This window comes from Paroedura picta, chromosome 14 (genome assembly GCF_049243985.1).
Source record: "Paroedura picta isolate Pp20150507F chromosome 14, Ppicta_v3.0, whole genome shotgun sequence".
NCBI lineage: Eukaryota > Metazoa > Chordata > Lepidosauria > Squamata > Gekkonidae > Paroedura > Paroedura picta.
The window spans coordinates 38,608,410-38,748,389 of record NC_135382.1 but is presented as its reverse complement, the minus strand read 5'-3'; the positions used below and the strand labels follow the sequence as shown (position 1 = coordinate 38,748,389).

The 139,980-nt window shown below is 51.6% G+C and overlaps 5 protein-coding genes across 15 annotated transcripts; 2 read left to right on the top strand and 3 right to left on the bottom strand.

Annotated features, from left to right (window-relative positions):
• Positions 1–12,801: 12,801 nt before the first annotated feature.
• On the bottom strand, positions 12,802–13,981 carry FOXL1 (forkhead box L1). Its single transcript, XM_077310191.1, has one exon. It carries the CDS (start codon positions 13,928–13,930, stop codon positions 12,875–12,877), a length of 1,056 nt encoding a protein of 351 aa, XP_077166306.1. The 5' UTR covers positions 13,931–13,981; the 3' UTR covers positions 12,802–12,874.
• A 17,005-nt stretch (positions 13,982–30,986) lies between these two features.
• FOXC2 (forkhead box C2) lies at positions 30,987–34,090 on the bottom strand. Its single transcript, XM_077310209.1, has one exon. The coding sequence runs from the start codon at positions 33,515–33,517 to the stop codon at positions 31,973–31,975; it is 1,545 nt and encodes a 514-aa protein (XP_077166324.1). The 5' UTR covers positions 33,518–34,090; the 3' UTR covers positions 30,987–31,972.
• Positions 34,091–37,871: 3,781 nt separating this feature from the next.
• Positions 37,872–48,756, top strand: MTHFSD (methenyltetrahydrofolate synthetase domain containing). Of its 11 annotated transcripts, none has more exons than XM_077310308.1 (9): positions 37,872–37,985; positions 38,528–38,631; positions 39,977–40,090; positions 40,509–40,580; positions 40,800–40,913; positions 41,854–41,944; positions 42,110–42,222; positions 42,789–42,914; positions 46,235–48,752. In XM_077310308.1, the coding sequence occupies exons 1-9, from the start codon at positions 37,952–37,954 to the stop codon at positions 46,775–46,777; spliced, it is 1,311 nt and encodes a 436-aa protein (XP_077166423.1). In that variant the 5' UTR covers positions 37,872–37,951; the 3' UTR covers positions 46,778–48,752. The 11 variants fall into 11 exon arrangements, with proteins under 11 accessions (XP_077166423.1, XP_077166422.1, XP_077166427.1 ...); XM_077310307.1 differs by lacking the exon at positions 39,977–40,090 and adding an exon at positions 40,127–40,240 and having other exon boundaries at positions 46,235–48,746; XM_077310311.1 differs by lacking the exons at positions 37,872–37,985; positions 39,977–40,090 and adding exons at positions 38,082–38,406; positions 40,127–40,240 and having other exon boundaries at positions 46,235–48,747.
• An 8,083-nt stretch (positions 48,757–56,839) lies between these two features.
• FOXF1 (forkhead box F1) lies at positions 56,840–65,601 on the bottom strand. Its single transcript, XM_077310082.1, has 2 exons — positions 64,058–65,601; positions 56,840–58,603 (listed from the first exon to the last, which is right to left on the bottom strand). Exons 1-2 carry the CDS (start codon positions 65,079–65,081, stop codon positions 58,446–58,448), a joined length of 1,182 nt encoding a protein of 393 aa, XP_077166197.1. The 5' UTR covers positions 65,082–65,601; the 3' UTR covers positions 56,840–58,445.
• A 1,260-nt stretch (positions 65,602–66,861) lies between these two features.
• On the top strand, positions 66,862–127,702 carry LOC143823606 (uncharacterized). Its single transcript, XM_077310083.1, has 5 exons — positions 66,862–67,147; positions 70,078–70,335; positions 98,832–98,968; positions 125,604–126,115; positions 126,521–127,702. Exons 1-4 carry the CDS (start codon positions 66,954–66,956, stop codon positions 125,714–125,716), a joined length of 702 nt encoding a protein of 233 aa, XP_077166198.1. The 5' UTR covers positions 66,862–66,953; the 3' UTR covers positions 125,717–126,115; positions 126,521–127,702.
• Positions 127,703–139,980: the final 12,278 nt, after the last annotated feature.

Sequence of the window (139,980 nt, the reverse complement as noted above, 5' to 3'; positions counted from 1 at the left end):
GTTTAATACCGGATCTCGTTTTGGTGTTGCTGTTTCTGTTTAAGAATAACGAACATAGCCCGTTCGTCAGTTTTCTTCTCCTCTGTGATTTCCTAGGCCAGGGGTAGTCAAACTGCAGCCCTCCAGATGTCCATGGACTACCCCTGGCCTAGGCGAACAGTCTGGGCAGCTAAGATGCTATTTATGTACTGCAAACACATCTACTCCCAGGCCCCTGGGACTCAGGATCCTCTGCATGTGCCTTTGAAGCTGCATGGGATCCTTCAGCTTTTCCCAAAGGACGCCATGCCACATGTGTTGACCAAAACGGAAGATTATATATAAATAGCATAAATGTATATATAAAATGAAGGAAAGCTTCATGGAGAGGGCAACATGTTTTCCTTCAGAATAGGGTTTCCTCCATCTAGACACCTGTCAGAAGCTGGGCAGGTCTCCAGAGTTTAGAGATGGGGCCAAAACATATAATTTCTGCCTAAAAAGAGGGCCATTTTTGTCTCTGAGATTTGAAGCAGTATAAAGCTGTAGCTGTAGCCTTTTCATCTTGCATCTGGCTATACAAACCGTAACGGCACCCCAATTTTTTTCCTGCAGGGTCCCTGTGCCACCTAAATTTGAAGCAGCGAAGCTTTATTTATTTATATTTATTGGACTGATGTCTTAGTCCCCCTTTCTCACTTGGACTCCAGGCGGATTACACAAAGTTTGCAATGTTCTATGTAATTACTGCAATGATGTTACATGTAAACCACCCAGAACCATATGGAAGGGCGGTATAAAAATATAAAATAAATAAATAAAAATAAATAAATAAATAAAAAGTGAGTCAATACAATCGGGCAAGAAGGGACATTCAGTAGACAGTGGAATAGGAGTTGGGTCTTGGATGATGATGATGATGATGATGATGCTACCCAGGGTCCAAAGGGGAATGCCTCAAAATTCTGCTTGTTCTGATCTGCAAACAAACCTCGGTCTGAGCTTATGATATGTCCAGGTCATAGTGCATAGTGCAGGGGGTTGGACTAGATGACCCAGGAGGTCCCTTCCAACTCTATGGTTCTGTGATTCTAAGAGACCATGGGGCATTAGGAGCAGGGTGAGTTTGACCCCCCCCAAAAATATTATTTAGCAATAATTACTGCAGCAGCATCAATGAATTTCTGCCTGCCCCACAGCTGTTAAAGGCACAGAAGCAATTTTTCCGTAAGCCTGGCTTTAAGTACAGCCCTGGATTTCTGCCAGTATAAACGTTAGAAAGGATCGGGCTTCTTTAGCAAATCAGTTAAGAAGATGGACCTCCAGCCAAACTGAGGGCCAACATTTTTGGCACCCGTTTCCATATTTTGGGCCTCAGACCTTCAGTTGACCCCATTTTTTTATTTTTTCAGCTTAGCCCAGAGAATGTTTAACTTGCGGTTTGATCGCCAGCAGAAAACAGCAGGTCCATTATGAAAACTTCGCCTAACCATAGCTTAGATTCAAGATGCTGCCATTTTTTGGGTTTTGGATTTTTTTTTTTTTACCTTTTTAAAGGTCAAGAATGCAATCCATGCTTTTCTATCTGGCTGGAAAAGAAAGAGCTGACTGAGGAGAGAGATTTGGGACTGGTTCTCATTGAAGGGGTGAAAAACCATGCAGGTTTCTCCGTGAAGATAGATTTGGGAGGGTCGCCGTGTTGGTCTGAAGCAGCAGAACAAATTTAGAGTCCAGGTTCACCTTGAAGACCTGCAAAGTTTTATTCAAGGTGTAAGCTTTCACGTGCGTGGCAAATTTCCTCAGACAAAATGAAATTGGAGTTATAAGATCACATAACACCCCATATGAGAGTTATAAGAGCACATATATAAGCACGTCATTGATTAGTAAATAGCATAATGAAGGTGTTTACCAGACACAAGGGCTTTACAGGAATAACAAGCTAAATTTATCAGTCTGATGAAGGGTGCTTGCACTCGAAAGCTCACGCCTTGAATAAATCTTTGTTGGTCTTAAAGGTGCTACTGGACTCTGATTTTATTAAATTTATCAGGGTATCATTTATCAGTTACCATGAGCCCCTGCCAGCAAATGCTGGCAGGGGCTCATGGGAATGATAGTCCATGGACATCTGGAGGACCACAGGTTGACTACCCCTGCTTTAATGGACAGATGGTTTGATTCCGTATAAGGCAGCTTCATGTACGTTCATGCCAAGAGGCTGAAGATTCTTCCCAGATGCCCCTAGCCTATGAAAATCCAAAGAAGGGGCTGAATCAACCTGATGTTTATTGGTTTCCTTTGAGCTCCTTTGGAGACAGGGTTCTTGACTGTACCGCTTTCCCCCTCTGCCTTCCTGGAAATCAGGATTTTCCTCTCACTAAACATCTTGATGTCAACTTCGCTCTCTGGCTTGCTTGCTTTTGTTTCTGCACAAGCCTGTCTTGAGGTCCGTTTTCTTTGGCTTCCCCATAGAAGAGTGAAACTTGTTTTTGGAAGTTTTTATTGATTAATGAGCCCCTATAAATAACCCTTCCAGAGTCACCGCCTGGTTTCGGAGCATGTTCTGGAGCAGGCGTCCTGACAGGAATGCCGGGCGAGAAGGGAACGGAGAGACGACGGAGGCAAAATTATGTCCGTGGACTGCCAACTTTTTAAAAAGGTTTGATTCTGACAGTTTCAAAAGCCAAGCCGTTCTCTGATTCCAGGGGGCTCTTCCAATAGAAGCAGCTGGAGATTTATTTTATTTGTTTATTTATTTAATTAGATTTCTATACCGCCCATTTCTTTGCAGCTCTGGGCGGTTTACACTGAACGGGACCCTGCTGAGATTTCCAGGGAGGACAGACCTCTCCGGGGAGCTGAAGAGCTCCTTCCCAAGTTTGGGGCTCTGCATAGGCTATAAACCCAGCCTGTGTAGAGCCATTCATCAAATGCAGAACTTGCTATTCTGCAAATAAAACATCTCCATGATGTTGGTAGAAAGGGCCATCACATCATAGAGAAGTTACGGTGACTCCAGAGGGTTTTACTAACAGAAGTGGTGGGCCATTGCCTGCCTTTGCCTTGTATCCTTGGACCTCCTTGGTAGGCCTCCGTTCAAGTACTAACCAGGGATGATCCTGAGAGGAATGGGAAGGCAACTGTAAGCCGCTTTGAGCCTCCTTCGGGTAGGGAAAAGCGGCATATAAGAACCAACTCTTCTTCTTCTTCTTCTTAGCTTGTGAGATCTGGTGAGCTCAGCCTAGCCTGGGCCATCCAGGTTAACGCAAGAGTCAGACAGAAGAGGTTGGCCATAGCTTGCCTCTACGTAGCAACCTCCATCTTCCTTCACCTTGGAGCTCTCCCATCCAAGTCCTTACCAAGGCCAACCCTGCTTAGCTTCTGAGATTTAACGGGATCGAGCTAGCCTGGACCATCCAGTTCAGAGCAAAAATCTCCCTGTTTGTGTTTTTTAAAAATATGACGATGATGTTATCCGTTCAGTCATGTCCGACCCTCGGTGATTCTATAGGAAAGTTTTCGCCATTCGTTTCTCTCAATGACGGCTCCTTTTAGTTGGTCCATGGTCATCCCTGTATGCATCTGATGTATGTATGCACAGTTAGGATGGGGGCCGAGGTGATTTCTCCCACCTATGATTTGTTTTTAAAACATAAATTTAAGTAAATAAGCATTTTTTAAAAATAATGTGCCATAGAAATGGAAGCAGATCTGGAAGGGGCCTCAAGGCCCAACCCACCGCACAGTCCAGGAAATTCCCACTACCTCCCCTCCCCTCCTGCACTGAACCCACCCTCTCCCTCCTGCTGTATGTCCAGAGGAAGGCAAAAGAAACCCCCCGGAATCCCTTGGCTCAGGGGTAGTCAAACTGCGGCCCTCCAGATGTTCATGGACTACAATTCCCAGGAGCCCCTGACAGCGAACGCTGGCAGGGGGCTCCTGGGAATTGTAGTCCATGGACATCTGGAGGGCCGCAGTTTGACTACCCCTGCCTTGGCTAGTCCCATCTGCAGGAAAATTCCTTTCTGACCTCTGTGTGGCGATCAGCATTTGTCTGGACATATAAGAAAGGGCCACAAGAGCTGAGAACGGCCCCACCCCCTCCTGACCTTCCCCTCTAGACCTGCCAACAGTCATAGACATTTCAGTTCAACATTTCAGTTTAAATAATGACGGTCTTTTTCACACTACGGAAATATCTCGCCTTTAAACAAAAATCGGTATTAGCCATTCCCTCCCCCAATAGTCATAATTTTCCAGATTCCATCAACCCACCCGCCCCTAGACCTTCCCAGTTCTTCCCACCCCTGTCCCTCCCCACCGCTGGCTTTTTCAGGATCGCCACCACCCTGATTCTTGTATGCAGCCCCTTTTTGCCTACTCTTCCGCCAGCTCTGTACCTGGCTCCAGATCTGCGCATGTGTGTCCCATGCGTCCCAAACGGTATCAAATCCCCAGATCTCGATTTCACCCAAACTGTGCTCTAACCTTCCTCCAGCCTGGGGCTCTGTTGACGAGGCCTGTCACTGCGCAATTGAATTTATCCCGTTTGAGGTTGAGGAATCGTGTAAGTTATAATCATATTATAATGCTCCACCACAAGTTAAACAGACCAAACAAAACAAACATTTGTAAGAAAGAGAGAGGGGGGGGGGAAGCCTTTCATTTTTCATTTTTTTTCTTTCCTCTTGGCTGCCGGATAGTTCCTTTCTTCATTGTTTCCACCATAAGGAATTCTTCTAAGGGAGGGCTTGGATCAGCGGACATCATAACCAAGTATCCGGGGTCAGCTGCAGAGGGCAGCAAGGCTGGCATTTTTCAGGGCACCAACACCCGCGGAGCTCCTGCCAAGAGAATCACAATTCCCGCTTTTAGAAAGGGTGTCTGGGAACACTGAAGACGTTTTGAGACAATTCTGAGTTTGCATGAGGTTCTGTAGCACAGCTTCTGCTTGGCCTGCAGAAGGTCCCAGGTTCAATCCCCAACAGCGCCAGTGAAGGGGATTTCTGGCTTTGCATGGCCTGTTTGTTTGTGACGTCTGATTGCCAACCTTCTCTTGGGAGTATGGAACCATGGGAAAGGAGGCTGGCCTTGGGTCATCCTTGCACGAATGATGCCCTGTGCAGCTGGGGCATGAGAGTCGTTTGGGCACTGTTCCTGGGAACAGGGGAAACCCACCTCTTGCCAGCTGGGGGCGGGGTTTCCGGAGTTATGTTGATCAGTGCAATGCCTATCAAATCGGCTTCAGCAAGAATAATCGCGAGCTTCGTATCGCTACCTCAATAAACTGCTTTTGCTGCTAATGCCAAGTGTGTTCATTGAGAAAGTCAACGGGGGTCAGACAGTGAGACTCTCGAGAGCTGCCGGCAGTCTGAGGAGAGAATGCTGAGGTTCTGACACACCATAAAGCAGCTTCATGCATTCGCACCCGGAGAAGCCAAGGCTCCGAAGAAGAGATTCTGCTCGGCGTGAGAATGTCTCGGGTTCAATCTCCGCCCCTGCCATGGAACCCTAGAGTTGCAAGGGGCCATACATGCCACCTAGTCCACCCAGGGCCCAGGGAGCTGTCACTGTACAGCAAAAACCAACACATTGACAGAGGAAGGGGGAACGGGTCAAACTGACCTCAAAGTGGAGAAAAATAAATACAAGGTTGTATTCAATCTCCAGTTCCATATTCATGTTGTCCTCACTCATAATGAGGTCAGGTAGCTTGTGCTGTCCCATGCGCGGTCCCTGGTCAGTGATTATGGCTTGTGGTGTTTAGACGGGGACAGTATTGGGGTCATGTTGATCCCTTCCATTGGATGGGAAATTGACTCAATTCTATTTCCTTATTTTTTTTCCCCCTAAGGTCTCTCCTATGGTTCTACTTCATGCCAAAAGGGGATAACTGAAAAAACTCCCCCACCCCTTTTCAGATGGTGCATGTTCAAGGAACTCCACCCTCTACTTACTTAAATCTCTATGATTTGCTTTGGGGTTTTATTAGTCACACCCAGGGTAAGGGAAGGTACGTTCCTGTTCTCTCAGGGGTCGGCTGCATCAATGTCCGTCCATAATAACAATAGATTGAAATGGTTCGCCTTCTGTTCGCTGTGACGTATCCGATTCCTGAGAGGACACGTGTCCCGTTCCGCCTGCCTAGGAAGCACGCTTTGTGCAAGGAACAGCAAGCAAATTTTTGACCTGCTTTCCAAAAATGTGGGAAAGTTTATTTGTTTCTCCATGCATTCCTGATTTGCAGCGTGCTCTCTAAAAATGTCGCTCCGATTTCGGCTGAGTGAGCTCATGCTAAATTTAGCAGTGATCTTTTAAACAAACATTCTTTATGCTTTGCTGAATGGACACGGAAGCTGGATTAAAATAAATTGTGTTTGCTTGAACGTTATTCTCAATATGTTCCATTCTTCGGCAGGAATCTCGGCTGAAGTTTCTTGCAGTCTGATGGAAGGAGGGGCCTGTAATCTATAGGATTTATATCTTACCATGGGGTGTAGAAGACCTATTGTGGCGATCAAAGGATCTCCACTTTCCCTCATTTTGAGAACAAGTTTCTAATCCTGAGGGTGTAGATGCACAACCAATCCCCACACACACACCCTACAAGCCATAAACCCCCAAATTTGCCATGAGCGTACTTTTCCATCTGCCATCTGTTTCCCAGGGTGACCAGACACATCCCTAATAAAAGTTCATAATCAGTATTTGATGAGCAACATCCCATCTCCAAACACCTTGCAAAGATATTGTACAGTGGTTAGACGGATGGCCCAGGACCAAGGAGAGACAGGTTCAAATCTCCATCGACTCTCCCTCCGGCATGTCACTTTTCTCCCAGCCTAATCTACCTCACAAGGTTTTGTCAGGGATACAGTGGAAGAAGGGAGAAATTCCCAAATGTGATGTGTTTTGGCTACTTAGATTCAAATCCAAAAGCATCGCAGAGACCAACAATTTTTTAATCCCAGTTAGAAGTTGGGAGGGGGGATTGTAAAGGGTGCAGAGGTCCCCTGCAAATTGCAATTGGCTCGATTAGAGCAGAGGGGAAATGCAGAGGGGGTAAAGGGGTCCTTAGTATACAGTCAAAGCTGTAGCAGGCTCTCCCCACATAGGGGAAGGAGAACACCCTTGAAGGAGTCTTTGCCCCTAAAATTCCTCCAGTGCATTTCATCAATGGTATTTCAAAAGAGACAGGTTAGCTTCACGTACCTATTTTCCTGTCCTTGTAGTAGGAATAGTCTTCCGCCGGCCGCAGCTCTAGATGATTTCTTTCTGACATTTTGGTGTCGTGGTTAGGAGTGCAGATTTCTAATATGGCATGCCGGGTTTGATTCTGCATTCCCCCACATGCAACCACCTGGGTGACCTTGGGCTTGCCACGGCACGGATAAAACTGTTCTGACTGAGCAGGAATATCAGGGCTCTCTCAGCCTCACCTCCCTCACAGGGAGTCTGTTGTGGGGAGAGGAATGGGAAGGTGACTGTAAGCCGCTTTGAGCCTCCTTCGGGTAGGGAACCAGCTCTTCTTCTTCTTCTTCTTCTTCTTCTTCTTCTTCTTCTTAATGGACGAGCTGCATCAGTTGTCATTTTAGAACGTCAAGAGGTTTAGCTTTGCGGGAGGAGCGGGTTGTTCTTAGTGGGGGCAACAGCTGTGGGTCGAGGCCATTTGGCGTCCTTGCTGTTACGGAATGGAAGGGGCGGGACAGGCTTCGGCCATGTGTTTACATGCGTACTCACGAAACCGAAGACACCTGGCTCCTCTCTCCTCTGCCATTCCCCAAGATTAAACTCCTACGGATCCCGGAAGAGGGTAGGAATCCTGAAGAACTGCAGGACACACCCACCCCACATGGAAACAGCCACCCTGTGAGGTAGGCTAGGGTGAAGGGGAGATTCAGGACTGTATGGGGATTTGAACCCATGTCTCTCCAAGCCCAATGGTTGCAATTCAATAGAGAGAGCTCAGTGCGCTAAAGTGGTTACAGGATCTGAGAAAACCAGCTTGCCTGTCTGTCCAGCGGCTGGCCAATCACATTCTGCCCCCACCCCTGACCACCCCCCCCCCCTCCTCCTTCCACTTCCCTCCCAGATTCAGAGGCTACAAATCCCTGCTGTGTGAGAGCTGCCCCTGCCAGTGAGTTCCCTTCCTGGGGGCCTCCAGCCTGCAGCCTTTCCAGGTCCTGGGGGGGGGGGGGAAGGAGAGGCCATCCACAGAGTTCTTCTACCCCACCCCAGTCTAGCACCCTTTGTATTCCTGAGTGCAATGGGATTGGCCCCTAGTTAGTTTATAAAAGGGGAAAGCTAGGCTGCAGTTTTTTATTTTATTTATTTAGATAAGCTAGATTGCCTCCTGTCAGGTAGGTATTTGCAAAGGGGTCCTGAAACATCCAGTACTATTGTTTGGCTCCTTGCATCTAGAAAACTAGTTCATAAGGGGGGAAGGTAGATTGCAACTTTTTGCACAGAGGAGATAGGTTGCTCCGTCTGGGAGGTAACTGGCAAAGGGGTCCTCCTGGCATGCTGAAGGGGGCCAAGTCCAGCGCTTGCTGCATGGCTCGGCTCTGGCCGGGTGTGCAGCGTCATCCTTGATGGCAACCCTCCAGGCAGAAAAGTCATGGAAGGCAGGAAGGGAGACTCATCACACAGGGCGGCCTTTGGCAGCCTCCTTCTCTCCTCCGAGCCAAAAAGGCGGCCAGCGGTGGCCTCGGGAAGGAGGCGAATCGACTCATGATGTCGGACAGGGCTGGTGTTTTCAGGAGACGCAGGATGGGAAGCCGCAGAGCAGGGGTGGACCCAGAGGCAGCCAAGAGAAGGGAGCGTCTGGGATCCAAGTTGTGGCCTCAGCTGAATGGGTTTTTGTTTGGCTGGAGGCATTTAAGCAGGGGACGGGAGAGAGCTTATTTTGGTGCACACGGCTATTAGCCTGCACACAAAACCAAGCAGTTCTCATGCCAGTAGGAATTTACAGGAACTTGCCAGCACGAGGGCCAAGCAGTGTGGTTAGGAGCGGCTGTGGGTGGGAAGGGGGCTCTCTGACAGGGTCTTTCCCCCTCTCTGATTCCCACAAGGACGCTCAGGCACCTCAGATGCAGCTCACGGCCATGATCCAAGCTGCACTAGCGTCACCCTGTTCAGGATTGCAGGCCAAGGAGCTTCAGGGACACGTGGGAATTCGAATACAGCCCTCCCCAGACCCAATTGGTCAGTCTGGCCCTTTCCCCACACCGTGTGGCCATGCAACCTCGGTCTTTTCTGCCCCCCTCCTCTGCATCCAGAGCCCCCCCCCCTCCCCCGCATGCGCTTCATTTCATTTTAAAGCCAACTGAGTTTAGGGTGAGTTTTGCCAAGGTTACATAAAAGGGCAGCGAAGACAGAAAATAGTATTTTCCCATTACTCCAAGCTCCTTTGAGGATGGGTGGGACAAAAATATAATAAGAGGCATGAAATGTTTGAGGCCCTTAAGTTCAGGGGAGAAGCGGCTGAAGAGAAGGAGAAATTATAAAATTATGCACCGTGCAAAGGAAATGGAAAGAAAAGACCGTTTCTTTGTTTCTTTGGGGTTTTCTCTCCCCCATAATTCTAGAGCTGGAGGCAGCAAGAGGAAGGACGTCTTCCTGCAGGGCAGATTCAGCTTCTGGGACTCACTGCCACAAGATGGCTGGTCATCAGCTTAAACAGCCTTTCAATGGGAAACTGGACAAATTGTGTCCCAGGACAGAATACCTCTTGCGGGAGAGAAGTGAGACATGGCTTTTTGCCTCGTGTCATCTTTATGGGCTCGCCAGAAGCACGTGAGCAAATCTCCACATAACAAGACACAATATATAACATAGAAACAGTGAGCTGGAAGGGACCCCCAAGGGTCATCTAGTCCAACCCAGGAAATTCATTGCTGCCTCCCCTCCCACTCCCACATCGACCCCTGCTCTAGGAAGGCAAAATTCCCTCACAACTTCTTATGTCCTTATGACCCACCGTTGTTGCTCACCAAAGCATCAGGCACGGTGCTGATAGTACTTTGAGAAGCATGCACTTATGGGTGGGCCCTGGACTGCCCCACAAACAGCTCCAGCTTGCATTGGCTGCATCCAGCTGGGAGGAAGGGGTCCATCTCCCCACAATAGGGGGGAAACGTGAGCTGCTTCCAAGGGAGGGACTTCCTAGGAAGTCCTCAGGCTGCCTCTGTTGGGCTCAGGCTCTCTTCCTCCTCCTGCATTCAGGCCCCAAGCCTGCCTTGATGGGTTGGAGGAGAACAGACACTGCAGCTGGGAGAGGAGGGGGGGGGGGGCGGGAGAAATGCTTTCCCATGCAGCCTCTCTTGTCTTCAGGGAGGGGGTGTGTGTGTGGGTCACTTGGCCAGGCTTCCCATCGCAGCCAAGGAGAGCATTCATGCCCCATCTGAATTCTCTGCAGCTTTTCCACAGCATTTCCCAAACTGCAGCAAACTTCTGGGAAAGAACTCAGTCGAGCCTGGAGAGGGGCCACCTGGCTGGGGTTCAAAGGCCCACGATCAGAAAGACACCACGTTGGAGTACTATATCCGAGGACTGTGGTGTGTGTGTGTGTGTGTAGTCACTTCTGACTTACGGTGACACCATGAATTAACGTCTTCCCAAATGTCCCATTGTTATCAGCCTTGCTCAAGTCTTGCAAAAGGAACCGTCCTCGTGGCTTTTTTGAGGGAGTCTATCCAACTGACTCTTCTTCCTTCCCTGCTGCTTTCTGGTCTTTTCCAGTGGAGTCTCCTCTTCTCTCCTAATGTGACCAAGTATCTCATCATAATAACAGGGGGGGGGGGGAATGCATAAGAATACTTTGCATATACACCATGCTTAGAAGTTTCTCGCACATCAGTCTTGTAAGGTAGGCCAGTATTAGCATCCTCCTGTTGTAAATAGGAGTTCCCTCCTGAAAATGGATTGCCCGTGAATTTGTGAGAGGGGCCTTTGACACAGCAACCTCCAGTGTTCTTGAGGACTAGTCGTCTCAGGTCTGCAATTGTTTCATTTCTTTCGAGCTCCTCACTCACTGTTCTAACTCATATCTGCTTCCCTACCCCCACCCCATCCCCTGATCTCCTTTTAGTTCGGCTCAGAAATCATCTAAAACAGTGGCCCCCAACCTTTTTATCACCAGGGACCGGTCAACGTTTGACAATTTTACTGAGGCCTCAAGGGGGGGGGTAGTCCTTTGCCAAGGGGATGTCCCCACCACCCGAGCCCCTGCTCCACTTGCTTTCCCGCCGGCACCCCTGACTTCCCGCCGCCTGCTGGGGGGTGCTGCACCAAAGGTGAGCTGGCGGCAGAGTGGCAGGGCAGCCCCCAAGGCAGCATCCGGGGAGGAGGACGAGAAGGAGCCGCGGCCCGGTACCAACTGATCCACGGACCGGTCCTGGTCCCCGGACCGGGGGTTGGGGACCGCTGATATAAAAGAAGGAAGGGAGCAGAATACCATTTGGTTTTATCAAAATATTTTATTGAATATAGGTTTTCTTTAATAATGAAAATTCAAAAAAATATAAGTATCTTTAAAAAAAAAAACTTTAAAGGATATTTACCGACTACTATACAAAGAGAGCCTCAGTTATTTATAGCAAGAATAAAATAATTAAAGCCCCGCCTTTTCTATAATATATGTAGGAATGCTTTAAAAATAAAAAAAGTCTGAACGAAAATGATGTTTAAGAATATATGTATTTCTAGAGGATTTCTCCAGTTTCCTGTAAGCCACACTGCACCTGAAATTTTATTGCTGTGGTCAATGGACTTTGTTACTAATGAGGGCCTGTTGGTGTACCGTGCCCTTCGAAAACAAATTACATGGCGTGAAATGTTTTCTGTCTAAACACGGACGTACTATTAGGGCCACTTTAAAAATAAAAGCAAGGTGAAGCAAGCAGTCTGTGATGAGCCCAACCCCCAGCCACACACACACACACACACACACACACACACACACTGGCACAGGAGTCTGGTCTTCCTAATGGTCTTCCTCCAAGGGTAGTCAAACTGCGGCCCTCCAGATGTCCATGGACTATAATTCCCATGAGCCCCTGCCAGCATTCACTGGCAGGGGCTCATGGGAATTGTAGTCCATGGACATCTGGAGGGCCACAGTTTGACTACCCTTCCTCTGTGGTAAGAAACACCATTTCAAATGGAGGTTGTTTTGTTTTTTGACTGGCAATTTCCTAAACCAGGAACTTAATACTAAAGTACAATGCAGTCTGTGGAGGGAAGGAAGGAAGGAAGGAAGGAAGGAAGGAAGGAAGGAAGGAAGGAAGAAAGAAAGAAAGAAAGAAAGAAAGAAAGAAAGAAAGAAAGAAAGAAAGAAAGAAAGAAAGAAAGAAAGAAAGAAAGAAAAAGTTTTATGCAGAACCAGAGCAGGTGAAAGGGGGTACTTTGGCTGCCTCTAATGTTATGTTTACTCGGAAGTAGGTCCCATTTGTTGCAAATGCGACCGACTTCCAAGATGCTTTCCTGAGGATCGCAGGAAAGCTCAGGACCCTCAGGAAGCTATTGGAGGAGATAATTGTTCCGACTCAGAGACGCGATCCGCAAAGCGGTTGCGCAAAGCTCAAAGGCTCGTTTTTTAACCCTCTAAACCGTGGAGAGGGAATTACCCCAGAGCAAGCAAGTGGCGGAGGAAGCAGGTGCGCTGACTTCGAAGTAAAGGCTTCACCTCGCGCCAGACGGAGCTCTTCGCCTTCCCCGGGTTGGTCCCGGTGCACGTGGGAATCCCCGCCACCGCCGCGCACTGGCGCATCGCCGTCCAAGGCCTCCCCCACTCCCCCCCCCCCCGCCACCCGGGTCGGTCCCGTGTTTGCATTCGGTTGCTCCTGGCAACCCGCTTTGGCGCAGGAGGCGGCGGCGCCAGAGGCCGTCGGGGCTACTGGAAATGGAACACGGTCTCAGGGAAGCGGAGCGGCAAGTAGGAGAGGAAGGGGATCCCCAGCTGGCAAAAGCGCCCTTGGACGTGGGAATCCAGCACCAGCGAGGCGTTGAAAGCCGGGCGGGCATCGGCGCCGGAAAGCGGGCAGCCGTCTGAGGAGCCGTCGCCTTTGGAGAGGTCTTTGTCGCCTCTGGCCGGCCGGCGGAGGGCTTTCCTGGCCAGGATGCTGTCTATGCTGAAGCTCTGCGGCTTGGCGGAGCTCCTCGGCCCGTCCGGGTCCGCCAGGCCGGGCGCTGGGCGAGCCGGAGCCAGGGCGGGGGTCGTGGCGCGCCCCGACGGGCCCTGGGAGGCGGGCGCCGGGCGCAGCAGCGGGCTCTGCAGAGGCGCGCTCGGCTGGACGCGCGGACGGAGCCCGCCGGGGCTCTCTCCGGCGGCGCTGCCGGCCTTGGCGCCGCTGGGCTCCGGGGCTTGGTCGCCGGGCGGGCTCTCCCGCGGCCTTTTGGGGCGCTCCTCGGCCTCCTCGCCTCCGACGGCGCCCTTGGGCTTCCTCTTCCGGCGCCGGTAGTTGCCGTTCTCGAACATGTCGGTGCAGCGCGGGTCGAGGGTCCAGTAGCTGCCCTTGCCCGGCCGGCCCTTCTCGCGGGGCACCTTGACGAAGCACTCGTTGAGCGAGAGGTTGTGGCGGATGGAGTTCTGCCAGCCCTGCTTGTTGTCGTGGTAGAAGGGGAAGCGCTCCAGGATGAACTGGTAGATGCCGTTGAGGGTCACCCTCTGCTCGGGCGCCGCCTTGATGGCCATGGCGATCAGCGCGATGTACGAGTAGGGCGGCTTCTGCGGCGGCTCCTGCCGGCTGAGGACGCCCGTCGGGGCGAAGCTGAGCGCCCCGGGCAGCCCTCCGCCGCGCTCGGCCCCGTAGAGGTAGACCACCGGGGGGGCGGCCAGGCCCGACGGCAGGGCGCTGCCGTAGAGGCGGCTCATGGTCCGCGGCCGCGCGGGGCTCCGCTCTGGAGGGGGGCGCCGTCGAGGGGGGACCGTGCCGGGGCTCCCCCGCATCCGCGCCGGCCGGGAGGGCGAGTGCGCCTTGCCTGTCCGTCGCCCGCTCGCCTTCTGCCGCCGCTTCATCGCGCTTTTCCAGGCGGAGAGAAGGGAGAAAGGCGGGCGGGCGGGGGGGGGGGGGGGCTGGGAGAGGGAGGAAATGTGAAATAATTGTTGTAAGTTTGCGATTCTGTGTTGACTTAGCGCTGGAAAATAAATTGTCTCCGATAAACAGTCGTTTGGGGGGCTGCGCAGCCCACCCACATTAATTAAAATTTCATTGCGCCGAGCGGGCCCTTCCACGTGGCTCGGCCGGTACCAGCCAATGGGTCTCCCCGGTTCCCCCTTCATTTGTTTATAGCATTAGTCTGTTGATAAGTCTGCCCACCCAAGTCGAATCAAGCTGTGTTTATTTGGAAAAATTTCCGGGCACCCAATATATAAACGCACTGATCTGATGTTTGAAATCTCACGTCCTCCCCCCTCCCTCCCCGCCCCTCCCTCCTCCACCCCCGTCCTTTGACGCTGGAGCACAAAGCATCATAGTGGCTGCTGGGACTCAGAGGGGAAACAGCGGGGAGCCAGGCTGGCTTGGTCTGCCTGTCTTTCTTCCCTTCTGTTCAGAATTGAGAGGGGGGCCTTTCATCTTGCCCTTTGGACTGTAGGTTCAGGTGGGTAGCCCTGTGGGTCTGAAGCAGAACAAAGCCGGGAGTCCAGGGGCACCTTGGAAGACCAACGTATAAATAAAACTCTGCTGGTCCAAAAGGTGCCACCGGACTCAAGCTTTGTCCATTTGGACTGTAAACATTCCACAAAGGAAACAACAGCCCCTGGTTTGCAAGAGCTGAGCAAGGTCGCTAAAGCGGAATATTGTTGCTCCTCTGAGTAAAAGAGTTTATGGGAAGGAGAGGGTTAAGAGAAGGCTCTCCCTGGGGTACACTAGGCAGGCCCCCCTCCCCCAGGGGTTGGATGCTGACCCTCTTTGGCCCTTGCCTGCCTTCGATGGCCTCTGGCCTCCTCTCCTCTGGCTCTTACCTGGAGCTGGAGCGTTTGCCAGTTAATCCTTTGGACGTGTATCTGTTCACAATAAACATGCCTCCACGACTAGGTCATTGGAAAGATGCTTCTATTTTTGTACGTAAAATTTCTTTCTCTCATTACCATCCAAGCCAGCGCATCTCTGTAATTTGCTTGAACTGCATTTTCCCCTTAATGCCCTTCAGTCCACTTTAGAAGTTGTATCTTCCTGTTGCGCACCGGAAAACTCAGCGGCAACAGCAGGTTGAAAGAGCATTATCCAACGTGTGCGGAATGAGGGAAATGTGGCCAGAAAAGCTTCTGTGTTTCCAAGGCAAAGGATCTCTCTTAACAACCGTCCTCCATCTCCTGGCACCAAGACAACCTGCGTGGTGTCATGGTTAAAGTGTTGGACTTGAATCCCTGCTCTGCAGTGGAAGCTTGCAGGCTGACCTGAGGCCAGTCAGTCACCCGCTTTCAGCCTAACCTACACCACAGGGTTGTTGTGAGGATAAAACACCCCATTGGGGTGAAAGGCGGGATATAGATGAAGTAAATAAATAAATCAGCATGTCTGAAAATCAGTACATCTGCTTGCAGAAAACTCCGTAGATCAAACTTTCCCAACCAGGGTTTCGTGAAGCCCTGGGGATTCCTCATGGCCCGGAAGGATTTCCTGAATTGGCAGAAGTAATACTGCTTTTTGCAGAGAGAGATCACATGTGGAATTTGCTGCCTGCCGGAGGATGGAGTGATGGCCACAGGAGTAAACACCTTTAAAAGGGGATGAGGAAGAGTCATGGAGGGGGGGGGGAGCTACTAGCCTTGGTGATGGAGGGGAACCTCCATGTTCAGGGGCTGTCAACCTCTGAAGCCCAGTGCCAGGGGGTAACATCAGAGAAAAAACCTCCATTAGAGGCCACTTTGTCATCCTTAACGGCTGGAGATACGTCACACTAACCATTGGAGCAGATTTGTAAAAAATGGAGGCCATGTTGTCAAAACAAGGTTCTCCCGCAACACACACACCTACACGGCCAACTTACCAGATCTGTAGCGGCTCTTCCGTGGAGTCTCTTTTCGCCTTGGCAGCATTCGCACACGGCACAAAGCGTGCAAGAGAGACTCATTCCCTGGCATGGCCGCATAGGCTGGAATCTGGAAAGCGTCAGTTGTAAACATTGTTCAGGCTGGATAGAAAAAAACAAACCGTCCTGGTTTCAATTGAACATGTGTCCCCACCAAGGCCCGGCTTTGTATTCAAATCCCAGATGCGAGAAACCCCCTTTGCCCAGCCCCTGTGGGGCTGCAGGTGGGTCTCCAGAAGTGTGAAGCCGGTCTCCCTGTGGCAGCTTCCTGGGTGTTTTCCTAGTCTTGTGAGATTGCTGGGAAGACTTGGGTGTTTTCACCCGTGTCCCTTAGGAATGACCTCTGAGCACCACCTTCCTTATGTTTCTGATCACGGTTGAGTCAAAAAGGAAGGTTTTATACCCTGCTTTTCCCTACCTGAAGGAGTCTCGAAGCAGCTTACAAGCCCCTTCCCTTCCTCTCCCCACAACAGGCACTCTGGAAGGTAGGTGGGGTGGAGAGAGCTCAGACTGAACTGTTCTGTGAGAACTGCTCTGACAGCACTGTGACTAGCCCAAGGTCACCCAGCTGGCTGACTGTGGAGGCGGAGTGGGGAATCAAACCTGACTCTCAGGATTAGAGAGTGCTGCTCTTAAACAGTGCGCCAAGCTGGAGAGTAGGAGAGACTGTCTACCGTGCGAATGAGCCTTTTCGGAAGACCGGAAGAAAAACCCGTTTTTACCTCCCCCACCACCGTAGGAGCCCAGGCTAATGCAACCTTAGGACTGATCCTGCGTAGAGCAGGGGGTTGGACTAGATGGCCTGTATGGCCCCTTCCAACTCTATGATTCTATGATCCTATGAACCTTGGAAACGCACTGATCTGATGTTTGCTGTGGGCTGTCTCAGCACTGTCAGCCTAGATCGCCATGGTGGTCTCCCTGGACTGACTTTGCTTGCCTTCTGAGACCTGAGGCTCTCTTGGGCCTCTGCGATTAGGGTGCCAAAATGATACCTTGCAGAGGTCAGCTGTGCTGCTCTGCTGTGGTAGTTAGTGATGGGAAGTGGAGCCAAGTCACAGCTGACTGGGGCACCTTGAGCCTGGGGCACCTTGAAGAGCAATGAAGTTGGGCATAAACTTTTGCATGCATGCACACGTCTTCTTTGGATCTGAAGAACTCTGCATGCGCACCAAAGCTTACACCTTGAATAAGACTTTTGGCGGGGGGGGGGGGGCTAGCGCATGAGAATGCACACTCAGGACTGGATCTTGGTCCAAGGCAGAAAGGTGGTTCTTGGATTCTATAATTTCCAAAAATAGGACTTCTATATGGTGTCTGGAACTTCACTTTTTTTTAACCTTATACTATTTACTAGGTTTTAATTATATAGTTTAGGAATGTGTGTGTGCTGTGTTTATTTGACCACTGAAGAAGACCCCAAAAGTGCATCTGGTAACCATAGATGTTGATATGGGAAATTGTACATGCAGCATTTTATAGGTTGCTGCAAATGAGAATTTGTGTTATTAATCGTGTTTTCAATCTGATTATGTGAACTAGGTAATAAATAACTGTGTTTTATTTTAATTTCTTATCCGGCAGTCTCACAGGAGATTTATTTTATGCTTCGATTTCTATACCGCCCCTCTTGGACTAGCCGTCTTGAGCTGAAACTCAGAAACGCTCCTGGATCTTCAGTGGCTCCCGTCTGCAACGTGGACCAACGTGGAGGAAGCCCCTGCCCAAATAAGTGTTGGGCCTGTGGGGCATTTAGCTCTCCAAATAAGCCAGAAGGTGTTCCGAGTGGACTGAGGTTCAGAATCAGAGCTGTAAATCTCGCGACCGCCTACTTAAAACACACACAGAGTCTCAAAAGTCTTTTGAAAATCTTTATTTGCCTTTCAGTCAAAAATCAGGCCACCAATTGGCTGCAACCAGGTATTGACTCATGTCAATCTTTTGTTTGTTTGTTTTTTTATAGTCAGCCTTTCACACTCGGATTTAAGACAGAGTACCCAGCAAGTAAGAGCTGTTTGGACCAAAATGTTCTGAAGTTGGAATGGTTTACCCACTAAGTACCAACCCTGCTTAGGAAAAGAAAAATAACTGTTTTTTTTTTAATACCCCACTTTTTCCTGCCCAAAGGAGTCCCAAAACAGTTCACAGATGCCTCTTCCCTCAACAGACACTCTGTGAGGTGGGTGGAGCTGAGAGAGCTCTGACAGAACTGCTCTGCAAGAAAAGTTCTAAGAGAACTGTGACTAGTTGGCTGCATGGGGAGGATTGGGGACTCAAAGCCAGTCTCCTAGTTTTATCCACCTCACCAAGCTGGCTGTCTTAGTTTAGCTTCCAAGCTTGAAGAGACTGAATTCTACCATGATGCCTTCCCTCCCAGTCTGTTCACTCGGATTCTGGTTTGTCCGGATTGCTCTTTGTGGCCTGTCCATAAGTGAACGTTACAATTGTCCATAAAAGACCGTTGCTTTTTCATTCCTGCCTGCACGGTGGGGGGCACAGGATCCTTGCTCTGGGGGGATGTCCCACCCCAGACATTTGGTCCACAGAGGAAGAAAAGCCCCGTTCCAAAATGTGCGTTTCACTGAAGCCCAAGGAAACCAATGTATACATGCGCGTGGCACAAAATACAAGCACATGAAGCATAACAGAAAATAAAAAAACAGAATGGTTTTTAAAATGTTGTGTGCACACTTATATTGCCTAGCCCAACATCTGTGGCCACAAGAGCTGCCAACCTCCAGGTGAGGCCTGGAGATATTTGAGAATTACAATTGGTCCCCAGGCTGCAGAGATCAATTCCCCTGGAGAAAAAGAGCTGCTTTGGAGGGGGGACTTAGTGACATTAGACCCTCCTGAGCTCCCTCCCTCCCTCCCCAAACATGGCCCTTTCCAAGCTGCAGCCCCAAATCCCCAGGTAATGCCCAACTCAGAGTTGGCAACACCCCGAGGGACGTTTCCAGCCTCTGTCCACCGTGGCAAAGGAAAGGCATGAAAGGGGATTTGTATTTGTTGTTCTTTTGTTAATACAATCAAACCCATCCCCCGCCCCCTTGGGAAGTACTGGATTGTTTGATGAGCTCTGTTTTGGGGTCACCCTAGGATGGTGAGCCCCAAATGTCATAAAGGAGGGGGTGATCTGGCAGGCTTTCGGGGGGGGGGGGTCCCAAGGATTTGTCAGCCCTGTTGCTTTACATTATGTACTTTCCTGTTTATAACCGAGAAAGGGATTTATAAGAACTTTACAAGAGCACACAGCTGGCCAGTGCTTACATTAGCCCTTTAGGATGCTGGCCGTTTGTATAAACCTTCCTGGGGGTTGATATTTATCTCTATTTTTATTTACTGGCGTCACGGATTACATCAAAGGTACCCAAGGGTTGCAATTCAGAGCAAAGGTATGTTGCAGGGGGCAGCAGAAGGTGCCACTCCTGGCACACGCTGGTGATCCCCACATCTCTCCAGCAAGCCCCCCTGCCTCCCCAGGCCCACCAGCAGCCGAAATGGTCAAGGGTGCAGCCCCCTGAGACTGACCACACCCTTTTATGGTTAAAAAAGAAATCGAAAGTTTCAAGTCCTCAAGATTTATTTTAATATTTACAAGGTCGGCCCACTTTTCTCTGACAGATGGCTCCAAAAGGTGAGTGATGGACCAGTACAGTTCCTTGTACTGTACCATGACAATTTTTCATTGTATACCACCCTGAGCCACAGGGGAGGGTGAGATATAAATATAATAACATAAAAATAATCAATACAGCCATTGAAAATGAAAGCACTGCAGATTAAACACAAACAGAGGCGTTAGAACACTTTCAGATAGCCAGCAGGCATGACAAACAAAGAGCTCGTTTTTTAAAAAATAAAGAAACAAGAAAATTAAAACAAGCAAACAAACCCTGCACTGCTGATGGTTGCCAACCTCCAGAGCCACTCCTGTTTGTTTCCATTTTAGCTCGATACCTGATAAACATATGGCTCCATATGAGTCGCTTAAGAGATGGGACAATGGACTACCGGTCTCAGAACTAAAATGTATTTTTAGCCGGAACTTAAGAGCCGTGCTCTGGTTTTGGCCTAGTTCAGGTATGCAATTAGGAGCACCCAAAATCTGGCAGGGGGGAACAGACCGGGCAATTTCAATGCGGTTGCTGAAGGCCTCAAACCAGAAAGGGATTCCATAAAAGGTTTTGGCCTGAAGGATCTTAACAGCCACAGGGACATATTGATCACCAATAAGCGGGGGGGGGGGGGAACCCACTCTGATTAGAGCAGAACAGAGACTCTGGCAGTCCAGAATTCCCACCTGTCAGCAGCTCCTGCCACCTCCTGAGCTGCTGTGATGGAAGCTCACTCCTCCAAGTTGGGGCCAGGACTGAAAAGGCGTCATAAAAGGGCCTTGCCTATGGATCCGTTCACTGTAGAACTGCCAACTCCAGGTCGGGAAATTCCTGGAGATTGGAAGGTGATGCCTAGGGAGGGGAGGGGGATAAGCTGGAACTCTGCAGGGACTGTAATGCCATGCATGTCGTCCTCCAAAGTAGTAACTGATCTCTGTGGCCTGGAACGGTGATTCCGGGAGATCTCCCGGGCCCGCCTGGAGGGTGGCAACCGCGGGACGCGAGTGGCAAGACACGCGAGTTGTTTGGTTTTGTGCGCACGAAGTGGGGGGCGGGTGGCTGCCGCTGTCTGCCCGGGTTCCTTCCAGGCGCCTCTCCTAGGCAGGCGCTCGCGCCACAGCCCAGCGGGCACCCAAAGCTCCCCGCCCTCCGAAACCCCGAGGTGGGGGGTTGGAAGAGAGGACCCCCGTCTGCTTCCCCCTGGCGCCCAAGGGCGCCTCCGCCTGAGTCAGCCGATGGGGATGGGTGTCGAATCCCAGCCTCTCCCTTGGCGTCGGAAGCCTCCCGCTTTCTCTCTCCCCGCAGCCGCAGCCTCCCCGCGACTCCAGACGCCAGCCCGGCTCGCCTCTCCGCTGCAAGGCTCGGGGACGCTCCGTCGAGGGCGCGCGAAGCCCTCTCCGCAGCCGCTGACCCGGAGCCACGTCCCGGTGGAAACGCGCGTCTCAGTCCCGGTCCCTGACAGTCGCCCTCAACTGGCTGAGGAACCGCAACCGCGGAAGAACCGGCGCCGCGACGGATCCTCCCTCGCCTTTCCCGGGACGATGACAGGGACTTCCTCGGAAACCTCCTCGCCCCCAGACTTTTCTCCAAGGGGAGGGGGAGAACGATCCCCGGTCAACGCGCCTGCCCTTCGGCGGCGAGAGCGGCCCGATTCAGAAGCGCATTCGACGGCTCCGGGTTCCCTTATGCCGGAAAGGGTAGGGGGCAGCTATTCCATAAAACCGGGACCGGCAAAAACAGCTGCGGAAAGGCCATGGAATGAGAGGAATACGGTAGAAAGGGTCGGGACGCGGAGGCCACCAATCAGAGGTCCCCGCGCTTCTGATTGGTCCCTGGAGTGGCTTTGCTCCCCCCCCCCCATAACGAGCCCGGCGGGAGACAGAATCGCCTGCCGGACGGGAGTCGGGGAAATAGTCTCTGAGCATGTCCAGAGTGTGTTTCCCAGATCCCACTATTGACCCCAGCGTGTTTAGGATTCAGAAGGGAGGCTTGGGCTCAGAAAGGGGCTACAGGGAGGGCAAGTCTCAGCCCCCCTCACTTAATGCTGAGCCTCGCATGCAGGAGGTCTGCCTGTCCACTTTATAAATGGATCCATTTATGTCCCTTCTCCCCCCCTTTCTGCCCAAAGGGGACCAAAAGGGGCTTCCTCTCCCCCACAGCTCTCCCCCCTCTCTCACAGTGCAAGAACTGGTGGGCACTCCATGAAATGAATGAGCAGAAGGCTTACCAATCAGAGGGAACCCTTTTCCACCCCAAGAGTAATTCACCCGTGGAACTCGCTGCTGCAGGAAGTGGCAGCAGCCAGAAACACAAACAGCTTCCAAAGGGGAGTGGAGAAATATCTAGAGCAGAGCTCCATCAGCGGCTATCAGCCACGAGGTGTAGAGGGGAGACTGTGTGGGGCAGCGATGCCCTGTAGTTTAGGTGGTTGGGTGGCAAGAGTGGGAGGGACTCTGGAGTTCTGGTCCTGCTGAGGGACCTCCTCATGGCCCCTGGGATTTTGCCATTGGGAGACACTGAGTGTTGGACCGGATGGGCCACTGGCCTGATGCAACATGACACCCCTTACGTTCTTACTGTTTGGGAGTCAAGAGTGGGAGGGCTACTGGAGTTCTGGTCTGGACCTCCTGCTACTGGAGTTCTGGGTGGACCTCCTGCTACTGGAGTTCTGGGTGGACCTCCTGCTGGCACCTGGGTTTTGGCACAGAGTGAGGGACTGTATGGCTCATTGGCCTGATCCAACATAGCTTCTCATAGGTTTGTATTTTGCAACAACCCTGCAAGGTAGGTCAGGCTGGAAGAGTGTCACTGGCTCAAAGTCCCCCACTTCTGTGGCATGAGGGGGGATGCGAACCCAAGTCCCCCAGGTCCCTGTATGAAGCTTCTAACCAATACACCCTACTCACTCTCTTAAATGATCACAGGATCCCTTCCTAGCTGAGGGGTACTGCCAGGCAAAGGAGACCATACTGAGCTCTAGTAAAACACCGCTAGGGCCTTGCGGGATCAGAACCTCTGGCCCATCGAGCCCTGGAAGGCCAACAAACAGGGCACAGGGCTCTTGGCCTCCCCCAGTTGCTGCCCTCCAGCACTGGTATCCAGAGATAGACTGCCTCTGAAGGTTCCAGCGTAGCTGATAAGTTCCACTGCAGGGGTAGTCAAACTGCGGCCCTCCAGATGTCCATGGACTACAATTCCCAGGAGCCCCTGCCAGCCCCTGCCCGTGCGAGGGGGAAACCCTTCTCCCCTGCCCAGTTTCTTTGTGGATCATAGAATAAGAGTCGAAAGGGACCTCCTGGGTCATCTAGTCCAACCCCCTGCTCATCCACTGTAACCTGCCACCCCCTTGAACCTCCCCCCCCCAGTTGGATAGTTGGGCTAGCAGAGCAAAAGAGAGCTTTGGTCCATCCTTAGAGGATGTATCCATTCACAGAGAGGGGCTATGCCACACTTGACTATCAGCCCCCCTCCCCCCCAAAATTCCTCTTACGCTCCGTTGAAAGGATCTTGGATCACAGGACTGAGGCCTTGGAGAGCTGTGAAGTTGCAACAATGAGGTGGAAAGAGTGATGCATGCATAATTTTCATTTAAATACTTAAAAAGAAATCTTTGAGACATGTCAAAAAATCAATAGATATTTTTTAAACATTAGGTTCTCATGTGCCCACACATGCAGGCCTCCGGGTGAAGAAGGGTGTGACTGCGTGAGCCCAGCCCCTCCTGAAAGCAACTCCCCCTTCCCCAATTCTTGTCTGGCCCTGGTTGCTGCAGAGGGAGGGAGGGAAGGAATGCACAAGAGGGCTGATCTCGGGGACTTGCCGGTGAGTCAGGACCCACCCCCCACCCTCCTCCTTCCCCTACCAGATCCGCCTGTGCAAGTAACCCAGGTCCCAGACCTCAAACTGCCGTGACTCATGCAACTGAGTCAGGAGACTCGTCACAGAGGAAACCAGGAAAGGGCCTCTCCGGCCAATATTCTGCCTGCCAGGGGGGCTTGGATGACCTGACATGGGCCCTCCGTTTGCGCAAGGCTGGGAAGGAAGGGGGGGTGGCTCAAAGTCAGAAACGGCCAGGAAAGGGCCTCTCCAGCCAACGTTCTGCCCCCCACGGTGGCTTGGATGACCTGATGTCAGCCCTCCGTTTGCAAGAACTGAGCAAGGCTGGGAAGGAAGAAACAGGCCTGACAGCTCTTCCCACACGCAGAACACAAGCCGTGCGATCCAGCAGGGCGTGGAGAAGGGGACAAGTTTCGGGGGATGTTTTAACAACGTCTTTATCTCTGTTTTATGGCTGTACAGTTAAACCACCCTGAGTTTGCTTGCTGGGAGGAGCCGTATATAAACCATCAGATAATAAATAAACGAAGCTAGTTGGGGGAGGCATTTTTGGGGTGGGGCAATTTGGACACATGAAAGGCAGCAAACTGAAAGGCCCCCCTCGTGCACCAGGGGGGGGGATGCTGGGGCTCATTGGTAGAGCTTCCGCTTGGCGTGCAGAAGGTCCCAGGTTCAATCCTCGACATCTCCAGTGAAAAAGACCAGGCAGGAGGGGATGTGGAGCAGGGGTAGTCAAACTGCGGCCCTCCAGGTGTCCATGGACTACAATTCCCATGAGAATCTCCCATGAGAATCTCATGGGAATTGTAGTCCATGGACATCTGGAGGGCCGCAGTTTGACCACCCCTGCCCTGGAGAGCCACTCCCAGTTGATACGCCAATCATCCTTGATAGACAGATAAACTCTGAGTCAGCCTAAGGCAGCTTTGTGTGTTGACCAGGCGATAAGTCCCATCGTACAGGAGCTGTGTTCCTCTAAAGGTGCCTTAGCCTGAGTCAGCCATTGGTCCACGTAACTCAATATTGTCTGTTCTGATTGGTAGAGGCTGTGCCAAATAGACCCTCTGAGACACCTCTGCTTCCTTTCCCTGGAGATGCCTGAGAATTGGCCCGTGGGCCGTTAGCTGGCATTCCATTATTGCTGCAGCACAGAGCCACAGCTGAAAGAATGTTTTGGCTCTGCAACCCAACTGGGCTCAGCTGGACCCAGGCCACCACCGAATTTCCAGGCCGAGAGCCCTCCAGGAACCTTCCCGGTCATTTTGAGAATTAATCCGCGCCTGCAATTTTTTTTGGAAATCAAAAGTGTTGGTTGAGGCCATTTGTGAGCAAACACAGGGTTTGCTGCCACCCCAAGATTTCTTAAAAGCAAAAAGTGGGTGTCTCTAAAGCAGGGGTAGTCAAACTGCGGCCCTCCAGATGTCCATGGACTACAATTCCCAGAAGCCCCTGCCAGCATTTGCTGGCAGGGGCTCCTGGGAATTGTAGTCCATGGACATCTGGAGGGTCGCAGTTTGATTACCCCTGCTCTAAAGTATGGTTTTGGGGGAGCAGTTTTGGGCTGGAGGGCTCTGTGGACCATCGTTCCCACTTCCTTTCTTAGCATCTTCTCCGCACCCACCATAGTCAGTAACAGAATTGACCCCTTAATCTGGCAGCAAAGAGGCTTTTTTTTGGGGGGGGGGGGAGACACAGGACATCAAGAATGCATCGCAAGAGGCAAGGCCTCTCTTGAAAAAGCAGCCAGCAGCGGTCCGTGGATCTATATCCCTTTCCAAAAAAGACACAGCAGGTGAATTTCCAAGTTAGCAAGAAATCTGCAGCTCTCTTTTGCTGTGTAACAGGGAGGAAATATACAGTTGTTTTGTTGGCTTGGCTGGCAGAGCTGGAAAGATCCCCGGTTCAGAAGTGTAGCTGTTATTCAGGGCATATTTTTCCAGATTAAATCAGGATGGGGGGGGGGGAGCCAGAAAGTCCTTAACCCCCCCCCTCTCCCTCCCTAGCAAAGCTAAAACGTTTAAAGTGATTTTGGCATTTGGCTCTCTTCATATTCTCTTCCACAGGCTCGCTTAGGCCAAAATAAACCACGGAACACAAGCAGGCGGCCTCGGCCAGGCCTTAGAGAGAAAGAGAGAGAGAGAAGTAACAAACACGCCATTGTTCTAGTGGAAACATTTTGTTTCCCTGCTGTCCGGATAGGTCCAGAAAAGGGCAATCCAAATGTTCAAGAGGTTTGCACACCTTCTGTTGGAGGAAAAAGCTACACCTTTTTTAGGTTAGAGGAGAGTCAGCTGGGGGAGGCGAAAAAGATTTATAAAATCATGCATACAGAAAAGAGTTCAAGGAAACTGAACCGAATTGATATGCAGGACACTCAGGAGCTGAGAAAGGAAGACATGGCCCTGTGGAACTCACTGCTACAAGATGTAGCTCTGGTTAGTAGCCTATATTTAGGAAAGCAAACCCTTTTCGGTTTTTAAGAACGGCCTTGGTCCATCGCTAGAAAAGTCAGTAGGAAGACGTCACCAGCCAGATTTCATTTGGGAGCTGTTGATTTGGCCCATGTGAACATCACTGATCCTCACTACAGCATAGATGGTGTTTTGAAGCCCTTGACCATCCCTTAAGTAAAATCTCTTAATTCTGCATGCCGCTGGTACTTCAATTTGGGCAACAGAATTTTGTACCGACATTGCCAAATATTTATGCTTGGGATAATTAGCAAGAATGGGGGGTCCTTATGGCCTAGAAGAAACCAGCAAGCTCCAAGGCACCCCTCCCCCTTCCTAGGGGTACATCTAGTCTCCAGAAATGCACACCTGGAGGCTCACATTTAGTTATCCTAACTAGTAGCCATTTGTGGTGGTTCACCCCAAATTTTGACACAACACCATTCGTGAGTCTCTAGGCAGACTTACAGGCCCTGGACCCCTGTCCCCCTTCGAGGTTTTTCTTTCTGCCAGTATCCAACTTTGGCCGTTCAGTTTGGTCTAATAATATATATAAGCACCTTTTTTTGAGGCAAAGAAAAGGGTTTGATTCTTTCAATATGGAGTGAGGGTAGAGAGGAGGCAGCTATTTTTAACCTTCACATTCATTCCCTCCCCCCCAAAAAATAATTAAGGTTGTCCTTCAGTTTCAATAACCCCAAAATCAAAAGCATATTTCTTTTAGAACAACAACAGCAACGTCGGGAGCAAAATGGCTGTTCTAGAAGACGAAGAGAGAATCCCATATTTTAAAAGCTTGTAGGCATTTTGACTCCTGTGGATGAAATTTATTTCAAGCAGGGATCAAAGAGCTGAAGGTTCTTTACACAGAAATGTGTTGCCCTAAAAATCAGCAGGATTTACCTCCAAGGCAGCGAGTTTAACTAAGGCAGAAGAAAAAGCAAGACATTTAATTTTATTGAACTGAAACCTAAAGCACCTAAGAAGATGGGGAAGTAGGCAGTGAACCTAAAGCAGCTTTCCTCTGTGCAACACCCTTTTGAGACTACCTTACTGGGATAAATGTTTATAGCAAAGCGAGATGGGTGCTCTGAGGTTTCCCACTGCCTTGAATTCATGGCAATATTGCTTGCTTTTTCCACAGGGCTAGGGGACAGCTTGGCGCATCCGGGATTCCAAAAAGGAAAGTTAAACTAGTGGTGGAGGTAACTAATTTGAAAGGGTATTTGAGGCAGGGATGCCTTGTGCAGGCCTGGGTGCAGAGAGCATGGAAATGCTTTTTCAGCACAATGGTGACAACATCCGTGGCCACGTAGCGGCACCCTTTAATTGCAGCTCAGATGCCACGGAGGCCTCTAGCTTGGCCTTGTCACGTGGGGGGGGGTGTATCACAATACAGAACGCAAACAGTCAAGGAACGGGGAGAACAAAACTCAAATAACATCTAAACAGATGCAAACCCTGTACGATTCACGGTGTGGCTGACCCTCCATGATGGCCCCCATCTGTATGGACTCCCTCTAAAGAAAAAAAATATATTGCCGCCAAATATCAAATCAACCTGTGCCGAGTTTTCCCTCATATCGAAGGGGAGAACCAGGTTTCCGTAGCCAAAAACGGTCCTTTTCCAGCTGGAAGTCGGAGTTATCTCGGCCTGCACACTTTCCCACTGAAACTTTCCCAGACATGGGGACCACACGTCTCCATCCCATGAGGCTGGAACCCCAGTTCCTCGACAACCCCAGAGACCCACTCTGTCAAGGTTATCGCTGTCACCTGAACATGAACAGCCTGGGAGGTTTCATCTGCCTCCATCTTGACCTTGGTTCCCCCAAGGCTAATTATCAACCTTCTAACCGTCACTTTAAAAGCTTCCAATAACATGGCTTTAATTTATACTGCCCTCCGAAGATGCTCATATTTGGCAAAACTTCTTGATCAAATCCAGCAAGTCACCAACCAAAACAGAGGAATTCTGAGGTCATCTAAACTGTCAATTGCCAACCAGTCATAGCTGACATACAGCGACCCCCCCCCCCTTTGAGTTTTCGAGGAAAGAGACATCCAAGGGGTGGCCTGCCATGGCCTGCCTCTCCGTAGCAGCCCAGGACTCCCCTGGTGGTCTCCCATCCAAACACTAAGCAGGGCTGACCCCGCTTAGCTTTCGAGGTCTGATAAAATCCTGCCTAACATGGCAGGGCACATCTCCTTAGCCCTCAGATTTTAAGCAGACTGGAATTGCATTGACACTCTAAGGAAGGAGCCTGTCCTTCACCAAACAAGCCCAGATCCTTGCCATATTTATTTATTTCCCCCTCAGAAGCAGCCTTCGTGACTAGACAACCCCCCCCCCCTAATGTCTCATTTGACAGAAGCTGTGAGCAGTTCTCCCTAGGCAGCCATTCTGGTTTCAGGGTCTGAAAACTGCCAGGCAAACAACAGGGCCAGGGGCCGTGGAAAGCAAGGAAGTCCAATGGAATGAACTTGGTCCCCGTGCAAATCCCATCAAAATCTTTGGTGGGAGCTGCTGGATCTCTTGGGTGGCTCTGGGAAGGCTCTGGGCCTTCATTTTCAAAGTGGCGAGGGGTACCTCGGGCGCTAATAGACTAAGTGGCATTTGCAGGGGCCGTACATCAACACACGACATCAACAGAACTTTCTGTGAAGGGAAGACGGCCCACTGGTTCGCCATCTGTCTGCCTTATCAGGAAAGAAACATATATAGAGAGAGTTTTAAAAAATCTAGATATTTAGCTATAGTAAATAAAAGTGGAACTGCTGACTAAATACAAGCCAGACTTTTTAAGCAATTCTTTTAGATACAGTTGCATAGTACCCTAAGCTTTCTTGTGATAAAAAGGGAGGCTCCCTCCTTGGAAAATGGGCAGGATTTTTTTTTTTAAATGCACAAGAGACATTTATTTGTTTGACTTCTGTGCCACCCTCCCAGTGAAACGGCTTAAAGACTTGCTGTAATTCAGCGAATCAAGACTGGTGTTTACAATTCCCATTCTGGACAACCAAGGCTCTTGTTGTTTTTAAATGCCGCTCTGCCCGCAGCCTTTTGAATCCAGCAGAATCCCCACGGCTAATCAATCCCCTTAAAACTTGTAACCCCCGATAACAGGGAACACCATTTGACCTGCAAGTACATGGCCACTTACTGGAGACAAAGCCTGGCTGAGCAAAAGGGGATTTCTTTTTAAATAAACGTCCTGGATTGGGGGGGCAAGTTATTGGGCAGTTCGGTGCTTATAATCTCCCAAATAAGCAGGCACTAGAGAATGTCAAAGATATCAACTAGGATTTTAGCTGGCTCAGGGTAGTCAAACTGCGGCCCTCCAGATGTCCATGGACTCCAATTCCCATGAGCCCCTGCCAGCCTTCGCTGGCAGGGGCTCATGGGAATTGGAGACCATGGACATCTGGAGGGCCGCAGTTTGACTCCCCCTGCTCAATAGCATCATCTTGCCCTTATTTCATAGCAGAAATGTGCTCTTAACAAAGAATGACTGCATATGTCCTCTTTCAAAACCAAGCATCGCTCACCTCAGAGAGCCTCCGTTTCCACTTGGCCTTAAGAATATCCAAAGGAGCCCTTGGCTGTCCGGATCAGACCCCGGAGCACCCAGCCCACAAACCAGCAGCCGGGCAGAGCAAACTCACCAGGGGTCTGCTGCTCTCTGCCCCACCTCGGCTACTTTGCACCTCATCGCTATAAAAAGCCCACCAGGTTGGGCAGTATAATTGTTCTCCTATTGCAGATGGAATCTGAGCAGGAACCAACTCACTTGACACTGAATTGGTACCGAGACCATCTCCTCCCCCCCCTCAAAAGAAAAAGGGGGAGGGAATGTTCCTTTCTTTGGCTGTATTTCTTTGCCACCAGCCCTTCAGCCAGCCCCATCCTGGCCAGCTTTCATTTACTCCTCCTAGTAAAAGCTTGAGGCGGAAAGTTGAACCAGCCAGTCTGCCCAAATCTGGGATCGAGTGGGAAAGGGGTTTTGAGGAGCTGGCAAAGACTCAGAGAGGCAAAAAGCATGGAAGAAGAGCGAAAGGGATCTCCCAGGCCTTTGTGCCTCTGTCCTAGGCTTATTTGTCAAGGAATTTACACATGAGGAGCGGCCAACTTTAGCGGGCAGGGCGAAATATTTTAACATAGCCTTCACACACATCCACGGAACCGTTTCAGACCCCTCCTTCCCTGATCTCTATCACAAAACCCACATTCTCCCACCTTTGTAAGATGCTTCGGGAGATAGCCGAAGGTCAAGCACTTTGTACATGCCCAGGAGCATGAATGCACGCTTTGTTTGAACAGGAACTGTGGCCAAGGGGTGGGGGTGGGGGGTATGGGCTGCGGAGAAGGCCGGGACTTTGGAGCAGACAGGGGGGGCTTCCCGCTCAACTCAGCTGCCTCACTGGAGCTAGCAAAGTTTCGGAAAGCCTTTTTGCAAGGAAACAAGGGCGAAGGAGACGGGGGATCTCAGGCTGGAGTCCCTGGATTTAGGCAGTTTCTCTCCCTGTTTTGCCTGGGCCAGGAGCAGTTTCTTTGTTGGAGGACTGGGCAAACAGAACCGATTGAAAGAGAGGCTTAAATATTGGTGAAATTCCTCTCCCCACCCCCATCATCCCAAGAAAACCCTTTTTTGCTCTCTCTCTCTCTGTGTTTATTCACATTTTAAAAGTATTTGCTTTGGAATCCTGAGAAAGTATTTTCTGCTCAGTCTCCCCCCCCCCTTGCACCTTCCAGCTAGTTTTAAAGATGATAAAAGTTTTTGGTATGATTTACCTGGGGGGGGGGGAATATGAGGGGAGCCCAAAGGGGTGAGACCCCCATGTCAACAAGCATTCCCAAGTGACATATTCCGGACTCCGGTGAAGCCAGCCCCGTTCCCGATTTCTCCTTCTCTTTCCCATCTGCACAAATCAACTCCCTCTTTCTAGATGCTTCCTTGTCTAGTTGGTTTTAAGGGGGGGTTGCATGTGTATGTGGGGGGGGGGGAGAGATTCAGCAAATTAGCAAAATAAAAAAAGTGAAAACATGGGTCAGACTTCCCAAGAGAAACAAAGAACAAGGAAATTTATTTTTTTTTCCAACAGGAGTACAACAATCGAGACCACACGAGGAGACGAAGAACCGTGGCACGGAATTTCTTGGGTTTTGTTTTTTTTAAAAAGACTGGTTCGTTTGGAGAGAAAATCTACTATACAAAAAATATATATATTTCAAATGGCACACAGTTGAGGGTCAGTTTTCCTTTGAAGGTATCCAATCTGCTTTGTGAATTTTCCTCCCTTCCGTAAAGTCCCTCACAGGGAAACACACGCAAAAAAATAAATTAGTCATATATTTATATTTATATATATAAAAGAATAACTTTAAAAGAAAAGGCAATTCGATGGTTTCTCGGACACACTCACAAAGACACACGCGGAGAAAAAGAAAGTTAACTTTTTTTGTTCAATTTGGCAGCGGGCGAAAAATATGGAAGGCAAAATAATAATAATAATATTAATAATAACACATTAGGATCAATCCAGTGAACTCAACTTTAAATATTATATTAACGGCTCTCCACGCAAGCCAGCTCCAAAACCCAGGCATATCTACAGACGCAGGAAACCGAAATTCTCCTCACCGAAAACCCCGCAAGTCCCCCCCACCCCCAACTAGGCCATATATCTATATATAGATAAGACATAGAATCGCCCCTATATTTCTTCCTTCCCCATCCGTCTGGAGCCCAGAGGTCTTTGCGGAATTAGCGACCCATCATCATAATTTAATCTTTGTCTCCCTGGTGGGGAGATCCTATTTTTCGGGGGTCCAGCATTGTGGCCTTTCCTAAAGCGCCCCCCACCCCCTTCTCCTCCATTCTGGCTTTGCTTTCTGGGCGGACCTCGGGTTTTAACAGAAGAGCGCGGAGCGAGGGGGGCTTCCCCGCCGGCAAAGGGCCCCTTCCGACGGGTGGCCCTGGCCCGGCCCGTCCCGTGGCGGCGGCCCCCCGACCTTCCTCGTGGGCGGCGGTTCCTCTCCTCCTCTCCGGCTCAATACTTGGCGCAGTCGTAGGAATAGGGGGCGGCTGCGTGGCGGTAGATGGAGGGCGCGGAGCGGTAGGGGAGTTGGCAGCTGGCGCTAGTGCTCACCTGTGGGTCGCTCAGCGGCGCCGCCGTCTCCAGGCCGAGCCGGTGCGAACTGAACATGTCCCGCACGGGGGGGAAGGCCTGCTGCTGCGAGGCGAAGGCGTGGCCCGACAGGTGCGCATTGAGCTCCGACGGGGCGTTCAGGTACCACGAGGCGGCCTGCCCGCCCCCACCGCCGCCGCCTTGGGGGTGAGGCAGGGCGTGCGGGTGGTGGTGGGCGTGGTGGGGGTGTCCGGAGGGCAGGGGTGCCTCTTGGTGCTGCTGTCCCCCGGACCCCAGGCTCAGGCCGCCCAGGGGCGAGGCGGCGCCGTTGCTCTGCTGCGGCTGCTGGGGCTGCTGCGGGGGCGCGTCGTCCAGGCCGGCGGGGGGACCGCACAGGTGGGCCGCCGCCCGCTCGCCGGCGTAGAGGCTCATGGCGCGCATGCTGCACTGGTAGCTCCCGCCGGCCTCGCCGAGCCCGCCCTGGCTGCAGGCCTGGCTGTAGAGGGAGGGCGGCGGCGGCTGGGCCTGGCCGTAGCCGAGGGGGCCGCTCAGGGCCGTCGTCCGGCCGGCCGGGCTGAGCTCCCCCGGCGGGGAAGTCCGCAGGGTCATGATGTTCTCCACGCTGAAGCCCGACAGCCCGTTGGGGGCGCCCGGGTGGTGGGGGTCGCCGGGCAGCGAGCTCTCCGTGGAGACGGACGGCGTGGAGGCCACGCTCCGCGGGCTGTCCTGCAGAGCTCCGCCGCCGCCGCCGCTCTCCGGGCTGAGCGTCTCCACCTTGGTGACGACGGCGGCGGGCAGGTCCGGCGAGGCGGCCTCGCTCTTGATGACCACCTTCTTCTCCGTCGGAGCGGGCGGCTCCTTGGCGAGGCCGTCGGGCGCCTTGGGCGCCTCCTTCAGCGGCCGCTCGCGCAGGGCGTCCTCCTTGTCCTTGGAGACGTCCTTCTTCTTGAAGCGGCGCCGGCGGCGGAGGAAGGAGCCGTTCTCGAACATGTTGTAGGAGTCCGGGTCGAGGGTCCAGTAGCTGCCCTTGCCGGGCTTGCGGTCGTCGCGGGGCACCTTGACGAAGCACTCGTTGAGCGAGAGGTTGTGGCGGATGGAGTTCTGCCAGCCCTGCTTATTCTCGCGGTAGAAGGGGAAGCGCTCCATGATGAACTGGTAGATGCCGTTGAGCGTGATGCGCTTGTCCGGCGCGTTCTGGATGGCCATGGTGATGAGCGCGATGTACGAGTAGGGCGGCTTCACCAGGTCCTTGGGCGCCGACGCCTGGTGCGGGTGGTAGGGCCCGTAGGAGCGGCCCATGCCCGCCGCCGCTGCCGCCGCCGCGTACTGCTCGGCGTGGCCCGAGTAGACCCCCATGGAGCCGGCCATGCCGCCGTAGGTGCCCGCCGCCCGGTAGTAGTTCTGCTCGCTCAGGTAGGGCACCACTCCCAGCGCGTTGGGGTCCGACACCGAGTAACGGGCCTGCATGGCGGCGCTCCTCCCGCGGGCCCGGGAGGCGGGCAGGAGGCGCCCGGGAGGGGCAGGAGCAGGAGGGAGGCGGGCAGAGAGAGACCTCCCCCCCCTCCCCGCGGCGATGCGGCCGCCTGCCGAGCGCAGCAGCAGACCCGGGGGAGCTTACAGCCCCGACGCCGGCTCCATCCTTCGGCCGTCGGAAGCCCGCGCTCCTCCTGCCGGCCCGCCGCTCTCGAAGGCGCCTCGCTCGCGGTCGAAGCGGGCAGCCGAGGACGAGGGCAGCGGCCGGGGGGAATGGGGGTCGCAGTGCCGCCCGAGAGGCGAGGAGGGGGCAGTCAGACGGCGGCGCGCAGCGGGTCGAGGGCCGGCCGCGGGAGGCGGGCCGGCGGGGCGAGGCGACGACGGGCCAGTCCGGCGGGCCGAGAGGGGAGGCGCCGCCCCGACATCCACTCCGCTTCCCGGGCTGCGCTCCGCGGCTCCGCTCCGGCCCCGCCGCGCTCCCGGCCCGGCTCCGGCTCCGGCCCCGCCGCCGCAGCAGGCGCAGCAGCAGCTCCCCGGACGGGCCTCGGCGCCGAGTTGCCCAACTCTTCCTCGCCCGGGACCCTTTTTAGCCTCCCCGCAGGCCACGCCCCCGCCGCCAACTTTGCGCCAATGGCGGCGCGCCTGGGCGGCGGACGGGCCAATGGCCGCGCCAGAGGCAGGCGCCCCAGGACGGGACCGCGGGCCGCGTCATTGGCTGGGCAGCCCGGACGGGACGGGCCGGAGGGGGTCGGGCTCTCTCTGCCCCCGAGCGCAGCGGAGCCGCCGCTCCGTCCCGGGACCACTGGCGCGGGTGCGGCTCCCCTCCAGCGCCGTCGGCGGCCGGGGGAGGGCGGGGCTCTGCGGGCCTTTCGTTGCCCGCCCGACTCATCCGATTCATCCCGATTCATTCCTTTCTTGACACCTCGAGCCCGTCCCGGCCACCCCTCCCGGCGCCAACTTCGGCCGGCCTTGCTCCCGTCGACCAAACCACGGATCCGGCCTCCCCCCCCCCCTCCTCGAGGTCCTCCGCGACGGGTCAGGAGGGACGGCAGCCTCGGGCGGCGGGGTCGCTTCCCGCGTTCCCCCTGCTCGTCTCATTCCCAAAAGAGGCGCAGAAGGGAACGGGAAGGGGCGCAAAGCAGACAGGTGTGATCTTCTTCTCCCGCCCCCGCCCCGTCCATCGTGAAGATTAAATTTTATTTTTAAAAAACGCCCGATTCCCCCTCTGATCCTGCGTGGATCTTGTTTCTGGCCAGTTTTGTCTTTGTTTTGTAACGAAGGGGGAGGTTGGCGGGGTTCAGTTCGGCAAACTCGGGAAGCGCACAGACCCGCCACTTCGGAGGCCGGGGACCCGCTCCCGTCTGCCTTTGGCTGGCCTCGACCCCTCGCCGGGGAGGGCTGTTTGCGCTGCCCGGTCTTTGAGAAACGCCCCGGGAACTCAGCACCACTCAACCTTAATCCAACGCGCTTCCAAGAACGCGGGTTTGCGCGCATCTGGTGCCGTAATTTTATTCATGTCGTTATAGTGATTAATTGCATTATTATATAGGACCGGGTAGGAAGTATTGGGGCCTTTCTTGGTTTCGGGTCCCCATAGATTTTACTGCGGAGGGGGAACCTTGGGGTCTGAAAACAGTGTAAGTCCAAGAGAAATCCGCCGCGGGTTAGGAGAATCTTTGGTGAATTTATTTGGAAGAGGGAAGGAATCCGATGCTCGGATTGGGAAACGCGCAGAGGACGATCTACCTCCAGAGAATCGCCACAATCCGGAGGAAAGCGACCTCTGGTCCGGATTCTAACGGCGGAGACGGAAGGGGGACGTTTTGAGATTTCGTTTCGAAGGAAAGGAAATGCAAGACGGAGAACCTGAGGAAAGGGAGAGAAGAAAAAACCGTGTCTCGTTTTTTGCTCTGCAGCTTCCTCGGGAGAAAGAAAAGACAAGTGACCGCGAAAAGGGCACACGAGATTCGCCCCGAGAAGGCGAGCGGCCGAGAGACCAGCTGCGCGACCCCGAAATTCGTTTGTCCGGCTCGGCCAGTGACCCCGGGGTCTGCCTTGAAAGGACACGGCAGGAACTGTCACGGGAAGAGCGGCACGGGAATCGAGGCCGGGTCTCGCGTTCAGGGAGTCGGGACAAGTGAAATCCGCCGCACGAGGAAGGGGAAGGGCGCTCCTTCCTGGTTTCGTGTCCAAAAGGCCAACATCGCCCCAGCCCAGGAGCCAGGATCTCGCCCTTTCGGGACAGGTTTATCGCCCGCGAAGGTCTTTCGTTCCTCCTCGGAGTGCATTTAGTTGTGGATGGCTTCTATTATGGACTTGTGATTATTAAAGGGCGGCTTCAGACTACGGAATCAAATAGATGCATTTTTAATATAGATTAAAAACTGCGACAAGCTCCGGAACCTTCATGGGACCGCTCTTTTTGGAGTTCCCCCCTCTTTTTTCTTTTTCTTTTTTCCTTTCTTGTTTTGGCAAAACTGAGCGATTGTAACACAAATGGAGGGCTTGTGTCTCACACTTTAAAATCCTGCGAGTAAGCTTTCGAGTGATACAGGACGCTTCTTCGTGCTTAAATATCCCGATCCCCATATATTGTTTCTTTAATTAAAAAAAAAAGTGACACAAGATGAATGGCATTTACCTTTAGCTGCATCGCTTTCTTAATTTCTCTGAACGCCCGCAAAGTGTCGCGGAGCCTTTGGCGGCTGTAGAAGCGCGATCGCATTCTTTGTCGCGAAAAGAAGCGACCAAATAAATAAATAATTTGCATTGCTTCGCCCCTTCCAACATCCTTCGGGATTTTTTCAAGGCGACCGAGTCACTCGCTGGACTGTGCTGCCCTCTCCTGGCGGAAGGAGGAATTAAACGTTGCCCTGGGAAAAACGGAACGGGGTAGGCATGGCGAAAAATAGCGACATCTAGTGGAATAAGCCCCGTAGCGCAGATTAATCATTTGGCTATTGAAGCGCGTGTGCGTGTAGTGGTGGGGAAATAGAACCTAATTTATTAGATAGATTCCTAATTTTAAAAACAACAGAGGACGTTTCCATTAAATGAAACGTTCCACCAAAGCGCCTGGGAACGGTTTTATGGCTTGCTTCACATTCATAGCTTGTGTGCGTTCTTACGCAGGGATGAACATCGTTTACGCTGGTGTAGCTGTTGAGGATAGCAGTATCTTTGGGGTGGAAAGATTTGGAGGCGGGGCTGACAAAATCATTCCGATACATATAGGGCTGGCAGCAGGTCTACAAATCCCTTGTATGGATCGATCAAATAAATGATGAAGACGGATTATATGTAATCCGAGAACGAGGGCTAGGCAGCTTTAAGAAAGGCAGCCCCCTGTCGGAAATACAGGGCTCTTGTATTGCTTTTCTTCCCGTCGCTTGCAGTCCGCCTTCCTGTCCGGGACTCAAGGCGGATTGCATCAAAAAAGTCAAGGGTGGGGCAAAGTGCAAAAGTCCAACGAGGTTTAATGCTGCGTTTACACAGAGGTGTGCGTGCCCCCGAAAGCCTGGACCCAGAATTAAATCTTGTTGGTCCTAAGGGTGCCCCCAGATTCAAACTTCGCCCTATGGGCTGAGACCCACACGGCAACCCACCTGAGCAATCAGCTTCGGGGGGTGGAAATTTGGGGACCAAACCAGGAGGCAACATTAGCTGCGTTCATAGATGCGAGGAACTTGAAACACGGTAGCGACAGGCAAATACACATCTGCGACGGGTACATGTACATGGGCAGGAGGGGGTACACATCTGCACATTTCATTTATTTTTCAGCTGGTTTGCATCTGCTTCAAATATGACATTTGTCTGCCGCTTTTTCTGCTATATGTATTTTATGCAGCTCACACGAGTTGAAAGGATCCGTTGTTTTCGTCCTTTTTCTTTTTTTTTTTGCACTGACACGTGTCGCCTTGGGCTCCCTTTGGAAATGCTGTTACGGAGCAACGGCCACAGAGCCGCCTCGAGGGTTGGAGGGAACCCCGTCCAAGGTCTACGCGGTGGACTAAGGGGTCCAGGGATCCGGCGGTGGGGGCCGGGAGGCTGAGCCGCGCAGACGACGCCTTGGCGGCGCCCCGGTCTCTGGGCCCGGACAGAAAGGCCCCTTGCCCGCCTGGCTGGCACCCGCGCGTCTCTGCGGCTGCTCGTCGGAATGCCGGGGCTCGCGGGTCCTTCTCCCCCCGGGGCTCGCGGGCGCCTCTTTGCAAGAGTTTGCAAAACTGTCTCCTCGCGCCGCCGCGGGCTTCGGAGCGACGCCCCCTTTGGCCCAGCCAATCCGCTCATCGGACGACGCCGGGCTCCTCCCCCGGCGCGTTTCGCTCTCGTGGCGTATTATGGCCCTTCTGGGCCGCCGTCGGCCGGGCAGGCGCGGGGCGGCGCTACAATGTAGCCACTGGGCCGGGGCTGGCTGCGGGGGGAGGCATGGAGCGCGCCGCGGGGGCGCGCCTGAGCCCCGGTACGACGGGGGGGGGGGAGCATGAAAGGGGTGCCCAGGAATTGGGGCGGGGCGGGGCTGGGGGGGGGTCAGCTAAGGGACGGGGTGCCCCTTAGTCTCGCCTGCCCTTAATGCGCTTATTGCCCAGGGTGCCAACCTCCAGGTGGTGACTGGAGATCTCCCGGAATTGCGTGGAGTCTCCCCTGGAGGGAATGGCCGCTTTTGGAGGGGGGAACTATATGGCTGGGGTCACTCCCCAAATCCCTCCCAAGCGGCCATCTCCTCCAGGGGGGATTCCACCGCCCTTGAAAACCATACAGGGTCTCCATCCGTCTCTATCGGGATAGGTGAGCACCGAGGAGGGCCACGGGCACCGCGCAGAGGCAGGCAATGGCAAAGCCAAGTGAGCAGGGGAATAAATGACTGTGGATAGACAAAGCAGGTGTGTTCGAAAGGTCTTTATTGGTTTTGGAGAAAAGGCTATTATGAGTTAGCAAACAAACAGCCAAACAAGACTTTAAAAGCAGGTAGGAATACACTGTAACGTCCATCCTCTTCCTAAGGAGTTTCCAAGTGGGACCTCCGACAGAAGGTTTGGGATTACATGGAAGCCAATAACTTAGCTGATTTCCCAAGGCCTGTCCATCACCGGATTCCAAATTTCAAGGTACAGCTGCACGCTTAAGAAATAATCATAGGAATGAAAGACCCCCCAATTGGCCATCCTTCATTCTCATAATAAAATGGGGGGGGGGGGAGCTTATCTGCATGTTTTCCCTGCTAGCCCCACTCCTGCAGGTGCTGATCCCCAGTCCCTTTGCTCTTGTGAGCTCCTTTGGAGTGCTGATACGGTGGGGGGTGTAACCACAAACGGAATGGCCTGGAAGGTGGAGATAATCTCACACACATGCGCACACACACACATAAAGCCCAAGTGCCCAGAACAAGAGGAATATTTTAAAAAAAAACACTAGGAATCACAGAATCACAGAATCCTAGAGTTGGAAGGGGCCATACAGGCCATCTAGTCCAGCTCAACGCAGGATCAGCCCTAACCATCCTAAAGCAAGGAAGGAATAAGAGAATCAGTTTCAAGGTCTTGGTGTTAACCTTCTAGGCCACTTGCTGCTTGGACCCTGACTATCCCAGGTGCCGCTTGTCTCCTTATGTCCCCTGCAGGGCTCTTTGCTCTGTAGGTGCTAATCTGCTGGAGGTTCCTGGGCCCAAGGCAGTTTGCCTGGCCTCCCCCAGGGCCAGGACATTTTCGGTCCTCCACCCCCCCCTCCCTTCCCTGTGGAATGAGCTGAGGGCCCTGTCAAAACTTGAACAGTTCTGCAGGGCCTACAAGATGGAGTTCTTCCGCCAGGTCTTTGGGCATAAGGTTGACCAGGCCCCTCCGTGGAATCAGGTCTCCGCCTTGACATCTGTGCACCCTGCCCAACCTGCCTGTGTGTGTGTGGGGGGAGGGGGTTAGGGAGCTTTTCCCCGCCAATCTTGTCACTTTTGGGAGGGTATTGTTAATGTATGGGCTTTTATTGGGCTTTTATGGTTTCTGTCTTGTAAACTGCCACCTTTGGAGAAGTGGCGGGAGAGAAGCCCAATAATACATGCATGCATGCATGCATGCATGCATGCATACATACATACATACATACATACATACATACATACATACATACAAGTCAACAGTGTGGTTACTTTAATCTGTACATCCAGTGAGATCTGTAATACCCAACTGCTCAGGAGCCCAATTTGGCCCCACCGATTTCTTAGAGCAGGGGTAGTCAAACTGCGGCCCTCCAGATGTCCATGGACTACAATTCCCAGGAGCCCCCTGCCAGCGAATGCTGGCAGGGGGCTCCTGGGAATTGTAGTCCATGGACATCTGGAGGGCCCCAGTTTGACTACCCCTGGCTTAGAGTCTTGGTGAGTGCCACCAAAGGAGTGTGTGGGCACAAGGGGAGAACCCTGGCTTAGAGGCTCCTTGACGCGGCCCCCTCTTGCCAAAACAGGGTGCCCCACAGGCCTGCCTGAGGCTTCCAGATTTGCAGGAATTCCGATGCGCCAAGACGGTTAAAGTAAACCCTGACGCCCCACAGAGAGACATCCGCTTTTTAACGCTGGAAGTGAGTCTGTCGTTTCTGGTGTTCTTCTCGACACAGGGGTCTTTCCTGATGAACCACTTGGTCCAAAAATGGGAGGTGTTTGGGAAAGCGAGAGAGGTCAAGGTGGACCCGGACAAACCTCTGGAGGGAGTCCGGCTGGCCGTGCTCCAGGTAACGACTCTTTCCAGGTAATGAACAGCCAGCTTGGTGAAGTGGTTAAGAAGAGTGGCCTGTAATCTGGAGAGCCAGGTTTGTTTCCTCTCTCCACTTCCACATGCAGCCAGCTGGGTGACCTCGGGGCAGTTACAGTTCTCTCAGAGCTCTCTCAGCCGCACCTACCTTGCAGGGTGTCTGTTGTGGGGAGAGGAAGGGTAGGTTATTGTAAAGCAGCTTTAGTGTAATGGTTTCTAATTGGAGAACTTGGTTTGATTCCCTACAGCCTTCTGCACATGCAGTCTGCTCGGTGACCTTGGGCCAGACACAGTTCTCGCAGACTCGCCTCCCTCACAGGGTGTGTGTTGTGGGGAGAGGAAGGGTAGACAATTGTAAACCATTTTGAGATTCCTTTGGGTAGTAAAAAGCGGGGTACAAAAGAACAGCTCTTCTTCTTGAGGGGAGCTCATGGCCTGCCCCCTGGTGCGGCCTGGCTCAGGGTCAACCTCTGTCAAGGGAGACACCCAGTTTTCAGGGTCACGTGACACTTTGCCCTCCCTGCCTATGTCTTTCACAGGCCGGGAAGACCCTGCTGGTGCCAACTCCACGGCTGCGAACCGGACTGTTCAACCGGATCGTCCCTCCCCCGGGGGCAGCCAAGGACACCCTGAGAAAATGTGCTACCTCGCAGGTAGGAATCAGAAACCCGGCTGGGGAAGGGAGGAGAGGAGCCTGGCCTCTTTGCTTGCCTTCCTTCCAAGAATACGTTTGGGACTATTTATTTATGTTGCGTTTTGACACACCTTTTCAGCCAAAATGCTTGGCAATTTAAAAGAAAGGTCTGTCTGGAACCCAGGGGAAGATGCTTAGGCCAGCAGTTCTGGCCATGAGCTCAGGGGCAGGTGCTTCCTCTCCACTGCCTCCTCCTCCTCTCAGAAACTTGAGCCGGATCCAGGAACCACAGAGGGTACCCGAGCGGAACAGCAACAAGAGTGGCCAGAGAAGAGTTTTGTGGCTCTGCCCTTTCTCAGTCTGGTCCTTGCGTGTCTGTTCCTTTCCCCCTTTCTGGAAACAACACAAACAACAGTCGTTTTGGAGAATCCCAGACTGAATTAACAGCATCGGTGACGTCAGTGGCTTTTGGACGCCCCTGTGATGGCGTGGAACATAGCAAAAGTGGCCCTCTGCTGCCCTCTAGTGCCCACACAGAGAAAGCCGGCATGTGTCCTGGAAATCTTGTATTACCCAACAAACAAACCGTTCATTAATGCGGTACTAGGCCAAAAATCAGATGACAATGCAGATAAAAAAGATACCGTGGACAGCAGGACAATTCCAGACCATGAGAGTCAATAAAATTTCAAGTTCAAATTAAAATACATTGTAGCTAGTAATTAACATTCTCTTTACCAAGTTTGCCCCAGATTCATCCAGGGTCTTGTATGGACAGATTTGAGATATAATTTCTTCCAGCCGGAAGTTACCTTAGAATCACTGAAAGACCATTTGGGTAGGCTGCCAAGGATTCAACATATAGTGGGTACAGAAGAACTTTGTTTTTGGAGTTCTCCCTGGAGAGGGGGGAATCCTGGCTTATACGCTTTTCTCTCTCTGCTGGGTTTCCCTCCCAGGGCGTCAGGGATTATAGCGTACCTGTCGGGCTGGATGCAAATGTGCACGTGGACCTGGTGGTGGTGGGCTCCGTGGCTGTTTCCGAGAAAGGTATGTGGTGGGGGGAGGGGGGACACATTCCTTGGAGCACGAATTTACAAGGCTCAGGGTTGACTTGAGACTCCACGCTCAGGCATGAAGGACATTGGTGTCCTTTGATTTATTTAATTCATTAATACCCTAATTTCCTTGCTTCTTTACGGCGCCCTCCTTTAGGATGGCGGATTGGGAAAGGGGAAGGCTTTGCTGACATGGAATACGGCATGATGGTCTCCATGGGAGCTGTGAGAGAGGACACGGTTGTCGTCACGGCCGTTCATGACTGCCAGGTAACGATAACGTTGCAGTCTTGTCTACTCAGACTGGCAGGAGTTTCCCAGGGTCTCAGGTGGAGGTCTCTCCCACCCCCTTCTGCCTGGTCCTTTTAATTGGAGGTGCCAGGGATTGAACCTGGGACCTTCTGCCTGCCAAGCAGAGGCTCTGCCCCTGAGCCAGGGTATCAGGCCAAGGTCTTTCCCATCCCCTCCTGCCTGGTCCTTCTAACTGGAGATGCTGGGGATTGAACCTGGGACCTTCTACATGCCCAGCAGAGGCTCTGCCTCTGATCCAGGGTCTCTGGTTTGTGCCCCTGTATGCAAACCTTATTCTGCTGCTTCAGGCCAGTGCAGCTGCCCATATGAATGTAGCTTGTCTTCTCATCTGGGAACCTCAGTTTAGTCATTTTACTTTCTAGGGAAATTTCAGACCTGTTTTGCTCTCGAACCCAGTGTTGGCAGGGCGGTGTTTGTAAATCCTGGCTGGCACACTTGGCTGACTTTTAGAAAACAAGACGTTGATAGTGTGGCTTTGGCATTTGTTCCAGTAAGCGAGGACTCTCTTCTACTCCCTGAGGCAGGTCGTGGACATACCAGAAGCGCTCCTGGGCGACCACGACCTGACCGTGGACTACATCCTCACCCCGACAAGAGTGATCCGGACCGGCTGCAGGCGCCCACAGCCTCAGGGGATCTTATGGCCCAAGGTAACCCGGGTCCCCTGCAAGTCACTCAGCGGGTGGGAAAGGGTCCTGGCTCTCCCATTGGGTGCTCTGTGGCTCAAATACACAACTCAGGGGTCTGGGAAGAGGAAGATCTTTCTGCCAGCAGCAGAAGCAGAACGGCTGTGGCTCAGGGGTGGAGCATTGGCCTGGTGCTTAGAAGGTTCTGGGTGCCACCCCCGGCATCTCCAGCTCAAAGCAGGAAGTGGTAGGTGATGGGAAAGGCCTCTGCCGGCAACTCAGGAGTGCAGCTGCCAGTCTGGGTAGGCAAGACTGACCTTGAGGGCCTGAGGGTCTGACTCAGGAGAAGGCAGCTTCACATGATCCTTGGACTGCAGATAGGGGGTGGGGGGGCTCAGCCTGGGGCTTCCTGTGCAAAAGCTTTGTCCGATCCCCTCTGTCCAATTCCCCCTGCGGGCAAGATCCTCTCCCTGCCCTCCTTTCAGATACTTCAAGAGAACTATCGTGCCCCCTCTCAACCCCTCTTCTCCAGGCTGAACATCTGCAGGTCTGGATCACTTCCCTGGAGCAGGGGGTTAGGCCGGATGGCCTCTCAGGCCCCTTCCAGCTCTAGCGCTTTACGTGGAAGCCCAGTGGGTGTCTCCGTAGCCCTGCTCTTCTCCTGGCCTGGGATCTGGCGTGCCTGGCTCCATCTCGCTAGCTTTGATCCTTTTCTGCTCTAGTGTCGGAATGGGGTCCCCATAAATAGTTTATCAGCCCATCTCTGCTCCCCCCCCCCTCTGATCACCAGTGATATCTGCAGAGATCTGGCTGATGCCTCCGTCCGCCCAGCCGGGGACCCTTTCATCTCAGTGCCACTTTTGACACCTTGGCAGACAGGGTCGGGCCGGGCCTGCTGGGCCCCTTTATCAAGGCGCTGCCTCCTTTTGCATCTTATCGGCCCCGAGGGAGAGATTAAAGGCCTCCCCTCCGGGCAGAGGGCCCCCCTCCCACTCTGCTCCAAAGGGCCTGCCATCTGCTCACAGTCACTGCGGCCCCTGGAAATGCTTCTTTTTCGGCCCGGGAGGGCAGGCGGGCTGAGCTGTAGCAGCAAAAAAAACCGGACCAGAGTCTTGTGGTGCCTTAAAAGACGCTGCAGATGCATAAGCCAGCCACAGTTTTGGCTCATCGGAGGCATCGGCCAGAATGGAATGCAGACTGTGATACTTTTTTGCTGGAATGAAATGGGGCACCCAGCCTTCTCAGAAATCCCTGGCTCCTTTTCTGGTTTTTCAAAGGCCAATGATAGAAAGCAAGCTCCTCTGCGTTTTTACTTGATCTACACCCTACCTTTCCCCCCAGCAGAGACCCAAGGCAGCTTACACTGTTCTCTCCTGCACTGTCTCCTCAAAACAGCCCTGTGAGGTAGGCTAGGTGGAAAGTGGTGTGCCTGTCGCGGCAAGCTTGGTATTCGCTGCTACGCAAGGATTCCTAAATGAGTGGAAGGCCGAAGGGGAAGGATTGGCCCCATTAAGGAGGGTGGGCCTTGGAGCCTTTTGAAGGCTAATCCAGTACCAGCTGCCAGAGCCCCCCCCCCCCGAGGGGGATGCTGGGGTCAAGGATCCGGTGGAGTGCTTTCTGTCATCTTGGGGTCCAGTCTCCAGGCAGGACCTGGGGATCCCCTGGAATTACAGTTCATATCCAAGCTAACCTTGTGAATTGTTTCGGGGCCTTCCAGCTGGTTGCCTGCGCAGAAAGGCCCGAAGTCACCCCATGACACCAAGTAGGGATATGCATGGACATCTGTTGGTGATGCCCATTTTCATGGGGGCACTGGTGGAGCCAGCTTGGTGTAGTGGTTAAGAGTGGCAGCTTCTAATCTGGTGAGCCAGGTTTGATTCCCCGCTCCTCCACATGCAACCACCTTGGGCTCGCCACGGCACTGATAAAACTGTTCTGACCGAGCAGTGATATCAGGGCTCTCTCAGCCTCACCCACCTCACAGGGTGTCTGTTGTGGGGAGAGGAAAGGGAAGGCAATTGGAAGCCGCTTTGAGACTTCCTCTGGTAGTGAAAAGTGGCATATAAGAGCCAACTCTTCTTCATCTTCTTAGATGACCAAAGCAGCTCACATTTTGTGCCTGGAAGGGTTTGATTTTGTGGCCCTGAGGATGCTCAAAAAAGGTCTTTCTCCCTCTCCAGGTGCTGAGGGAAGGCTGGATCTGAGGGGGAAGGAAGGGGAGACCTTCAAATAAAGTCCAGGGAAGAAGATGCTATCTTCAGGGAGAGCCAGTCCCCCCCTCCCATGGGCATGCCCTCCCTCTATCTCCTTGCTGTCTTGAGGAGTCTAAATTAAGCCACCAATAAACGTGCAACTTCCCTTGTCCATGGATTTCGTCCCCTTGGAGGAGTGAGAGGCATTTGCTTTGAAACTCCCCAGACCTGGTTTGCTTCCAAGCAGGATTAGTTTTGTGAGAAATTGATGGGGAGGGGGGGGAATGTTTTTCCTGTTTGGTTGAATTAGCATAAAATCCGGGCATTCCACAAGTTGACAAAATCTGGGAAACGCTTCTAATTCCGGGCTCTGGGGAGGGGAGAGGAAAGAAGAAATCCTCTTCTCCCCATTGGTGGTTTTAAGAATCACGTTACTCAAAGAGGTGAGCTGAATAGAAAGGATCCGGACCTCCGAGCAGGGGGATCTTTCTCGGGAGGGATTCAGATAGTAAGAGAGCTGCCTTGGCCTCTACCAAATTAGTCCGCCCCAATTATGAAACCATTTTTTCTTGGTGATATTTGTGCTCCATCTTCTGCATTACTGGTGAGGAATAAACCACTGGAGAGTAGTATAATAACTATTGTGTGACTACTTTAACAATTTGCACAATATGTCCTGTATTGTACTGGATCCCTTGTTGACAGTAAAGTAAGAATAATATATGAGAACTGTTTTTTAATACCTGCTTTTACTACCCAAAGGAATTCCAAAGTGGCTTACAGACATCTTTCCCTTCCGCTCCCCGGACACCCTGCGAGGTAGAGGGGGCTGAGAGAGCTCTGAGAGAACCGTTGTGTAAGAACAGCTCTAAGAGAACTGTGACTAGCTCAAGGTCACCACTCTGACTGCGTGTGTAGGAGGGGTGGGGAATCCAATCTGGGCCTCCAAATTAGAATCCACCATCTTAACTGTGCTCCGTCTTGCCTTGACCGGATGCACTAATTCAGCATTTGCTGGCAGGGGCTCATGGGAATTGTAGTCCATGGACATCTGGAGGACCACAGGTTGGCTACCCCTGCCGTAATTCATCTGATAGCACCATCTTCTGTTTTTTTTAAAGCCTCACTTTTCTCTCCATTTTTATGCACCAGGTCAGTCACAAAACGTTGGAGAAGATCCCAATCCTGCGGAGCCTTCGTTGCAGAGAGGAACGAGCCGGCAAAGATGTCACCCTGCAAGGGGAACGGACAGATGTCCCCGCCGTTGTCGAGGCAGCAACTGGAGCCATGGATGCTCGGCCCAAAAACCTCGCCTGGCCGGAGGAGCCTGGCCTGTGCCAAGCTAGCCCCAGGGGAGAGTCTGTGTCCGCCAGCTCAGACCGCCTCCGAGGACTCTCCACTCTGTTTGTGGGGAACATCCCTCCAGCCACCAGAGTGAGCGAACTCAAGGCGGCCCTCAGGGAGCGCCAAGCCACCCCTGTGCAGCTCACGTGGCAGGGGGCCCAGCACCGAGCTTTCCTCCGTTACGGGGACAAAGCAACGGCCGAAGCTGCCACCTTAGCACTGCAAGGCCTCAGCCTCCATGGCTGCGTCCTGAGAGTCGAAGCTGCCAAGGCCCAACGCCACAAAACAGCCAGCGGACAGTGCAGGGCCGATCAGAGAAGCAGCCCCGTGCTTCGTGCAGCTACTGACTGAGCCCCAGGTCAAAGATTTTTCATCCCTCTGATCCCAGAGGCTTCCTCATAGGACAAGGATGTTCCGCAGGGTTTCTAGCAGTCAGGAGGTTCCCCAACCCCAAGAAATCCTTTTCAAAAATCCTTTAGGACAGGGGTAGTCAACCTGTGGTCCTCCAGATGTCCATGGACTACAATTCCCATGAGCCCCTGCCAGCAAATGCTGGCAGGGGCTCATGGGAATTGTAGTCCATGGACATCTGGAGGACCACAGGTTGACTACCCCTGCTTTAGCAGATTTCTAAACCTCCAGTACTGTGAAAGGGTACCTTTGTCTTTGCAAAACCACTCCCAGTGGTCCTCGACAGTTAAAATTCCTTTACGCGGACAGAGCATGAGGGGGAAGTGGAGCCGGAGGAAGGAAGGGCGTCAGTGGGGTACAGTGTAGACTCCACCTTGAAAAGCAGCCCTTTTCTCCAGCACGTGTAATCCCAGGAGATCCCCAGCTACCACCTGGAGGTTGGCAACCCTGCAGGATGGGCTCTTGGGAGAAGCCAGAAGGTCAACTCTGCTGATCTGAAGGAAGTTGGTGGAAGCACAGCTTTCTCTTTAGGTGAGAAATAGGGCACTTTGTTGAGCCCGGAATGTGATGTATGACTGACCACCACTGTCTGTTTTCCTTCTGGTTGGTTTACAGTGAGTCCCCTGGAGTCTCTTTGTTGCGGGGGGGGGGGGGGGAAGTACCCAGATTCACATTTTGATCTAAATAAAATTCATGGAATTCATACATGTCCAAGAGAGGCAGCCTCCTAGAAGATTCCTAACTGCTTTGGCCTGTTTAGAGTCCAGAAAGAGCAAAGTTTTCGCCTCCGAGAGGAAACAATTATTCAGACGACTGATATATGGGGTCATTCTTCACTGCTGCGTGTAAGCAGGCCCTGCCGTTCCTGTTGTACGCAAACTCCTGGTTCCTTGAAACTCCCCCGGGAAGCATTTTTCTCTCCTGCCCTTCCAGGTGTGGGTTTGCCTTCGAAGCAGCATTCGCATGGAGGGCTTTGCGCAGAAAGAAGTTTCCAGGAGCCCAGGGGGATATTTTTGGCCTTTCTAAATGAATTTCCGCTTTGCAGGGAACTGAAAGCCTTAAGTGCCAGGAAAGGGAGGCAAAGCCCACCTAAACGGGCCGGAAGGACGTGATTGAGGAAGAGCTTGCAAAAGGGGCTCCTTCAGTCTATCAGGATGGATGATTGTGGAGCAGCTCCAGGGTCTCATTCTTCGGTTCCAGGAGCGGCTTAAGGCACCAACAAGGAACTGGGTTTTGACTCCCGAAAGCTTCTCCCCCCAAAATCTTGTAGGCTTTGAAGGTGGTCCTGGACTCAGATCAAACTGTTCTACCGCCTCAGTCCTGCCACAGCTATAATTGCTCAGTTAATTATGCATCTGAACTCCAGCTAAACCTTCCTGGCAATTCACACACACACACACACACACACTCTATATGTGTGTCCCCCGGTTGAACACTCCCAAGTCCTCAGCTTTTCCTCCCAGGGCTTGGTCCCCTGGCCCCGGATCATCCTCGGCGCTCTCCTCTGCCCCCGCTCCATTTTGTCCCTGTCCTTTTTGAAGCGAGGCCTCCAATGGTCTGGTTTAATTTGAGGCCGCTTCACATGATCGCAATGTGTCTTTTAAATATCCATTTCCAAATGGTACTTGCTGCTTTCCGATGCGCACTTACCTCTGAGTAAACCTCCAGGAGGTTAGGTGAGAAGTGACCGCCAGCTTCGGGGCACACCAGGTCTCCTTAGCCATGATGCCCAGCAGGTGGAGCTCTTGGCACATTGAAACATCTTCCAGCTGGTGGAGGGACCTGGTCGAAGTCCATCCCGTTCAAGGAATTCGCCTCCCAGTCTCCCCAAACTTGAGAGGAGAAGGATGGGGCCGTAATGGCTCTCACCGTTCCACAGTTGAGAAGGGAACATCTGCAGTTGTGACTTTACAAAACCTCTTGGTTTTGTATGGGTATAGTTTTATGGGTTTTTAAAAAAAAGATTTTATGTAAACCGCCACAAGCTGGTTGAGTCCAGGGGTGGCGGTCTAAAAATCTAAATCTAAATAAATATTGGATATTGTAAGCTGCCACGAGCTGGCTTTGGTGGCAGGAAATAGTGGCAGGAAATAAATCGAATAATAATAAATAAATATACAGTTCTCTACACACTAAAATCTCCATGCAGGTAGCAGAAGCCATCTTGGAAGAGATAATCCTTTCCTTACAAATTGGAGGATTAGCGCATGTCTGGATCCCAGGAGAGGGGGGAGGACACTCAAGGACTTTGCACCTGAAAGGGGACAAGTGTAGACACGCATGCACGCACAAACACTCACACACACACAAGATCTTGCTGCATCTTGGAGAGTTTTGCCTCTTGTCAAAACAACCGTTCGCCTTTTGTCACCCGGGTTTCTATTGCACCCACTCAGTTTGTGTCCATTACAAAAACCAGAAGAAGAATGTTCTCCCCTCTCCCCCCCCCTTTAAAATTTGTGGCTCACCTGCCAGTGGGGTTAGATCTGGTCAGTGGAGGAACTGAAATGCAGGCAGCGGTTCCTGTAATCTGGGGGTGACCTTAGCCTTTGAGGAAATAGGGGGCATATTCTGTGCTCCAGCACACCGGACATAAATCAGCTGCTCAGTGACTTTCTCATCCTTCCTGACTCTCTGTCTCTCTCTGTCTCTCTCTGTCTCTCTCTCTCTTGGCCAGGCCTACCACCTGGGTTGTTGTTGCCAGGATAACAGGGAAGAAACATGCTGTAAGCCAGATAAGCAGGGTATAAATAAATAAAGGGGTTTTGATGAATGTGTTGAAGCCAAGAGGCATCCAGCAACTGAGCTGGTTCTTCCAAGTTCTGTTTCCCACTGTGGTCTCCACCAGTAAGGCACGGAGAGCACAGAATTAGAGAAAACGGGAAAGGGTTGTTGGGTTTCAGTAGAGGACCTCTTCCATTTCAGCAACCTTTTAATGGGTTCTTGGCCACTACCCCAACGGGAGGGGAGGGGAGGGAAGAGGGAAGGGGAGGGAAGAGGGAAGGGTTGTCTTCTTGAAGGAGCGTTTCTCTCAGCAGGACAGGTCAAAACAATTCAGCGAAAGCCGATTTAAACTTCATGAGCACCCAGTCAGAGAAGAATCAAGCAGTGCTACCTTCTTACCATGATAGCTTTGGCATTTTCTTCAGCTGATGTTATTCACTGCTTTAAGTCTGTGGGGGTTCTTTTTGCATGCATGTGGGGGGGGCACCCTACTGCTCCTCACCTTGCTGCGGGTTCCCCCAGGCATCCTGTCCATGACGACGGAAGGCTGGGAGAGAAGGACTGAATATGTAAAAGGGAAGATTCACTTCTGCAGAGGGCTGAACTTTTGGCGCGCCACAGCCTGGGGGTGGTCAAGCTCCCTGTTTAGACTGAACTCAGTGGCCTGGGGAATATTTAGCATCCGCGGACTACGGCGGGTTGGTTCTCCCCATCCAATGAGGCTCTTGTGAGTCCCTCCTGGCATCTGGAGACCAGGCCTCTCTTGGCAGGTGGTCCCCCGATGGACAGGGACCCTCTCCCGCCAAGCTCCAGGCCGGCTTTATCAGTTTATTCAGACAGATTAAGCCAAACTGGGCTTAATCACGGTGGAAACGAACAATAAATCTTGCGAGACGTGAGGCTTGAGGAGTTGAAAAGACTCTCCCTGGAATGCAGCCTGCTCTGGAATCCCGGGCCTTAGAAGCGTCTGCAGACATTGGTTGGAGATAGCGGAGGGAGGGAGGGAGGGAGGCAGTGGGGTGCAGTGGTTAACATGCCGAACGAGGATGAGTGAGCGCTGTGTTCGAATCCCTGCTTGCATGAGCTGGGACCAGACAGACGCCCGCTTTCAACTTGGGCAACTTTGCAGGGTTGTTGCAAAGACAAAAGGGAGGAGGGGAGAATCCTGTGTCCTTTTAGAATGACTGAAGTATTATATTTCACTAGGTGCATATGTCACATTGATACGAGCCACCCTGAGTCTATTTCAGGAAGAGGCGGCCAGTGAATCTAACAAATAAAATGTAAAAACATATAAAATAAATGAACTCCTTGAATCAAAATGGGACATGGATTGTCCCAATTTTGTGCAGAGTCATTCGAGTAACTCACTGAAATACCTTCTAGAAATATGTGAAAAGTCGTAAGACAGTATCCTGACAATTCAAATTCAATTTTTAAAAAATGCCAATTATGGGTATTTCTGGATTTGAGTTTTTAAGAGGGAAGGGATAAAATATTGACTCTAGTGATTGGATTATGGCCTTAGAATTGATCCCAACGATTTGTGAGTGTGGCCCTGTGCATATTAACACCCTGGTCCTGAGCATGCACATTTGGTTACTGGTGCCTTTGTATTAGTGGAATTTACTCTCAAGTCACGGCATGCACGACTGACACCTCAAACCCATTGATCTTTAAGAACATCAGAGCCCCGCTGGATCAGGCCAGGGGCTCATCCAGTCCAGCCTCCTGTCTTGCTCAGTGGCCAACCAGTTCCTCTGCAGGGCCAGCAACAGGACATAGAGGCTGAGGCATTCCCCTGTTGCTGTCTCCAGACTGACTGCCTCTGAATGTGGAGGCTCCCTTAAGTTGCCTTGGCTAATAGCCCCTGATTGACCTTTCTCTAATCCCCTCTTAAAGCCATCTGTTCCCGTGGCAAGGACTGCATCTTCCACATTTTTAGCCCTTGCTGTGTAAAGTAGCATTTCCTTTTGTCCACCCTGAACCTACTGCCCATTGGCCTCATTGGATGCTTCACTGGGGGGAGAAAAAGTTCTCCTTGTCCACTCTCTCCACCCTGTGCATCCTTTTCTAAGTCGTCTCTTTCCCAAACGGATTTTGATAGAACAGGTGTGCTCATCTCTTCCTTCGAAATCAATGTGGCAGATTGACCTTCAACAAGGTCAAACCAGACTGTCATTTGCTAGGTCCGGCACTGTAGCTGGATTTTTTAGCTTGCACAAGATGCAAGTGTGGAAAATTTATTTGGCATGCTTGACAAAAGAGGTGGCTCAGTGGTAGAGTCTTTGCTTGGCATGCAGAAGGTCCCAGGTTCGATCCCCGGCATCTCCAGTTAAAAGGACCAGACAGGAGGGGATGGGAAAGAGCTTGGCCTGAGACCCTGGAGAGCAGCTGCCATTCTGAGTAGAGGAGGCTGATCTTCAAGAATCAAGGATCTGATTTAGGATAAGGCTGATTACCGTCCCTTGGATACTTTAATACTGGATATTTCAAATTCAGGAGCAATGGGAAGTGAGAGACAAAGACCACGTGGCAGAAATGAAATGTGAGGACATTTCCCTCTGGGCTTTTAAGACTGGAGCCCTAAAAACACATCCACACTCCACACCATAGCAAGGTAGCTTTTCTCACTGGTGTTTGATTGACGGGCATTATTTAGAGAAAGGGGGAGAAGCTTCACAAACACTTTGCTCCTCAAAAAATATCCCTACTACGAACAGGGAGAGTGAAACTAAGAAAAAAACAAAACAAAACACTACCTTTTGTTATTTCAGTTTGGAGGAGAGGGTTATGTTTCTCCCTGTCCTGTCATTTTGATTTTTTTTTAAAGATTAAAACAACAACAACAACCAACAAACACACACACAACAGAAAGAGCCAGATATATACCAGGCCGGGGCTGCATGCAATGAGGCATTTGTGTCATTAATTGCTTTGGTCACCGCTATTGATAATTTCACTGTAAACTGAGCCGAAAGAAATTATCCCCAGCCCAGAATAATCAGGTCTGAAAAGAAACAGCTTCGGGAGAGGTAGATCTCCAGAGAGGCCGTAACTGTGGTGGGTCTGGAGAACAGGGGGGGGGGGGAGGAAAATGAGAAGAGGGGAGGGAGGGGAAAAAGAGTTGATCTTGCAAAAGCTGATTTCAGTGAAGAGACGGCTTGATTGGAAGCAAGGGGGGGGAATAGCACGGTTCACGAAAATATTTCCTGCAAAAACCTCATTGAAACGACTGGCAGCCCCGTGGAGGCAAAACCCTTTGGGGGGGGGGGGTGTAGAACTGGAGATTATATTGCTGAAATAGACATGCAAGATATTAAACTTATATGTTTGCAAGACACCGGCAGGTCAGTTTTTAATGGCAAAATTTTGGAAACAGTACTATGGCTCTTTCAGTATGTGCAAAGGGGGTTTCAATTGGGGCTGGGGGTCGGATAGGCAACCCAGCCCATGAAAGGAAGGTCTCCCTGCTTGGAGCCCAGGGTTTTCTCCCACACATGAAAGAGTCTTTCCACGAACAGCAGAGCGGATCTCTGAAAGAAATCTTCAGAGCGTGGGGAGAAACCTGTGCCTTCCTCTCTGTCGTAGGAAAGGAATCCAACCTGCTATGAGTTTGCAAAAGGGAACGTAACTAATTTCGGTAGGCTGAAGCAATCTCGCAGAAAAATGTTAATCGTGCGGTATGCGCCAGAGCCCATGGGTCAGAGGACTGCGCTCCTCACACAGAGCTCCCGTAGACATTGAATGTGGCCTGCTGGGATCAGCTTGGGTGGAGCCTCTTAAAGCAGACTCCGTTTAAACCAGGGGTAGTCAAACTGCAGCTCTCCGGATGTTCATGGACTACAATTCCCAGCGAATGCTGGCAAGGGCTCCTGGTAATTGTAGTCCATGGACATCTGGAGGGCCGCAGTTTGACTACCCCTGGTTTAAATAGTTGCCCCTCCATTGTCACCTTCTGCAGACCTATTCTAAACCTCCCTTTTTCTTTTCCTCTTTGAAATAAATTTAGGTTTAAGCAGTCGTGGGAGAACAAGCTTCTGTTCTGGCAGGACAGGCTCCCGGTATCATAAGGGGAAACCTGAGAACTCAACCCAAATTCTGGGCCGAAGTCAACTGCAACCCGTTCAAAATAACCCCTTCAAAACAGGAGCCGCGTCATAACCCTTTGTGTCTTGACAAATATTGCCCGGGGATCCACTGATTTCATTTGAAAATGATTTTGAAGAAGCTAAAGGCGAGGAGGACCTGGGAAGGGAGAAAGCTTTGCCAAATGGGAGGGAACTGCGGGAAACAGCCGTGGCTTTCACACACACGGGCAGGAACAGCCATGTCTCTAGATTGCTTTTCAGGCAGCCTTTAGGTCTGGAAATTGTTCAAAAGCCTGGAGAATTTGCAATTATCCAGCTCGAGTGCTGAAAACATTCTAAAATACTGCAGGATGATCCTGGCAGGCCTCTCATCGACGGTTACTTGAAAACAGAGGACAGGCCACCCATGGGTAAGGAGCAGTGACTCTGGTCATCCAGGATACAAGCTAGAGTGTCTCTTTCCTCTCTTCTCCTCGTTTCCCTCGCCTCATCTAGGGCAGGAAGGGGTCTCGGGTAGCTGCCTAGTGCCCAAGGGTGAATGCAAACAAAAGGGAAAGCCAGGGTAGGCCGCAAACCAGCAGGGTGAAAACAAACTGGTGGGTTTTGCAAGTTATATTTGGAATTTGCAAGGCCCGTACTGAGGAAGGCAGACACATCTGTCTCAAGATGTCTAACTTCCTGTTGGGTCAAACACAACTAAAGCTGATTGCAACCATGATCCTAAAGAGTAATGAAGAGAGCTTTGCAGAATAATATGTCTATTGCAAGGGGTAGTCAAACTGCGACCCTCCAGATGTCTATGGACTACAATTCCCAAGAGCCCCCTGCCAGCATTCGCTGGCAGGGGGCTCTTGGGAATTGTAGTCCATGGACATCTGGAGGGCCGCAGTTTGACTACCCCTGGGATCGAGTCTAGCAGAGGGAGCTATAAGAGGACAGATTTCCAGTTTGATTACTTTTCCTTGCCTGCAGCCTCCCTTTCCATAGCTTAAGGCTGCCGTTTATTTATAACTTTAGATATTTATTCCCTTAATTTTTTCCCTCCCCAACGAGGAATCCAATGTTTTCCTCTCCCCCACTTTATCCACACAACGATCTTGGGAAGTAGGTCAAGCTGAGAGCAATTGGCCCAAAGTCACCCGCTGAGATTGGGTGGCAAGGTGGAGACTGGAGACTGAGCTTTCCAGATCTTAGGCTGACACGGACCCTGATGCCGGGGGGAGCCCCTGAAGCCACCTGGCAACTTCCCACAATGCATTTGGGACGTGGAAACGTGCGAATTAGAACAAAGTGATGACTTCACGCTGGAAGAGAGGAAGGAAGGATATGCCGTGAACACACCGGCATAGATCCAGGCTCAAGAGCAGAAATCCAAATCCAAGGCATGAAATTAATTTCTATATATCTAATGCGGCCTTTCGCAACTTTTTTCTTGCCATTGAGAAACCTCTGGATTATTCTTCAGGCTTTAAGAAACCCCAGAAGTGGTTCAAGAATGCAGGATATAGTCAGGAAGCAGAGCTGAGGCCACACCCACCCAGGCCCCACCCCCTCCCACCCCTCCAGGCCCATCGTTGGCCATTCTGGTGGGGTGGACATGACCATATATGGTCATATCACCTAATGAATGCTTAACAAATTTCTAAAATGTATTTAAAAAATTAATTAGCACCCACCCGTTTGGGAGATGCAGGGCCCTCAAGATACCTCAGATCAAAGGAGGCCTGGAATCGTGTTAATAACTGTTGTTATTTCTGCTTAAGTTGCAATGCTGGTTGGTCAACACAAGAGAAGAGAGACAAGAGAAATATTTTTACTTGGCAAGTCACGTTTGCAGGATTTCCCTTATCTTTTTTGGTCCCATAAATACAAGGCTAGCCCGTCTGTCTAGTACAGGGGTAGTCAAACTGCGGCCCTCCAGATGTCCATGGACTACAGTTCCCATGAGCCCCTGCCAGCGAACGCTGGCAGGGGCTCATGGGAACTGTAGTCCATGGACATCTGGAGGGCCGCAGTTTGACTACCCCTGGTCTAGTAGCTAGCTGGGTCACTAGAGTCCACTGTAACCAGGACAATCCACACCTCCGTCCCTCTCAGGTCCACGTGGAAGTCGATTTGGGCCACGACAAATGCTTGAGTCTTGCCGCTGCCACATCCCCGTCGTAGTTTTGGCTGCCGCCAGCTGGCCTGGCCGCCCCTCCGGAATCCGTGTTATTAGCAGTAACCACGGCAGTGGATGAGAATTGTCCTATTAATGCGTCACTCTGGGTGCCAAAATGTCTACGGGACCCAGTGCACGTCACGCGGAATGAATTCCTGACCATAACCCGCTGCAGGCAGAGCCTGGAACGTTTCAGTTCCGAGAACAGATGACTAAGGAGAAGGGGACACGAGAGAGGCTTTGTACAATTCCCTGCAGGGGGAGAGAGAGAGAGCCCTGACCCAGCAGGGGTGGCCAAACTGTGGCTCTCCAGATGCCCATGGACTACATTTCCCATGAGGCCCTGCCATGGACATCTGGAGAGCCACAGTTTGGCCACCCCCACAGAGAGACATTCACTGTCATTGTTTGTCTCTGTGGAGAGACCCTGGCCTACCTTGGTGGCCTCCCATTCAGAGGCTGCTTCCCTTCTGAGATCGGGCCTAGATGATTTTAAAAGTGTATTAGACTCATGAAATCTAGCTCTCTCAGTGGCTACTGGCCATGGTGACTAAAGGGAAGCTCCGTGGTCAGAGGTTATCAGTGTCCAGAGGCCCTGGCTTCTATGCCCTGTTGCAGGCCCTCCAGAGGAACTGGTTGGCCAGTGTGGGAGACCGGAGGCTGGACTAGATGGCCCCTTATCTGTCTGATCCAGCAGGGCTCTTCTGAGGTTCTCGTGTTCTTATGATTGCATTTTGGAGTGCTTCTCCTCCCTGTCTATAGGAAATGAATGTTGCATAAAGAAAAACAAAATTAGAAAAGCTCCACACTGTGCTAAAAGTGAGACGTGAACAGGGGGCCGTGTCAATCTGCACTGTGGGGGTCCAGGAGGTGATGTCCTTTCGAACCCCTGCCGTGATGGCTGGGAACAAGCCCAGGCCGAAGATCTAATCTTCCCCTTGGGGGTTGGTTTTTAATAGGCTGCTACATCGATTTCTACACCGCACACCAGTTTATTAACCACTGATACAGTCTGTGAAGGCCACGTACGAACACCATACATTGTTTATTTGCATTCTAATTTTTTTTTTAAAGGACAAACACGCACATAAAGAAATGGGGAGGGGGGGTCTAAATCCCTTCCCCCTCCGTTACACATGGATACAGTGCAGAACGTAATTTGAAATAAGGTGTGTCACGGAACTGTACAGTTAGGTAAACAAAACAAAAAAATATAGAAGTCGAGAGTCCTTCATTTATATTTATATATTTATATATATAATTATATATAAAACATAGAGAAAGTTGTCTCACCACACCCAGGCTCCGAGGCCTGCAATGGCTATTTTGCACGCACGCACGCGCACACCACACTGCTCCACACACGCACGCACGCACGCACACACACACTCACTCACAAAGTCTCGATGGCAAATATTGCCGACAAGTTAACCACTTTAATACTGATCGATCAAGGCTTCTGTTGTGTTTTATTAAACGGTTGAATAAATAAAAGCGTGAGCCTTGGCCATCTTTTCGTTAAAAAAAAAAAAAAACCCTTTATTTCTCAAAGTGCTTTTTTTATTTTTGTAGTTTGGTTATGTTGGACTCAGTAAGGAGAGAACAGGACCAAGCTGTGGTCAGGGATGCCTGGCTGGTGGGGTGTGTGTGTGTGTGGGGGGTGGGATTCCCGCAGCGTTCTGCCCCCCAGGGCCCTAACTGCACAACCCCATGGATCCACTTGTGTTTTACTGTGTGTGTGTGTGTACAGGGGGTGTGTGTTTCTGTGCCATGATTGCTTCCATAACCACTACCACCACCACCTCCCCTGGAAGATGCAGAAGCCTTTTTGTGTATGTGTGTGTGTGTGTGGGGGGGGGGGAGATACTGAGCAAATCAGTTCAAATTAGGGAAATGTGGGTCTCCTCTGCCCCAACTGCATCCTGGACCTGACTCTGAGTAAAATCTGAATGGACTACGGTTGATTTTCCGCAGGGACCTGGAATGAACAGATGAGGAGGCCAGCTCTGTTTGTGGAATGGCGAACCCAAAGACAGTAAGCAGGGCGTCTACCGAAAGCAAGCCCTTATACAAAGGCTCATCGGAGGCCGTCGTTTCTTCCTTGGGTTACTGAGCCTTTCCTCCTAGATCTCTAGAACTTTCTTTTACAAAATTAAGAAAAAGAAATGAAAATAAAAGAAAGATGGAGAGAATTGGGGGGGGGGGGGGAAACACCCTGAAAATTAAAGCTGGGACTCTGGTGGTAGAATGTACCGAAAACCTAGGGCTCATTAATTCCTGGAGGCAAAACAAAAAGGAAAAGTGGTTTTGGGCAAGTCCTCCCATCAGAATTCTGGATGCACAAGGACCCATCGACCGAAGAATCTGGAGTTGGGGCCTAGGCTTATCTCCTAGGAAAGGAACCCGCAATGCCTCCCTGCTCCTTTTCGAAGTCTTTCCAAGGCATGTTCCTTGCTTGACTATACCTCACGAAGAACAAGGACTCCAGCATTTGGGGAAGTCTGTGCTTTCCCAAGGGGAGTTTGTTATGGCTAAAAAAAAAATAACAAAGGTCCCTTCGTCCCTCTTGCTTTCCATGCGCGCCACTGGGTTGGCTGTCCCCCAAGGAAGCTTGGCTCCCCACAGCTTACTGTCACATCACACACGGCTTGATGTCTTGATACGTCACTTGCTGGTGGTAATAAGAGCCGCCGCCTCCCGAATGCATGGAAGAGGACGCCATGGCGTTGATGGAGAACACAAATTCCTTCCTGTCGCACATGCTTGGAGACTGGGAATGATAGCGGATCCCTAAAACAAACCAGAGAGCGGATCGTTAGTAACAGGAAGCAAGAGCTAAGCGGCAAAAAACGGTTCTCTTATGCTGGACACAGGGGCCCAAGGGATCGTGGCCCTGGGGCAGAGTGCATGCTTTGAAACAGGCGGGGGTCTCAAGAAGCGTGGGGGGGGGGGGTGAGCCCTTGAGCTGACGTGCTCAAGAACTGACAGACAGGAAAAAGCAAGACCAGGCCCTTAAAACATGTTTCTCACCAAACCAGACTTAAACACCTTGTATGACCTTTAACAGTTTCCTGGGTGGCTTTAAGTTGCACAAGGCTAAGTCAGAAGAACGAAGGGAGCAGTCAAAGCGAGGAGGCTGTAGCCATGCGCAAGCATGTGACAATGCTCCAGAGGATTATACGGTGTGCTCTTTTGAGCTTTGGAAAACCCCTTGTGTTTCAAAAGCCACATAGGCGGAACAGCCATTGTATGGGAGCACAGCTTGCTGAGTAAGTGGGTATGATCCTGTGTATCCCAACACTATCATTATCCCACCCCACCCCCCTTTGCAACACTGGTCCAGAATCCATGCGCTCTCCTGCAGTTCAGCTATGCCTTCGACCTGCACTGCTACGTCTGCGGAAATCGCCACTTGTTCGAGATGGGAATTTTGCCTAAATGCAGATTGCAGGATGGGTTGGGACTGTCTCTGTTTCCTGACCGGCCAAGGAAGGAGAAGATGCCCCCACCCCCACCCCCAACCTCTCTGGGATGGGGAGGGTAGTTTTATGTAAAGATTTGGCTTATTCCTTCCACTGGAAAGCCTTGATTTTGACGCCAAGGGAGAGAGACTGACTGGCTCTTAAGGGTTAAAGGAGCTCTGGGCTCTCACGAAAAGACGTGCAAAAGATATAAACAAAACTTATCACATTTTGGACCACAAACAGGCACCTTATTAAAAACAGATATTTCTACTTCCTTAGGCAAGGCAAGACATCCACATGGCAGCCCGGCCACGATCCCAGAGCTATTGGGGACAAGATGACCTCCAAATCCCCATCTGTGTTTAGAAAGAGTTCCTTCAGTGTAAAGGCTAATTAAGCCAGAAGGTGGGTTTCTAAGGAACAACTGACTTGATGGCCTCCCCAGCCAGAGAGTAAGCCTTCAGATTAGCCCAAACTCAAAGGGATGCAAAGACCAGGGCCTCCCATCCAGAAATACATGCTGAGCACTTTCCTTTCACAGTACCAGCATCTCTGCCCCTCTCCAGTCAATGGATTCAGGCAGGTCTTCAGAGCCCCCTTGTTTCAATGGGGCAGAATACCGGCTTCCGGATGCAACTGCGGTGGCCCGCCAAATGTCCATGGACTACAATTCCCATGAGCCCCTCCCAGCATTTGCTGCCATTCACGGGAATTGTAGTCCATGGGCATCTGGAGGGCTGCAATTTGACTACCCCTGCGCTGATTTTTTTTCCTGCCTGGTGCAGGAATGTGAGCGTTGTGCTTTCCAGGGTGATGTGATGGAGCTCTTTGCCCTCTCCCCAGCTGCCCGCGAGTGGACTGAAGGCTCAGGTCGGCATATTTAGGGGGATTCCCCAATCAGTCGGCATAACCAACTTGGCTAACATATTTAAGATTATTATACGCTTCCTGCGTGTGACTCGGCCATGGGATAAAATGAGTAAATGAGGTTTTTGGAGAAAGGATTGAATGGTTTGGGGGCAGAATGAAGTCCTTTAAAATCCTTTAAAAAAAAAAACATGATTGGGAAGTGCCGAGGGTGTGTGCCTCAATAGATTACACGAGAGTAAATGCCAATAAGGGCTTTCACAGGGTCGCCATGTTGGCCTGCTGAGTCCACAGACCTCTGAGAAGCAGAGAGATTTCTGAGCGAGGCATGCAGGTCCCCCACTGTTTATACCCCGCGATTCTTGCTGCTCTGGCTGCCCCTTCCAGACAAATCTAGTTGTAAATAAATGTTGATCGGCTCAGAATGTCCCCCTTTTAATGTCCGTCCCTCTTCCTTTTTGTCAAGGAGCTTTGAGGGCAGAAAGCTTTGGCAAATCTGAGTTGCATTTTTGGGGCCGAGCTGCTTTTCGCATGTCCTTCACGGCCTTTAGGAAAAGCACAACAACAACACACAGATCCCCCTCCGGTTTCCAGCCTAGCTTGGCAGAAGGCAACCCGTCTCCGCGGGAGCGACCGGGGAGCCGGACCGGCCTGTCCCGAAGCAGAAAGGCAGACGGGCGGACGGACAGAACTGGCGGCGGCGCGGGGCGGGAGGGGATTCCGGGAGCCCCCATCAGCTCCCCGCTCGCCGTTCAACGTCCCCGGGGATTTGCAGAGAAGCCACCTTTCCGCGCGTTCTTCTTCCGGCCTCTGTTTCTTCCTCCGCTTTTCATTTTCAATTTTATTATCCATTTATTGATTGATCTTATTGTCTTCCTCCGCTTGTGCTCTTGGCCAGCCGCACGAACCACGTCCTGGGCTGAGTCTGCTCTGCGCCTCTAACGAAATCGAAGCGGGACCCGAGGAGAGGTCCGGATTCACTTCCTGGTGCTCAAACCCGGCATTTCGTTTCCAAGGCAGGAACGAACCCGCGGCCTTTGTGGAGCACATCGCCTTCTCCGCCGGCCAGCGCCATCTTTCCCGGGGGATGATTTAAAAGCGAAGCCGACAGGCTCCGGCGGAGATTTCCAAGGTGCTCCAGGGCACGAAGACAATTTTAAAAATCGTCCCCTAGTATATTTATTGAAAACAAAACACCCCCGCCGCCAATTTTCTCTTCTCGGCCCTGGGCCCAGCCGCAGCCCTTTGCTCAAACTCGGGTCTAAAATAATAAAAAAAACCGTCTCCGTTTCATTTTGCAAGGTCAGTCCGTTTCAAATCCGCATCGACTCCCGTTTGCTCAAGCTCCCGTCGGACTTCTTTGTTCGCCTTCTCTCCCCCTCCCCAGGCCCTGCAGGTCGCGAATGGAGCTTCCCAGGTTTCCTTCGCCCAAATCGAAACTAGCCTGTGCAGTTCGGTTTACAAACTCGCTGCATCTCAATCCCTTTCGGGGGGGGGGGGGTGCCTCGCCCTTCTTTTTTTGTGCAGAAAAAGCGCCCGGTTAGCATCAAAGCAAGGGCGGGAATGGTGGGGGTGGGGTGGGGAGATGGGAGGAGGGGGAGGGAGAGAAACGCCACAGCGAGCAGACAAAATACACGTCTCCCAGCCCCAAATTGCGGAGACACCCAAAGATGTTTTGTCTACAAACAGAGTTCAAAAGGGCGGCTGAAATTCAGGCGAGCGCTCAGAGAGTTATTTCCCGGGGCGCAGAATGGATTCCGCGATTCCCCGAACGAAGCTTGTCTGGGAAGGGACCGCCAGAGAAGGCGGCCCTGCAAAAAATGCCAGTTCAAGCCAGCCGCTGTTGCTCTCCTCGGGAAACAAAACCCTTTTGCTGGCCGCGGGAGGGAGCGGCGCGCCGGGGCGCTTTCCCCAGGGCCATCGGGCGATTGGAAAGGGGGGCATTAGGGGGTGACCCCTCCCCCTCCTGACGCATTTATTCTTATTAAACGGGGGTGGCCGCCTTCTTGCGCCTGAAGTGTCCGCGATCCATCCCGGGGCCGCGAAGCCGTCGCTTCAACATTTTCCTTACGCCGGATGCTCATGCGGTGCTGCCATTTTACCCAGGAGTCTGGACAGGGAGCTGCCGCTTCGTCGGACCTGACGAAGGGTGCGTGCCCGCGGAAGCTTCGGCCCAGGCGAAAACCCGGTGCCGCTGGACTCGCCTCTGCTGCGTCAGACGAACGGGGCGACCCACTTGGAGTCCGTTCGGTTGCTTCGCGTGTGTCAGTGGGCGCGGCGGATCGTAAGAAATTCGGTCTTCACGTGGAGACCCTTCCTCACGCGAAGGAGCGTCGAGTCTCAGCAGACGGTCCCCGGCTAGGGTTGGGGCTGCTTTTGTTTGACTCTCAGAGAGGCCCGAAGGCCGCCTACTTTCCTGATCCTGCTTTTTAGGATAGAAAACCGGGTCAGGAGCATTTTTGTTAGGGCCACCGCCGCGCGGAAAGAAACGGGCGACCCCCGTCAGCGAAGCAAACCGGGCACGGCGGAGGAGGCCAGGCCCCCATCTCTGCGGGCACAGACCGGGCCGAGCGCAGGCGAGGGGCTGCCCCACCCGAGGGGCCGAGGCATCGCTCCAGGGCCTCGGCCAGAGGCGGATCCGAGTCAGCCCCAAAGGATGCGGCAGGGCAGGGGGCTTTCTAATACTTCTCCCCGCGTAAAAAGCAAGGGACGGAGGTGATTTTTCTTTGGTCGGCTAACTGGAATTCTTAAAATGGAAAGAAAGAAAGAAAGAAAGAAAGAAAGAAAGAAAGAAAGAAAGAAAGAAAGAAAGAAAGAAAGAAAGAAAGAAAGAAAGAAAGAAAGAAAGAAAGAAAGACTCCAAGTCTAGCCTGATTGCTCTGGGTGAAAACTGAGTTTTCTCCCTCCGTTTCCAATAGCATCGGCTCCTTTCCAAGGCCGGCTCAAGGCCGGCTCTATCTGGGGGAAACTTTCGGGAAGCTTTAAACCCCATTTTCGCTGAGACACCCTCCCCTCCCCCCCTCCCTCGCAATCGCTTCCTTGTTCAACAAACGAAACTGCAAGCAGGTACAAGTTTGGGGCTGGAAGTACCTGCCCGCCTGGCTCTAGCTGCTCATTGGACTCTTTCTGCCCGGCCCAGGTCCTGGTGCCGGTTCTCGGTTCCCCCCCTACAAGCCCTCTTGTTTGCCCTCCTCTTCTTCTGAGGTCAAACACAGTCACCCCCGGCCTCTGTCCCTATAGATCTGGAACAGCCCCCTGCTGGTGCCGGCAACTGTCCCCTGAAGCCTTAGGCCGAACCCCCAATGGATTCGTGGCCTGGGAGGACTCCGAAATCCCTTGGCCTGGATCCAGTCACTCCTGGATATTACTTCTTCGCACTGATCCCATCAGGGGACCCCCCCATCTCCCCCCCCCTTCGAAGCATGCCAGAATGGGTGGACTTTTTTTTTTAAGTGCGCAAAAAGTATTCTAGAAGAGTTCTTCGAGACCACGTAAAGGGGAGAGTAATCCTGGGAGTTTGGCGGGAGGTTGTCCCAGCTGCTGGCCTTCTCCTGCGCCCAGGACGCCGCTTCGCCTTCTGGGTCCTCCAGTCCAGACTCCCCGAAGAGGGGACCGGCTGCGGTCGATCTCAGGGCCCCGAGCTCCGTCCCTCCCCGGCTGTGCCGCTTTTCTTTTTGCAGCGAGCCGGTCTCAGGCGCGAGGTGTCTTTTGTCTTCTGCGCCGCCCCAACGCCTTCCCTACGGTTCCCTCCAGCTAATTTCTCCTGACCCCCCCCCCCCCGCACGGTGACCTTCCACACCCACTTGAATGAGGCCCTTATATTTTTACGCACGCCCCTCCACGGGGGTCCCTGACCCGACCCTCCTCCGCACCCTCCCTGCTGCTCCCCCCCTGCCCCCGGCTGCCCCCTTACCTTGCAGTTCGGCCGGGTTGTGGCTGTTCTGATGCAGGTAAGGCTGGTCCAGCGCGTGGGAGGAGAGGCCCGCGGGCAGCGGGTTGCCGGCGGAGTTGCACGGGGACAGGGGCTGCTGCTTAATGTAGGAGGCGCCGCTGTTGAGGCCAGGCGAGGGCGCCCAAGCCGAGGGGGCCGTGCTGGAGTACACCGAGTGGGGCTCCATCACCCCTCCGCCGGGCAGCAGAGGCGACGCGGGCACGGAGCCGTCGTGGTGGCCGTAGTCCCCCGCGGCCGAGCCTCCCCCGGCCCCGCCGCTGCAGCTGCCCATGTAGGAGTGGTGGGCGCCGTTGGCGGGCAAGTGGGGCACGGAGTGGCCGGCCAGGCCCATGCCGTCCATGTTCATCATGCCCAGGGGCCCGCCGTCCAGGGGGAGGCTGTTGGGCGGGCAGGCGGGCCCCTGGAAGCCGTAGCTGTCCGGGAGGTGGTTGAAGTTCAGCCCGTTCATCATGTACATGGGCTTGAGGGCCTGGCATTTCCGCCTGAAGCCGCGGGGCCGCCGTCGGAAGGAGCCCTCCTCGAACATGAACTCGCTGGCCGGGTCGATGGTCCAGTAGTGGCCCTTGCCCGGGCGGCCCAGGCCCTTGGGCAGCTTGATGAAGCACTCGTTGAGCGACAGGTTGTGGCGCACCGAGTTCTTCCAGCCCTGGTAGGAGCCGCGGAAGAAGGGGAATCGGCTCTGCAGGAACTGGTAGATCTCGCTCAGCGTCAGCCGCTTGGACGGCGAGCTCTGGATGGCCATCACGATCAGCGCGATGTACGAGTAGGGCGGCTTCTCCGGCCGCCGGATGCCCGCGTTGGTCTTCTTGGCTTTGGGCGCTCCGCCGCCGCCGCCGCCTCCTCCGCCGCCGCTGCTGCTGCTGCTGGGGGTCGAGGAGCTGGTGGACGAGGCGGACTCCATGGCCGAGGCGCCGGGCGCCGGCGGCTGCTGCTGCTGCTGGGGCTTCTCCGACATCGGAGGCGGGCGCGGTGGCCCTGCGGTCATCGGCGGCCCGCGGGCACCACCCCCCACCCCCTCCCCGCACCGCCGGCTCCAGGGACCGAGGGGAGGGGTCCCGCGCTCCCCCGCAGAAGGCCTGCCTGCCCCCCCGGCCCGCCGCCGGCCTCCAGGCGCGCCCTGCGTCCTTCTTCCTCGGCCAAAGGGGGAGGCGGGTCCGGTCGCCCTCGAAGCCTCGCTGGGAAATCCGACCGCGACGACGCGCCGCCTTGGCCGGACGGCCCCGATTCCGCCGACGCCTTGCCCTTACATCCAGGGTTCCCGAGAGGACGGTCCGGCGGGCGCTTCCTCCTCCTTCTCCTCCTCCTCCTCCTCCTGGGCCTTCCCCCGCCCGGTTTCTCAGGCTCCGCGGGAGGATCGGGCCGCCTTCCTGCCCTCCCCCTCCCCCCCCGCCGCGGTTCCTCCTCCTGGCTCGCCGGCTTCTGCCCGAGAGCCGCTGGCTTTGCTTCCCAGGCCGGCGGGCCGCGGCTTCTGGCCCCAACGCGAGCGGGAGCCTTTCACTTTATCGCCAGTCAGCGGGCGCCTGGCGGCTCTTGACAGCACGACGTAAGAGGCAGCAGGAGTCCCCGCCCCCTCCCTCCCTAGCCCGGGCCGCCCCCCTCCCTCCCTCCCTCCCTCCCACCCGCCGCGGCCTCTCCCCCTCCCCCCCAACCGCGCCCCCTCTCCGCAGCACATTGGTGGGCGAGCCGAGAGACGCCTCTGCCGCCGCCCACCCAAGGGCCATGGTCCCCCTCGTCCTCCAAAAAGAAGGACCCCCCCCCGGTTCTCCTATAGACTGGCAGCCCCAAACACCCGCCTCTTTCCGCGACTCCACCCGGGACGGGGCATCGAACCCGCGATCCGAATGGACGGCCGATCAATATTCAGAGGGGGAGGAGAGGGGGAGGGACGCGCGTCCTGTTGGTTTGGAAGAGACTTCCGCCCAGAGCGGACAATGGAGATGGAGGCCGCGATCCTGGGACTTTCTCCCGAGGAAGTCTGGCCTGGAGGCTGAGCGAAGAGAATTCCGCTTGGGGGGAGTCTTTCCATTCGGGCGGGCCGAGAGGGGGAGCTGGCGAATACATCCTGGGGCGTGAGCTCCGAGGTATTGCGGAGTAAGACGCTGCGGGACCACCTGCCTCCCTTCCCCCCCACCCCCACACACTGCTTTTTATTTTAGCGGCTTTGACATGTGCCCCCCATTGGACTTCGCCTGCCCCTCTAGGCCCCCTTGGGCCCTGAAATGCCCCGAGCAAACTCTGCGCGCTCTTCCGCCTGGATTCGCGCTCTCTCCATTACGAAAACCAGGTGGAATACTCGTGAGCAAGTGGTTTCTCAGGAGCATCACTTGGGTACTAAAGCATAAAAAAGAAGGGGGGGAGCTGTCTAAAGAAACCCAAGCACGTGCGCGAACGCGCCTGTTTCCTTTTCTTACATATTCCTGCTGCAGAAAGAGCCAGTAGACAAGCCTTCCATGCGGTGAGAATTCACCCAGTTAATTTGACCCCCCCACACACACACCCCTCAGTAAGGCCGGGAATCTTTGTTTGCACACCCACCTCCCCAAAGGGCTTCCCGGATCGCCGGCCGCCGCGGGGGATCTCCCTGGGCAGGCGTTCGGTTGGGAGCGCGCCCGCTTTGCAAGTCCCCTGCCTGATTTCTCTGCGAGAGAGACCCGGGCGCGGGCAGGATGTTTACACTGCGGAAACGTAAACATCTTCTTGGGCCTTCTTTAATAAAAAGAAAACGCCCGGACTTTCTCTCAGTGCCCCATAGCCGGTATGGGGGCGGCGTTGTAGGGCTCGCTCCCCGTTTCTTTCCGCCCCCCCCCCCCCCAGTTCACCCATCCTCTCCCACGCCAAACATTTGGTTCAGAGGGAAATGACGTCCAGACCCAGCTACCTGGAGTCTCCGGAGGAACTGGGCGGCCACGCACGGGTCCCCCCCCCCGCAGGGGTCCACGCAGGCATCCCCAAACTTCCCACTCCCTGCCAAGAAGGGGGGGGGCTTTTTCTTTCCTTTTTGAGAGGGAGACTCTTTCCATCCGCTTGTCGGCCTGTCACTCACTCGTCAAGGTAAGTCGCTTCCCGATTCCGTCGCTCTCTTTCCTGCGCGCGGGTCGCTTGTGGACGGGTTGGGCTGTGGGACGGGGCAGAGCTTGCCGGGGGGGGGGGGCAAAACCACCTCCCCAACGGCCTGACAGCTCTCCTGCCTGTCTCTACTTTCGAGTCTCCACCGTGATCAAGGCCTACAAGCGGGTTCAAACAAACGGAGCAGCGACCCTGCTTCCAGAAAGCGACTTCTGGTCGGGAGGAGACCCCACTGGGCCTTTGACCACGGCGCCCCATTTGTGCTGCCGCCTTTTAACCCCCCCCCCGTTTATTACGACCATTTAATACCTTTTAAAAGAAAAGTTAGATCCCAATCTGCTTTCGGAACCCCCCCTGTGAACGTGGATGGCCAAACCGGCCTTCCCAGCCTCCGGGGCGTCTCGCATGTCTATGAGAGCTCGGAGAGGCAGCAAATCTCAGAATTTGCCGTCTCCCTCTCCCCTCGCGCACTCCACCCCCCCCCCTTTCTTCTTCTTCTTCTTCTTCCATCCCTGATAAAAGTTGAAAGGGGGAAAGGGGGAGAGACAGGGGGCTTCTCCTGAAACGCCGGTTGTCGCCTAATTGTTCCTGACTCGGGCAGAGGGAGAGAGGGAGAGGCTAAAGGCAGGGCAAGGGAGGGGGAAATATTATCGCGTCTAACCCCCCTCGCCCCTTTAAGATCCTGGGCGCGATCCACGGAGCAAGACCCTTGCGCGGCGTCTTTGAATGAACAGTGTGTGGGGGTGTGGGGACACCTTGCCCGCGATGGATCAGGGCCGCAAAGCCTAGCCGTTCCTAGTTGGGGGGTCCTCCCCTCTTTTCTAATTTTTTTGGGGGGTGGCATTAGATAAGGCAGGCCGGGGGGGGGTGGAATAGGCACCCCTCCAATAACCTCTGGCAGTGTCTCAGAACACCGTCACCACACATTGTGTCACATTGCACATAATGGGCAGGAGGGAGGGGGGACCGCGCAAGGATCTGGGCTCAACGCCCCCGAGGATCTAAAGAGGGAGGAGACCGGATCCGGCTTTTGAGGATTCTTGGGGATCCTCTCCAGGCAGCGAAATTTGCCCCAATGCGCCATTGGTGTCCAGGTGAACTTTCTCTGTTCTCTCGGCTCTTCAAAGACCTCACAGAGGAAACTGATTGAGATTCTAAACACTTGGGGGGGGGGGGGGAGGACAAGGCTCTGTGGAATGCCACAAAATATATTAATATATTGTATCAAACTCATTTATCTCCCACCTTTCCCCCTCACGAGGACCCAAAGCGGCTTATATCTCTCTTCCCTCCTCCATTGCACCGGCACATAGACCCCGTCAGGGAAGTCGGACCCCTACCCTAACAACAGCCCACTAAGGTAGGCCGAAACGTTTGTCCCCGCGTTATAGTGGGGTCCTCAGCAGTTTGTCCCGAAGGCCAGGTTGGCACCAGGGCGTTTCCAAACGGCGCCTCGTTTTCTTAAGCCGCTGGCTGGCTACCCTCGCCCACGAATCCTCAGAATTAGCAATGGTATCAGAACAACAAAAGAGAGTCGGCGTCCAGGGGCACCACGAAGGCCAACCAAGTGCTAAGGTCCTGTGTGCGCGCACACTCCGTCACATGCCCCCAGGACACAACTGCGTGGCCTTCCAGGTGGCCCCGGGCTCTAAACTTTGCCCTGCTGCTTCGGCCATCAGAACAAGCAGCGATTCTTCTGGCGGTTGTTCTTCCGGAAGGGAGGTGCGATCCGAGATGTTTTCCCTAACAGACAAGACGGCTCCCACCCGATCCCTTGGCCTTCCGAAGCCGGAAGGGCTTTCTCTCTTCGGCCAGAGAGCAGGTCCTCTTCCTCGGTCGCTGGACAAGCGGGCGTGCACACGGAAGCCTCGCTCCAGAATTAAACTCGCGTTGGCCTTCAAGGTGCGCCGGAGCACCAACTTGGCCCTGTCGCTTCAGAGCCACCGGGATCCATCTTCACACACACACACACACACACACACACACACACACACACACACACACACACACACACACACACACACACACACGTGCAGTTCTACAACTGCTGTTTCTTGCAGAAGTTCGATTCCAATCGTTAGGATTTTTGCCGATTGAAGAAGGAAGGATCGGGATCTTATACTGGAACAGGGACGGCCCGACTCAAGCGTTTAGAAAAGTCGCGGTGTCCGAACCGGATCCTCAGGGCGCTGGGCAGAAAAGTCCTTTTAAAAAGAATTACTGGGAAGGAAAACCTGTTGGTTCCCGCTGGGTTCCAGCTCCCTTCCGAGTAAAGGTGTTTCGGGCACCCCACCCTGGACAGAAATACCGCAGGCATCTCTCTCTTATTTTTTTTGAGGGGGGAGTGAGTGGTTTCCGAACAGCGGTGGGCCAGATACAACCTGAGCGGGATCCGGGGAAGATGTATGGCTTTTGAGGCGAAGGTTATGCGCGTGTTTCTCTGTCTTTTGTTGGAACTCAATGCGATCTGAAAGGACTGGGCAGCCTAGAAGGGGGGACGCGGGATAAAATCGATCAGGTCGGGAGGCGGTCTCCCCCCCCCCCCCACCCAAATCTGCCACGCGCCACAGGCCCTTTCCAAGTTGGCTCAAGACACCAGTTCGGGTGAAGTCTTAAAACTTCACGAGTTTCAGTCGCATTCGCTTCCAAACCAGGCCGTCCCCAAACCATCTTCCACTAGAAATCAAAACGCAGGACTTTTCCGCAGTCCACCTTCAAAGGTGTTGAGGGGTGGAGGAGTGGGGTGCTTACCTGGCAACCAACCCCTTTGTTCCTAGAATCATGGACTGATAGTCCACACACCTCGCTTTGGACGCCTCAAGACTCCCAGCGGAGCGGCGGGGGGGGGGGGCTCTGCCCAGCCCTCCTTCTGATACACCTCACCACCACAATAATTTTAAGCACCCTTTTTGCAGGACAAAATTGGGAGAAGGGGGAGATTTTGATAACAGCCAACGCAGAAAGGGCGTCAGAATCCCACAGGATCTGGGGCAAAACCAGAAATCAGCCAAAAAGGGAGCAGAGACGGGGCATTTAGCCGGAGCGAGCGACGCTGGTTTCAGTAGGCTTTATTTCCCGGGAAATGCCCGAAGAAACGCCCTTGAAGGCGCCCATTCCAAGCGCAGGTTTGCAGCCTCCAAGGCACGTCATTTAATTAAAGGGTCTACTCTAAGGTAAGAGATCTGCGGCTCTCCGAACTGTGTGTGTGTGGGGGGAGGGGGGAGGGAGCCAAGTTCCTTTCGGTTCGCGTAGGAAGTTAAGCTTTTGTACAAATCACAGAGCCAAACTGTTTGAAAGCCGGTTTAACCAGTGACTTGGGCGGATGGACTGCCGGGTTTGAAATCCTGAGAGGCGCAGCCCTTCTCGTGAGTAAAGGCACCTCCCCTCGTCAGTAAGGGCGCCTCCACCCCACCCCCGACCTTCTCTCACAGTATCCGTAGGTAGGACATCGCTGCCTGGATTCTCTGGGGGGGGGGGGGGTCGGTGAGAAACAAGATTTTATGCATTGGCTTTTTTTTGCTTTCATTGCTACACGGCTGGTGGCCGGATTCTCATGGGCTTCCCTTCTTCTTCTTCTTCTTCTTCTTCTTCTTCTTCTTCTTCTTCTTCTTCTTCTTCTTCTTCTTCTTCTTCTTCTTCTTCTTCTTCTTCTTCTTCTTCTTCTTCCCCCCAGGAAACCCTTATAGCGAGGGGCAAGAGACGCGAAGCCCAGCTCAGTTGTTTTTTTTTTAAATCGAAATAAATAGGAAATACAAATAAACCGGCCTCCCACCATTTCGCCGGCCCTCCTCCCCGCCCGGCGATATTTTCTGCTAAAAGACTCCTGTAGACAAGCTCTCTTCCTTCCCCCGCAGGTATTTTTACTAGCTAATTGCTTAAGCGAAGGAGTCTTAGCTAGAAAGCAGAAAGAGGGGGCGGGGGAGAAGAGAGCTGTAATCCGAGGCTGGAAATGTATCTGGCTGGCATTGTCAAAAGCAGACTGTGCAGGCGGAGGGAGGGAGGGGGGGGGCGCTGCTTTGGAAAGAGGCCCCGCGTGTTTATCAAAGGTCAGACCACCCATGGGGAGGACAGAGGCAGACGCGCGTCCCCACTCACTCGCCTGGTTTTCATTAACACCAGGAGCTGGTCAGGAACGAAAAGACAACCCCATCCCCCACCCCCGCAGCCGCCGACGTCGCCCGGGTCTCTCTCTCCCCCCCCCCCCTCGGTCCCTCTCCTGACTCGGTCCCCAGCCCTGGCCAAGTGATCCCTCCAAGGTTTACGCAAGGTAAGGCTAAGAGGAACCCGACTTGAGTGGCACCTTCCACTGGGGCGCCTGGGGAGAGGTTTTCTCTTGCAAGGGCGAAAAAAAGGTTCCAACGTCAAGGTGTTGACAAGAAGCTGCAAACACTGTGAAGGGGAGGGGGAGGCGGAGGGGCTGCGGAGGGGGGGCAGACAGCTTTCTGGCGCAGACCCTCGTCCATAGGCGCGCGAGCACCTTCCCGGGCTTTGGCAGGACTTTCACCCGCGAGAGGCCGAAGGTGCGGCGACCTCGCTGGCGCCCCGGGATTTAGGGATCCACTTCAGGCCAGGCCGCCCCGAAAGGCACGGCGCGCTCCTGCAGAGATGCTTGGTGCCGCCGGCGCCCCGGGCCCACGTCCCGAGGGATTGCAGGGCTGCTCGGCTGTCCGCGAGCATTTAGGGGGAAGCCCTCGCCCCTCACTCCTGGGTCTGCTCCGCCTGGAGTCCCGAGAAGGCGACTGGGAACCTGCTCAGGGGAGGGAGAGGAGAGGGCCGCCGCTTCGGTGGCAGCACAAGGCCGAGTAGCTCGACTCCGAAGTAAGTCGGAGAGAAGGGGGCCCGCGTGCGTGGAGCAGCAGCCGAAATCAGAGGGAGGGAAGGCTCCGAAAGCCGGGCCGAGAGGTCTGGTGACTTTTTGGGTGGGAGAAGCAGGGAGCGTTTCAAAGAAAGTGCCTTGTAGGTCCCCAAAAGACAGATCCCGGGCACAGGAGGAGCGCCTTCGAGGCCAACCAGGGCTGCAGGGGGCGAGCCTCGGGCAATCCAAGTCCCCTTCCCAGAGCGCCCCGTGCTCGGCGCGTCTACAGCTCTTGCCCCCAGCAGCGTCTCACAACAGCCCTGCAGTGGCCGCCCTCTCCTTTGCGCAACGCTCGTTTTACTGGCACGGTTTGAATGTGAATCTGAGTTCTTGGACACGCGAGTACCAGGGCATCCCTGCGAGGGCTAACCAGGGCCGACCCAGCCGAACTTCCGCGATCGGACGCGATCAGGCGAGCCCGGTTCGGGCCCGGGCAAAATCCTTGCAGGGACATTTTCCCCTCGCAACTTTGCGCTCTGGCAGCGGCGTCGCGCCCCTGACCCCAGCACGCCTTTCAGGTGCGGGGATGTAAGGCCGCGGTCTCCTGCGCGCCTGTGCAAAGCGGGAGAAAAATCTGCTTCGGCTCCCGTCAGTTTTGGATCGAGACAACGGTCTGCCTCGGCCGGATCCCGAGGAAGGGGGTCGGGGCAACGGGAGAACTGGTATGCTAACGGGTGTTGTCTATGCTTTTTAAAAAGGACCATATTTAGTCAGCCAGGCGCGCAGGCAGGCCTAAAATCAGTTGGCGTGGAGAGATGCAGGCCTTTACAAAGATGTCTTTAAAGTCCAGATAGGTTCAGGTGGAACTGAAGCAACGGGGCAAAGTTTGAGACCAGGGGCGCCTTCAAGGCCTGAGCTTTCGTGGGCAAACACGCGTCGTCCGGCACAGGCTCTCGGCACCGTGGACCCAGAAATGCACCAGAATTCTGTTCCTGGACTCAAGCTTCGTTCTAGAAACCGCAGAGCTCGGCCATCTCCCGCAAGCACGGGCCTCAAGATACCTCTGGCAAAGCTCAGGGGGATTGATGCACCCAGGTCAAGACCAAGCCCCCGGGAGCTCTGTGGAGACCCCCGTTTTAAGCCCCACCTGCCACCGCGGCCCTTCGAATGGGGTCCCGAAAGATTTTCGCTCCCGCCGGTCCTTTTTCCCACCCTCGTCCCCCCCCACACTTATGTCCCTAGATATAGGGTTATCACAACCGGGTCCCCCCTCCCGCTGACAGCGGTTGGCTGGGCCCCAAATTCCTGCTCCACTCTGAAAGCAAAGGCTTGGGACAGAAGGGGGGGGAGAGAAAAGAAGATCTTGGGGGGGGGGAGAGCCCTCCTGAAGTGGTGCCCTCCTGGATGTGGCCCACCCACCGCCCTTATCTGCTTCCAGCTCCCGGGGCTTAAGCCGGAATCTCGTGGAGGGGGCGGGGAGTCCAGCGGGGCTCTTTTTTGGATCGCCCGCATGGATCTGGGCCAGGACGGCGGCGAGGGATCTCTCCCATTTGGAGGACGGAGGGGAGCGGGGAGAAAGGAGAACTGCGCTCCCAGAGCCGATAGCGAAGGACCGAGGTTGGGATCGCAGGGAAACGGGGCGAAGGAGGTCTAAGGACCGCTCCCTTCCCGACTCTCCAGAGATCCGGTTCAAATTGGGTTTCCATTTGGAAACCCAAATCAGATCCGCTCCTGCGGTGCTGTGCAGAAAGAACCTCGGGGGCCCCAGGGCTCTGCTGTTGCGCCTTCCGAGGAAGGAACCGATTCGCTTGCAAGGCCGTAGCCGGGCTCGAATGGACTAGTCGAGGCAGAAGCGGCAGCTTTGATCCGAAGCCAAATCTTCCAACAATAACCAGGCCAAACCCTTTTAGGGGAACCGACTAAGAAAACCCAAGGGGGGGGGGGTGTCGGCGGCGGCTTTCTTTTTGCAGGCCGCAAGGCGGGGGGAGGGGGGAATCGACCCCCCATCAAACTTGCTCACAAATTTGCGCCCTAAATATAGTACTAGCTGGTTGGGTCTTCTTCTTCTTCTTCTTCTTCTTCTTCTTCTTCTTCTTCTTCTTCTTCTTCTTCTTCTTCTTCTTCTTCTTCTTCTTCTTCTTCTTCTTCTATCTGAGCTTTTGTCAAGGATTTCACCTCCACCCTCTCTAAGGACAGAGGAGAGGGCAGGATTGTCATTGACGGTATTTAGAGGCCGCCTTTCTCTCTTGGCCTCCAGAGGGATTACCAGAGTGAGTCGAGGGCCATGGGCAAGAGGGGAGTTCAGGAGGCAGGCCCATAGGATGGGGCGCAGAACCCGCCCGCCGAACACCTAAACAACACAAGCAGCAATAAAACAGAAGCAAAGCGTGCGCGTTCACGCGATGCGTTAAATGATGCAAAAATCACACCGTAGGATCCAATTTACAGCAAACTGTAGGCCACACCCAAATGAGTCCAGGAGCACCTCAAGACCAATAAGGTTTAAACCTCCCACCAACCCCGCTACCCTCCTGACTCTGCATTATTATTATTATTATTATTATTATTATTATTATTATTATTATTATTATTATTATTATTATTATTATTATTATTATTATTATTAATTATTATGCACGTGAGACTGGCACACGTCTTCACGGAGCCGCCAGCCCCTTTTGGAAGAGCCCTCTCTACGGTTCTGCAAGGGAGGAACTAAGCGTTCGGCTTAACCCCTTCGTGATGCCGTGGCCGCCGCAGTCCCGGCCCGAGGGACCAGGGAAGGATGTCGGAACCGGGCAGCGCTGCCTGGCGATTCTCGAGAACCGCTAGACGGCTCCGCTCAGGGAGCAAACGGCCCTTCCCGGCCGGTCTCTCTCTCGCTGCCGCCTGTCTCTCTTGGACTCTCGGCTCCAGCCTCCCTCGGGAATTCTGTCTCTCTCCCCGGCTGGCCTAATCCTTCCAGAGGGCTCGTGTGGACGCCGCCGTTGCTGCGAAAAGGACCCAAACACCGTCAAGATTCAATGCTTTTTACTCTCGCGGAGGCGTTGGTGGATTACTGCGCGCGATGCGCACATTTTCCGACTCTTCTTGATCGGATCGATCATGGCAGAATTATAGTTCAGCCGAGCTGGGCCGCGATCCTTTAACTCCAAAGGCCGGCAGGGCGAGAGGCCGCCTTTCCCGGGAATACTTCTGTAAGCCTTGGAGCTAGCTGCCTGGCGAATTCATTTGAAAGGATGGTGTGACTCAGGCATACTAGAGAGGCCAAGCTTCCAATGGCGCTTGTATTTGCAGGTTTAAAATCAATCAATCAATCAGTCAATCAGTCAATCAATCAGTCAGTGTGGGGGCCCGAAGAACCTTGTTGTAACTCCACCTATGTAGGAAGACTGGGATACTTCCCTAGAAGGGGATTTCCTGCATTCTGCAGGGGGTTGGACTAGATCACCCTGGAGGGCCCTTCCCACTCTAGGATTCTGAGTTCCAGTTTGGTGCGGTGGTTAAGAGCAGCGGCCTCCAGTCTGGAGAGCCGGGTTTGATTCCCCGCTCCTCCTCCACATGCAGCCAGCTGGGTGACCTTGAGCCATTCACCTTTTCTCTCAGAGCTCTCTCAGCCTTGTCTACCTCACAGGATATCTGTTGCGGGGAGAGGAAGGGAAGGCGATTGTAAGCCGCTTTGAGACTTCTTGGGGCCGTGAAAAGCAGAGTATAAAAACCCACAATTTTTTCTTAAAGCTATCACTGGACTCAAACTTTGCTCGACAAGACGACCCGAATTGCAGCAGGCTAAACACAGCCGTGGGTAGACCACAGGGCCTGGTGGGCCTTCCCAGAAACTTGGTGAATCACTCCTGCCCTCCTCGGGCGGGCCACTGCACAAGAAGGGGGCCTCCACGGAGAAGGGCCAACCATCGACGATTTCTGACATTTTGCTCTGGTTTTTCTGGACTTTGGAGTGCACTAGGCTAAAAGACCTGCTCATCTTTCATGCTGAGAGAACCTTCCCTGGGTCCATTCTGCACACACAGGATAATGCACTTTCAATGTGCTTTGGCAGCTGTATTGTCCTGTGCAGAACAGGAAAATCTATTTCTAAAGTGCACTGAAACTGGATTATCTATTGTGTGCAGACTAGGCCCTAGTGAGGGAGGGACGCCAAGATAGTCAGCTTCTTGCTTGTAAACAGAGAGCCAACCCGAGAATCGCGCGGACCCGCTGGGGTGATGACCCCCGCCTCCTTCCCCCACTGCGAACCTTTAAAGAAGCTGAGCTCCCTGAACTGGCTGACTTCCACTGGGAAGCCTAACCAGAGGCAACCCTGAGGAAGGGGGTAGCTAAACACCCCACACCCATCTTCTTTTCTAAAATGGTACTAACAAATCCACGCAAGGCTTTTTAAAAATTATGGTCAGGCTTCTGTGTCTTATGCCCCAGTCATGTTTAAAGTGTAGGGGGGGGGGGTCCCGATCTGTTTCGGAGAAAGACGATTTTTATTCTGTTCTCATCCTTCACCGCCCTGACCGGAGGGGGCCCAAGCAGGAAGCGAAGCAGGATCCAGGGGTCGGGCCGGGCGGACACCGAAGAAGACGAGGGTCGTGGGGACGAGGGCGCCACGGGCGGCGGGGACTAGGCCGCCCTTTCCAGCCCCACATGGACCACCTGTGAGGCTGGAGGGTGACCCTCGAAGGGGTCTGCTGGGGAAAGGCTGCGGGGGGAGGGATGGACGCGAGGGGGGGTGCCCGAAAAAGACGAGGGCGCTTGGGGGCTGGGGCGAAGGGCATGGCTGTTTGTGGACAGAGGAGGCCTGGCTGGCGGGGGCGGGGGGGGGAGGCGGGGAGAAGAAACGGGCTCTGCTCGCCCTGTCCGGCCCTGCAGGCCACCGCGCTGACCCGGCGTCTGCCGACCAAGTTCGGAGCAGGCGGAGAAAGGCTCCCGACGCGTCGCACAGCTGACAAAGTGGGCGGTTTGCCCGCGAACGCAACCCCCCCCCCGCCCGTCTGTATTAGCCTGCGTTGTCTTTGGGGAATGACTCCTGCACAATGACAGGGACGTGAAGACGACGGCTGAGTTGTCATTCCGTGACTTGCGGCGACCCAGCCGGCGTTTCACGGCGAGAGGCGGTGGGAGCGGGTTTGTTTTTGGCCCCCTCCGCGTCTCGGTGGACCCCCGGCGTTTCCTCGGGGTCTGCCATCCGTTTGCTAGCAGGGTCGGCCCTGCTTGGCTTTCGAGACCGGGCGAGCCTGGGGCCATCCATCCATCCAACCGTTAATTAATAGCCATTACAGTTAACCCGAGGGGCGGCTCTGCTTGGCATGTAGAAGGTCCCAGGTTCAATCCCCGACAGCCTCTCCAGTGGAAAAGGAGCTAGTCCTGAATGAGGGGAGGCCCCTCCAGGGCAGCTGCCCGTCTGAATAGACAATACTGGCTTTGATAGACTGAGGGTCAGATTCAGGAGAAGGCAGCTTCATCTGTCCCCATAGGTCCAATCATAATGGCAAAAATTTAGTAAACTGACTTTGTCTCTCCCTTTCCTGTCCCTTTGGCTGGTGCGTTTTTGCTGCTTTTTAAGCAATTTCTTTCAGGCCAGGGATTCTGGATTTTTTGGGGGGTGTGGAATCAGTTGGGCATGGAATTGGGGTCCCTGTGGGTGGGCAGGGAGCTGTGAATGTCCTGCATTCTGCATGGGGTTGGACTAGATGCCCTCAGCAGCCTTGGTCTGACGCAGGAGATGAAAGTTCGAGCCCAGCGACGTCTTTGAAGGCCAACAGGGTTTGTTTGTGGGTGCAACTTTCTTTTGCCTGCAGGTAATGGTACAAATGCGCACGCCCACCACAGCTCATGCACAGAAGAAAACCTTCTTAGTCTGAAAGGTGCCCTTGGACCCAAACCTCGAAGTTGTGGCGAAAACTGGTCTTTAGAGACACCTTTAAAGCCCAAAATAGGGAGCGAATAAATTAGAAATTCATGGCTCTGCCTACTCGGGGAAATTCAGGAGAAAACCATTGCCGAGGGAGGGGGAAAGAATAAAAGCCCTCCCCCCTGCCGCCGCTATTTGAATTCCACGTTTAATTTGGATCCCTGAATCCTCCGGGATGCGCGCCTTGCTTTTTGACAAGACCCTGGCACGTCCCCAATCATTCCTTTCCAAATGATTTTGTCAAAAAACTCGGTGAGTCCTTTTTCAAAAGGAGAGCCAGCAGCAGCGCCTTTATCCCCACCCCCACCCCAAAATCCGGCGTTCCTACGCACAAACTTGGAGGTGACCGCCTCGTAGGACAGGTGTCACCTGTGAAGAGACCACCTGGGGGCCTCTACAGCTTTACGGGTCGGGCAGCAAGAGCGAGCCCGAGAAGGTCAACCTTCTTCTAAGCGCCGTCTCTGTTACTCAGGACAGGTTCTACGCCAGACTCCCCCACCGGCGCTGTTGGAAGCCCGCCGTGTCGTTTTCTAAGGTGACAAGAAGCGCTCCCTTGCAGGGACCCAGTTTGCTTCCTTTGCTGGAGTCGAACCGGAATAAATCCCGAGGGGAGGGTTCGACTGGGACTAGAGGCAGGCAGAGTGCTTTCGCCCCCCCCCCATACCTGGGACCCTAGGGGGCCCCAGAAGCCCTTGATTGAAAAGGCCCCGGGCCACACCCGTGGTTCATCCTTAATTCAACGCACTATTGAAAGTGACGTTCAGTCTTAACGTGGTGGGATCAAACGGGTTGATATCTCTGGCTATTCGCTTTTTATAGTCGGGGATGCCACAGGAAGGAAGGAAGGAAGGAAGGAAGGAAGGAAGGAAGGAAGGAAGGAAGGAAGGAAGGAAGGAAGGGGGAGGACGGGAGTAGGTAGATTGACAGATATTTACAAAATTTGTATGCCGCCTTTCTGGCCTTAAAAGGGCCACCAAGACGGCTATTTTAAACATACATAATAAAGCCGCACCGGCCCGAATATACTTAAAACAATTTAAAAGAGTTAAAAATGCATAGAACACACGTCAACAGTTAAAACATGGGTTAGGAGGGATGGATGGATGGATGGACAGACCGGTGGGCCGCTGGGCGGCCGGACAGAAACACAGACTGATGGGTAGGAGTTCTGTAGGTCAGGAGAAGACCCTCCATCCCATCTCCTTCCTTGGCCATCCTCCTTTGGATGCCAGCAAACCCACTCCCGGGGGATCGCGAGCCAGAACGACGGCGGTCTTTCTTCTCGGTCAGACCGAAAGGGTGCGAGGGAAGCCTTCTCCCTCGACACTCGAAACGAATCAAGGCAGAGGCAACAACAAGCAAGTCTGTAACAACCGCTTTGCGCCCTGAAATTCTCTCCCATGCGCGGAAAAGCCGGCTGGGCGAGCTCCCTTCGGCATCCTTGGGAAAGGCCTTGGGGCGCTTCAGCAATGTCTCCAAAAACACAATGCACACACCTCGCGCATCCTTAGAAGCTCCGAAAATAGACTTTGGACACAAACCCGCTTCGTGGGATGTCAGACCAGAGGTGTTGATTTTCAAACAACTGTATTGAGAGGCAGATGTTTACACGCTTCCGAAATACGGCCAGAGGTTGAGACTCTCCAGACGGGCGATCCGCTGGCTGCAAAGGACCAGAAGGCCGAAACCAATATTAAGGTCAGATGCAGGCAGTGGAGATTAAATCCCTATTTCCCTCTATCCCCCTGTGCGCCCAATTTATAGCTATAGACGGCTTCCCAGAGAAGACAAGGTGTGTTAGCCGAAAGAAGACACCTGTGCGCATCTGTATTTATGGCGAACGGTTTCCGGGTTAGCCATGCTGGGCTGCAGGAGACCAGTGAGATGCGCCCCTGGGTTTTGGGCGCTGTGTGGCACAGATGGGCCCTTGGCCTGATCCAGCCGGGCTTCTCTGAGGTCCGTCTGTTCCTACGAGACTAGGGACGCAGGTCTGACCAGGGAGCGGCGACTGTCCAGAGCTTTTGCCTGCTCTCGAAGGCGCAAGTCCATCCTTCCAACCTAACTAGAGCAAATTGGATCCCGGCGTCTTGGCTGCTAACCACCACACCAACCCGCATACACCAAGCTGGCGCTCAGTACACCGAGGTGGAGGAAGACTCGCTCTCAGAGGTTCTCTCAATGCAAACACTTTCTGGATAGCGCGCAAAGTGTTGCCTTCCTTCCAGCCATTGCTTCTGCGCCACAGCTGGCTGCCCGTCTCCCTTGGGAGCTTCCGGCGGGCGGCGGCCCTGCTGCGGAGGCCCCTCCCTGCGCGCCCCCCAGATCCGGCGCTCAACCGAACGCAGCTTTGCGACCCGCGAAGGCACCAGGCGAAGACGGGTTCAGCCGGGCGGAAAGCGAAAGCCTGCCCCAAGCGACGCCCGCTATTTGTGACGCCCCCCCCCTTCCGACCCAGGAACACGCGTCTGGGAGAGGGGGGCGGGGGACTGCAGGCGACTTCAAGCCCTGCTCGGATGCAAATCTTGTTGTTCCTCAAGGTGCTACTGCGCTCCAGCCAGGCAAACTGAAGGACACCGGTCACTAAACACAATAACCTGAGGGTTCTCCTCGTCTCAGAGGCACTTAAAAACATACGTCTTTAAAAACGAATGTTTTAAAGCAACATAATTTAAAAAATTCCTTCCTTCCTTCCTTCCTTCCTTCCTTCCTTCCTTCCTTCCTTCCTTCCTTCCTTCCTTCCTTCCTTCCTTCCTTCCTTCCTTCCTTCCTTCCTTCCTTGCTGTGATGAACCACCTTCCCCAGTCCCTAGCAAGCAATTTTCACTGTGGCCGACAAAGAATCCAGTGTGACTCTGATGTTTGCAGATTCTACTGCATGGGGACGGCCTCACCACTGTCCCCTCCCCCTCTCTTCACTTTTGCTTAATTCTCCCCCCCCATCCCCCCTGTTCCAATTGCTTCCCAAACTAGCTCACTTGGAATCCAGCAGCACAAAGACCAGCAAAGCTTTGCGGGTGTCAGCTTTCGCGAATCAAAGCTCCCTGCGTCACCCAAGAGTAGTCTGATGAAAATCGCATTGGTCTCTAAGGTGCTGCTGGACATCTAAGGGGTGAAATCAATCGGCTTCACTCTGCCCCACTCTGCCCCAGTGTCCATCCACTCCAGGGACTATTTGCAGTGCACTCCAGTTCACACAGTGCACTCCCGTTGCAAAGTGCATCGGAAGTGGATTGAAAGCGGGTTATTTCGTGCGCCATAGCTGTTCTACTGCAGATCAGCAGGACTTTCCCTGTTTATTACGTTCATCTTCTCCTCCGAGAGACAATTCCGGTTTCCCCAATACCATTACCGACCTCTCTCGGCCCCTTCTTCTTGAGGGGGGGGGGGCTGTGAAAAACACCCCACTCGGCCTCTTCCCTGCCGGCGATTTCCAAAGACGCGGGAGAATCCCCCCCCCCCATCGAACCGGGGGAACGAACGAAAGACTTTCCCGGGATCGGGCCCCGATCGTTCCAAGAGGCCTCAGCGGCTTCTATTTCTCTGATCAAACGGCAGAGAAAGTTTGGTCCGGAATCGCCGTTCAATTGCGGCTTGTATTAATTACGGTTTAAATCTTTTTTTCCCCCAGCAGAGAAAGCGACCTTCCTCCCGGGCAGGGCGAGGCGGTCCTGTCTGCACTTCCGAAGGATGAAGGGGGGGGGGGTGGAGAAGGATAGAGATTGAAACCAAAATAGAAACCGACCGTGCTGCAAACTCCTTCCGCTTATCCACCCCGCCCGAAAAACATTTAATATCATTTTGTCAAAAGGGGAGAAAGACCCTCCTTCTCACTTTCCAGCTATATTAAACGGCAAAGGTTTTCATTCATTGACTTGCATTCATCCATACTTATTTGCAGTCCGACTTTCTCAAAGGGGATCAAGGCAGATGCCAAAGAGCGAGTCCAGACAATCGCTAAAGGCTCTTAAAGGCGCCGCTGCCCTCACCCTTGGGTCGCCTGCTTGAGACCGACGCAGCCGCCCCCCTGAATGCACAGGACAACGCGGCGCAGTGTGATACCATCTAGTCTAGCCTAGTATGATCCTCGGGGCAGACGCCTTGGTATACCGCACAGAGAGCCTTGCACCTCTGACAGCCGCCTCACAACCAATTAACGGTATTGATAATAACAATAATATGTGTGCGTCTCTGGGCGTGTGAGGATTTGACTTAAAACCGCGCCAGAGGGCGGGAACTCGCTCTTTTTAAAAACACCGCCCAGAGCCCTATGGAAGGGCGGTATAGAAATATATAAATAAATACATAGATAAGGTATCAATTCTCAGTAGAGCTGAGCCCCGGGAATCTAATTGCTGCTCTCGGTCCGTTTGTTTCTGGAACCCAGGAGGAAAAAAAACAAACAAGGACAAAAATCCCTCTGAGTTTGTGCAAAGTGTCATTTTGTCCCCGCGGTGTAATTTTACCCTGGAGGGCTAAGGAAGGAGCCGGTGCTCCAGACAGAGGGCCTTGTTTTAGACGGAGATAAATGACACGCTGTTTCCTTGCTTTTCCTTGCTCTCCATGACAGATGGATAAATTTATTTATTTAATTTGTAGGCGCCTTTCTCCCTAATGGGGACTTACCGCGATTTCCCTCCTCTCCTCTTGGACCCCACAACAACCCTGTGAGGTAGGTTAGGCGAAGAGAGTGCGGCTGGCCCCAGGTCACCCAGCCGGCTTCCCTGGTCTTAAATCGGAGGTGGGGCAACAGGTCCCAACTCTTTTCTAGAGAGACGGCTGCGAGGCCTTCGTGGCCCTGCCTGTTCCCACGATTAATGTTGGCCTGCAGACTCTATGATCGCCCAACGCTTTGAGCCTGGCAGCATCGTCCAGGGCAGGGGGAGTCAAACCCCTGCAAAATGAACCAGTCTGAGAGAACTACTCTGTGAGAACACATCTAAGAGAACTGGGAATGGTCCAAGATCACCCAGCCGGCTGCATGTGTAAGAGGAGTGGGGGATCTAATCAGTCCCCCCCCCAGATTAGAGGCTTCCGTTCTTAAGCACTACCCGCAGGCTGGCTCCTGGAGGTTCCAGGCTGAGTGGGGATTCGAACCCTGGTCTCCCCAGGCTTAGCCCGAGGCCGCACTGTCTGAGACGTAACACTCTCTTCGCCTCCCGCCCCCCCAGCAGACGGAGGCAACAGGCTGGACCTGTCAGCAAAAGATTAAGAGAGGCTGAATGGGACGCTGATCCCGTGTTAAGTGTGGGGGGGGGGGGGGGAGGAGGCGCCTGAGCAGAGTGCGGCCCGGGGGGGTGGAGGGGTCTGCCCGAATCATCCCCGGCCTCAGGGAAAGGGTCCGAGGACGCTTTGCTCCTCCAAGGCATACAAAACAACAATGCGTACTTAAAAAAAAATCACCCAAGTTAAAACAACAGCAACAACCCAAAACCTAAGCAAAAGCACAGGGTCAGAGAATCCTCTGGAAAGGGGGGGGGGATAGAACGGTTGCCAGTTTTTAATTAATCCATTTATACCCCACCTTTCCTCCCGAAGTGACTTCCTTGGTTCTCTTCTGCTCCATTTTGACCTCACAACAACCCCGTGAAGTAGGCTCGGCAGAGACCAAGCCATTTTGCGCCCGCGCGCCCCCATGCTGCGTCCAAAGGGCCCCCTCGCTCAAAAGGGCTGGGGTCCCCTCCTACCAAAGATGCATAGGAGTATATTCTCACTCCGAAAGCGACCCGCGCAGAACGGGACCCGTTTGCGGCTGGCAGGCGCTCTTGGAGCTCCCGGGCTCCCGTCTGTGGCCAGGGACACCTGCCAGGGCTCGCTCACCTGTCCTGACATCAAAGCCAGGCGCGCCAAGCCGGGCAGGAGCCCAGGCGCGCTCTCTGCGCCGGTGCGGATGGGTGGGCGGGGGTCTACCCCTCGGGTGAGTCGTTCCGCGGGTCACCCATCGTCCCCTCTCGTTCAAAGGTTTGGACAAAGCCAGACCCGGATAAGGCCGAAGCTGCTGACTAGGGGGAATCTCTCCAACAGGAGAAGCCCGGTTGGGTTGAGCCAAGTGCCCTGGGATGCCACCCGCACCCTACAAGCGAGGCAGATCAGGATGGGCGACCCTGTTAGTCTGCCAGGAGGAGGAGGAGGAGGGGGGAGCAAGAGTTCGGAGCACCTTAAGGACTAACACCGTTTGGGGCCGGGGAGGGGCCTTCGGGGAAGGAGCTTTCCGGAGCTATCAGTCCTTCCGAGGCAGCTACAATGCTAGTCCACCTGTCCGTTCTCCGAGCTATCAGGACCGACGGACTCACATTCCAGCTGCCTCTGAAGAAGTGGGCAGCGAATGACTCCCGCCAGACCCCCGTCCCCCGTCCCCCGGCCGCCGCTTTTGTGAGCCTTTCCGCGCTCCTGGGCTCTTCCCCAAGCGAGGCCTTCGCCGGCCACGGTCGCCCCAGTGCCCTGCCTCCGAGCGGGGAGGTACCTTTGCAGGGACAGGTGCGCCTCTGGGCGTTTCCACGGCACGATTTAGACCTGAGCTCCGACTGGGGGGGGCAGAAGCCGCCCCTCACCCCTTCCTCCCCTGCCCACCGCTTCTGGCTCTCCCCACCCCCAGCCCCCGCTGGCCACCCATTTCCTCCACCCAAATGTTCCGCCGGCCGGCTTGCCTGGCGCGGTAGGTGGCCTTGTATATTTGGGCTGAAGCCGTGTTTATGTGACTGGAAGGGGAGTGAGATTACAAACAGACCGCGGCGGGCCCGGATCGCAGCGGCGGCAGGATCCCTCTGCCGGGCCAGACCCGTCGGCTGGGGCGCGCCAAAAGGACACCCCCCCTCCCCGCGTGTCATTTCTTTCACTCCAACGCCCCCCACCCCCCCGACTCGATCGCGTTTACTCTGGGAAAGCGAGGGGAAGGCACTTTTTACGCCGCGAAGCGCTGAGAAAGGACTGCGCCGGGTTAAGAGGCTTAAGGATCGCAGCCTCAAGTGGCCGGGGAATGGAAAGCACACCTGGGAGCCCAACAAAAACCACCACCAACCACGGGATTGGGGCAAGAGAAGCCCGACCGAGCTTTCCCCTTTAAACAGAAGGCGCCCCTGCGCGTCTCTTGTAGCAATGGAGGACCCGATCCAGGCAAAAGACCAAAAGACCAAGCCTTCCCCGTTGATTCCAATGAGTAGCCGTGTTGGTCTGAAGTAAAAGCAGAGTCCAGTCAGGCACCTCAATTATTCAAGGCGTGAGCTTTCGAGTGCTTGCACTCGAAAGCTCACGCCTTGAATGAATCTTTGTTGGTCTTAGAGGTGCCACAGGACTCTGGTTTCATTGTCCTTCCCCGCTGAGACCGTGAGGCGTCTGGGTCAGGGGGCGAAGGTTAGGCGGGGGATTTTCACCCTGAGATGACCGCTGGGCTCTCAAAGCGTCATTCTTGCAAGTGAAAAGGGCGGGGCCAGAGCTTCTTGATTCCTTTTGAAGTCGGGGGGTGGGGAGGATCGCGGGGGGGGCATTGTGGGCTGCCAACCAGGGCCTTTGGGGACTGGAGGAGTTCTGAGCGGGGAGGGGGGCGAACCCGAAACGTGGCGTCCCGTCTTGGAAGATCCCGGCCACGTTTCCACGGGGGCCCCTCAGACCCCCCCCCCCCTCCATAGAAGGACTTGAGCCTCGGATCCCGAAGGAGCGACCGAGCCGGGGCGCGCAGGCCGGGGTCCGCCGCAGCCTCCCAGCCCCCTCCCCGCCGCAGAGGCCGGGCTGGCGAGCCAATTGCGGTGTGATTAGAGAGGAACCGTCGAAAAGACTCGCTGGCGCGGCTCGGTTACCTCGTGTAAACCGATCTGCATCCGTCCCCGCTGCCCTCTTTCGAGGTTCCAAAAATAGCAATTCAGGCAGGACTGGGGGGGGGGGGGGAGATCAATGCTTCTCCAATCTTAATTTTTTAAAAACAAAAACAACAACAGAACAAGGACGTGGAAACCGGATTGCGAATGATCCCATCGCGGACCCCCCACCCAGTCCGCCCCCCCCCCCGCAAAACCATCGGTGCCAGCCAGAAATTATCTGCGATGAATTATCTGAAGCGCCGGACGAGAAATAAATGCGGACCAAGAATAAAAACTGCCTTGCGGATCGTTGGGAAGAAGGCAAGGAGCGCTTAGTAGACAGTCGATCGCAAACTAAGTTCCCTAATCATGCCAAATCTCCGGAATTTATTATACAAATTGATTCACAGAGCTGGCTGGATAAATTATTAGGAAAGTCTACCCTGCTGCTTCTAATTCGCTGTCAATGGGAACCTGCTATCGAATTCGGGGAATGTAAGCCCCTTTGAGACTCGTTAAGGGTAGAGAGAAGAGGGTTATAAAAACGGAATGTGCCATGTTGCCACGTGGAGGTGGCTCCAGTTCCTTTCCTTTGACGTCTGGCCGGTTCTCCAGCCGAAATCCCATTGCTTTGATCCACGAACGTCCGATCCTGTCCGCTGCTTTGGCTCCCTCTGCTGTAATCCGCCCGTGAGAAAGGCGAACTAAAAACGACTTCAAGGAATAAATATCGATTCCTTTGAACTGTTCCAAGACCGCCTCTCCACCGACAGTGCGTATGTGCAGTTTATCGAGCTAGCTAACTAACTTAGCCGGCCAGCTAACTAAATAACTTAAGGGGGGGGATGCACACTGCAGAACCAAAACTGATCACCCCCTCCGCTTTCTTATGAAGTAATTCTTTTTTTCAGGGGGGGGGGGGAGTCCGGGAGAAATACCTCTTGACCTTATTCCAACCTAAAATATCTCCCCTTCGGATGTCGCCCTGCTGGGGAAGAGACAAAAAACGAAGGGCTGGTGCAGTATATTCCTTCTCAGGTTCTCTCTGGTCACCAGCACCGTTATCTATAGAGTGTTGTAAATACATGAGCTTGCTTCGCACAACAGCCTTGCGAGGTCGTCCACGGTCATGCTTCTCGCACGAGCTTGACCCGAAAAGGAGGAAGTTTGGAAGCCGGGGATGTATAAGCCCTGTGCGCCCGGGCGCTGCCTTTCAAGACGTTCTAGCGCTTTTTAATCCGTTTGCATATTTTAATTTGTCCCAAACAGGAATTCAGCCCCCCTCCCTTTTGGTGTTGTTTTTTGCGATTTTGCTCTCGACCAGCCCAGTCCTTCGAACGGATTTAGCAATAAATTAAAAAGTGCCTTAACACGGACAACAAAGGGACAGGGAATTTGCTTCCCCAGTGAAGCCACCGCTTTAGAAAAAAATGCTTTAAAACTGGCCTTCTGGAAGTTGCAGAGTCGCTGGCCCCAAATCTTGCCCTTCGTGGGCGGCATCGCTGCCTTTCAAGCAGCAGGACTGGGGTCGACTCGCTCCGGGTAAGCCGCCTTGATAGCAGACTGCAAATAAATACTAATAATTTTAAAATCCGACGGGAGCTCCACGGACACGAACTCCCAACGGGCGGGGGAGTTTGTACGGCCATCAGGTCCTCTCGGGCTCTCCCGGGGGCTTGGCATCCCTTGATTGGGGACGAAGAGTCATGAAGACAACACCCTCTGCACCAGGGGTAGTCAAACTGCGGCCCTCCAGATGTCCATGGACTACAATTCCCAGGAGCCCCCTGCCAGCGTTTGCTGGCAGGGGGCTCCTGGGAATTGTAGTCCATGGACATCTGGAGGGCCGCAGTTTGACTACCCCTGCTGCACCATCTGGTACGAAGCAACTCTCCTGTCTGGGTAGAAAAGCACTCTCCTTGAGTGCTGCAGAGTCAGGCGGATGGCCGTCTTGGTGTAAAGTGGCAGAACAAAGGTTGAGTCTGATGGCACCATTAAGACCCGCAGCGATTTCGTCTGGAAACAAACATGATCTGTATCTGAAGAAGTGTGCATGAACACGAGAGCTTATACCCTGGATAAAGGTGCCCCTGGATGCGAATGCTGTTGCGTTTGGCATAGTTTAGGGAGATTCTCCCTCAAAGCAACATGTCGTAATTGTGTTGAGGTGTGTGTGTGTGAGTGTGCGTGGGAGATATCTTCTCCCCTCTGCACCAGGGTATCAAAGCTCGGGCCCTGAGCAATATTTCCAAAGGTGATTGGGGTGGGGCTGACCGCTCCCACACTGTATGCCACAGCGGAGAATCACCAAATTGCATCTCTGCCTGCACACCCTGATTCCTGCCCTCTGCTTGTGTACTGGAGAAAGAAACATGCACGCTCCCCCCACCCCAATTGGAAAGATGGTGGCTGCATGGAGATGAAAGCACTCCCTTGCATGCCTCAGGCACATGAGTGACCCACGGAGCTCCAGCCCCCCTGCCCCCCTGCCCCTGGTCATCCATCTGTCAGCACCCTCCTTATCCGGCACCACTGGCCTTCAGCAGGTGCATCATGCTGGCAGCCACCTCCTCCTCCTCCTCTCCCTCTCCTGGCCTTTATCAGCTCCTCCAAAGGGTGACACTCCCCCCTTCCTTGCTTGGGGGGGGGGGGAGGTAGCCCAGGCCTTGCTGAGTCTTGTGTGGTCTCCATGACTTCTCTACCAAAGGGATCGGGGAGCTTGGGGGGTCCTTAGAAAAATCCCCCAACACAACTGGCCTGTGCAATTACCACCTTTAGGAGCAGGGAGCCCCAAATTAAACTAAACAGTGTCTAAAACAGCCTTTCTCAGTTGAGAAGCCCCTGGAACAGTCTTCAGGCTTTGAGAAGCCCCAGAAGTGGCGCAATCCTGCAGAATATGGTTGGGAAGCAGAGCTGTGCACATGATCCCCCAGGACCCTGGAGGTCTGGGTTCAGATTTAGCCACCATTGTGAAATGCATTTGACTGCCTACAGAAAACAGATTTGTGAGATCCAGCCCAATCTGTGTATTTGTTGCCTCTCCCCCCCCCCCAACTTTTTAAAAGCATTTTTTAAATTGGGTACTTAACCCGCCTTTGCCCAGCATCATCACCCTGATCCATATTCAGGCACCTCACTATGGACGCTTCTGAGGCCCAAAATTGCACTGATCACAGACCTCTGGTCCCAAAGGCTTCTAAGCTGTCTTAGGAGTTTTGAGAAGAGAAAAAGAAAAAGTGCTTCATATCGAAAAGCTGAAAGCCAGCATAGCACGGTGGGTGACCCAGTTTTGAGTCCCAACTCTGCCAGCTTGCTAGGCGGGCTTTGGACCAGTCACACACTCAGCCGCACCTACCTCACAGGGTCGTTGTGAGGACACAAAGGGGAGAATCATGTCAACCATTTGGAAGAAAGGCAGGGCTTCAGGGCAGCAAACAAGAAATTCCTGTGTCGTTTAACCCTGAGTTTATTGACATTCTGTGCCTTTTAGAGCCCACCTCCTGGATCCCAGATCTTGGAAATCCACCCCAAACAAATGCCTTTAAAGTCGTCTCAGGACTTCTTTCTAGAAGACCCGAGGAAAAAGCAGTGCCCACCTAAAACTTCAGCGACAGGAACCACATTATAAACCTTCAGGCGGTTCATCCTGCAATTAAAGTCGGGGTCAAATATTTCTCTGGCTAGGCTATCAGAAAGTCCACCATTATAGCCCTATATTTAGCTCGAAAGTACCGGTTGCACTGAACGGCAGATTGAAATTATTGTGTTCTCAGGACCAATCTTTCTAGAACTGTTATTTTGTTCCATGTCGTAATGTTTGAGGCCTTCCTATATGGATGGAGATATATATAAAGGAAACCGTAGCCAAGCGACCCTGTTAACTCCTCTGGCTGAAGCAGCCACTTGGGTTGCCCCCCCCCCCCCTTTAACGCAGTCGAAGAAGAAGAAGAAGAAGAAGAAGAAGAAGAAGAAGAAGAAGAAGAAGAAGAAGAAGAAGAAGAAGAGTTGGTTCTTATATGCCGCTTTTCCCTACCCGAAGGAGGCTCAAAGCGGCTTACAGTCGCCTTCCCATTCCTCTCCCCACAACAGACACCCTGTGGGGTGGGTGAGGCTGAGAGAGCCCTGATATCACTGCCCGGTCTGAACAGTTTTATCAGTGCCGTGGCGAGCCCAAGGTCACCCAGCTGGCTGCATGTGGGGGAGCACAGAATCGAACCCGGCATGCCAGATTAGAAGTCCGCACTCCTAACCACTACACCAAACTGGCTCTCTACTCTACTCTACTCTACTCTACTCTACTCTACTCTACTCTACTCTACTCTACTCAAACCAGCAGACAGCAGGATGGTCCAAATGCTACTAGGCCCCTCCAAGGTTTGAAATCTTTCCTCGGTGAGGGAAAAAAAAAAGATTTCCACAAACCTGGGAGATGAGTCTCTCATGGGAAATCATGGGAAATCAACTGTTTCCAGGGTAGTATCCTCTCGAATTAGGATCTGGGAGATCTTGTGGGTAAAGGCCCTCCTCTTCTTTGGGCAGAAAGCTGATTTCAGGCTTGCTCAGGTTCCATTTTAATGACACGTGAGGAGGGCTTATGCATGTTCTAAACCAGGGGTGGGCAAATTGTGGCCTTCCAGACGGTCCATGGACTACAATTCCCATGAGCCCCTGGAATTGTAGTCCATGGACATCTGGAGGGCCACAGTTTGCCCACCCCTGTTCTAAATGAATAGATAGCAGCTGTTTTTGTGTTTTCCTTTTCTTGCTTACACTACCCTCTCCAGCAACAGATGGGGATACATTTATAATGTTGCAGGAACAGGCCGATCTCTGAAAATATCAGATGATAAACACAGGCTCTGAGACTGTGATTCACACCAAGACGGCACACGCTTGTTTTAATTAACAGAAGACGTTTCATAAAAAAAAAAAGGAAAAAAAAAGGTGCATGCCAGAAGTCTCCCCCCCCTCCCCACCCACTGGTTTTTCAAAGAATGCATTAACTGCAAAGGAGGGAAGGGGACTAAAATGTTCCCCCTGATTATGTTCCCCCTGGAAGGAAAATATCATCTCCAGAAACCACTAGTCTCTGTAAAAGTGTTGGCAGAGTTTAGATACGTCAAGCACCAGTTGCTTAAAGAATAAAAAAAAGCTTTATTAAGAAGAGAAGCAACATTGTAAGTGAGAGAGGAGAGAGATAGTCCTAACTGTCCAACTGACTAACGTTCCAAAGGGAAAATGTAGTCAGAGGAGCAGGAAGTCTCCCATTCAGCCAGTCAGGCCACAGGAAGAGATGATCTGAAAACATCTGAAAGTTCATAATCTAAATACGCTAGGTATGCATCTCTACCCCATGCCTCCTATAGGATAGTCTTCCTGTGCTGTTAAAGAGATCTAGAAACTTGGTGCTTTTAATAAGCTCCCAGACTCTGAAATTGGGAAGTAACAGATCTGGCTTGCTAGGTCCTAGCCCAGAATGCCGGAGTAACAAGTCTGATGTCATGGATTCTCTGAGACCCTGTGTACACCTACCCAGCAGAAGTCAATCTGGTTTGAATTTGGTTTAAGCTGCCCAAGTTACCACGTCAAAAATTATAATATAGTCTGTGGGCAGCATGCTCTTTGATAATTCCATCTTTCTCCTTTGTTTATTGAGACTAACAGAGCTTTGTTCTAAGTAGGCCTCAAACCAAAAAAAAAAAAAAAAAATGGGGGGGGGGGAGAAAGGAAAGGGGAGGGAATTCTTTCTCCTCCGATCTCTTCCTGACTTGTTGCAGATGTAATGAAATAAATCTTCAAGAAGAACAAACCTTCTCTTCCTCTCTCCCCGTCTCAAACCCCAGGAAAGAAAAATAAATTACGGTGTCTGCTCCCCAAGCGTTGGCCGATCAGTCCCACGTCTTCTCCTAGAGCCTTCCATTCACAGGGAACAGGGTGGATTAGCCTTGCAAACATCAGACGCAAACCCACCTGGCCCTTTCCCCGTGCCAGCCCTTGTGCAGCTGAGCAGGAGTCACACATGAGGAGGGCATTTGTTGTTGTCCTGTGCCCAGCCACCTCTTCGTCGATGGAAGAGCACACCGTAGGTATTCTGCAAGGGTTGGGGACCCCTGGTGTCTGTCCCAGAAAGCTAAAATGCTAAAGACTGCATAGGTCAAAGGAAGGGGTGAGCTGTAGGCCACGGAAGCATACAACCGTTGGAAACAGGGAAGGACAGATTTGTTCCACGCGGGGGAGAATCACAAACCCAAAGGGGAATTGCAAGTCGGAACAGCATGTTTTTGGGGTTCAGCCGCCCTCCTGCAGATTGCGTGCCTCGCTGCAGAAACAAGCAGGTCTTTCTGGAAAGGGAGAATCCGGATGGGCTGGCTACAGGAGAAACGTGGCGTCCTTTGGAAAATGGCTGCAGAGAAGCCGGCCTGGAGCGCAAGGCCTCGGACGCACGGCCGTTTCAAATATTCCAGAGAAACCGCTAAGAAATTGCTGCTTTCCTTCTTGGGTACCACCAGCCCAGCTTGTTGACTCCCTTGTAAGTGATAGCCTGGCGAGCTGAAAAAGAGGCCATTGTAATCTGGCCTCCTTTCCACAAAAGAGCCCATTCATCTGGGCTAATTGGGACGGCAGGGGAAGTGGGAATGGGGATCGGGACACCTTCGCCCGCCTTCGGGAAGGCTAGCAGGACTTTTCCACTGGGGCCGAGACCTTCGGTGGGTTGGAGACCTGCTGGGAACTTTCATTTAAGGGGAAACGTTCCCCTTGATTCTGAGCAGGGCGATCTGTTCTGAAGAAAACTGCAGAACCAGCGGGAGGGTGGAAATAAAACAAAACCCACCTTTAGTAGAACGGGTGGAGTTAACTGACACGGAATCAGACTCTTGGTCCTGCAAAGTCAGGCTTGCTTGCTCAGACTGGCGATGGCTTTCCAGGGTCCCAGGCAGAGGAAAACCTTCCACATCCCCCTTTCCCTGGTTCTTTTAGCTGGAGATGCTGCCAGGGATTGAAGCAGAGACCCTTTGCATGCCAAGCAGAGGCTCTACCCCTGAGTTAACCCTCTGAATGCAATCTGAATGCAAGGAGATCTCTCTTGGGAACTTGTTGGAAGTATTTACACAAAAGACCTGACCCATATCCCCAGGGATCCTTGCAAACAGCAGATCCTTTTGGGTGGGCTGCCCTGTTGGGCTGCAGCCGAAGAGTGAGATGCAAGTCAAGCAGCCCCCTTAAAGACCAGCAAGATTTGGGGGAGGGGGTTTCAATTTCTGGCGAGTCAAAATTCCCTTTGTTAGATACCCCAGAAGCAAGTCACCAGAGGGAGGGGGAAATCCCCCATTTCCTAAGATTCATCGGTGGACACCCTGAAAACGAAATTGGTACAAAGTCAATATTTCTCTGGTTTCGCCTCCCCTCCCCCCCCCATCTACGGAACACCCTCTTTAGGGACACTTGTTGGGCCTAGTCATCGCGGAAGATGCTGGGTGAGGTCCGTCCTGCTTACGCAGGCCTTTGTTCCTAAATTGGGATGCAGCCGTGTGTGATGTGGTCCGTCGGGGTTCCCGAATCTGCAGTCGGTAACGGCTGGCATTTTGATTGCTGCTGTTTTGTTTCATGGCGAGGCACTCCTCTGCGTTTGGGAAGCCACCTGAATGCTGATCCCAGGAGCTGTGTCATCTCTGCAGAACACACCGAGCTTCGGCTTCATGCGAAGATCCCTGTCTCCGTTTGGCTTCTCCCTTGTGCAAACTGAACTCTGTGTCCACTGCTCTTTATTGCTTCCTCTTCCCCAGTTTTTCCCCACTCAAGTGAACTATTTTTCCAAGAGGGGTGAGTATGTGCTAGAATCAGTGGTGGCCAAACTGTGCCTCTCCAGATGTCCACAGACTACAATGGCCATGAGCCCCTGCCTGCAAGGGTGGCCAGCAGAGACTCATGGTCATTGTAGCCTACAGACCTTTGGAGACCCACAGTTTGGCCATCCCTGTGCTAGATCATCCGCTATGCATGCAGAAGCCCCCAGATTCCACCCAGAGCGAATCAGGTTTCAACAATCAGAGAGCAGCTGATGTTTAAGACCGTGCCAGAGAACTGGGGAGGGCTCCTGCCAGTCGGGGCAGACCACAGGGACTCCGGGAGACCAAGGGGCTGACTCCGTAGAAGGCCGTTTCATTTATTCCAAGGTTATCCTTGTGCCTCTTGCATGCAAAGTAACTGACCGCTTGAGAACATCAGGAAAAGGGGAAGAATGAAAAAGGTCATCATAGCAACGTGCAAAAAATGGAATGACCAGTGACCAGGGCTCCTGCCCACCCACCAAATGTAGCTGCCTCCACAACACGAGAATCTCTACAGTGTGACTGAAGTGAGCTGCAGCAGCCATTTTTGAAGTTGATGCTACGTCCCGTGGGGGCCATTCGTAGCAGCCCGGTTGCGTGGCTGTGCCCACCGTGCGGTCTCAGAATTCCAGAGATGCTCCCATGTTCAAAAAGGCTGGGGACCCGTGACAAAGGCGATCTTTGTACATTCCTCGCCGGCTTCTATGGACAGAGGCCATCCCTCAAGCCTGGAGATCACATTCCCTAGCAATAAATAAATAAGCGGCATTCCTCCTGGCGTGAAAGGGACTCATTACCTCAGAGGCAGTTCTGAGATGCATGCGCGCGCACACACACACACACAGAAACACACACAAAAACACACAAATCATACCAAGCATAATAACTTGCAGCAGTATCTCTGGGCATATTTTTTCATTGTTAAGGTCAAAAATTAAACCATTGAAGGAAAGGGGGGTCAGTGAACAGTGCTTGGAGCTGGATTGTCCAGACTAGCCCAATGTGGTCTGACCAGCTAAGCACTGGCCTTGGCTAGAATTTGCCTGGGAGACCTCCAAGGGATACCAGGGTGGTGGCGCAGATGCAGGCAATGACAGACCACTTCTGAAGTCTCTTGCCTGGGAAACCCAGCACGTCCCCACCACAGCTGAAGTGTTTAACCCAAAAGGGGAGAAAACTTGCCTATGATGTAGAGAGTCCCCCGTTTGGTATTTCCAAGAATTTATTCGGTGTCTTCCCAGAAGTCAAGAATTTATTCTTTGCGAAGATCAGCCACACTGGGGGCTTCACCTGGATATGTGTGCGCATGGTATTAACCCTTCCCTCCCACTCCATTTTCTTAATGGCTGCACTGAATCACAGCTTGCTCTGTTGAGGGTTTGTCTGTATGTGATCTCTCAGGGGTCCCCAACACCGCGCCCAGGGGCACCAGGGTGCCCACCAACCCCTTCCCTGATGCCTGTCAGTGTTTTAGAATGTGGGTGGGGCCACATAAGCTCCTCCCCAGTAGTGCTTCTGATTCAAAAGCAGGGTCACAGATTTTCTTTGGCATCTCCATTAGGTCTCCTGTCATCCTTACAGAAGCTCCTGTTCATGAGGGTAACGTGCTGGGGTCTTTGAAAGCCAGCGTGATGAAGTGGTTAAAGAGTGGTGGACCGGGTTCGATCCCCCACTCTCCATGCAGTCAGCTGGTTGACCTTGGGCCAGTCACAGTTCTCTCAGAGCTCTCTCAGTCCCACCGACCTCCCAGGGCGTCTGTTGTGGGGAGAGAAAAGGTAGGTGATTGTAAGCTACTTCGGGACTCCTTTGGATATTGAAAAAAAAAACGGGGCCTAAAAGCCCAGCTCTTCTCCTCCAATCTGAGATATGATCTGACTTTCTCTCTGTACATGGATCGGCTCCCTGATTCGTTCAAGCACTGCTTTCCCTGAAACACAAGTGGGATCCGGCTGTGTGTGGGAAGAGCCCCGACGAAATTGCTTCCCGCAGAATAAGGTTACGCCATGTAATTAAAATGGAAGAGGCTGCCAACTTCAGAATTTTTAAGTGATTTCATCTGCCTCAGGGTCATTATGTCCTTTTGAGAACACTTACTCCTAAACGGCACTTCTATTTTCAGTGCGCAAAACGATCCTCGGGGAGGGGGGGGGGCAAAGGAGTCATCTCATTATCTTATAGTCACCTGTCCTTTCGGGGGGGGGGGTGTTACTTTTTCTATCAAAAACTGGCCTTGATCCATGGATTTCTTAGGGGTGAGAGGGCTCCGGCTAATCCCGGGTTTCTCAACCAGGGTTTTGTGAAACCCTTGGGTTTCTTGACCCTGAAAGGGTTTCCCGAATGGGTGGGAGTTAATTTATTTTTAATATATTTTTTACATTTGTTGAACATTTGTCGGGTGATATGACCATATATGGCCATGTTGACCCCTCTCCCAAAATGGCCACTGATGGGCCTGGACGGGGTGGGAAGGGGAGGGGGTCCCAGGCAGGCATGTCCACAGCTCTGCTTCCCAATCATATTTTGCACGATCGTGCCGCTTCTGGGGTTTATCGAAACCTGAAGAAAGTCTCAGGGGGTTCTCAATGGCAAAAATGTTGAGCAATGCTGGGCTAGGTGGAGCTCTCCACTTGAAGATGCCAACCTGCAGCCATAGAGAAGGGCGAGGCTTGACTTCTGCCTGGTTCAAAGGTCCACAATGGGGGGTCCCCAGAACCTTCCTTGGTGCCCACTGAGTGTTCTTACTAAGTGGGAGGGACCATGTGGAGCTTTTACCCAGCAAAGCTTTTGATTGGCTGCAGGAGCTTCGGTTGCGTATGCAGATTTTTAAAAGCTTCTGTACCAGCTACCGCCCCCCAGTGGCCAAAGGACAGTACAGCACCTAGCCTCTTCTCAGAGTAGGGGTCCATCATGGCCAACATTAACCCTTGAGCCCCAAAGGTCAGAGGCCCTGGAAAGCTTCCAAATCCCAGCGGTGGGGAAAGAACAGGGGGGACCTTGGCCTCTGCCTGTGAGGCTTCAGTAGGCACCTGTCTGGCCAGGATACCAGACGAGATGGGCCATTAGTCTGGCTCAACCCTAGTTCTCTTATGGTGGAAGGTCAGGGCCAACAGGGTCCTCTAGATGTTCATGGACTACAATTCCCATGAGCCCCTGCCAGCATTTGCTGGCAGGGGCTCATGGGAATTGTAGTCCATGAACATCTGGAGGACCACAGGTTGACTACCCCTGCTATAAAGCAGCTGATTCTTGCCTGGCCCCCCCCAGCCTGAGCAAGGCAGCACAGGACAAGGCCTCTGAGCTCGGTGGCCATTCTGTCTCCCGGTTCTCTCCCAGTCTGACCACCCTGAACGTCCTCTGTCATGTCGCGGGCGACGTGGGTGTGGGAAGGTGCCATCCTTCCAACAGGGTCCAGTTCTTGCGACAACGTGCAGCAAAGAGCTCTCCGTTCTTGACTGCAAAGAGCTGCCAAATGTGGGCCGGGGGGGGGGGGGGAAAGAGAAGGATCCATCGAAAACTCATCTCATCTGGGTTGCAACTTAAAAAGAAAAAGAACCAGAGAGAAAATTCCGTTGTTTGAAAGGAAGAGGCACGCATGTTTAGCCGGTGGGGACGGGGCGGAACTAAGCTAAGCGAAAAAGATCCCCAACACTTTTCTAAATTAGAGTGACAATTTGAACACGGTGTTTACACACGTTGGCGAAAGGAAATGGCCTGAGACTGCTTACGCTTCGCGTGTCTCTCTTCATTCGGAGCAGGCCTGTCGCTTTGACGCATCGAACACGGCCCTCGAGGAAACATGTGACAACCCCAATCGCTGCCGTTTTTGGAAGGGCAAAGGGCAACGTTTGAGCTTTGCCAATGACTCTTCAATGCAAAGGGAAGGAGGGAAGGAATTGGGGGGGGGGGAGGGAGGGAGGCCCCACACAGTGAGCTGCCATTTTTTCAGTGGATGTTGGAAGGCGCTAGCATTGTTGGTTCCATGCAATGCTACTTTTTACCCCAGACCTGCACTCTGCCAGGTCCTAGCAACCAGAACATCAAGGTCAGGCCAAGAAGAAAACCTGCTTTGTTTGGAGATTTCACGCAGGGCTCCAAGCTTCCCTCAGATGCCCTGAGGACTAGAAGCTTGTCCCGTTCTCCTGCCTCAAAGCTGCAAATGTTTGGCTTGCTGGATGCGGCAGGACACCAGAGCGCTCCTCTGGCCTGGGGGGGTGCGCCTGAGTGCGTGTGGCTTTGGAAAACATGCCCCGCGCATTGAAGTGGCTTCTTGTCATGATCAAGCCGGGCAGCTCACCATGGCAAGGATGACAGCATCGTTGTCGGAAAAGCTAATGAGTTTCAAATGCTATTTTAATGGTTTCCCTTTGAAAGGAATACACACAAAATGAATTAAAGATCTTCGGGGCTTTGTAATCAGGGCGGCCACAGGCCAGGGCAAAGGAGCTTTCATGTGGGGGGGGGGGGGATGTGCCCAATGCTGAAGTGGCATGCCCTTCAAGAAAGGAGAATGTTCTTCTCGATGGGTTTGGCAATCCTCGGCATTCAGGGAGGGCGGCCGGCTTTCCAGAAGTGCCTTGCTCTGCCTTTCCAGAAGGCTCTGGCCCGCAAAGTGCCAGCCCTTGGACAAAAGGGTTCAGTCCAGAAGGGCCCTTCTGAGGACAAAGTACAGGACGATCTGGTTTCTTGAGGAAGCCCTGCAAGGGTCCCAAGTGCTGCACAGTCATCACACTCTTGCAGTCCTTACAACAGTCCTGCAAGGAAGACAATTGTTATTCCCAGGGGGGGGGAACTGAGGCTGAGAGACAGCAGGGCATGGCCTTCTTAGTCACGGCACCGAAGCTCTGGAATTCTCTTCTCAGAAGGTTTCATTTCCCCCCTTCTGTTGCCGTCTTCCGCCAGCAAGGAAGACTGTTTTGGGGTTGGTTTGTTTTTTGACATTCCCTCAATGATCCCTCCTTCCTGACGAGAGTCTCAATGGCTGGTTTTAACGTTTTGCATGAATTTGAACTCTGTTTTTGTTTTAATTGTTTTCATGATGTATGTTGGTGTTTTTTAAAAAAGAAAATTCATGGTTTAGAAACGTTTTATCAGCAATGTAAGCTCATGTGAGGGCAGAAAGGCGGGATACATTTGGGAGATGAATAATGTGGGCCCAGCTGGATCCATCGCCCATCGCTCGGCTCTCGCCCCTGTCATTAGCAACTCCCACCATGATGCAGAGAAAGAAAATACCCGGCAGTCCGCCTTCCCATCACTGTGACCCACTGGAGGCTTGAGCCATCTGCTTCTTCGCCAGCTCTTCCCTCCTGAAGAGTTAAGGTCTCTTTTCTGCTTAGGGAGCTGAGAGTCTGCTGTCCAGAAGACCTCTTCCTGAGCCTGGAACTGGTTTTGAACATTTGGACGCCATCGCTGGATGGCCGGTGGGCCTTGACGTGTGCAGCTTTCTCGGCAGAAGGGAACCCGCCAGGCGCTGGTGAGGAACTTGCAGCAAAAGCCCGTTTATTGGCAAGAAAGGAACCTTTCTGTCTATTCCCCCCCCCCCTTTACCTACATCTGCTCCGTATTTGCATTTCAGAAATTAGAGAACCTTAGTTATGTGGAATTACATAGCAACCAGGGCTGGGGCCGAGGCATGGAATTGATTGGGTCTTCAGCCTAAATAAGGAGGTTTTTCAAGATCTCTCCAGGAAATTGAGTGGAACACCCAAACTGACATTTCGTATTAAATATTATATTTGTATCACTGCTCCTTCGAGTCCGCTTGGCCTCGAAACATCTGGGAGCCCCGTTCCGAAGCACAGAAACTGAATACCTGCTTGGAATTAAGCTCATCAGAGCTCAGAAATTAAAATATTACTGGGTAAACCCCGAGCCAGTCCGATTGCAAAGGAAGAGCTATTAAAATATGATTAGCCGAGTCATATTTGCCCTCCGAAATGTCATACACCATTAAGGTTGAGATGGCTTTGAAGCAAAAGCGACTGGCAAAGGGTTCTCGCTGGATCTGGGCAGAACGTGCCCTTTCAGACTGGAGCCACAAGTGCCAGAGGAAAATATAGGTCATCTCTTTAATTCTCTTGGGGACGGTAATTGGGAGGTGGTTGCTTGGTCCCAAAATACAAATAGGGGTTGCTTTCTTCTAATCACCCAGGCTAAAAATGCTGGCATTTGCAACAGCATATGAAGAATATGTCACAGGGGGCATCGGGGTGGGGGGTGGGGGGGTGTATGGTTAGCATATTTCGATTAGGAACTTCCTGGTGTCGACTGGAGACTTCCTGCTGCCTTGAGCGGACTCCCTCCCTGCTTGCCTCCAGAAGAGCAACTAGTCAGTTAGACTGCTAGGACTATCTCTCTCCTCTTCTTTCTACAGTTGTTTTCCTTCTCAATAAAGCTAAGTATTCTTTGACCAGCCAGAGGCTGACAGACTGACAATTTTGTACCACAATTCCTGGCTGTTATTGTAGAAACTGTGAATGGGCAAAGACTTAATATGCCAAGGTGTTCAGAAAAATACAGAGAAACAAAAATAATAAGGCAATTCTTCTTCTTCTTCTTCTTCTTCTTCTTCTTCTTCTTCTTCTTCTTCTTCTTCTTCTGTGGTGTGCTGCTCACAGAAAGTCTTCTTCTGGGGATGGAAGACCCTTTTTATTGGCAAAAAGTTTCCTTCCATAAGCAGAGGGCCTCTTCAGTGAGGGCAAAGGGGGCAAATTTGACTTGGAAGCTCCTTCTGCGAAAGGAAGGGTACTTTTGGACGCAATCCAGGCAGTTTACGCAGATGGGCTCATGGGAATTGTAGTCCATGGACATCTGGAGGGACGCAGTTTGACTACCCCTGGAGTAGACAGTACTGACTGTTCCATGGGGCGAAGTCATCCATATCCCACCACATCACCATCGCCTAAGACTGAGAGAGCTCCCTCAGAACTGCTCTGTGAGAACAGATCTAACAGGACTGCGACTAGCCCAAAGCTCCTGGGAATGGCGCATTTTGAAGAAGCACTTCTCCTGGCCCCTGCCTGGTTTTCAACCAGACGCTTCAAGCCCCGTTCCCCCCTCCCCTTTTCACTGAATCATCTCCCTTCCTTTTCTCTCTTTCTCTCTCTCTCTCTTTCTTTTTGGCTTCTAGTTTTATTGCATGCAAACTGATAACCGCTATTCCAATGAGAAAAACCTCCCCAGCCAAGGCTCCGCTTCTCAAGTTACGCAGGGCTGTAATCCGACTTCACTTCCCTTGTAAACCTGACTGCTTTTACTGTACCATAAAAAAAAACATATATAAAAGAATACATTGATACATTGCATCCGCCTGTCTGGGGAGGGGGGGGGACAGACCCTATAGAAACAAGACTGCAGAGGTGCTCCGTAAAAGAGATATCACGAGAGATTCTTTCCAGAATTTCCCTGAAAAACGTCCGAATCGTGTTTCCCCCTGAAGCTTAATGGGTGGTCCTGGCAAGGTTGTGTGCATTTTGTGTGTGTGTGTGTGTGTGTGTGTTGTCTCTCTTTCTGCTGGTGTAAGTTTGCCATGAGTTGCCGGGCTTTTGGGGATATAGCAACACTTCCCTCCTTCCCTCCTCCTGCTTTCCCCCCTCGTTTTTTGGGGCTTTCTTGTTTTGTTTAAATTGCCATATCTGATTCTCTTCCCTAATGAGGAAGATTGGACTAATCAGGCCGGGACTGATGAGCGTTAATTGCTTCTAAACATTTGCTGTGATGAAAACGTTACCAGGGCGAAGAGCTCCATCCACAAGTGAATCACGGAGATGAAGCGCCTTTCATGGCCACTTGCCGGATTTGGGCCCACGACGCTTGTTGTGGTTTCTCTGAGCCCTCTTTGCCTGGCAACTGGCCGTCGCTTGGAGCACAAGGGAGAGAAAGTTACTCCCCAAAGAGATGGGGGTGGGAGGGGGGGCAACATATGCTGAGGGATGCCACCAGGAGTTCTGGCCCAGGGGGGCGGGGGGCTGGGTGGACTGTACACCCCTTCAGGTCCAGATTTCTCCTCTGCAGATCGATGACGAAGGTCTCCCAAAATTCATCAGAAGCCTGCTCAAACAAGCAAAGCAGGGTAGGATTTCATGAGCCTCAGGGGAGGGCGGCATATAAATAAATAAACAAACAAAAAACTAACAAACACATAAATAAGTGATCTTCTCTCTCCTGCTTTCCGTGGTGGTAGATTCAGCCGCAATCATGGCAAATACTTTGGGCAGTGATCAAAAATACCTCTTGTCTTTCCTTTAAAAAATTAGTGTGAGCACTCCTTGCAAAGATCTGTGCTGATTTAGTTAAATTGCCCTCACTTCCCCTCGCTCTCAGTTGCCCTCACTTGCCAACAGAGGCAATATTGGGGCTGCACAATGTCACGGTATTTCCATTTATTTAGCTGGGCGTTTTCTTGAGCGTCCTCCCCCTCTTAATGCTGGCCCACCTTTACAGCTCGCTGGGTGACTTTGGTCCTGTCACACTCTCTCAGCCAAATCTACCTTGCAGGGTTGTTATGAGGGAAAACGGTGGAGAGGAGAATAAGATGACACTTTGGGTCCACAATGGGGAGAATGGTGGGGTATAAATTAATAATTTTTACAAAACCTAGAATGACTGTTCTGCTCCTATATTGGTTTGACCTGGGTAGAACTGGCCTTTTAACTATATTTGCACCGTTTAAATCTGATTTATTATTGTTGTGGGTTGTGTAATCTAAAATTTTTACAGTAGCGGTGTTGCCATGAGACTCTCAGTTTGAAAACTGTCTCTGGAATCCCTGACTGAAAATATATCCAGTTCACAATGTGATCCCTAATGGGTTGGAATGACCAGGTGATCCCTAACTGGTTGGAATAACCAAGTGATCCTTAATTGGTTGAGATGACTGGTGATCCCTAATTTGTTAGAATGACTGCGTGATCCCTAATTAGTTGGTGTAACCCCTGTGATTAATTTAAAACACGCAGCCAGGGTAAACATTGGCATGAAAAAGCATTCACATTAACACCATCCCGTGATTTAATGGAGACATTCCCATCCCCACCAAAACAACTTGCTTTGACCTGCACTATGAAACTGGAGTATAGTCAGTAAAATCTAGCAATAATTAGTTCATTTAAAAGTGACTGACTAGTTAAGGCCAAAGGCCCAGGTTGTTCAGCCTCAAATCCCCCATGCTGGCTAAGCCAACTAGGCACAGAGGCCCTTCCCACCCCTGTTGTTGCTCCCAACAACAGGCATTCAGAGGTATACTACTCCTGAACAAGGAAGCTCCATTTAGCCAGCATAGTCAACAGTCACTGACGGTTCTGTCTTCTACGAATTCGTGTAACCCCCTTTGAAACCCTCTTGACCCCAGTGGTAAGGGATGGCTACATCTCACAGCAGGGAGTTCCATGAATTGATTACCCATTGGGTTTTGGCAATGGGTACCCAGCACTGATGGGGAAAATACCTGCTTGGCGGCTCTCCCCCCACCAATTCTGACGTCATGCCCTCCCCAGGCAGAATTTTGGCACTGAAATCAAGTTCCTGAGCTGCAGAGAGAGACAGAGAGAGAGAGAGCAGCTTGTAGCCTCCCCCCTCTCCCTCAATAAATCTATTTAACTGAATTTCTCACTGCATGCAAGAAGATCATAACATCTGCATCCTCCCCTCCTCGGAGCAATTTATGGCGATTCACTCTCAGGCTGAGGTTGGTTTATGGAAAATAACACCTGCTCTCCGGACTCGCCAAGCCAGGCTGGAATCTTTCTTGCTGTCTCCGCGTCCTTAATAGCTCGCTCAAAGCCAGGGGATGATTCATGGCGTGGTCCTGCACATGTGCGCAGTGTTAAGGTGGAGGCCATCGTGAGCGCTGAGGCCCAGCCCGCCTGTCCACACACGGCCCGGGGTGCGCGGCGTTTATAGCTCACCAGGTTGAAGGCCTCCGAGTGGGATTTTGTCAGAGCAGAACTCAAAAAGGATAAACACAATCGTCTCCTGGCCGTTCCGTGCTTTCTTTCGCGCCATTCTCTGCTTTCCCCCCAGTAACTTCAGGCAGGTTCAAAGCCCCCCAGGCAGGGCATGCACACGGGGGGAGCCAAGTTTCACCCAGTGCTGGGTGGTCTCCGCCAAGCACCTGATATTTTTCAGCACAACGGACGTGACATGGATGTATGAGTGTGTGCCGGGATGTATACACTGGAGTACCAGCTGGTGAAGCAGAGCAGGATCTGCCTGCCCCATTTAGACTCAATAATAATCAATATTCTTTCTTTCTTTCTTTCTTTCTTTCTTTCTTTCTTTCTTTCTTTCTTTCTTTCTTTCTTTCTTTCTTTCTTTCTTTCTTTCTTTCTTTCTTTCTTGTCTCTGAGACTCAGCATGGTGTAGTGATTAAGAGCTGTGGTGTCTAATCTGGAGAACCAGGGCTGATTCACAGTTCACTTAGAGCTGTTCTTGCAAAACAGTTCTCCTAGAACTCTCTCAGCTCCACCTACCTCATAGGGTTTCTGTTGTGGGGAGAGGAAGGGAAGGTGATTGTGAGCTGCATTGGGACTCCTTTGGGTAGTGAAATATATATATATTAAAAAAACAGCTCTCCTCCTATTCCTCTCTTTTCCTTCCTTCCTTCCTTCCTTCCTTCCTTCCTTCCTTCCTTCCTTCCTTCCTTCCTTCCTTCCTTCCTTCCTTCCTTCCTTCCTTCCTGTTAGAAATGTACCTCTAAATACCAGAACATTCATAATTCAAAGCATGCCAACGAATGTCAATGGGTGCCTGCAACCGTGTGAAGTGCAAGGATGCTTCAGTGGCCCTCAATATCGAATTGGGTTTGCCATTGCTATGAACAGGTGTGCAAGTTTCCCTTATGCACCGGACTAATCCATGATCCACTCTTCACTTATATACATGGTCTTGTCACTCCCATTTCATTGCCTGGCAAAGAGCTGTGCACATGAAAGCTTAAGCCCCAAATAAAACTTTGCCCTGCAAAACAGGGTTGCATTTCAATGGATGCAGGTGAAGGACGGTTACAAGCCGTCGTTTTGGTATTTTTAAAGGATACGCTGCCCGCAGTGCATCCATCCCACCCACATCTCCCTCCACTGGTTTCTGCCCTCTTTGTGGATCATCTTCCCTTCCCAGAGGCCTCTCCTTTGCTCAAGCATTGCTAAAGGGGGGGGTGGAGGGGGGAATCCGGGCCTCCTGGCCTTTGGACATCAATTCTGGGGCTTTGTTTCTATCATCATGAAAGATGGTCTTTCCAGGATCGTGGCTGTTTGTCAAGCGGGGGAAAAGAACCCCAGTGTGTATATACATCTATCAAAATGGAAATTGTTGGCAAGGAACTGTAGATAAAAACCTGAACATTCCTCCATGCTCTCTTGTCATGCGCAAGGACCCCACACATTGTGGGCGCAGTTTTCCCGAGAGCTCAGCTTGGTAGTTCAAGTGAGGGTTTTGGCCTCTCTTTTTAACACCAAGAAGGTCATCTCTCTCTCTCTCTCTTACACACACGCACACATGCATGAGCCCACCGAGAACATCTCTCTGTTGGTTTCTACGTACTAAGGGAGGGGGGGGGGAGAGGAGAGCATGACTAATCTGGTAACCTCTCCTTTTTTTTGTGTTTAATAGAACCTAAGTCTGTTTACAATAAAATGGAGCGATATTTTTCATTCTCCCCAATGGAGCAAGGGTTATATCAACAATGTAACCTCAGACACAGCAAACACCTGTTGAACAAAATTGGGTTTCAAAATTGGGAGGGAGGAGAAGGGGGGGATCGAGATAATTTTATCACCACTGAAAGAGCAAGTGGAAGCCTGGAGCAATGGCCTTCAGGGAAGGGAAGGGAAGGCAAAATGCTTGCAAAAAGGGATTTATTTTCTTCTTGCGCTGACCTCATCCGGGGATCTTTTCTTTGCCCAGGAGGCCACTGGTTTTAAGAAGAAGAAGAAGAGTTGGTACTTATACCTCGCTTTTCAATACCCAAAGGAGTCTCCAAGCGGCTTCCAATCACCTTCCCTTTCCTCTCCCCACAACAGACACCCTGTGAGGGAGGGGAGGCTGAGAGAGCCCTGAGATTACTGAAGGAGAAGAAGAAGAAGAGTTGGTTCTTAGATGCTGCTTTTCCCTACCCAAAGGAGTCTGAAAGCGGCTTACAATTCCTCTCCCCACAACAGACACCCTGTGAGGTGGGTGAGGCTGAGAGAGCCCAGAGATTACTGAAGAAGAAGAAGAGTTGGTTCTTATATGCCGCTTTTCCCTACCCGAAGGAGGCTCAAAGCGGCTTACAGTCGCCTTCCCATTCCTCTCCCCACAACAGACACCCTGTGGGGTGGGTGAGGCTGAGAGAGCGCTGATATCACTGCTCAGTCAGAACAGCTTTATCAGTGCTGTGGCGAGCCCAAGGTCACCCAGCTGACTGCATGTGGGGGACCGGGGGACCAGGGACTTCTGGATTTGCTGTCCCACTTGTCTGGTGACCCACAGACAAATATATTTGTAAACCGCCCTGAGCCTCCGGGGAAGACACTATATAAATAAGCAAACAAACAAATATGTGGCAGTAGTGAGTTTGGTCAATGAAGAGAATGAAAGGAAGCACTGGCCAAAGCTATAACCTTTGATCTGGAGTGAATTAAAAGGATATAATAGCCTGCAGTATAATAATGCCCGGGATGTCAAAGGTCCATCCATCCCAACTTTTCTTGCATCAGCAATTTTATTTGAGGCCTGGAGGGTAACATTTAAGACTAATCTGGTTGTGCACAAAGCCAATTATGGAACCAATTATGCAAAATGTATAATCATACAGTAGTTATTAGCTGTGAAAGTACATGCAAAAGATCTCCTTCCCTCCCTCCCTCCCTCTCTTTAATAAAAAAGGAAGGTTAAACAGAGATGTCTGTTTTTCATAATTGTGCCGTGTTCCCAAGACAGCCGTTCAGCCATCTTGAAAATCAATGTTTTCATGACCTTTGACCTCTCTCTTCCTGTTGAGTGTCTCTCCTACAGGTTGCTCCATAGGATGAAAACAAAGCAAATATATAACAGTAGAGGGCCAGGGTTAATGTCTTTAACAAGATAATGTTACTTAAGGGAACTGTAAACCAAATCATTCAAAAATCCCGGTTGGTCCTTGAAAACCTAAGCGATATTATGAAACCATATGTGTTTCCCACCCAGCTGCATTTCCTGACAAGCGAGGGGGTGGTGGTGGTGGGGGGCACAAGCTGGATCCGCACATGTCAGGTTGTCAGAGTCAAAACACTGTTTGATGTGCCTCCTGTCCGTCGTAAGTCAGCAAGGTGCCTTGGAAAGCAACCCTAACTGTTACAAGACGTCCGCTCCGGGATTTATACCTCAGGAGCCGAAAAGATTTAGGCTCTCCGCAGGCTGCCCGAGGAAGTACAGCGAGGTCCTTGCAAAAGCTCCAGGGCTTTGGTAAAACAGAAGAAGCGGTGTCTTATTTCAACCGTTCCTTATTGATTTGAACACGCATGCGCACGTGCGCATGAAGCTGCCTTATACTGAAGGACCAACAAAGATTGGTCCATCAAGGTCGGTATTGTCCACTCAGAGTAGCAGTGGCTCTCCAGGTCTCAGGTTCAGGTCTCTCACGACTATGGCTGCTGGACTCTAGGTAGGGGCCTGGAGAGGTACCACTTCTACAACTCTTCTCCAGACTACAGCCCTTGGGGAAACGGCTGCTTCGGAGGGTGGACGCTATGGCGTTTCACCTTGGTAAGGTCCCTCCTTTATCTAAACCCTGGCACCTCCAGGCTTTAGCCTCTAAATCTCCAGGCATTTCCCAACCCAGAACTGGCAACCCTATGTACTACCAGATCCTTTTGGTTGGAGATGCTGGGATTTGAACTGGAGACCTTCAGCATGCCAAGCAGATGCTCTACCACTGAGTCATGGCCCTTCAGCATAACACTGTAAATCAGGGGGTCTCCAATGCCGTGCCCATTGGCACCAGGGCAGCCCCAAACAACATTCCTGGTGCCCATCAAGGATTTTTAGAAAATGGACAGGATCAAGTTGGGTTAAATTGCTACAGAACCTGGTCAACATGAATCATTTCCCGCCTACATCCCATCCAAAAAGAAAAAGAAGAATCTGTACTAACAATGTAGATTGCCTGTATTTCATTATTTTTTAATCCTGGAAAATAAAAATAAAAATCTTATAAAAAAAGAAAAAGAAAAAGAAGAAGAAGAATTGGTTCTTATATGCTGCTTTTCTCTACCAGAAGGCGTCTCAAAGTGGTTTACAATCACCTTTCCTCTCCCTACAACAGACACCCTGTGGGGTAGGTGAGGCTGAGAGAGCCCTGAGATTACTGAAGAAGAAGAAGAGTTGGTTCTTATAGGCCGCTTTTCTCTACCCAAAGGAGTCTCAAAGTGGCTTCCAATCGCCTTGCCTTTCCTCTCCCCACAACAGACACCCTGTGAGGCAGGTGAAGCTGAGAAAGCCTTGATATTATTGCTCCTCAGAACAGCTTTGAGCCCAAGGTCACCCAGCTGGCTGCATGTGGGGGAGCAGGGAATCAAACCCGGCTCACCAGATTAGAAGTCTGCACTCCTAACCACAACACCAAGCTGGCTCTCTAACCAGGGTCAACCTTGCTTAACTTCTGAGATCTCATGATATCAGGCCAGCCCTGGCTATTAATACAAATGGGTAGTAATGTATCTGGGATCAGTAAAGCCCTACGTTCGCAAATTTGCAAATAGGAGTCTCAGGATAACTGAGGTGAAAAATTCAGAATCAATTATCTGCTCCCTTGAATTCGTTCTCCGACTGAGTTTGCTTATTTAAAGGGGTAAAGTCACTTTCCCAGCTCCTAATTAGCATGATCCAGACAATTCATTCCATCTGTAATGTCAGATCTATTTAGAGTTTTTTTTGACAGCCCTCTGAATTGGCCTGTAAGATACAGCCTTGCTCCTTGCCTGCCTCCCCCGCCCCCGAAATTAAAAAGAAAGACATTTTATTTAACAGGGAAGCTTGAAGTGGCTCCAAATTACTCACTGATGAAAGGAGGGAAATGTTGCTAAGTGCTATTAGACCTGACAGGGTCACAGTAAAAAACACCCTGGAGAACCCAGGTACAAAGGCTTGCTGCTTGTTCACGGACCCTCGTCCTTTTAGACGGCGCTAAGAGGCAAGTCAGCACTGGCTTTCATGCTCCTGTTTGAATCCCTTTAAATGTAGTGCCACAGGAGACCAGGGGTAGTCAACCGTAGATGGCCAGAAAAAAACAAATTGGTGGATCAAATCTAGATCAAATCGAGCCTCAGCTTTCCATAGAAATGGAAGCGGACTTTGGTCACATTTTGAGAAGAGAAGAGTCACCGGAAAAGACAGTCATGCTAGGAAAAGTGGGAGGCAGCAGGAAACGAAGATGACTCAACAGATGGAGGGAATCCATCAAGGAGTCCTTTCTTCCCTGCTTGCCTCCTCAACAGACTGCAGAAGAACAGTTAGACAGTTAGTTAGGGCTCTCTCTCCCCCTCCTCTCTTTCTATACAATGGCGTTTCCCTTCTCATAAAACTATTTTATCCTTGAGGCAGCTTTGGTGCCCCGCTATCTTTGCATATTTACACTCTGCCAACAGTATCTGGCCCTGATGTAATCTTTGGATGAGGCTTGCTTAGTAGTACACCAGACTCTATCACGCAGGCATGAGGATGGAGCCCAAATCGCTCCTCTCGGCTTCTATCTACCCCCGCACTGACCGCCTGCACAACTAATCTCTCTTCCTCCATGCCTCTCAGTTCCTCGCCTTATATGGTATGCCAGCAGGATAATCACTGGCCAGGAAGAGGCTTCCTACCGAAATGGCAGGAAATGGCTAACCCCACCAGTTTCGAAAAGGCCTGTGACAAGAGCCACCTGTGGAATGCCACCACATTCCACCGCCTTCCCCTTCTGCCATGAAGTTTTATGTCTCCTTAAGTGAGCCATAAAACTCTCCCGCTCTGATAAACTCAGATTTATCTGTCGTTGGGGAGATGTTTCCATGAGTTGCAAAACAGAGTAGCTTGAAGGGAAAGGCTACAGAGCAGACCCCCACACACTTTAGACACAAATCATGCCCTGGCCCACAAGGTTTCGCAATAACCCCCGGCCCCTACCCCCCCACCCCAGACTATGTGTCTATTTTCCTGAGTTGTACCACAAGTGCAAAACAATAATACTTGGTGGGAAGTACCAATTTGTGGAGACCCTTGTAGAGGTGCCAAGTCAAGGGACACCCAGAGGTGGTTTGTCCTGGTCTGTCTCTACATGGCAACCAGGGTCTTCTTTGGAGACCTCCCATCCATGTGCTAACCAGGGCTGACTCTGCTTAGCTTCCAAGGGAAGGTGGAATCAGAAGGCCAGCCATGGTAAGCCGTCATCTAACCCTAGCCTGTCCACAAATGACAAAGCCAATGTTTAATTTCACAAGAAGAGGTCCTTCACATATTGTTTGTGTAATATTTTGTTGTGTTGATTATAACTAATTGTTAACCTTTACCTGTATTGTGTGCACTGACCTGAGCCAGTTTTGGGAGAGCGGTATAGAAATTTAACTCATCATCATCATCATCATCATCATCATCATCATCATCATCATCAATGATTACCCCCTGTCAGTATCCAAATAAAGGAAAACTTACAGGGAGGAAGTGTACTCAACAAGAGCAGGACACAGGAAGAGAGAAAAACACCCATTCCGCACACACAGGATAATGCACTTTCAATGTGCTTTGGCAGCTGGATTTTCCTGTGCAGAACAGGAAAATCTCCTTCTAAAGTGAATTGAGCGTGCATTATCTATTGTGAGCAGAACTCCTGATCCAAACAGGCTAACTGCACATCTTCTCTGATGCCTTCTTCAGGACAGAGGTAGTCAACCTGTGGTCCTCCAGATGTTCATGGACTACAATTCCCATGAGCTCCTGCCAGCAAACGCTTGCAGGGGCTCGTGGGAATTGTAGTCCATAAACATCTGGAGGACCACAGGTTGACTACCCCTGCTTTTAGGATATTCCTCACAGATGCTGCTAAACCGTGCCTACTGCAGATCTTGCACACTCCAAAACCAATAATATTTCATTTATTTCTGGAACGAGGAGGATATTTCTGAATCTCTCCATTTAAACTGTGAAAGGAAAAGAAGCCCGAATATTGTAACGACAATAAATACTTGATGATACTGTTTATGAAGAATAGCTTCTCTCTCGATCTTCCTCTGGTTGTTTTGAGATTTCTGTATCATTTTTTTTTGGGGGGGGGAAGGCTTAATCTTACTTATTTTGTTCCCTTTAGTGCCTCGGGGAGAGAAAATAATTTCCAGCAGGAAGTCTTTGATTCCTGAGCTTCTGCGTTTTCAAAGTGTCTCTCTTGGAAGGGACCCAAAAAAAGATTGCCATTTGTTTGAGGCCAGCGTTCAACTCCATCCCCACCGAGAGCTGCTTTAAGATCTGACACGACTTAGTAAATATCCACTTATGTTTTGCCTCCCCACACTCCACGGAAGGATTGACTTTGGCATTCGACAAGTTAACTTTTACACATGTGACAACAGCATTCTGGGGTGGGGACTATTATGAAGGATTAATCCAGTAGAAAAAGAAAGGCAAGATTTGGAAGGTTAGGCGGTTTCCTCCCCACCCCTCCCTCCCCAAGGCCCTGTTTTCCATTTGAAAGGGTCTGAAGTTAACTGCTGTTTAAAGTTACTGGAAAGCAGCTGAGCTTTGAAGCAATGTACTCTTTGGACGGATCTCCGGTTTGATTCTTGCTCCAGTTCAAAGTGTTGGTTTTCTTTCTTGGAAGGCCTAAAGCAGGGGTAGTCAAACGGCGGCCCTCCAGATGTCCATGGACTACAATTCCCAGGAGCCCCCTGCCAGCGAATGCTGGCAGGGGCTCCTGGGAATTGTAGTCCATGGACATCTGGAGGGCCGCAGTTTGACTACCCCTGGCCTAAAGAGTCTGGAACCGGGAAATCTGAAAGGACAGGAGCTGATCTGGGTAGCAAAGCTCTCTTGCAAGGCCTAGTTTATATGCCACTGCATCCAACCTCTTGGATCTAATCCGCAGAACCAGGTTTGATTCCCCGCCCCTCCACATGCAGCCAGCTGGGAGACCTTGGGCCCATCACAGTTCTCTCAAAGCTCTTTCACTCAGAGCTTTCTCAGGCCCACCTACCTCACAGATGCCTGTTATGTAAAGCTGTTTGTCGGCCGCTTTGAAGAAGAGTTGGCTTTATACTCTGCTTTTCGCTACCTCAAAGCGGTTTACAATTGCTTTCCCTTCCTCTCCCCACAACAGACTAGCTCTTCTTGGTTCTCCGGTTTCTGGTTTGTGTATGTTTGCCGCTGCTTTAAATGATCTAACATTTCAATTGTCTCTTTCCTCTTGCATTCATATGGCAACCGACCGGCACTTGTGCTGAAAAAGGGGGCAAATTTGTTTCATTAAACAGAACAAAGGGGATTGAACAGCAGGCTGAGGTTGCTTGCCCTGGATCTAGCCATCCAGGCCTTCAGTGGCTGAATAGCGCACATTAACAGGAAACATTCACAATGTTGAAATTCACCAGAAGACAAATTGGGAAGACATAAATTGGGACTCTCCCCCACCCCCGCACAAGGTGATCTGGAAGATAATGTTGGGGGGGGGGGAGATAACAGAGTTGTCTTTTGGGTGGGCCACTGAGCATTTTAAAATGACAGTTCAGTCACTGTCTTACAGAAGAGGCAAAGTTGAGAGAGAGAGAGATGAATGTAAAATGCCAGACTAACAACAAGTAATGGCTTTTATTCCTGTATTTATTTTATTTAAATATTTATAATTATCCCGCCTAGGCTCATGGCTCAGTGCCACTCACAAATGCAAGCGCCTCCGTTACACGCTGGAGAAAGAGAGGCCCCGTTTGTTGCATGCAGCCAGATGCATTTACTTTTCATTTGCTCACAAGCAATGCTGCATATATTTCTAACTGACCGTGGGCCTTTCTTTCCCCCACCTTGGCCGTCATGAATGGGAACATTTTTCCTTCTCTGCTTCGCCAAGGGCTTTGGGCGCAAATTCCACGGGGCCAGCAGCGTGACTTCTTGTCTCCCGCGGCCAGTTTCCCCCACCGAGAACCCAACAGGACGGACTTACCACGACCCAGGCAAACCTTGGAAAAATAAACCTTGTTGGGGTGCTAATCTCTCTGTGCGTGTTCTCTGGCAGCGCCCGTGGCCGACGTCATTGAAATGGCAAGACCTACAGGTTCGAGAATGACCATCACCAAAATAAAATTTAAAAAAAGGGGGGGGGGGAGTTCAGAAAACCCTTTCACTTTTCATTTGCTAGGCATGGAATTTACATTTTACCAGAACGCAACAATTCTGCCCGAACAACTTTGTCATGGGTATGGATGGCCCCAGTCCAAACGCTAGGCCTGCGCAGAACAAAATGCACAGGGGTCTGCAAGGGCATTGAGCCTCCAGACAGGTTTGGAATTCTGACACAAAATGGCAGCCGCAAAATGGCTGCTGCAGGAGGTGGGATCAGCCACAAAATGGCTGCTGCAGGAGGCGGAGTCAGCCACACATTGGCTGCAGCAGCTGATCTTCAGTCACACAGTGAAGATCCTTAAGCTGTAGTGGCAGTGTCAGCCAAGGCAACATTAAAAAAAAAAACCCTGCACATCCATTCAGAAGCCTTGCTAGAGAAAAATCTCCACCTGACCCTCCCCACTTTTTGAAATACTTGATTTTCCGACTGGTTCCGCCCAGTCCCTAAACTCTTGGGGGACTCCGGGAAAGGCCTCAACAGGCGTCACGGTGCCCAGGGGCACCAGTTTGGGGATCCATAGTTCAAATATTAATACTTACTACACCCAGGAATTAATTTCTTTGAACAAACCCTACAAAAGGCAATTGTGTATAAGGCAGATGGCAAAGCTGATATAAGACTCTTAATCTTTAACTTTAACCGCTTGAGGCATTCTTAAATCCCGACAGTTCATACGTTAAGAGTTCAGGTAGCAAAGTCTGTCCTGGCGTATATTTTAGAAAAGTGGGGCTAGCATTTAGATTTTGCCTTCTTTTATCTTCCTGGTTATGGCCGGGCTTCTTTTAGAAAGCGTGATGTAAGCCGCCTCGCAGGCCTGTCGGGTCTGGAAGGATATCTGTCATCCGCCCGTCAAGTAATATTATTTTTACCCTGCTCGAAAGAATGTGGCTGACACCGTAGCTCTGTCTTCAGGGTGCCCCGTGGCTGACCTTGAGAAGGCTTGATGCTGTCGTGCAGGGAGGGGGGGGAAAGGCCCGACAGTCCTCAAACGCTGTCATCTTTAACCCTGACGAGCTGTTCAGCAAAAAATAGAAGCTGCTTTCCCCTCTCCCGACTCGTCCTAACAAGGCCTAGCTGGGCCTCCTCTTAATCCGAGGGATTTCTGAAGCTTTTAGTTCTAACTAGGTAATTTGTAAGGCTGCCTGTGAGGCTGCCAGCTCCGGGGTGACGGGAGCTTTGGTGGGTTCCCAGCTATCTAATTAAAACCATGGGCTGGAATCCTTCGAGGAGGTGGTGCGCGCGCGTGCGTTTGTGTATTTGTGTGGGCACGGGGAAGAGAAAGCTCCTAGAATCACGCTTTGAAGAAATTGCATCCAGGGTTGCTTTTGGAGAAGCGTTTAGTGCAAAGTTTGGGCTTGGTTCTGCAACCGAGCTGAAATGGACGCAGGCTAGTGAAACATGGGATCCCTCCTGCCCTGCATGACAAAATGTTTTGGAAAGAGAAAGAGAGTTGTCTCCTCTAACGCTAGAATGGGAGGGGATTCTCCAGTGAACTCGATTGGCAGTTGATTCAGAGCAATGAAGGAACGTGTTCCTTGACCCAGACCGCTTCTAGCTCAGAAGAGGGAGGACATGAGGACAAAGTTTGAATCCAGACTCACCTTTAAGCCCAACAAAGTTTTATCCAAGGTATAAGCCTGGCTTTCTCAACCAGGGTTTAATGATGGCCCTCAAAAGGTTTTCCAAATAGGTGGGACCATATATGGTCATGTCAACCTGCCCCTCCCTCCCAAAATGGCCAATGATGGGCTTGGAGGGGGAGGGGAGGGGAGGGGCCCTGGGTGGGCGTGTCCACAGCTCTGCTTCCCAACCATATTCTGCATGATTGCACCCCTTCTGGGGGTTTCTCAATGATAAGAAGAGGAGAAAGGCTGGTCTAAGCTTTCGTGTGCATGCACACTCCGTCAGATACGGCGAAACAGAATATCCTCAACCATTACGTATAGACAGAGAGAGGGTGAGGGTGCAATTGCCAGGACAGGCTGGCTAGAGTGCACGAATGCACGAATCTGTGTGATAATACTGGAAGGTTGAGGCCCAAACATCTCATCACATCGCTAAAAGGAAACCCCCCCCCTCCCCAATCGGCTCATATTGGCAGCTCCTCAAAAGTTCCTCCCATTTCCACACTCCCATCAGGGTCTTGCCGGCTGCAGATTTGCACTGTTAGAGCATGACCAACGGTGTTAAAAATTCGGCTGCGCTGGCCGTGCATACGAAAACCGGCGCGGGTCAATGACGACTCAAACAAAAACACGATCTGCGCGACGTGAGTCATCCTCATCCACTGAGTGCAGATGTTGAAGCAGATGTCTGATAGACAGAAAGTGCGTCACGGCTGCCTTCGGCACTGAAGCCGTGAAAGATATCTATATAAAAGATGGGACAGGCCGAATCAAGGGGCTTGTTGACTTGCGGGTGGCACCCTTATCTCCCGTTTGCCATTTAAGGGCGGTCAGTGGGCTGCTATCTCCAGCGGCAGGGCTCCAGCAATTCCTGGGGTGGGGGGACGGGTGGGGATAATAACGCCTGCTTCTAGCAGGGCGAACCTAACCAGTGACCCACTTCTGATTGCACGCAGGGCCATGGACGTAGAAGGGTCTAATTGTGCTGCGGGCTGCACTATAAATCTCCCGAGAAACCTTTTTTTTTATGTAACAAAAACATTCAAAACTCAGTTCCCTATTGGTGCAGCCTGTTGGTCGCCTCGCTCCCAAATACTATCCGTGAGAAATGACTAAGGAATGTGTCGCTTACATCGACCTGGTCAATGCATTTTTACCTCTTTGGCACACTCCAAATTCGATGACCTTCTAAATCCCTCAGTAGATAATTCCCAGTTTAAGAGACTGGATTTACATATGTGATGCTTCGGTAGACAGATCTCAAATTCTGTTGATTGTGTCTGCATCGTGGTTCAGACTATTCAAGCATGATCGCTGTAGATCTTCCTATTTAATCAAGATACCTAATCAACCTCAGCCTTTACATCACTATTTTGGAAACGATGCCAGTGGCCGTTCTGCCCGTATGCCAAAGAATCGGCGCTTCTGTGCTGGTAGCATAGAAGCCGTGGAGGAATCATCTTATTGCATAATTGATTGCCCACTTTATGTACAACTCAGGGCCAAATTCCTTGCTGAAATATTATCTGCTCTAGTTTCCCATTCTGTTGCTGAGAAGTCAATCTATCTCTTGTCTGATTCTGACTATGGGACATATAAAATAGCATTACATGACCTGGCAGCAAGGAAAACAAATGTCATTAACTCTTTTGACCTTTGTTTGTTTGTGTGGTTGTTATGGCTTCGGCACACCCAACCTAACTGGACAAGTTAGGAACCCGAAGGTTGAGCAGCAAGGGAAGTTTAAAATACAAATATTCATTACAATAAAGTGCACATATTAAAAATGTAAAAGATTGATCAATCACAGTTGCCTACCGTATATACATTTCATAATAGCACATGGAACTGGGACAGTATTTCAGCCCAGAGGGACTTCAGCAATAGTCAAGTTATCTTAAAATGCACTAATAGAGGTTCAGGAAGGCCATGTACAATAGAAAGAAGATTTGTTGCACTCCCATTGCGTGATTTAATTTCTAAAGACTGCAGAGGTGGTGCGGCACCCGGAAAAATACTTTTGACACATAGTTTTGCCAAGGCATCCAAAACATTCCCAGAATGCAGAAATAAGGCTAGTGATTTATCAAGGGTGGGGACCAGCGCATGAGGACAGTCCCTGGGGAAGGAGGGTGCTTATGGAACAGGGCACAGCCAAACTGTATCGTGAGTGGAGGGGAATCTGCTAGGACCAAAACGTACATTTTTTTTGCAAACCAGTTCTTAGAAACAGAAGTTAATTTTGACGAGCTGTATTTATTTCAGGAAAGGTTGTGAAGCTTCCTTTCTGGAATGCAGCCGTTCTGTAAATATATAATCTCTCTTGCAATCAACATGTTTATCTCTCTCCCTCCCTCTCTTTTAACCCAAAGGATGGATCGTATTGATGATTTAATGTTACTTATTTTCGGGGGATGCCAGAGGCGGATTTCTTGCAAACAGAAATGTCCCGTCCAAAAAGGTGTGATGAAAGCAACCCCTAATCCTGTGCAGAAGCCTCAGTTCTCCTGCCTAAAATAATATTTCAGGATACAGCCAGGGGAATCGTCTGCTTCCTGAGAGTGTTTCGGCTCTCGGCCTCCCAAAAATAACACAGAGGCTGTTAACACCTGCACTTCTCAACATTTCCTCGCTAACAACCGGGAGATTAATGGACTCCATTCAGCGTGGACCTTTTTTGACCTCATTTATGAAGCTGGGGGATCCTCAGGAAATGGCGTGCTAATCCAGATCTTGATAATCCCCCACTTCTTTGCAATATATTAAAAACACGGATCAAAACAAAGAGGAAAAACGCCTAGTTTTCCAAAGGTTTTAATCAGATCCCCAGAGCAAGCAGGAGCTCAAAGGTAGAGAGGAAAAGGGCAAATCAGACCTCTGTAGAAAACAAGCCAGGAAATTCACAATGCCCTTCAGCATCTTACCCCAGGGGTTATCTGACAATCTACATGCCTAAGAAGAGCCCTGAAGGATCAGGTCTGTCCAAAAATCATGTCCTGTTGTTTCCAGAAGGGGCCAACCAGACGCCCCTTTCTTTTGGTAAGTTTCGGAGAAAGGCTTCCTCAGGAATCTCGGTGACACCGCAAACAAAACATGACGCGGCCTGGAATATCAGGGCTGCTGGAAGTGAAAGACTTTATGCTGTCTCTGAGTCTCAGGATTCAGAGGGGGACTTTAGTAGAGAGTTAGAGAGAGAGATGCTAAGACCAAGAGCACCCTTTCCTTCCCTGCTCTGCTGTGGTCCCTTTGATGTGCAGATTGCTCCTCTCACGGAATCTTCCTTCCTTCCATCCTTCCGCCTTTTTGACACCTCTCCACACACTTTGCGCCTTCTTGGCTCCATGCTTCACGAGAGCAGGGCACAGAATTCAGGGGTAGTCAAACTGCGGCCCTCCAGACGTCCATGGACTACATTTCCCAGGAGGCTCCTGGGAATTGTAGTCCATGGACATCTGGAGGGCCGCAGTTTGACTACCCCTGGCACAGATCCTTGCCTCTCCATCCCTCCTAGTTAATCTAGATTAGAACTCTACCCTAGCCTGTCTAGAATGGAGTGCCTATGATAAAAGAGCTCTTATTTGTTAGAGAAGATAAAAGAGTCTCGGTTTGTTCTTTTGAGTCTGACCTGCATGTCCTCACACCCAGACCAGATGGCTTCCGCTGCGTGGTAAGCCTTGGTGCCCTGGGATGCATTGTATTCCCACAAGGTTGAAGTCCATGTGATTTCGGTTTACTGGGCTAGGTGCTGTGCATGGGGGAGTAAGTCTGCTCAGACCTGGCAAAGTCTCTGCCTATTCCATGCCCGGGCCTGCGGATGCCGTCCGTCACCATAGGATCTCAACATTCCAAACAGGCCGGGGCATTGAAGGTCGCTGCCTCTTTGGCAACCACAAATAACTCAGGGGACACAGGGCAGGAGAGAGAATTGGAACAGTAAATTGTTCTGGCCACGCCCTCTTCTGTCACCACTAAAGCCCTTCTGAAAATATCTGAATCACGGTTTGGAAACGGGAAGCTTGGACTCGGGGTGATGAAATCACCAGCTGTTTTGCAGTGATGGTGAAGTCTTGGGTGATGGATCCAAAGATTCTTTTACAAACGAAAGGGTCATTTGCCAAGGACAAGCCTCCTTTCCCCCACAGTCTGCCTCAATTTCCTCTCTCTGATGATGAAGGCCAAGCTAAATAGATAGGTCATTAATATATAACCAAGCTCGGAAGACTAAAGGCAGATAATTATTTTTGAACAAAATGCACTTCCATTTCCAGACTGAAGACAGCAAAGCTGTTCCTTGACATGCAATTATAATTTTGCGCTTAATCAGGAGCATGAACGCCCATGGCCTGTGTTATTCATGGATCGGAACATCCGACCATGCTAAGAATCTATTCTCCCTCTGGAATTAAGACAGTGGCCAATATATTTGAAAAGTTCTCCACCTCTCTGGCATGTACGCCATTTCACACCTTCCTAGCATGAAATGCTGGATTAGGCTCGGATTTCAAGGCAGCTGTACCACAACCACTGACAAAAACTGCATCCCACCAAAACATGCCGGAAGAGAATTTGGGGTCCACGGTCTTCATTTGGCTTCTTCCCACTGATTTGACTGGAGCTACCGAACCAGGAAGGTCTTTTGCCTTCCTTGTTAGGTCCAGATTTTGCAAGACTTTGTTTACAGAGACCCCCCGGAGACGAAGCCAGGCAGGGCAGGGAGGCCAAGGGGCTTTGGCACTACTTTGAACAGAGCACTGGAAACAGGCGTGCATCGGTGGAAGGCTGCAATTTCACAAAGCTACAAAATTTGCCAAAAGCTGGATCCTGCTCAGCCCAAGCAATGGTGGCCAAAGAAAAGTCAATCGAAATTAGGGACGCTTGGCCAGGACGTTATGTTCCCAAGAATTCCTCGCCTGTGTTTGGCTTGAAATGATCGGGATCCTTCCTTGAAACCCGGGTGAAGGACAAACTCCATGTTGTGGCACGTGGCCCAAGCCCTTGAAGTGACACACTGAGGTCAGAGGGTAAAACGCATAAATCCCATCTTGGGCAGCGGAGGAGGCTGCAACAAATATTTGAATCACGGCCCTGCAACAAATTTTGTTAGTCTTTAAGGACTCTTCGCCCTTTTCTTATGCTACAGACAAACAAACACAGGGACCCATCTTGATCAATCAAGAACCGAAAACCAATGGGTGGAAAGATTCATGGGCAGAAAAGAAAATCAATTTGGCAAATTAACGGTGCAATTCCAAGCTGGGCTACACCCTTCTGAGTCAGCTGAAGTCTGCACTGCCCATCGAGCAACAGCTCTAGGCCACAATAGCGAAATGGAACTTCCATGGACAGAAGCAATATGCCTGTGAAATCCAGGTGCTGGTGACTGACAGGAGGAACCTTCCTTGCTTTTGAGGGCCTGCAGGCTGCTGGAATGGGATCCAGGAAGGCTGTCAGAAGTGAGAACGGCCCCTTTTGGAAATGTCTCCTACGAGTCACCTTTTTTCCCTTTTCAAGATGAAGTCAAGATGAATCCCTTGAGTTGAAAACAAAGCAGAGTTGGCTGGAAGGAGTTGACATTTTTCTCCCTGACAGCTGGAGGAAGTGTGCTGACCACCATCCAGGATATCCGGAACTTGGCAGGTCCTTTCTCTTCCCTGATTTTGTTCACCAAAGGTTGGGTGTTTACTTTACGAAAAAGGCGATTCCTCTTTGACAGGTGTTCCGAGGGAAGCAGCAAGGAGCTGGCTGCAGATTCTCTCGAGAGGACGGGTTTCTGGGTTTCTTCTCAGGGAAACAGGGAGCTCCTTGTGAGAAATGCAAACCGATGGAAAGGTCACTTTCTACATATTCACAAAACCTCCCATTAATAGGTGGGAGCAGACAGCTCAGGGGCCGCCAAGTATGCGAAAGCTTGCGCCGTCTTGGACACATGCGAAACTGGCCACAGGTTCATATAGTGGCCAAACTATGGCTCTCCAGATGTCCATGAACTACAATGGCTCTCCAGATGTCAATGGACTACAATTCCCATGAGCCCCTATGACTCTCCAGATGTCAATGGACTACAATTCCCATGAGCCCCTTGGACTACAATTCCCTTGAGCCCCTTGGACTACAATTCCCATGCCATGTTGTCCCCCAAGTGAAGATTCGAATCCGGATCGGTCATGAAGCTCACTGGCTACCCTGAAGGGCCATTGACACTGCTTCAGCCTAACGCATCATGTCACATTCCCCAGCCCTCTCGTGAGCTGTTGGTGGCGTCCGGCTGGCCCAACGCCCGAGCAAACGGGGCTTGATAAAGAGGCGGAATGCCCGTCAGCAGCCTCTCCTTCCCAGAAGTGCTAATTGCAATTATCGAGCGCCCTTTCAGCAGCTTGTTGTAAACAGAGAAAGGTCACTGGCTTGGATCTCCTTGCTCTGCAGACGGAGCTCATCTCCTTCCCAGAACTTCCTCTCTGGCATTTGCCAAGGTCTTCAGAATCACCCGCTGACTTCCACTCCGTCTGAAATCTCCCCGGGGCCTTTTAAGAATTAATGCAGCCCGGGAGCCAGCAAAGGGAAGAAGAGCAGGCGAGGCGCAGACGGCATTCCCCCGGCAAAGGCCGGCCCCTTGTTTCATTTCTGGGACCCAGTCAGTTGCTCTTAGGCAGGCCACAAAACAAGGAAGCCGGAGAGAAAGGGCGGCCTCACGGATAGGGATGCCAGCCTCCAGGTGGGACCTGGGGATCCCCCGGAATTACAGCTCGTCTCCAAATCACAGAAATCAGTTCCCTCAAAGGAAAGTGTTGCTTTGGAAACTGAATTCCATGAGATTGTGCCCCATTGAGGTCCCTTTCCTCTCCAGGCTTCGTCACCCCCAAGTATTCACGGTTTCCCAAAGTGGAATTGGCAACCCGGAGGAAGAGTCTGAGTTTTTCTGTACCATTCCGAAGCATCCTTTTCTCTCCGCTGGGTTGCCAGCTCTTGGCGGGTGGGCTGTGTGGCATTCTCCCCCCCCCACCAAATCTTTCCCTTACCCAAATCTCCAGGCATTTCCCAACTCAGGGTTGGTAACCTTAGCTGAATATTTATTGCTCTTCAAATTTATAGGTCGCCCTTCCCTGAAGGCCTAGAGCGGTTTATAACATTTCACAAAATAGAACGAAGGTTAAAATATGTTAAATGTATTGATCTAATAGTTTAACAAACAATCAGGGAACTTCTCTCTGGCGGGAGAGAGGGGGAGGTAACATGCTTTGCCGTGGTGTGCAGATCCTTGTCTGCCAGTTTATCGATGATATTTCTGGGCCTTGGCCATAGGCCTGGCGGAACAGCTGGGTCTTGTAGACCCTGCGGAACTATTTCAAGTCCCACAGGGCCCTGATCTCATTTGGGAGAGTGTTCCACCAGGCCAGGGGTAGTCAAACTGCGGCCCTCCAGATGTCCATGGACTACAATTCCCATGAGCCCCTGCCAGCTGGCAGGGGCTCATGGGAATTGTAGTCCATGGACATCTGGAGGGCCGCAGTTTGACTACCCCTGCACCAGGTTGACACCAGAGCTGGCTCTGGTTGACAAAATTTGTCTTCTCTGGAGTTGGGGGTCTCAAGCAGATTTTGCATGCTCACTTGTAGATTACGGGGGGGGGGGGGCTGTGGAAAAGTCGGTCCCACAGGTACAAAGGTCCCAGACCGTTTAGGGCCTTAAAGGTAAGAACCAATCCCCTGAACCTGATTTGCTCCTCGATGCGGAATCAGTGCAGCTGGGAGAGCCTTGGTTGAATGTGCCCTCTGGGTTCCAGTGAGGACCTCGGTGGCCACGTTCTGGAGGTTTCCAGATCAGACACGAGGATAACCCAGCCGAGAGCGAGTTCTTGTGCTCCCCCCCCCCCCATTTCGTAGACATTCACCCCGTGTCCTTAAAACAGTCAGAATGCCAAAGGTGCAACCCAAAAAAACATCCTTTAGGAATTCATTAGAGGATCCCAGTCCCCCAAAGCAAAGAGCCTGAACACAATGTCTTTGCCTCTTTCCCTCTGACGCAAATTTTCCCATCTGCGTTTCTTTTTTTAAAATCACATTTTTCCAAGCAAACAATCCCAAAGGTGGTCAGCTTCAGAATATATATATATATGGGGGGGGGGGGAGGTGGAGGGGATCAAGCCAGGCAGCCAGCCCTACAAAATATCTTACATTAATTTTATGCCAAAAAGTGTCTTTTCCAGATCTAGAAAGGCCTCGTTCCCCCCACCCCAAAGGAAACGACATTACAAAGGCAGGAAAGAACTTCAAAGGGAGTCCACTTGGCAAGTTTGTATATATGTAAAAATGACTGTCAAAAGTACAAAGGAAAAGCCAAGATTTAGACGGCAGGCTGCACTGGGAGCGCCTAATGGCTTTACCTTTTGGTTCTGACAGCAGTTGTCAGAGATGGAAGAGGGGGGAGGAAAATCCTACCATTTCAATATCAAAGGGCAGAACAGGAGGCCCTGATCCTTCTTAGTGACAGGTAGGCTTTGCACGTGCAACCAGGAGAGGAGAAGGAGTCCAGAGATTGGGATGGAGAGCCGCGAAGAAACGAGGACAGGCCCTTAAGTATCGGAATGTGCGGCTTGTGATCAAAAGAATTCATACGGTGATATCTCCATACTATGTGCAGATGTGAAAAGGGGCCATGAAGGGAGCTGACCGGAAGAAAATGGATTCACTTGAAATGGGGAGGAGGGTTATTAGAACTGCAGGCTGGAAAAGAGAGAAAGGAGTGAGTTCTAGATTAAATCAAGCCCGAACTCTCCCCAGAACAGATTCAAATGGGTAGCCGTTTTGGTCTGAAGTAGCACAATGAAATCCAGTGGCACCTTTTGGGGTGATATTTGACACAGAGGAGAATTCCACTATCAGGGGTAGTCAAACTGCGACCCTCCAGATGTCCATGGACTACAATTCCCATGAGCCACTGCCAGCCCCAAGGGAAATGCTGAAAAGGCAGTTTATATAACCGGTACATGTTTGGCAATTTTTAATTTTTCCACTAGATATTGGCAATCACTGTTCACACTCTAAGAAGTATTTACTCAGAAGTAAAGATAGCAGATTTGCACTATACGTGCCTGTCTGTCTATTTCTTTGCTTTTTGATTACCTGGGGGTTGAGTGTCCAAAGGTTTATGCCAAGGGGCATTTCCGTGTTTATTCATTAAGGAAATGCAGAAAAGATGCACCAGGCCTGTAAATAAACAGTTCTAATGTAGTACATTATGAAATAGCATACAATAGCACAAAATAATGTCAAAATCAGAGTCCAACTACTAGACAACTACTGTTGTGCTACTTGAATCTAAAATAATGTCAGTGTTTTGACCTGCGTGAAATATTTTCAAGCAATCCTGCACCATCTACCTTACTGCGGATTTGTTGCCGGGGCTACCCTAATCAGAATCTCATTCCAAAAGAAAGCTAGAAATTAGCCGTTTGGGGGATATATTGTAATCAATACTTTTTTCTTCTTTTCTGCATATAATTATAAAATAAAAAGACTAAATTAAAAAAAAAAAATGAGCCGTTTTGTAAAAATGACACAGTTCGGAGTGAATGGCACCTAAACGGCATGGGGATGTTCAGCCAAAAGAGGGACACAGGTGTGCGCATTTGGATAAATTAGCTTTAGGTGGGTTTTGGAAAGGCCACAAGCAAAGGAAAGATAAAACCTTCTAACGCACGCAAAGCGGAGACAACTCGAGTGGAATCTAAACAAAAAAGGTGGGTGGTAACCCTACAGCTTTTTCTTTCTTTCTTTCCTTTTTTTTTTGACAGCTCGTGGTGGCAGTGATAAATCTGTGAAGTTATCTAATTTTCCACTGTTTTAATTAGAGGCCTGGATTCAGAGCCCCGACAGCTGGCTTCTTTGTACTGCTCTCTGTTGCCTGACAGAGAAAAATTTTCGACAGGAACTTCAGCCAAGCTCTTGGCCTGACCTGAGCCAATGAAACTTCTGGGATTCATAAACTTGCGGTTGGAAGGCAGATCTGCGTCTTGAAGTGCTCCTCGGCCGTCCTAACATGCAAAACTGGCAGGTCATGCAGCGAGCTGCCTTTGTACTCCACAACTGTAGGGACAGGACAGCAATGAAAAGGGCAGGCTTGTGTTTCTCGGGAGCCCAGCGGTGGAGAAATTGACTTTGGCTTGGGATCCCAGTCACATGTGCAAACCCCCAACAGCAGCGCAGTGCATAACTGAGGCTGGTTGGGGAGCGATTGAGTGGTGGATCTGTTCCCACAATGGCTTTCTTTGCAGGATATGCTCAGGGTGGGCTCTCCAGCCGAGCCACTCAAGAAACTGCTTGAGCTGAGACAACGAGGGCCCTTGGGTTGCCAGCTTTAGGTTGGGAATTTTCCGGAGATTTAAAAGGAGAGGGAAATGGAGGGAGCTCTGTACAATTCCAGAGAGTCCAACTTAGCAGCAACGCAAAGAAGAGTCATGACCCATCACGCCATGGATGTAGCAAGTCCACCGTTCCATTCCCTAAAGCGGCCAACTAGATGCTCTTCTGGTCTTCAGGGGTTGTCGCTGCCTTTAAACACACTCCCGAGGAACTATTGATCGCTCTGTCCTCTCCAAATCTGCCTGATCCTTTTTGGAAGTCTGCAGAGCCAATCCCTGTTTCTGCATCTTGTGACAGGGAGTTCCACCAGCTAACAATGAGTTATGTGGAGAAACAGTAGTTCCTTTTCCATCTACCCAGACTGTGGCTCAGTTCTATAGTGTCTGCTTGTCATGCAGAAGGTCCTGGGTTCAATTCCCCGGTGTGCCTGGTTAGAGGTCAAGGCGGCTGGTGATGTGAAAGACCCTGGAAGCCTCTGACGGTCAAGGTTGACAGCACTGGCGTGGATGGATCGTTGGTCGGATTCAGGACAATGCAGCTTCTCTTGTTCATGTGGACAATATTAACGTGACCCCCTTTTGATTTAAGCGATAGAGATAGGTGAGCCAGCACACCAACCCCGACCACTTTCAAAACAGGTCTGCTTGGTCTGCAAACATTCTCCTCTGCCATCCTGTTCTCACGCACACGTTGTGTTTGCTGTTTTTTTGTTGGTCTAAGCAACCTGGGCTTCCTACAAAGTGCCACGCAAGGCTTTGATTGACACTGCTGTATTGTATCCAACTCAATAAACATGTTTTTTTTTTTCAGAAACTCCCACTGAGAAGATTAGCGGAGAGGTTGGCACCCCTTGGCAGTACATTCCTGGTGCCCTTTCTTCTGGCTTGGCTTGCTTCGTGCGGCAGCTTGACGAGATAGAATAATCGGGACGAGAGCCTGTGGCATCATGTATCGGTGTGCCAAGACTTAAAAAAAAAATTAAAAAGAGGAAAGAATGCACATTTTATATTGTGGCTCTGGAAAGGTATGCGCCTCGGCAGATGAGAGGATGTTTGGGCAGCTAAATTCCCTGGCACGGTCTGAATTCTATCACTCACCTCGCTGGGGGCTGCAGATCTCAGCTTGATCAGACTGACAAACTGCAATCAACAAGCTGGGGGGGAAAGCCCTGAACCTCCTAACTGATATCTTCATCCATGTCCAATCCAAACAAAACTTCTGCTTTGTTAAGGGATTAATTGTTGCTATGTGAAACAACACAGAGGCACCCTGAGTTTCTTTCTTGTTATAATCTGGTTCCTTCAGGACCTCACATGAGACAGGTGAGAAGAGCAAAAATAGCTGTTGATCCCTCCCTCCCTCCCACATCTATCTATCTATCTATCTATCTATCTATCTATCTATCTATCTATCTATCTATCTATCTATCTATCTATCTATCTATCTATCTATCTATCTATCTATCTATCTATCTATCTATCTATCTATCTATCTATCTATCTATCTATCTATCTATCTATCTATCTATCTATCAACTATCTTATGACCATCCTGCTCATAAGAAAGGTGCTGGCAGAGTTTAAATATGAGAAGGAGAAAAACACCAGGCTGCTTAAAGATTAAAATAAATGTTTATCTTCATAATGAACCCAAGTAAAGAAAGGAGAGAGAGAGAGAGATATCCCCAACTGTCTAACTGTTCTGTTGTCTTCTTTCATTCTGTTCAGGAGGGGGATCAGGGAGGAAGTGAGCTCAAAGGAGCAGGAAGTCTCCAGCTGAGCCCACCAGGACACTGGGGAAGATTATTTGGAAAACATCAGGACGTTCCTAATGCAACTATGCTCACTACACATCTCCTCCCATGCTCCCTGTAAGATATTCTTCCTATCCCTTTGAGAAGAGAGAAAAGTTTGCCCTTTTCGAAGTTAAGCCCACAAACGACTGCTGAAAGGCATTTGTTTCACCACGAAAACCGAAAATTTGTACCATTTCGTTGACCCGGAGAGAGAGATGACAGCAATTCCACCGGGACATATTTTTTGAAGGGCTCTAATCTGTGCATTGACAGGAGCCTTCACTGGGGCGGCTGTTTGCCTTCCTTGCGTCAGACACTTGATCGATGCTTCACTGCGGATCCTCCACTATTTGACAACAGAAATGCTTCGTGCCGATTGACGAATGAGGTGGCGTCTGACAAACTGAAGTGCAGCCCTAATGTTTTGGTGTCAGGCAAAGAACCCCAGGAGATAAAAATAGACGCCCTGGTGGGCCTATTAGGACTCCTAATTGTCTGTGCATGCCGTTGGTACCTTCTCCCAGTGGCTGGAGCTTAAGGGCGGGGGGAGAAATTGCGCAGGTTGAAGCACATCACTGTCCCAGGGAATCTCGGCGCACATGTTTTAAACGGGCACACAAAGGATAGCCTTGGTTTCAGGTAGCGTTGCCAATCTCCAGGTGGAGATTTTCTGGAATCACAAATGGGGGGAAATGGCTGCTTTGGAGGGTGGGCGCCATAGCATTATGTGCTCCCAAGCCCTTCTCCCTCAGCAAAACTCTATGGTAAGGGGCCAGTTCTACCATAGAGTTTTGCCCCCAGACCAGAGTGTCACCACTGACGTCACCAAGACCCCTATGTCACTTCTGCGTGATGTTTTTTCAGGCTTCTTCCCTTCGCCCTCCTGGTAGATTCCCCATCCCCTGATGGCCCATCGACCCTGGCAGCCTTAGAGTTCGGAGATTGTTTTTTTTTGCAGTGGGAAATAAAGGAGTGTTCAAGTCTGGAGAGGAACTGTCATTCTGGGGGGTCCCCAGGTCCCACCTGGAAGGTGGCATCCTTCACTGAAACTGGCTGAAGTCCACATAGGTTGTGGGTTGGCCAAAACCTGGAGACTTTGGGGGGTGGAGCTTGCAGAGAGTGAAGTTTGGGGAGAGGAGGGTTTCCACTAGGGTGTGACTCTCTACAGCCCACCTTCTAAGTGGTCAATTCCTCCAGGGCAGGGGTAGTCAAACTGCGGCCTTCCAGATTTCCATGGACTACAATTCCCATGAGCCCCTGCCAGCGAATGCTGGCAGGGGCTCATGGGAATTGTAGTCCATGGACATTTGGAGGGCTGCAGCTTGACTCCCCCTGCTCCAGGGGGACTAATCTCTGTTGCCTGGAGGTGAGTTGTAATTCTGGGGCGTCCCCAGGTCCATCTTGGAGGCTGGCCTCCCTGATTTCCACAGCAGAAACATCTGCGGAGGAGATAAAGCGGGAATCAGCATGAACGTCTTCTTAGAGTCGCTGTGCGGATGAGATGCAGTGACTTCAAAGGCCCTGCGGCTGCTTATTTTAGGAAGAAATAGTTGTTTGCATGCCTGCCTCCAGGGCTTCCCCACCCTCCAAGTGACGGAGGTGTCCCGGGATGGATGGCTTCCTTCGATTGATCAGAGTTTTTCCTCCAAAGGAATGTTTGCTCTGCCATCAGTGACCACCTAATTAATGTTAAACATGCACCGTGCACCATAGCAGCTTAGGGTTGTGTGTGTGTGTTTTTTACACAACAGAGGAGGGCACTCTGTATAAGGATGGGCTTTGGGCAGGGGCTCATGGGAATTGTAGTCCGTGGACATCTGGAGGGCCGCAGTTTGACTACCCCTGGCATAGAGTCTATCTTACCAATTTCATGGCACTTCCATGTTCAGAGGCAGTATACCTCTGAATACCATTCCTGGGAACTATCAACAGGAAAGAACCGTCGCAGTTCCCTTTCGCAGATTTCTCAGGAACATTGACTGGTGGGAAACGCTGGATTGGGCACCAACCCTGCAAGGTCCTCTTAATGTTCTTAGTTTTAAATTGCCTTCAGCCCCCTTCCCCCTTCCCCCCTTAAAAGTTTGCATTTTACCGTTGACCCTTTTAAAGGAAACATTTAGGAGCAGCAGAAGAAAGAGACTGCAAGTGCCTTTTATTTTGTGCATGAGCCGGAGACGACATGAGTGGCTACCCAAGAGAAAGCTAAGCGAGCGAGAGGAGAACTTTTCCACTGTGAGCTCCTTAGCTGCCTGCCAAGTTCAGCTCATGAACTCTGCGCTCTCAGCCAAAAGTCTTATGCATTGTGTCATCAGGGGATCACATTTACCAATAAGATTAAGGAGTGATATAAAATCACTCTAAATGGAGATAACTCACTCGCTGGCACAGGGCGCGGGTCTGAATTGATCTGCTGGCATCTCCGTGTCCTTCACCAGCTGCCAATAACACCCGGCAATTAGTCAGGAGAGCACTCTGGTACACGGCGCATGGAGCCAAAGGTTGCAATGAAATCAACATCTCCTCTCACGAAGGCAGTTTAACCCTTGTGCGTTTATTTAATGTTCCCGTGACTCCCGCCCTGGGCCGTTATCAGCACGAGGCGGAGGGGAAAGCCAAGCTCTGGTGCGGCAGAGAAGCACGGCTCCTTGGTGGGCACGCCTGCCAGCTAAGTACAGATTGTTTCCCTTCCTGAAAATCCAAACAAGTCCCTTTCCCCATTTGCCAGAGACTGTGACATAATTCCAGTGCTTCTAATGGGTGATAAATCAGGCACTAGGAGTCGGCGTGCTTTTTAACTAGGGCTGTAATGTTGTGGGGAAAAGGGGGGGGGTGGCGGAGATGTTTGCAAAGGAGGAGCTCCAGAACTGGGTACCAGTGTAAAGCACATCCACAAAACTGAGCCTGTAGAGGGTTATGAAACAGGTCCCGTGCCTCTTAAAAGGAGCTTTGAATGTGTCTATCGGCTCTTAACGAGCAGATGCTATGAAAATGGCCATTGTTCCTGTTCTGATCTATGGTGACACCTCATTTGGGTTACTGCAGGTGGTTTTGGACATCATATCTTTAAAAGGAAAACCAAAACTGCAGAGCTGGAGAAAGTGCGGAAGAGAGAAATCAAGATGGTTAGAGCGCTTTTCCTATGAGGAAAAGCTGAAGAGTTTGGGAGAGCGGTTTATAAAATTATGCACGGGGCAGAGAGTGGACTGAAAGGATTTTTTCCCTTCCTTCCCCCAAACATCTTCTGGTTTTCAAGATGCACAGAACTTTATTGTAGGACTGGAAGTGCCTTCTGCCACGGGTGGTTGTTTGTGATTCAGGCTTAGCACCTCTTCTGCTCTCTGGGGACACCAGGCTTAAATTGGTCCCAAGGGATCCGATGCCTTTTCCATGGTCTTTGCTACTGTGATCCCACCGAGTGGTTTGTGACATACTCAAAGTGACCTGAAGAGGCTCGAGCATTCGATGTCAGACAGCCTAAATGAGATCCTGCCCCACGGGAAATGGAAACGTGGTCAAGTAACAGCACTTCAGGATGCTCCTGTGCACCTAAGCAGGATTGGGGAAGGGCTGTGGCTCAGTGGCAAAGCCTCTGCTTGGCATGCTGAAGGTCCCAGGTTCAATCCCCGGCATCTCTGAAGAGGACCAGGCAGTAGGCAATGTGAAAGAAGAAGAACCGGGCTTTCGTACCCTGCTTTTCCCTACCCGAAGGAGTCTCAAAGCAGCTTACAATCGCCTACCCTTCCTCTTACCACAACAGACACCCTGCGAGGTGGGTGAAGAAGAAGAAGAAGAAGAAGAGTTGGTTCTTATATGCCACTTTTCCCTACCCGAAGGAGGCTCAAAGCGGCTTACAGTCGCCTTCCCATTCCTCTCCCCACAACAGACACCCTGTGAGGGAGGGGAGGCTGAGAGAGCCCTGATATCACTGCCCGGTCAGAACAATTTTATCAGCGCCGTGGCGAGCCCAAGGTCACCCAGCTGGTTGCATGTGGGGGAGCGGGGAATCGAATCTGGCATGCCAGATTAGAAGTCCGCACTCCTAACCACTACACCAAACTGGCTCTCATCCAAACTGGCTCTCATGAGGCTGAGAGAGCTCAGAGAGAACTGTGGATGTGTCCAAGGTCACCCAACTGGCTGCACGTGGAGGAGGAGCGGGGAATCCAACCCGGTTCTCCCGATGAGAGGCTGCTGCTCTCAACCACCGCACCATGCTGGCTCTCGGCACGAGAACCCCGGAGAGCAGCTGCCGGCCAGAGCCGACAATACTGACCGTGTGGGTCCAAGAGTCTGATGTGTAAGGCAGCTTCATGTGGATGGCTAGCTGGAGGGTGGCCTCATCCCTCTCTTGCTTTCCCAAACCTTCCCTCCCTACAGCTTTCAGTAAATAGTTTCCATCTAACCGTCACTGATTCTCTGGCAAATACCCACCGGCCTCATTAGGTTTGCTCCACTCCAGCTCAGTACATAAACATATTGCAAATTAGCAATCAGCGTGAGGCTGGTTTGGGAGCGATAATCCGATACGGCCCAGGCCCAGATGGACCCGTATCCATCAAGACAAACATCCCTTTGGACCATCACAAGTGAATTTCTTCCATACTTTCCTTTCGCAGGTCAAATGACTTTGAAGGACCCCAGAGGGCTCCACATTCAGCACGTTTGCAGTCGGGAATCCTGTGAGGTGGCGCGAGGAGATATTTCAGCGCAAACGGGATACCCCCTTCAAGGAGACCAATGTAAACACGGCGGGATTTTGTTTTAAGGATTCTTTGCGGCAAAGTGATGGGGGGTGGGGGAGGGGGGGTGGCAAACGTGAACGAAAATATACCTCCTTGTTCCAGGCACTTTCCCAGGGCCTCTTTTCAAAAGCTGCCTGCAAAACGTCGAAAGTCAGAAGCGAACATTTCGGTCAGCGAACCGATTTCGCCGCGGCAACAACTAAACGGGTTAATATTTGCATCCTGGCAGGACCGAGAATTCAAAGGCCGCGATGGCAGGCAGGCAGGCAGGACAACTGTGTGGTGGAGAGGGAGAAAGGGCCTCTCTGCCCTGCACAAATGACCCATCGAAGACCACCGGAACAATAATGTGCACATGAAACATAGACTAAACTATTCGTGGGGCTCTTCAAAGTTCTGAAGACCACTGTGTTTGGATTCTCTGTTTTATGATATGGCCCCTCTCTCTAAAGGGGGGTTATAGGAGAAGAAACCCAAGCAGGGGAGGCCCGTGAGATGTTCCTTGATCTTCCGGCCTCAACCATGTGCGTGGCAGAAGAGCTCCGTCTTGCAGAACTGAGCTAGACCCAATGTCCTCTGGGAGCTTTTTCCACCCGGTAGGCGGTAGGTAGAGGTGAGCCCTACTTCTTTGGGCGTGGGGACTGCCAGTTGTTTGGCCGCAGGTGACCAAAGTATTCTCTGGGGGATGTATTCAGAAGGGGGGTGAATTTTAGAAGAATCTGTTTTTTTTTTTGTACTCCTGGGGAATTGGTGGGGTTGAGAAAGCGCAGAGTGCCTGGCCCATGATCTCCCAGCTGGCTACATGTGGAGTAGCGGGGAATCAAACCTGCCACTGTTCACCACCACTACACCGCTAGAGATGTTTGTCTAATTATCAGGGACTTCTGACTCTATTTATTTTTCTTTAAAAGGATTTCCTTCAAACTAAGCACCATCTCTTCATCCAAATAACTGGAGATGCCTTCTACTGAATCTTTCACCTTCAAGGTCAGGCTTGTCTTCACAGACTGACCAGTGGCTCTCCTGGATGTTGAGCTGAGGCTTTCTCACAGTATTTACTGCCTACTTTTAAATTATAGGCCTCCCCCCCACTCTGCAAACAGTTTGGGAGCAGCTCCCAACAATGAACTGGAGATGCCGGGGGATTGAACCCAGGGCCTTCTGTGTGCCAAGCAGATGTTCTGCCACTGAGCCACAGCCCCACCTCTTGGAAATCTTGCTCAGAATAATTGTCCCAGGCCTCTCTTTGCCTTCTCTTTGTACCTTGATAAGCATGAATCAAGTTTGGCTTTTATGTGGTTTCTGGCAGACCACCTTAAGGCTAATGTTGTAAAAGGATACATTTAGCATGGATTTGTCATCGCTGATGTACAAAAGAAAAGCCTGTCGTTGGGGTGGGGAAATCTTGTCTCACCACAGCGGCGTAATGGAAAATAAAACAAGACAAAATCCCCGTATTTTCTCTCCTTCGGTTTCAAGCTCACCCGCTATGATGTGAATTGAGGAGCGGGCAGAATAATCTTAGATTTTACCCTGTCTCCGTGTCAGGCCCTGTCTGGAGCTTTCTCCTTCCCAACTGCTCTGACCTCTTTCACTGCAGTCTTCTTCTCATATCAACTCCAGGTTCTCCTCATTCCCAAAACAAAACAAAAAATCCCACTGTCTCCTGAAATAAAGAATTCTTCCTTGGAACACTCTGCCAAGAGAGATCAGGTCACTGCAGGACCCTGGCTGATTCTGCACTGACCTTGTTTTGTCTGTTGTGGATCCTGCTGAATTCAGATCGAATTGAACTCAGGTCTTCCTCTACCCCCCCCCCTCAATTAACAGAATTTCCCCAGGAAAATCCATCTGCCCCCCTCTACCAGTCTTGCACCAATGGATGAAGACTTTTCTGTTTTGTTTGGAAGTCCCACAGTGATTTTCATTGGCCTCCATTCTGTTTACGTGACTATGAGTTTTGTTCCGTTTTTTAAAACCATTCCTTATATAGCTATATGTGTTTCGAAGCTTGTTTTAATGTTTTTATTTGTTTGTCATCTTGGGGCTGAAAGTGTTTTGAAGCCGTAGGATCAGAACCTTGGAAGAAACGTCGCTTCATCCCAATATTATCAAGCCAAAGTGAAACATTTTTTTTTTAAAAAAAACGTGTACATTTAAGCCTCTCTTGGGAAACTGGCCTCTGTCATTTGCGGCTTGCGTCTCTCGAAAAAAGAAAGAAAAAGAAACAAAATGCCAGCAAGAATTTGAGTCCCTACTCTGCATTTCTTTTGTGTTAAACTATCACTTTCAGAAAATCATACCCCACAATCTCCAGGGCTCTGAGTCAAAACTTTGCATTCTGCAGCATTTCTCCAGACGTAAATCACCCTTGGCAGATGTTTATCCCATATCCCCCTCTTTAGAAAACCTCCACAAGAGGAGAGATCCCGCAGCTTCCGAAGCAACAAGTTCCAGTTCCCTAATAACTACATTTCGACCCTAATAACTATGTCTGGATTTAAATGAGACAGATTCTTGGAAAATAGGACTCTCTGTGAGTATTCGTGTCGGCCTGCGGAGCACACGGCCCAAGAGCTGCAGGTGGTCTCGTGGGGGCTCGAGAGGCCCCCCAGCCCACCAATTCTGGTCCACCTGGACTTGTGTAAGACCCCTTCAGGGACTGGGTGGGGAGGGCGAATTCCCCCCACTCCCCAAGGTAATTTGCAAAAGCAACTAAGCAAATAAAAAGAATAATCTAAATGCACTGCCAGGTTTTCCAGAAGCAAGACTTTAGCTGACATTTGTCCTGGCTCTGCTGACTCTGGTGGTGGGGACTGTGCCCTGTATTGCTAGACTGTTCTTCTGGTGCCTCCCAGCTTCTGCAGCCTCACCTGCAGCTCCCTTTGCTTCCATTCTCTCCATGCTGCGTTAGGCCAGGGGTGGGCAAACGTTAGGCTCTCCTCCCTTCCTTGCCTAAAGGTAGCCTTGAAGTCTGTCAGGATTGGGAGCTCTCTTCTCTGCTTGTATTCCTGCAAGGACTCTCCTTGAAGCACGCCGTTAGAGCTAGAGCTTGGCATGGATCCTCAGCCTGTGGTCCTCCAGATGTCCATGGACCACAATTCCCATGAGCCCCTGCCAGAGTTTGCTGGCAGGGGCTCATGGGAATTGTAGTCCATGAACATCTGGAGGACCACAGGTTGACTACCCCTATGCGCTGGAGTGGGATGTAAATGTTTTAATAAATCAACAATGTAAATAAATAAATTTAGGGCAGTTTCTGCCTCCTTGCAGACTAGCAGGCTTGCTAACTCCAGGTTGAGAAAACCCTAGAGATTTGGGGGGAGGGGGATGGAGCCTGGGGAGGGCAGAGTTTGGGAAGGGGAAAACCTAACCAGGATCTAATGCCATAGGGAAGAAGCTCCAGAGCAGCCATTTTCTCTGTGGGGACTGATGCCAGGAGAACAGTAGGAATTCTGGAAGATCCCCAGGCCCCACCTGGAGACTGGCAACCTGACATCAGCAAGCCGAATCTCCCAGGCTAGCTGGATCTTGGAAATGAAGCAAGGAGGCCCCTGGTCTGTACCAGCATGGTGGAGCGGTGAAAGGGTGGCGGCTTCTAATCCGGCGAAGTGGGTTTGAGTTCCTACTCCCCCGCCACATTCAGCCAGCTCGGTGGCTTCATTATACCCCTGCCAGATGCAGTTCCTCAAGCTCACCTCCATTTCAGACAGAACAGTTCCCCTGGAGAAAACAACTGCTTTGATGGGCGGAGTTTGTGGTATTATACCCCGCTGAGGTATATTATACCCCTCCTCTTCCCAAGCTCCATCCTTAAATTTGCAGGGCCCGTAAAACGGAGGTGTTTGGCCAGGACTTTGGCTGATGAGGGGCACCGAATTTTCGTTAGCAGCCCCCACTGGCTAGCCCCTCCCGCTGTCCGAGTGACCAGCAGACTACACCTCACTCCTTTTCAACGTTTTAATGATGTTTTAATGTTTTACTTTGATGATTGTAAAACCACCCATGACCTGCTCAAAAAAAACAGGAAAGGTGGCATACAAACCTAATAAATAAATAAATGGCCAGGAATATTCCAATCTGGAACTGGCAACCCTCACCTCTGCAAATCTCTTCCACCGAAAGTTAAAACATGCTTAGCTCTGTCTAGGTGGTACCCTAAGAAATTAAGAATGAGCTTTCTTCGTCTCCTGCTGGAATGACCCACATCTGGCTGAATTAAACTCCTTGGATCCATTTGCATTGAAAGCCCTTTTGTGTCCCAAGGTCTTTGCTGCTCCATCATCTGAGCCCCTGCTACTTCTCCCTAACCTGCCAGCGTGGAGAACAAATCTGTTTTCCCCCATTAATGGAAGGAAGCAAAACTATTCCTGCCTCTTTTATATAAATCTATTGTGGCATGTTCTGGAATCTGGACCGTGTGTTAGGAAAGCATCTGGGATTCTCGCAACTTCCTCCCGCATTATGGGCACTGCCTGGTGATCTTTCAGTTGTGGTGTGCCAAGCCGAACACAAACCAGCATTTTCCACTGTGGTTGTAATTTTGGCCTGTAATTTTATCACTTAAATCTAAATCCACTTCAGAAACACCATAAACTAATTGGCACTGTATAAACTTAAACCTTGCGAGCGGTTTGGAAGAGTGATTTAATAAAAGGAAAATAAAAAACAAATGCTGCCTGTGTGATTTTTTTCTTCTTCTCCTTGGCAGGACAAAAATGATCAACCATTTCTTGCTGCTCCCTCCTTCATTTTGATTGCAGATACTGACTCTTGGTATTTTAAACGCAAGGCCGGCGGGAGTTGTTTACTTTGGACAAAAGAGGAGCTTATTCAAATTTTAACTCCCTTATGGTGATTGCTTCCTTTTTTTTTTCTTTTCCCTTTTCGTTTTCTTTTTTTAAACTATAAGCTTACAGTAAATAGCAAAGTGTCAGATCAAATTTGCGCGCTGCGGAGGCTCCCGTTTCCTAATGCCGGGAGAATATTTATCGCCGAGTGTTAACAATGTGATTTCGGGGTGTTTTTGTTAACCCCGTCTCTGTTTGCAGCTTGCAAAGCTAAATCTTTCAAAGCCCATTCCGAGGTTTACGCTAGACAATAATCTGAGCCACTACTGGTTCGCCTGCTTCACTTCATTCACATTAAGGAACAATATACAGAGGATATAGAGCGATCAGCAGTGTTTACGCTGCCAGAAAAAGGGGAGCTCGGAGAAGCAGTAAACAGGCTAGCTGGGCATGAGAAGCAACTGGCTCCCGGTAATCACTTATGAATGAAAATCTCTTTGCAAAACCTCCAAGCATCAGCAAATCTGGGAATGTCAAACAATGGCAATCCGGCAAGCGGCCTGCGCAGTCGTAAAACGGAAAGGCCTCTGCCATTGGCACATGGAAACCAGCAAGGGAAGAACATAACCAGAGGCAGATAGAGACCATAGTTTGAGTTCTGTGGGTCACAGCATACAGGCTCAGGTGCAAACAAGCATGCGGGAAGCAAATTTCTTCCTGGCCAAACTAGCCAGGATTCTCGGGATATTTTCTTTTTTTTGGGGGGGGGGATAATCTGGGCATGGAATTGGGGTCACTGTGGGTAGGCAGGTAATTGTGAATTTCCTGCGTTCTGCAGGGGGTTGAGCTAGATGACCCTCGAGGTCCCTTCCCACTCTAGGATTCTATGAACACAATTTGTCCACAACTAGACTCTTTTAATTATTTCTTTTCACAACCGGGAAAGCGTCTGCCATTAATTACTGACGTGGGCCGTTTTATTTCTCCAGTGTTTTTGTGAACTGTGACTGAACTCCAAAGGACTGATGAGGTGTTTTAGCAAAGAATGATCATATTTGCCATACGCTGCTGAATTGTGCACACTACAGGACTTGCATAGTCCAACGCAAGAGAACTCTGTTGCTCTAAAAACAGCCTCTGGACTCAAAGTTTGTTCTGCTGCTTCAGACCCACACGGCGAGCCACCTGAATCTATACTGAATGTCTATGCCAGGGGGTAGTCAAACTGCGGCCTTCCAGATGTCCATGGACTACAATTCCCATGAGCCCCTGCCAGCAGATGGTCCTTAGAGGCAGCTTCACGTGTGCACGTGTGTTCAAGATCAGAATACACTCTCCAAATGCCTTTCCTTTCCGAGAAGAAATGTATTGAAGGCAAAGTTCACCAAAGACTGCTTGCAAATTCAAGTGCATGACCACAAACATGCACCCTTCTCAGCCCCAGAGTGTGGCGTTGTGCTTATTCTGTGGTGCTGTGGTTATTCTGTGTTGTGGTTGCTCTGTCCATTTGGGGATGCTTCACGGATTAGAAGCCAGGCTGCATTAATGCTCGGCCCTCCCTGTTATGTAGAGATGTTTCCCAGCATGAAAAAGTGCCCTTTTTTCTCTGTAACAGCCCCATGATACTTGCAAGGAATGACTCTTTGAATGCTCCAGAGAACAAAATATTGCCTGTCCTGTAAAACAAGGGTCGTCAACCTGTGGTCCTCCAGATGTCCATGGACTACAATTCCCATGAGCCCCTGCCAGCATTCGCTGGCAGGGGCTCATGGGAATTGTAGTCCATGGACATCTGGAGGACCACAGGTTGACTACCCTTACTGTAAAAGATCTGCTGGTAGAACTTGGTAGGGCAGACCTGAAGGAGACCAGCCAGGTACATTCACTTGCCTGACTGGCCACAAAAGAAGAATATGGCTCCGGAGTCCACGATGAGTGCCGTCTTATGACTCATCCAGTCCGATGGCTCCTTTGCCACGGTTTAGAGAATCCTTCACGCACCTTGCTCCTGAAGAGCCAGGCTGTGGGATCCGTCAGATGTCACCCATTCTTCGCCGACTCTCCCGGCTCGCAAATGAGGCCCACGATCCAATTTCCTTTCATGGCCAGGTGCTTTTAATAATCGGACTGCCAGCTCAGATGGGTATTGGGTGGCAGGGAAGTCCCTGGACTGGAAAGGAGAAGGGGGGGGGGGAAGAGAGCCAATGAAATTGAACAGATAATTTTGCAACGCAATTTTCCATCCTTGCTAATAACAGAACCAGGCGTCACGCTTGATGGATGGAATTGCTGCCGCGGAAAGGTCTCTCTCGCTCTCGTTTTTTAACCACTGCAACTTTCCAGGGGAATGTCCCAGCACCCTCGCTGGCTTCGGTTCTTCTGCCCCACAAGTATATAGACTTTTTAAATTCCTCTTCCGAGAGTTTGGATCCTTTCCCGCAGCATGAAACCCAGCAGAAGGTGCTACGTCTGCTCTTGGATCCTTTCCCCTAAACATGAGAGAGGGAAGGGAGGGGGCAAACGTCGCAGCAACAATGTGGAAAACTTTCAGCGCAGGCGCAAGCGGTCCTTAATTGTCCATCCCTCCCATCACCGCTTATCGGAACCCGCCGACTGCCGTGCAAATTCAGTACATCTGTTTCCCCCCCCCCTCGATCTGAAAGGTTTCCTAAGTTTCTTAAGGTTGCGTTTAAAAAAAAACTCCCAAGAAACGCAAGACTATTACAGATCAACGGCGTGTAACTGGATGCTCGCCTTTTCCTCAGCCAGGAGATTTTTGCAATGTCAGGACAAGATTGGGCCTTATCTGGCGTTCTTAATCAGATGATGCCGGCTCCACCGAAAATGTTATCTGTAAAGGAAATAATGTGATGGACGCTCCGGCAGACTCAGTCCCTGTGGAGAAATGTCTCTTTCAGCCGGCTGGGTCTCCTTCAAGAAGTGAAAACAGAGGAAACTCATGCCCGATGGCTGATCCATGCAGCATTTGAGAAATAAATTGCTTGGGGTTCAGGTAGAGAGAAAAGGTGATTCCCTTCCCATCCAAATAAATATCTGATCAATTCCAGGTACAAAGCCTCTCATATGTGTCACGCTTAATTTTTACCCAGTTTCGCAGAGGGTAGTCAAAATGCGGCCCTCCAGATGTCCATGGACTACAATTCCCATGAGCCCCTGCCAGCGAATGCTGGCAGGGGCTCATGGGAATTGTTGTCCATGGACATCTGGAGGGTCACAGTTTGATGCAAGAATTCAAGATAGATTCAAATCTGTTAGAACCTGAAAGACCAACAACATTTTTGGGCCTTTGTGAGCTTTTTCAGAGACCAAACGGAAGTTCAATCCGTTGACAACACAGGCCAAATTTGGTCACTGGACCTGTTAGTTGAATTCTTTCAAATGTACGAGGTTCTGGTCCAGGAGACCAACGTGACTATCCAGGGACCCCCTTCCAGAGGACAGCGGGAGCTTTGACTGTCAAGAGCTGATCTGCTGGAAAACTTGTTATTCTCTCAAGAGCTGCTGGTCTTGAATCTAGCTGGTCTGCTGGTGGCTGCACTCTGAGACGTGAAACGTTTTCACTCCTGAGGGTAAGAACAAAGACGGAGACACTTTATTCCTAGTCTTTGCGGAGAGTCAAGGCGGATTACCAAGCGCAAACCGGCACAGTCGGCGGGATAAGGAGTCACTGAACAACTGCCGCATTTGCAGAAATCTGAAACAAGGCATAAGAACGAAATGGGACATGTCAGACAACACAAGAAATAGTACAGCACAAGGAGAAATATAATACAACGGGGTGCCTTGCGTAAGCTACAGAAATAAAGTATTCTTCCCGAACTTCACTGGGTGGAAAGGAA

What these genes read in the sequence shown, in the direction of transcription:
- FOXL1 (XM_077310191.1), bottom strand. Translation starts at nt 13,930, where the DNA reads ATGCGGGGGAGCCCCGGCACGGTCCCCCCTCGACGGCGCCCCCCTCCA.
- FOXC2 (XM_077310209.1), bottom strand. Translation starts at nt 33,517, where the DNA reads ATGCAGGCCCGTTACTCGGTGTCGGACCCCAACGCGCTGGGAGTGGTG.
- MTHFSD (XM_077310308.1), top strand. Translation starts at nt 37,952, where the DNA reads ATGGAGCGCGCCGCGGGGGCGCGCCTGAGCCCCG. An exon ending in TCCGCTTTTTAACGCTGGAA is followed by an intron (nt 40,091 to 40,508) that starts GTGAGTCTGTCG and finishes GATTCCCTACAG; the next exon opens with CCTTCTGCACATGCAGTCTG. An exon ending in GAAAATGTGCTACCTCGCAG is followed by an intron (nt 40,914 to 41,853) that starts GTAGGAATCAGA and finishes TTTCCCTCCCAG; the next exon opens with GGCGTCAGGGATTATAGCGT.
- FOXF1 (XM_077310082.1), bottom strand. Translation starts at nt 65,081, where the DNA reads ATGACCGCAGGGCCACCGCGCCCGCCTCCGATGTCGGAGAAGCCCCAG. An exon ending in CAACCCGGCCGAACTGCAAG is followed by an intron (nt 58,604 to 64,057) that starts GTAAGGGGGCAG and finishes GGTTTGTTTTAG; the next exon opens with GGATCCGCTATCATTCCCAG.
- LOC143823606 (XM_077310083.1), top strand. Translation starts at nt 66,954, where the DNA reads ATGACGTCCAGACCCAGCTACCTGGAGTCTCCGGAGGAACTGGGCGGC. An exon ending in ATTAAAGGGTCTACTCTAAG is followed by an intron (nt 70,336 to 98,831) that starts GTAAGAGATCTG and finishes TTTTCTGCTTAG; the next exon opens with GGAGCTGAGAGTCTGCTGTC. An exon ending in AGGGAACCCGCCAGGCGCTG is followed by an intron (nt 98,969 to 125,603) that starts GTGAGGAACTTG and finishes TTTTTTTTTCAG; the next exon opens with AAACTCCCACTGAGAAGATT.